The 121,896-nt window shown below is 35.5% G+C and overlaps 3 protein-coding genes across 4 annotated transcripts; all 3 read left to right on the forward strand.

Annotated features, from left to right (window-relative positions):
• The first annotated feature begins 9,045 nt into the window (after window positions 1–9,045).
• LOC136025630 (BAG domain-containing protein Samui-like) lies at window positions 9,046–10,192 on the forward strand. The gene has a single exon (XM_065701622.1). The coding sequence runs from the start codon at window positions 9,101–9,103 to the stop codon at window positions 10,109–10,111; it is 1,011 nt and encodes a 336-aa protein (XP_065557694.1). The 5' UTR covers window positions 9,046–9,100; the 3' UTR covers window positions 10,112–10,192.
• Window positions 10,193–39,782: 29,590 nt separating this feature from the next.
• LOC136025887 (zinc finger protein 543-like) lies at window positions 39,783–95,061 on the forward strand. 2 transcript variants are annotated; one of them, XM_065701935.1, is made up of 8 exons: window positions 39,836–39,910; window positions 51,724–51,858; window positions 60,710–60,961; window positions 65,075–65,219; window positions 73,586–74,087; window positions 82,759–83,010; window positions 89,494–89,785; window positions 94,266–95,061. In XM_065701935.1, the coding sequence occupies exons 3-8, from the start codon at window positions 60,720–60,722 to the stop codon at window positions 94,996–94,998; spliced, it is 2,166 nt and encodes a 721-aa protein (XP_065558007.1). In that variant the 5' UTR covers window positions 39,836–39,910; window positions 51,724–51,858; window positions 60,710–60,719; the 3' UTR covers window positions 94,999–95,061. The 2 variants fall into 2 exon arrangements, with proteins under 2 accessions (XP_065558006.1, XP_065558007.1); XM_065701934.1 differs by lacking the exon at window positions 51,724–51,858 and having other exon boundaries at window positions 39,783–39,910.
• A 12,083-nt stretch (window positions 95,062–107,144) lies between these two features.
• On the forward strand, window positions 107,145–118,192 carry LOC136025889 (uncharacterized). Its single transcript, XM_065701936.1, has 2 exons — window positions 107,145–108,519; window positions 118,053–118,192. Exons 1-2 carry the CDS (start codon window positions 107,185–107,187, stop codon window positions 118,095–118,097), a joined length of 1,380 nt encoding a protein of 459 aa, XP_065558008.1. The 5' UTR covers window positions 107,145–107,184; the 3' UTR covers window positions 118,098–118,192.
• The last annotated feature ends 3,704 nt before the right edge of the window (window positions 118,193–121,896 follow it).

Raw genomic sequence — 121,896 nt, forward strand, 5'->3', positions numbered from 1 at the left:
AGACATGACATTACGGCCCGTGTCTTCCGGCAAAAGTTGAAATCACTGATAAACTACATAGTAAAATTTGAAGTGTTTGGGTCAGTGCGATGCTGGATGTACTCAGTGGAATGGCAAAAACGAGGTTTGCCACACGCACATATATTAATCTGGCTACATAAAAAAATTACTTCGAACGAAATTAATGATGTGATTTCCGCTGAAATACCTGATGAAAATGTCGATAAGGGGTTACATGATATTATTGTAAAAAATATGATACATGGACCTTGCGGTGCACTGAACGAAAATTCACCATGCATGGCCAAAGAAAGGTGCACAAAGCAATATCCTCGACTTTTAGTATCCAACACAATTACTGGCAATGATGGTTACCCACAATATAGAAGAAGATCTACTGAAGATGGCGGTAAAAGAGCAATAATAAAGAAGCGTAACGGTACCACCATCGAAGTAGATAGCCAGTGGGTTGTTCCATATTCCCCATTATTATCAAAAACATTTAATGCACACATAAACGTTGAATACTGTAACTCCGTAAAGGCAATCAAATAGATATGTAAATACGTCAACAAAGGCAGTGGCATGGCAGTTTTTGGCTTGTAGCCCGAAATCAAAGATATCGACGAAATCGTACAATATCAGGCTGGAAGATACATAAGCTGTTATGAAGCTGTTTGGCGAATTCTTTCATTTCCGATACATGAACGTAGTCCAGCTGTTGTTCACTTAGCGGTACATTTACAGAATGGTCAACGTGTTTATTTCTCGGAAACCAACGTGCAACAAAGAGTCCTGAATCCACCGGATACAAAGTTAACCGGTTTCCTTTTGCTTTGCAAAAATGATTCTTTTGCAAAAAAACTGCTGTACACTGAAGTGCCTTCGTATTACACGTGGAATACTAAAAATAAAGTATTTGAACGTCGAAAACAGGGTAAGTCAGTCGACGGCCAACCTACCATCTTCAAAGATACCACGATAGGAAGACTCTACACCGTTCACCCCAATCAACATGAATGCTTCTTTCTACGCCTGCTTTTGGTGAATGTACCCGGTCCGACATCCTTTGAGTATTTGAGAACTGTAAACGGTACTATACATGACACTTACCGTAGTCCATGCCAAGCTCTGAATTTATTGGAGAATGACCAACACTGGGATAACTGCATCAATGACGCGTGCGAAACGTCAACTCCAAGTCAAATTCGTGCATTGTTTGGCATCATTTTAACAACTTGCTCTCCATCAGCTCCTACAGAGTTATGGGGAAAATATAAGTCAAAAATGTCCGAAGATATACTCCATCGAAAACAGTTAGAGACGTCAGATATGACTTTTGATTTTACATCAGAAATTTATAACTAAACTTTAGTTATTATAGAAGATTTGTGCGTACGTATGGCAAACAAACCTCTTCAGGATTTGGGAATGCCTTCACCTAATCGTATCGCTGCTGTTTCGACATGTGTAGAATTGGATCGTAAACAAAGTTACAGTACGAGTGATCTATTGTCATATGTACAAAATAACATTTCCAAGTTAACGTCGGAACAAAAAGACATTTATGATACGATAATGCATTGTGTCGATAACAACGTTGGAGAAATTTTCTTTTTGGATGCGCCAGGAGGTACTGGTAAAACATTTGTGATAAAACTGATTCTGGCATCAATTCGATCAAAAAATGATATAGCGTTCGCAATTGCGTAGTCCGGAATAGCAGCAACATTGCTGCCTGGTGGAAGAACTGCTCAATCCGCTTTGAAATTGCCTCTGAATTTGCATTCTACAGAAACTCCCACGTGCAATATTTCCAAATCATCTGGGATGGGTAAAGTATTGCAGCAATGCAAACTTATTATTTGGGATGAGTGCACAATGGCACACAAAAAATCGCTCGAGGCTCTGGATCAATGCTTGAAAGATTTGCGAGGGAAGTCGAAACCCTTTGGCAGCACATTAATATTGCTTGCGGGACATTTCAGGCAAACATTACCTATAATACCTAGAACAACTCCTGCAGACGAAATGAATGCTTGCCTGAAAAATTCTAATTTATGGGCACACGTAAAAACATTAAAATTAACTACAAATATGCGTGTCCGATTGCAAAACGATGACTCTGGTCAAACATTTTCAGATCAATTGCTGGCAATTGGAAACGGAAAGCTCCCAGTAGACTCAATTTCAGGACGTATACAACTACCTGCTGATTTCTGTAATTTAGTGACGTCCAAATATGAATTGATTGAAAAGTATTTCCGAATATTCTAAACAATTATAAAAATAATAAATGGCTAGGTGAAAGAGCGATTCTTGCACCCAAAAATCTAGACGTCCATGAAATCAACAATATTGTTTTGACCAAGATTCGAGACCAGGCAGTCCTTTACAAGTCAGTCGACACAGTTTTGGAACCAAATGAAGCGGTTAATTATCCATCTGAATTTTTAAATTCCGTGGATCTTTCAGGGTTTCCGCCACACGTGCTACAACTAAAAATAGGCGTACCAATAATACTTTTAAGAAATATCAACCCACCAAAGCTTTGCAATGGCACGCGACTTGCCGTAAAAAAAAAAACAATGGAAAACCTAATAGAGGCCACAATCTTGACAGGGCCTTTTGAGGGTGAGGCTGTTCTTATTCCTCACATTCCCATGATTCCAACGGATCTGCCTTTTCAATTTAAAAGATTGCAATTCCCAATTCGATTAGCATTTGCAATCACCATTAACAAAGCTCAAGGTCAATCATTAGAAAAATGTGGTATAGATCCTAATGCTGATTGTTTTTCCCATGGACAATTGTACGTTGCATGTTCGAGGGTCGTTAAGCCTGACAATCTATATATATGCAGCGACAATTTGACAGCGAAGAATGTTGTATATTCGCAAGTTTTACGCAGTTAATTTGTATTGTATCTATCTATCTATCTATCTATATAAAAACGAGTTGTGTGTATGCATGTTTGTTTGTTTGTAAAAAGAGCGTTTGCATATGACGTCATTATTAGTACATAAGGCTTTGTATATGCACAGACAATGGGAAAGCCAAGAATGTTGTATATTCGCAAGTTTTACGTAGTTTGAAACACATATATAAATCTATCTATATTCACAGGTTGGACATAGGGACACAACTACAATGGCGCGTAACTAATATGGCGCGTAACGACTTACGCGCCTGGGGGGGCTTGGGGGGCGCTAAGCGCCCCACCAACTAGGTGTTGGGGTGGCGCGAAGCCACCCCAACACTGTATTATCCATAGGTTCTGGATAATACAGGATATAATCCATGAGATATCAGACATTCTAAAAACTTCAAAGTGTTACTATCTAGTCTATTCTGATTAGCAGAAACAAGGCTCATTACGTCAATATCAAAATCTCCCATGACCAGATAAGAAGTATTAAGACTAGCTAATTTATCTAAGAATTTTTCAAAACAATTCCTAAATTCTATCTGACTAGCTGACGGACTACGGTAAATAACTGCGATTAGAATCTTCTCATTATTTGGAAAAAAAACATTCAACAACACAAGATTCAAATAACATTTCAATATTTATTGGCAAAAAATCTAGTCTTGCACGGGCTGGTATGCAACTTTTAGTTAAAACACCAAGACCACCTTTCTTTTGCATACTCCTCCCAACATGAAACAATTGACAACCATCAACTTGAATACTTTGAATTGAAAACTCATCTAAAAGAGTTTCGCATAAACCGAATATGTCCGTATCAGATGTCGAAAGGAAAGTGTCAATTGTATCCCTTGCAGTCCTCCAGTCCATTGAAAACTCATCTAAAAGAATTTCGCATAAACCGAATATGTCTGTATCAGATGTCGAAAGAAAAGTGTCAATTGTATCCTTTGCAGTCCTCCAGCCCTGGCAATTCCAAAACGATATCCTCCTTGTTCTATAATTTTTCTTTGCCAATCCATCCAAAAATAAATATTGACTTTTTGGTATGTCTAATATGCTGCTATTATCTTCACTATCACTAGCTACAATATTTTGGAAAACTAAATGAAACAAAAGAGAATTTCGCTCAAATTCTTTTTACCTTGATGATGGAATTTCATCACTGTCTCTATCCATTATCAAATATTACCACCATGTCAAGGATAACCAAACCACGACCCATGCGCCCAACTAACAAAAATAAAAGGTCACAGACACAGAAATAACTAAGAAAAGATAAAAGAAATGTCTTCACTCTAAGACAAATTCTTTCAAAATTCTACTGCTATTCATAAGGACCTCTATGTGTTTCAAAACAAGCAGTAAAAAAAACATAGATAACTAAACAGAAAGAATAGTAATAAATATATGGCGCACCAAAAACTAGTGAGGAGATAAATAAAAAACAAATAAATACGAGACAAAACATGATTAAACGCTTCCTACTTGTATATTTTAAAACATACTAACAGGATGCTTTACTATTAGACGTTATGATTTTATTTCACTGAAACATCAATTGGAAAACTATGATTTACATGTCCTTGGGCGTTCCAAAAGTCATCAGCCTCTGGTATGCTATCACTAAATAAATATTTTGTAATTGAGCCGTCAGGTCTTTTCACAAACAAGTTTGTCTGAATCCCTTTTGATATCCATGCCTCATATTTAGGGATTTTCCGCATTTTATCCCGCTTCGCTAAAATCAGCTAACGTATTTTACGAGTTTCGGCTGGCACATCATCACTAATGAACAAGTTGCTGTTATTTCCATGAAATGTCTTGTCTTTGAGCTTGCTGGCATTTTTTATAATAGAAAACTTGTCGTCTTTTTTATTTAGTGTCACCTTTAAAAATTTGCGATTTTGGTTTTATTGCGAGATTGTAAAATTTACTTCAGGCAATTATTATCCATGGCGAACAACTTCTGTGCAGCCTTAAGGCTTTAGCCTTAAGGCTTTAGCCTTATCAATATTCTCGCGAACTGCATTCCATATGATGATATTATTTTCTAACTTGGCGGCTTCCAACTTCACAATCCGACACATTGAATCTTCATTTTTTTTAACTTTGTTAATTCATCAGTACAAGTTTTTAAATGCAAATTGAGGTAGGACGTATCATTTTCAATTTTTCCAATTTTCAATTCACTATTAACCATCTTATTTTTAAGAAGCGAATGTTCTTTATCCAGACTATCGACCCTTGTAGTAAGAGTACCTAATTGATTGCATAAGCTGTCTAATTTATTGCCATTATCTTTTATGATTTCAAGAATCTGCAGCTAGTATTGATATTTCCGGTTTCGAGCTAGAGCTATCATCTGAGGTGTCTAATGAAATATTCATACCTTCTCGTTTCGGATTTTTCCTTTTCCGTCCCATTGTACATTAATATTGTAATAATATCCAAATATTAATACGTATTACTAAATATCCAACAGTTCTTGAAATAATGTTTTCAGCATTGAATGAGTATCCAAAAGTTCTTGAAATAATATTTTCACATAAATCCACATAGAGGTTTTAAATGCGTCTTACTCTGACGAGAGCATTGAATGACGAGAACATCAATTAACTCTCTTTGATTATAACCTATCCAATCTGTTCTGTATACGAAGTTTCATCAGAGTGCAATACATGGAACGAGTTTAATCTTTTATATTTTATATGGATGTCTTGAATAACTGAGGATTGGAAATATTTGTTAAGAAACTACCAATCGCACTACCATACTGTCTTGTACACAATAATTAATTCTTACTGATCATTGTTCATTATAGATAAAATTTATTAAACAGTTTCATTGAATTTTTTTTCAAATCCAAAACATTTTAGGTATTCTATCTATTCAAATCAATTAATCTACCCAATTGATCACACTTTAAGTCATTTTTATCGCGTTGATAAGTTCATTTCGTCTGATTGGAAGGTATTGCCTTTCTATATTAGTCTCACAGAGTAGCGTTACAAGGTTTTTTTTGGGACCAAAACTCCAGATCACATCAGAGACTGTATTCCCATCCACAGTTAAACTATCCTCTAATGAGACGTGAATATATTTTTATTAATATTTCTTGTGATACTGAGAACTTTAGTACCTTCATTATATCTATTGCTTCAACTTCATTTTTATTACCTAAATAACACATAAATCACTATTAAACCGAAATTTTCCATTCTCTTTCAAAATAATAATAAATCTCATTGTTGCTAGATTAAATAATATACCGACTGGGCATCGATCTAAGGGTGAATTGAAATAACGAGTTAAGAAATAATTTAAACCTTCTTCATCATTTAACCCATTGGTATAGCAACATTAAACCATTCATCCTTACGTAACTAATATGGTGCGTAACAACTTACGCGTGCGGGGGGGGGTCTTGGGTGGGCGCGAAGCGCCCCCACCAACTAGGTGTTGGGATGGCGCGAAGCGCCACTCCAACAGCTAGTATCTATATATATAAAAATAAGTTGTTTGTGTACTGACTTCATGTTTGTTTGTCGAGTGACGTCATTTTTGTTGACTGTATATGGCGTCATTAAGAAGAAACAGCCGAGGAAGCTGCTCAAAGAGCTAATACCAAAAGGCTTGCGGCTAATAGAGAAAGTATGAAAAGAAAATGTGCCGAGGAATCACAACAACAGCGTGAAAACAGGCTTGCGTCTCAAAGAGAAATCAACAAAAGAAACCATGCCGAGGAATCACAAGAGCAACCTGAAACAACCTGGACAGTGAAAGTCAAAACGTGTCAAAACTGAAAATGATAGCGATGATGATTGGGCTTGGGATTTTGACTTGGATAAGGTCATCAATGCCTACCACATTTTAGCTAAAAAAACAAAGATTCGGCGATATGTATTTCATAGTGACGAAAGACAAGTCAAGGTAAAACAAACCAAACAACTTGAAAGTGCTACCGATGATAAAAAAAACAACGTTGTAAGGTCTATCGTTTCCCAGTTGCAACATCTTTTCCAAATAAATAATAATTTAGTGCTTCTGTTCAAAACAACAATCGAATTGATGCCTACTAATACGCAGCTATCAACGAAGTGGCAATCGTTATGGTCGGTGATTTTTATATGACGTCAAAGGCTTTGTATATGACGTCATTATAAGTATATAAGAAGACGCTTCAAAGAGAAGTTTTTATTAAACTCATCGATGCTACGATGCCCTACAATATCCTATAATTTTTTGGAATGGAGCCGACGGCTATCACTTTAATATTAAATTGATAAATTCAGCCACTAACAAAGAAATGGATAAGAAATACAGCGCAATGAAATATTTTGCCTATAGATTAATGATTCGTCATTTTTTACTTTTATATATAATCCATCTTAGGACTAGATACAACAGCTTTTACATCCACCGGTACAATCGCCGGTTCATAGACATGACATTACGGTCCGTGTCTTCCTGCAAAAGTTGCTCTCCTTCATCTCCTACAGAGTTATGGGAGAAATATAAATCGCAAATAGCCGAGAATATACTCCACCGAATACGGCTAGAAAGGTCAGATATGACATGGACTTTACAACAGAAATTTATAACTGCACTTTAGTTATGATTGAAGATTTTTGCTTATCTATTGCAAACAAACTTCTTAAGCATTTGGGAATGCCTTCACCTAATCGTACTGTTCTATTTCTACATGTGTAGAATGGGATTGTGAACAAAGTTACAACACAATTGATCTATTGTCGTATGTTACAGACCGGGACACCGGGACAGAAGGAATATATATGGCGACCGGGACACTCAAAGGGAAATTACATGTCGGGACACCAGGACACAAATGATAAGCGGGACACAGGGAATATAAATGACGACCGGGACACTCAAAGAGAAATTACAGACTGGGACACCGGGACACAAATGAAGACCGGGACACAGGGAATATAAATGACGACCAGGACACAGGGACACAACTACAACGGGGACGCCGGGGGGCACAGGGGGATATATAAATGACGATGGGGACACAGGGGATGTTCGATTAGCAATCACCATCATCAAAGCTAAAGGACAATCATTAGAATAATGAGGTATAGATCTGAATACGGATTGTTTTTCCCATGGACAATTATATGTTGCATGTTCAAGAGTCAGTCAACCTGACAATCTATTTATATGCACAGACAATGGGACAGCGAAGAATGTTGTATATTCGCAAGTTTTACGTAGTTAAAAACATATATATATCTATTTATCTCTATTCACAGGTTGGACACAGGGACACAACTACAATGGCGCGTAACTAATATGGCGCGTAACGACTTACGTGCGCGAGGGGGCTTGGGGGGGTGAAGTGCCCCCACCAACTAGGTGGGGCACTTTTATTATAAGTGCCCAATTATAATAAAATACATTTATTATATTTATTATAAAACGTATTTTATTTATTATAAAATTTTTATTATAAGTGTCTATTTATAAGAACCTTTTACTAGATAAGAAGAAAGATTTCTTGATAACAGTTTTCAAATTATCAAACACTACATTAAGTGATAAATTAGTATACATTGTTGCAAAATCGAAAGACTCAATTCTTTTAGCTGAAACCATTGTTAAAGACTCTATCACCTGCAGTGAATTATTAACACTCCAATATGGATTAAAATTCGAAAACTTTTTAATACCAGAACAAAGACTCAATTCTTTTAGCTGAAACCATTGTTAAAGACTCTGCGCGTAACGACTTACGCGTGCGGGAGGGCTTGGGGGGCGCGAAGTACTCCCACCAGCTAGGTGGCTATTACAATATGACGTCAATATATATACCCAAAGAGAAAGTATCATTAAGTCTGTTATCTGTTTCAATATGACCCAGAATTAACGTATAACACCCCCCCTCCTTACATTGAACTGTCCCGGTTCAAATTAAAAAGAAGCAAAAAATTTTAGCAGCATCTGACAATTTAAAAGACATACAATGAACGTTTTAATCACTTCTGTCCATTTTGCGCAGCTTGCGCTTAAAATGTCAATTTTTCTCTATCTTAGAGAAATCTTGGAAGTTGTATTCCAAACGACTGGTTTATTTTCACACACATGCAGCAATCCAAAAACAGTATTGGGGAAAGAGTCAAGACAAAATCAATAGGGCAACCAGATGCCATGGAGGCATATTTAAATATGTATGAACCTGCGGCCGAAGGTGACAAGAGTTGCATCGACGACGAATCTGAGCTTTTTGTTGATTGTGCACAGCCCATTGTGGTTGATGATAGAATAATTCAAAGAAACATACCTCTAGAGTATGTCCGTAACGTGCCTATATTCGCTGAAGGATGCGATAATCCGCTCCCTCGTGTGGATGAGGAGATGAGAAGCAGATCTAATACTCCCATTCGAGGTTCCATTAGGCCACGTCAGCAATCTCCTAGAGCCCAATCCCCTGGGCAGATTTTCACTCTTCCACAGCGAGCTGAATTCAAGGGCCCGAGATTAAGTTACGAGGAACAACCTCAGGAATTTCAAATGCCTGTTCAGCATGAGCTGAAAGACGAAAACCGTATACGTCCAACTTTTAAAACTTCAGTTCAGCAGCCTGAGGCTGAAACTCCTAAGCAATTTCAGAGACCAGATCAGCATGAACCAAAAGCTGATCAACTTTCCCCAAGCCAAGAAGCAACTAAAGCTCCTGTACATCCTCCTGAACCGGAAAAGCAGGCTCCTATGACAGAGCATGAACGTAAGCTTACTAAAATAAAAGATGTGAATAAAGACCTGCAATCGCTTACTAGTTGCATAGAGGCTTTCAAAGGGAAGAGTTCTGATAAAGAGTTCCTTTATCTTGATGAGATGTTGACACGACTTATGATCCGTTTAGATGATGTTACTGGAGAAGAAGTACGAGCTGTGCGTAAAGAAACGATAAAAGAAATACAAAAGTATATCTCCCTTTTAGAATCTAAGATTGAAAAGGGATCGTCAACTAAGAATGAAATGGATGTTGAAGGTTGTGAAGGTGGTAAGTGTGTATCGTTAGCTTACGACAATGAATGTAGTGCAGAAACTGTCGTTACAGCCGAAAGAGATGACTCAAAGATGAAGGATGATAATATGACAGGTTCTGATGTATTAAAAATGTCAAACGATGAGTTGATAGTGCAAATACCTAATTGATTAATTGATTGACCAATTGATTTATTTTTTACCTTTATGAAAAAAAGTAGCTGCGTTTTGATTCTTGTTCGCCTTTGTAATTTCTGGTCACAAGGTTACTTTTTGGCTGTTTAATTTTTTTTGGTATGAATCAGTTGATTCTTGTCTATATGGTTTCAGTTCTTCTGGATTAGGCTTTGCGAGGTCAAACTCTTAAGAAAAAGAGATCATGGGGTATCAGGATATATTTATTCTTTTGGTACAAACAATGAGTCTGTTTCGCTACAGGTGATGGGATCTTAATGAAAGTTGATGTTTGGAAGGATATCGTGTCTCACAGCTCTTATTTTCAATTCCGACCAGATCCGGGGACATTTGGGGGAGTTGGAGGGGGGAACCTAAAATATTGGCAAACGCTTAGAGTGGAGGGATCGGGATGAAACTTGGTGAGAAAAATAATAACAAGTCCTAGATAAGTGATTGACATAACCGGGATGGATCTCCTCTGTTTGGGGGAGTTGAAGGGGGGAGGTTTAATTCTGAAAAATTAGAAAAAATGAGGTATTTTTAACTTATGAAGGAGTGTCGGATCTTAATGAAATTTGAAGTTTGGAAGGATATTGCGTCTCAGAGCTTTTATTTTTAATCCCACTGGATCCGGTGACATTGGGGGGAATTGAGGGAGGAACCTAAAATCTTAGAAAATGCTTAGAGTGAGGGGATCGGGAAGAAACTTGGTGGGAAAAGTAAGTATAAGTCCTAGATACGTGATTGACATAACTAGAACGGATCTTCTTGGATCTTGGGGGAGTTGGGGGGAGGGTTAATTCTGAAAAATTAGAAAAAATGAGGTATTTTTAACTTACGAAGGAGTGATCAGATCTTAATGAAATTTGATATTTGTAAGGGTATTGTGTCTCAGAACTCTTATTTTAAATCCCGACCAGATCCGGTGACATTGAGGGGGGGAGATGGGTGAGGGAACCTATAATCTTGAAAAACGCTTAGAGTGGAGGGATCGGGATGAAAATTGGTGGTAAAAATAATCATAAGTCCTAGATAAGATATTGACATAACTGGAACGGATCCGCTCTCTTCGGGGGAGTTTAGGGGAGGAGGGTTAATTCTGAAAAATTAAAAAAAAAGGTAATTGCGGCAGAAATGTACGGACAGCAAATTCTGTCAGTACAAAGTTGCAGAAATGCCGTCAGATCGTTCTTAAATCCACTACGAGGAGGGTAATAAATGATGCAAAAAATCTTGCAAGAAACTTCTTTTGAGAGGTATTTTGGTCTGGTCCAGAGCCATAGAACTTCGATTTTGGAGTTGTTCTCTATTTTAGAAAAATGAAAGAATCCGATTTGGGATTGTAGACCGACAAAAACAAAGCCACTCCTCCACCATGAGATAGTGGGATACCATCTTTTTCCAGCCTGGACTTAAAATGGGTGTCATAATTAGGAATCAAGCAAAAATATTCAGTGGCTGACCACGTTTCGGTAAGGCAAGCAATATCAATCTGGTTTTTGTCAAGAATGATTTATAGTTCATCCATTTTATTTACCAGTGACCTTATATTCGCAAGAAGGATTCTAGGAAACGATCAGGAGAGGGAGTGATGTATCATGCCAGGGTTTCTTGATTTGCTATTGGATATGTGTTGTAAATTATTGTGTTCATTTGATGCAAATAACGAGACTGGAGGGATGGGCCAATTGGATAATTGAAATGGGAGGAAGCTGAAACGTAACATGGAGGTCTTCTGAATTTGTTTGTTTGGTGCCGTTGTAAAATTGGATTGGTGTTGCTTCTTAGGCATAGTAGGAACAGTGGGCTGGTTTGGCGAACTTCGTTTTTTGGCTGATCAATGTTCATAGTGATTAATACCCGGGAGAGAGTTTGACAGTTGACGAGAATTCTTACGGGTATTATTAAAAAGTCTTGTGAATGCGCCATAACCATGATTCAAATGGATTCGGTCACAACCAAAGCAAAGACTACTTCCAAACTTTCTGGTGTAAACAAGACAGGAATTCTGTGGCCCCTTATAAACTGTCAGATATTTCCCAAGAATGGCGGCCGAGAGTTCAGTATCATCTCTCTGTTTCATTACTTTTGGCACATCAGTTACGTTCTATTCTATGTTTTCACTATCCCCAAATTTTCGGGAATTTCCTCAGAAATCTCGCGAAAATGAAGCGGAAAAAATGCTGAGGCCTAGAAGCATTAAAGCGTGAAATCCAGCTCTACCTGTTAACAAATACCGGGTGTAAAAAATGCACCGGATGTGAAATATATGTTCACTCTGCTTTAATTGAGCAAAGTCATATGGTCATTAGAATCAACTCTAAATGTAATTGAGCAGCCATTAGCTGAAGGGAGGGCAAAATGCAATTGTATGGAATTATTGAAGTTTGGGGTAGAAGTAAAGTGACTCTGGCTATGAGCCGCGAAGTTATTTATACCAAAAATTCTATGCATATTCATTTTAACAAGGTGTAACATATCCTCCATTACTAACTTCGATGTAAATCAGACGTCATTTACTGAATATATTCTTCATGTCTATTACGAAAGTAAAACAGTTCGAAATAGGGACGAAACCTTTTTATTGACAGTGAATAGATATAAAATTATTTAACTGGATATTTCGAGCACATATACAGTGTTCATTATCAGCAGTAAAACTCTTTCTTTTTTTAATTTAGGGCACAAAGAACTTCTTGATAAGAATTTGTAGAAAAGTTGAGGTGTAATCTTCCCTTCTTCCTTCAAACTCTTTAACTCATTCTTAAACTTCTTTGTGTATGAGTCCGTCGGGTCAAAAGAAAGTTTTTTGTACGTTTTTTCATCTTTCAGTAAAACTTTTAATTTTGAATCGTAGTCCTTGGTGTCCATTACCACTAAAGTGTTACTCTTGTCTGCTTTTGTAATAATAATAGATTCATCCCTTCTGAAATTATTAAGAATTTTTATGTCTTAGGGAGAAATCCCCCCACTTTTAACTTACGAAGGAGTGATCGGATCTTAATAAAATTTCATATTTAGAAGGACCTCGTAACTCACATCTCTTATCTTAAATCTCAACAGGATCCAGTGTCATTGGGTGGTGTTGGGGGGGGACTGGAAATCATAGAAAAAGCTTAGAGTGGAGGGACCAGGATGAAATTTGGTGGAAAGAATAAGCACAAGCCCTAGATACTTGACATAACCGGACTGAATCCTCTCTCTTTGGGGGAGTTGGAAGGAGTGTTAATTCGGAAAAATTGGAAAAATTGAGGAATTTTTAACTTAAGAACAGGTGACCATTCGTGAGGTATTTTTAAATTTTATATTTGGAAGGAACTCATGTCTCACAGCTCCTATTTTAAATCCTGGTCAGATCTGGTGAAATTGAGGGGGAGTTGGAGGGGGAAACCAGAAATCTTGGAAAACACTTAGAGCGGAGAGATCGGGATGAAACTTGGTGGGTAGAATAAGCAAATGTCGTAGGTACGTGATTGACATAACCGGACTGGATCCACTCTCTTTGGAGGAGTTAGGGGTGGTCCAGTGCTTTGGCGAGTTCGGTGTTTCTGGACGTGCTAGGACGATGAAAACTGGTAGGCGTGTCAGGGACCTGCACAAACGGACTTGATAAAGTCTTTTTCTCCGATTCGACCATCTGGGGGCTGAAGAGAGAGGAAAAATTAAAAAAAATGAGGTATTTTTAACTTACGAGTGGTTGGTCGGATCATAATGAATTTTATATTTAGAAGGACCTCGTGTCTCAGAGCTCTTATTTTAAATCTCAACCAGCATCAAGCCACTGATTTTCCTTTTAAATTAATCTATTGATTCTTAGAATTTTGTTAGAGATCATGCCATATGAGCTCTGGGCTCTTCCAACTTCGTCACAAGTGCCATATGAGCTCTTGTTTCTTTTTAAAAACGCTTTTAGATTTTAGGCTGCTATGGGCTAATATTTGTTCCAAACTTGGTTGCATATGCCGTTACAACCATGAAAACACCAAGTCACACATAGCATTACCCAGCAAAATAATAAAGCTGTTTGCGAAAGGCTAAGTAAAGTATTTTAATTCTTATTATTTTTCATCTATTTCTTAATTTCTCTTTTTATTGCATTAAAGAAAAAAAAAGAAAAATTTCGAAAGGTAACAGGACATATAATTTGGCTTTATTACAAAAGACCAGTTCGGCTTGACAGCTGTCAGATAAAGAGGAAGAGACATAGACAGAGAATGGAAGAGAGAGAGAGAAAGATAATGAATTTGATCCAGAGGTGCCATTTGGGGGGGGGGGTCAGGGGGGGCGAAAGCCTACCCTAGATTTCCAGGGGGCCCAAGCTTCAACCACAAAGGGCCCTTTGCTGGCCATAATAATCCATTATGTCCAACATAATCCATTCTGTCCAATTGATTTGAAATTACTGCACGCCTATTAACCAAAGAGCGTAATTACCTGACGACCCTTGGGGTAATTACACTATTTGCTATTAATCATTGTAAACTTTGAATGCAGGTTAGATACATAATACAATTCTCGAGTTCTGTCAAATGCCCATTTCCTAGATGATTGTATTAATATTATAAATTCTGAATTTTTACTGTAATTCCTCTAAGTGGACCGATTAAAATAGGTCAGTTCCTGTCAAATGTTTATTTCCTTGTCTTAGTGAATAAAAGCCACCTTTTTAGATTACTCGAGTCTGTTCTTATTCGGTTTCTTTCCTCGTTTTATGTATATTTACTGTGACATATGTGTAAATAAACATTTTTGTGCTCGACACATAAGCCTTATGAAAGTTAGAGACGCTTGACATGCTCTACTGGTCGAACCCCAGATTGTAGGCCAACGCTACAATAAGACTCTAAAGACGAAAGCACAGAGAGAAGTAGAAGACTTTACATCATTAAGACTATTAACTTTTTAGTAACTAAAATATAAAGGTATTAATAGTCATTAGCATTAGAACTCAAAAGATCACCAAGCATCTGAAACAATTTGTGACAACTTTGACGCTAGGAAAGAACTTCATCCAATCTGGAAATCGGACTATTACCTTGGTGGATGAAATGAAGCGAGAGCACTCTGAGACTTTCGACCATATACTAGCCAAATTTGACAGAAGGTTCACAGATAACTTGCCAGCGCTGAGCACACTCGACGCCTTGGAAATGTGTTTTTACACAAGAATATTCGATCCTTGTGCTGCCAAAAGCCGCATTTTTCCTTACACGACCCGAAATGAGTCGGGGAGGCCCAAGATGGGGTTCATGCCCACCTCAAGATTTGGTCCAAATGGCGCCTCTGATTTGATCTCCTAATTTCAAATCCTGAATCATGACCTTAGGCTTAAGTTGTATTCAAATCAAATTTACAAAAAAAATATTTTAGCAGTAAGTCAAAGTATACTCCTTCTCCACCCACCTATTCAAAGCCTCACTATTTACCCTCTTCCAAGAAAATTCCATTTCCTTTAAATCCTTTCTTTTGACCTTTCATAACCCATTCAGGGGCAATCTATTTTTTGTTTGGCCCTAGATAGATAGCCGATCTTTTCCAATCAATCGCCCTTAATCTGCAGAAATTGAATATTTGCTTTTAATTATTAGACTAAACAAAAAAACTACTTACTTCAACTAGAAATCAATTGGCAATATTTGACAGGAAAAAGAAAGACATTAGCAACTAGAGCACCTAATGCTGCTTCAGTACAGGCTTTCTTTTTAACTTTCCTTGTATTTTGCAGGGTAATATAGTGCTGTCTCTTGCGCCAGTAATGTTTAATTGCTATTCCACAAATGTTAAAGCCTATAAGATTCTCTTTTATTTAGCCTTTTATTATTTTTATCTCTTTTATTTTATCTATCTAGCCTTTTATTTATTTCTTTAGAAATAACCCAACAATTAAAAAACAATATTGATTCGTAGTGGGTGTGAGAAGATATTCAAATTCGTGTCTAAGAGTAGAAGAACCGTGACAGTTGACTTGACAGTTTTAAGCTTTTATGGCGCTTGGTAAATACCAAGTGCCATATAGCGATCACAAATTCTGTCGGTCTGTCGGTCCTGGTTTTACTAGTTTAGGCACTTCCAAATAAGCTAGGGTGACAAAATTTGGGAGATGTATCAGGGGCGAAAACAGATTAAATTAAAAATAGTCTTTTCCCTGATCGGCCATCTGGGGAGGGGAGTGGGGTGACAGTTAATTCAGAAAAATTAAAAAAAAATGAGGTATTTTAACTTACGAACGGGTGATCGCATCTAAATGAAATGTGATATTTAGAAGGATATTGTGTCTCAGCGCTCTTATTTTAAATTCCGACCAGATCCTGTGACAATGGGGGGAGTTAGAGGGGGAAATCTAAAATCTTGGAAAACGCTTAGAGTGGAGGGATTGGGATGAAACTTGGTGGGGAAAATAATCACAAGTCCTAGATATGCAATTGACATGACTGGAACGGATGCGCTCTCTTTTGGGGAGTTGGACAGGGTAAATCCTGAAAAATTAGAAAAAATGAGGTATTTTTTAACTTACGAAGGAGTGATCGGATCTTAATAAAAGTTCATATTAAGGAGGACCTCATAACTCACATCTCTTATCTTAAATCTCAATGGGATCCAGTGTCATTTGGTGGAGTTGGGGGGAGGGGGACTGGAAATCATGGTAAACGCTTAGAGTGGAGGGATCAGGTTGAAACTTGGTGGGAAAAATAAGCACAAGCCCTAGATACTTGATTGATATAATCGGACTGATTTTTCTTTTGAAGCCACTGATTTTCCTTTTAAATTAATTGGTCGATTCTTAGAATTTTGTTAGAGCTCATGCCATATGAGCTCTTGGCTTTTCCGACCTCGTCACAAGTGCCATATGAGCTCTTGTTTCTTTTTAAAAACGCTTTTAGATTTTAGGCTACTATGGGCTAGTGTTCGTTCATAACTTGGTTTCATATACAATCATGAAAACGCCAAGTTACACATAGCATTACCCAGCAAAATAATAAAGCTGTTTGCGAAAGGCTAAGTAAAGTATTTTAATTCTTATTATTTTTCATCCATTTCTTAATTTTTCTTCCAATTGCATTAAAGAAAAAAGGGACATTTTGAAAGGTAACCGGACATATAATTTGGCTTTATTACAAAAGGCCAGTTTGGCTTGACAGCTGTCAGCTCTGAAGCTCACAGCTTACAGCTTTGAATTTCATAGATTTGAAGCTTATAAGTTATAGCTTCAAAGCTTGTAGCTTTGAAGCTTATTGCATAACTTTAATTATGAAGCTTAATTTCAATACATGACTAGCTAAACTACAATACATTATTTAGCTTAGTAGTACTTCAGCTACCTTACAGCTTCAAGGGATTAAATCCCCAGGGTACCGTGTTTACTCTATTTTTCAAAACCTTTCTTTTAGACCCATTAGGGTCTAGAATTTTTAATTTTATTTTTCTAAGAATATTCTATATTGTTTGCTCTTTAAGCATATTGAGTTTCTGATAAACTTTTCACTTTTCCCAATAATACATCTTTATAAATCTATAATGTTATTTTATCTTTCACTATAGTCTTTTTGATACCTCTCAATTTTTCTTTGCTTTGGATTTGTCGTCACCCTCTTTTAAATAAACATATAATTTTAATCCTAGAGCTACAAACTTTGACATTATTGTTCCATGTAAACTATTAAATAATCTAGGTCATCCAAAATCAGAGGAAGTTGCTATGAATCAACAAAAAGTGAAAATTATTTTACACAATTTCAAGGGCAAAGTCGTTAACAAACAAATTCTTACAAATCACTGTTTAAGTGAAGATATTAATAGATTAACTAAAATTTATCAATCACCTGACAATATATTTAATAGAGTTATGACAAAGAATTATTAGTAAAAAAAAAAAACCTTCAAATTAACAAGAGAAGATGTTAATGCAAAATATAGAGGAATTAGAAATGTTTAAAATAAAAAAAAAGGTACAGATACCCTACAGTTAATTTTTCAACTTTATTCGCATGCTTGAAGGGCTTATACAGTTATTTGACTCTTAAGACAATTTTGGAAATACAATAATAAATATACTTGAAATAAATCCCGATGAAGCATTTATAAAGCAAATGAAAGGAAGGTTGAAGTAAAAATCAATCCTATGGAGTTTTTTGAAAACAGGATTAAAAAAATTATCTTGGAATTTTATCTATAAATATAATTCTCTAATAAGTGGTGAATATACGAATTATTTATCAGAATTTCAAAAACAAAAAATTCAAATTTGTTCGATGTAAAACAAAAATATAAAGTGCGAGTAGTGGATACAAAAGCGATTTAACGAGAACCTGTTAAACCATTACTTCATAAGAGACAGGTGACTAAGATTGAAAAATACTAAAATGAAAAAAGGACGTGATGTTAATTCATCCTACAAAAAACTACTTCAAAATCATCCAAAACTATCGTTCTTATATAATAAATATGAAATAAATAAAAACTGACTCTATTGAATACACGATTAATTTATCCCCTCTTCATAAAGTAAAAATAAACAAAGGTTTTAAGAAAAAATAAAATTTACGAGTTTGAATAGAAAATATTATCGTGGTAAAAAACATTTTTATGTATGGCTTAAAAAAAAAACAAAAATAACAAATTGATAAAGGAAAAATAAAGAATTAAGATATCTATATAACTATATCGCATGATCAACTAATTCAAAATTGTGGCTTATTTCCATTTTTAATACCATTAGCAGCTGAAATAGATATAGCTGCTCTAACAAATGGTGCAGGTGGATTCGGTACATGTGCTGGAAAGAAATTGATAATAAATTACTGATTTTTCAAGCGCTGAAGTTGAAAGTTGAATACTACCGGGGATATTACCGAAAGGTCGAGGCTAAAAATTACCAGGTACTCACAAAATTGCTGGATTTGGATCGGAAGTGGTTTCTGAGGCTCCCAAAAAAACATGATAGACCAAAAAAAATAAAATTAGAAGTAATTAAAGCACCTAAACAGCGTGGAAGACCCAGAAAAGCTGCTAAAGCTGATATTTCACAATTCAAAGAATGATCGCTTCTGAAAAACGGGGAATGTCAGAAAAAATCAAAAATCACATGACATCGTTAACAATATTGATATAAGGAATGAATTAGGTCTTATTCCTTATTTTCGAGGTGGATTTTCTCGAGATAACTTACAAAGTAAAATAAAGAAAAAAGAATGTGATGTAATAAATTACGATGAACGTGATCGCCTGGGACTTATTGCACTTGTTATTTCCATGATCCCAACTACTCATTTGTAGAATTTTATGATTTCTTTGGAATTGTCAACTACTTAAAGACTTCAAATAAGCAAATTGCCTATTATTCTACTTAAGTCCAAAATTTTAACGATGTGAATTGTGGTCAATTGTGTGCTGATTATATAAAAGAAGATTTAAGGGAATGGATCCATAGAGTTTATATAAAATTTATTTTCAAATATAAATGGAAGAAAAACTAGAAAAAAGATGTTATTTGTTTATCGCAGGAGTTTTCAATATTAAGGGAAAGTTAGTAATTCTTTCTTAGTATACAACTTTAAATTAAGTGCTTTAGGTATATCTGCTTTTGCTATCTTACCCCTAACTTCTTTAAGTCTGGGGACAGTTCTGATTGAAATACTTGAAAAATATCTATGAATAGTAGAAAGAAAGGCTGATTATAAAACTAATTTATGAGTGGGGTGAAAATATTCTTGTGCATCCTTCGTGATGACAAACTTTCCACGGGAGAAATCTTCCGTAGCAAATTTTCCGTGGGAGGAACTTTCCACTGAGAAGGATGAATTTCAAGAAAAATTTACACAGAGGGGATGTTTTCGGTATGAAATGAAAAACGATCAGAAAGTCAAGTCTTATTCAAATGAAAGTATGCTAAGGAGAATTTTCGAGGTGGAATTTTCTGCAAGAGATTTTCAGAGGTAATGTTAATTGAGGATGAAATATTCATGGGAAAATTTTCCAGGTGGGGAGGGTGGTGTATTTTATTTGACATAAATTTTCAACTGATGAAGTTTTCGGAGTAAAAAGAAATGTTTTATCATTTCCCGGTATTATTTACAAAACAATTAAAGATTAATTTATGTTTTTTGTCGATCAAGTTTTTTCGATAGAAGGTAAGGAGCCAAGTTAAAACTTAAAACAAAGAAATATCGTTCCGTATATGAGGGGGTGGCCAATTTGCAGGATATAATTTGTATACTCAATAAGATATAATCCGCGGAATTTTATTGTTAGACAACCAAACAACAACAAAAAATATTTAAAAGTAGATTTTATAATCAGCCTATTTACATTGTCATTCTATTTACAATTGCTTGCTATATGTAAATCAGGTGAATTTTTTAATGACGAAATAATTAAACGGGATAATGAATTACGCAAAGCATTACAGTTTTTTCTCGTGAAAAATATATGAAACAAGTGAAATTAAATGGTTATAAATATTGCGTAAAGTCTGTAAAGTTCAGGACATAAATAAAACCCTTCTTATTTTCCACCCACTAATATTGCTTGTTTCAATAATCGCTTTATTTGTGCTCAATTTCTTTTCGCCTCATCCTATCATTAAATAGTCATATTTTTCATATGTTTCTTTCATAGTCAAAAGAATGGCTAAATACTTTTGTTATGTGCTTATTGTTTCATATTAATTTATGAATTAGTTTTATTGATATAAACTTGAAACGTAGATAAAGGAAAGAGTATAAATAATTTTTCTATAATAGAATCAATAATTAAAAAAGCGATGAATCATTAAGTATGGTACAAAATGGATGATGATTCCCAGGCTGTTGTCAATTTTTGTTTTTTATTTCAATAAATTCCTTACGATTTTCAATAGATAAATTAATAAAATATACAGAAACTAAAAATTAAATAAAAATAAAATATAAAAAACTTTTGCCAACCTCCTCCCCCCGGCTGTTATTCATTTTGATTTTATTTTTTTATATTTTTGACATTGGTGATCTCATATCAGCCTTGTTTCTGAGCAAACTCTGAAGTGTTTTCGGTTTGAAGGGAAGCTCCTCTGCCTCCAACTCCTTTACCTGGTCCCCTTGGACCAATCGTATTGACACTATCAACTGCTACACAAGGTAACAGTGAGAGTCAAACTGTTGGATCACAACCAATGAACAGTCAATCGCTTTACCAACTCGGCCATGCTGGCCTGTAAGGAGATTCATATGATGTTTTTGTGTTTCATTTGACATGCTTCTAACGCTGTTGGATTTTTTCCCAGAATTCCGAATGAAGGATGCTTGGGAAGAAAGCCAGAGGTAATTGAGAGAAAAATTAATTTCGATTTGGAAATTTGTTTAATGAAATTAACAAGTAATAAATGAAGAAACTTTAAAGCGGAATGAAAATAGAAAATAAATATAATCGTACTATTAAGAAACAAGATTTAGACATTGGAAGAGAATTCACGATTACAGGAATGAAATGTGTTACAACTAAATATGGAAAGAAAATTATTATCATTATTGATTTTAAAGGTGAAATGGTTGAACTATTTGCACCAAAGCGTTTTTATTCTAAAGCTGCTGATATTGAAAAGAAATTAAAAAAATATGTTTAATTCTCAAATTAAAAAGATAATTGTTTAATTCTAGAGGTTATTAAAAGGAAAAAGCAAAGATAATATAAATTATTTAAATATTTATGTTAAAATATCCAGTAAATATTCAATTTTTACATTTTATTGGTAGTATAGGAAGAATAGAATATAAAAAAGTTATTTTTTTAAATATTAACTAAAATTCTTATTTCTCAAGACCTCATTCAATCTTAAAGATCAGGATGGGAAATTAAAAAATGTTGCAAATCTTCATTTCAAATGGTGTAAACTCAATTAAAAATTGGCTAAATTCATGGGGTGATATAGGTGGGGCCTAGAACCAGTATTCACACTGTGCAAAGTACAAAGATGAGACCAAATTTGATCTCCGAGGACCAGTTTTCATGTTGAATGTAGGGATGGAATATGTTAATGAAACTTATATATTTAAAACTAGTATAAAAATTCGATTCTCTTGATGTAACCTTTGGTACTCCTTTTTTTAGAGTTTCGTTTACTATTGAGCCAGGTCGCTCCTTACCACAGTCCGTTACCACGAAAAGTTTTAAAAGCCCAGATATTTCGATCACATATCCAGCGATCATCATCAGTAGAGTTACTCAAATAATATAACTGAAACTAGCATATTTATACACACACAAAAATAAATAAATGTTCGGGTCATTTACAAAATAATCAACCTCTGGGTTATTCACCAGATTATTTCCAGAGAGAGTTCACTGAAAAAGTTCATTCAAAGTCTTGATGTAAATTTCCTTCTTTAATCTTGCCCAAAAGTAAAACAAATTTCCGAACCTAAATGTTGAGTTTATAGTTGTTCACAACAATTTCATTTCCCCGTATATACAAAATAACACCTTAAGACGGTATCCTTTTCTTAGATCACACTGCCGTTCTATCCCGAACAAATAAATCTTCAAATGTTTCTTAAATTCTTAAATTTTCAAAAGTTGAAAAGTTCAGTTGAAAAGTTTTTTCAACTGAAAGCAAGGAGCAACATTAAAACAGAGCACGGAAGGAAATTATTGTGTATAAAAAGGGGGCTATCCCCTCATCAACGCCTCGCTTTTTATACTAATGTTTGAACCATTTCCCATTTTTTTAGTAATGGTTCCTGAAATACAGGGTTGTTTAATTAGAACAGAAAGGAGATCTTTTTATAAGGCCAAAACACTTGAGGGTTAAGACCGAGTTCTTAAGGAGGGGGCCACCCCCATCATATACCGATTGATATCAATTTATATCAATTTAAAAAAAATACTAATTCGAAAAAGTGAAGAACCATATGAAACATAAAACCAGCAAAAATAAAATGCTAAAATAATCCAAGCTTAAAATAATAAGAAATCCCAGTCAAAGAATAAATGAAACTTTAAAACGAACAAAAATTAAAAGGAATGGTTACATCAGAAATAAGAACAAAACATACTGACATTGATGAATGAATGAATCATAAAATAAATAAATAATTAACTGATTATGCAAGTCATACAAATAGTAATTATTACAAACAGAGGTTTGGCTACTACTTTGTTCCCTTTTAACTAACCGTAACAGTACAAATATTTTTTATCTTACTTTCGCTTCATCGAAGACAAAATATGTAATAACATATTTTTTATGTAAATAACTTTTAAAAGGATAAAATAAAATAAATTCAAAATCCTTTAGGTTTTTAGGGATTAAAATCATCATATATTGAGCATTGAGTTTTTATATGTTTTTTCTAGTCAAAATGATTAATATAAGGATACTTTTTTGCAGACTCTTAATTAAAGCACACTGTTCACAACACTTTGAGTTTTCAATAAAATGTAAATGACGCATTAGGGCTTAAAACTCTTACGGGCAGGGATCAGAAAATTGAATAGTAACTGAACTCTTTCTAAAGGGAACCTAACAAATTCTGTTGTATTTAACTAAGGCCTTTAGAATTCTATCAGGCAGTGAAGAGGCGTGTAGACGACAAAAAATTAAAGATTTTATTTGATTTAAATTAAAAATAGTAGCACAAAGCTCAATTGATTTTGCAAATGCTGCTGTTTATTTGCGACAGTAATAAATTTGTATTCTTGCGAAAACTAATGTTTGTTCACAATTCTAGAAAAAAAAAATCTGTTCTTGCGATTGTTCATCCACAGCTTTTTGAAAACAAAAGCCTATAGACCAGCTTTGTTTTTCAATGATCCTTAGTGACTCCCACTTTTTCACCACCAAATACGTCTTTTTCTATAAATCCTTTAATGAAATAGATTTGCATTCGATTAAACAAAACTTAGTCAACTAACAAGCCATATTTTTTAACTTTTAGCGATATATTTGCCATAAAGTGAACAAAGTGAGCTAAGACAGTTTACTAGTTTTTTTACAAATAAAACAGAAAGTTTGGCAGAATATTGCAAGTTTCTATAGCGTGAACTGTTCAAGAAATTAGTAACTAAGCATCAGGTTAAGGGAAGCAATGCAACAGTCAAAACAATGAACAAGGCCAGAATCAACCTTTTATGAAATTAAATAAATAAAACAAGTTTTTTTTTAACTGTAAGTAAGGAGCGACATTAAAACTTAAAACGAACAGAAATTACTTCGTATATGAAAGGGGCTGCTTCCTCATCAACGCCCCGCTCTGTATGCTAAAGTTTGACTCTTTTCTCTCAATTCTTCTTTTTAAAACAGTAAAAAACTTTAACGTAAAGAGCGGGGTGTTGATGAGGAAGCAGCCCCTTTCATATACGAAGTAGTTTCTGTTCGTTTTAATTTTTAATGTCGCTCCTTACTTTCAGTTAAAAAAACTTGTCTTTTTTATTTAATTTCTGAACGTATTTGAACCAATGCATGTTTTAATTTTGGCTCTCCGAGGAGGTATAATTAAAACGAAATTGGCATTTTTTTTTCTTTTTTTTGGCTAAATGGCTTTCTGTAATTTTGATCGAATGATTTTGAGAAAAAAAGAGCGGGGGAGGAAGCCTAGTTTCCCTCCGATTTTTTGGTTAATTAAAAAGGCAACTAGAACTTTTAATTTTTACGAATCTTTTTATTAGTAAAAGATTTACGTAACTTATAAATTATCTTACGTAAAGAACTTTATGATTCTCATGTTTTTATTACATACTAGCTGTTAGGGTGGCGCTTCGCGCCACCCCAACACCTAGTTGGTGGGGGCGCTTCGCGCCCCCCCCCAAGCCCCCCCGCGCGCGTAAGTCGTTACGCGCCATATTAGTTACGCGCCATTGTAGTTGTGTCCCTATGTCCCACCTGTGAATATAGATATATATATATATATATATATATATATATGTTTTTAACTACGTAAAACTTGCGAATATACAACATTCTTTGCTGTCCCATTGTCTGTGCATATAAATAGATTGTTTACCGACTCTTGAAAATGCAACATATAATGGTCCATGGGAAAACAATCCGTATTCAGATCTATACCTCGTGATTCTAATGATTGCCCTTGAGCTTTGTTGATGGTGATTGCTAATCTACCATTCCCTGTGTCGCCATCGTCATTTATATATCCCCTTGTGCCCCCCGGCATCCCCTTTGTAGTTTTGTCCCTGTGTCCCGGTCGTCATTTGTGTCCCGGTGTCCCAGTCTGTGATTTCTCTTTGAGTGTCCCGGGCGTCATTTATATTCCATGTGTCCCGGTGTCTCGGTCGTCATTTATATCCCCCTGTGCCCCCCGGCGTCCCCGTTGTAGTTGTGTCCCTGTGTCCCGGTCGTCATTTATATTCCCTGTGTCCCGGTCGTCATTTGTATCCCGGTGTCCCGGTCTGTATATACATTCGTTTTTTAGTTTTGTTTTTCTCCTTTATTTTTTTCCTTTTTTCTTTTTTTTTCTTTTTTAGTTTATTTAGATTTTTAGATTTTTTAGTTTTTTTATTAGTTTTTATTTTTTTTTCTTTTTAGTTTTTTTTATAGTTTTTACCTTTTTTTTAGTTTTTTTAGTTTTTTTTACTTATATCCTGGTCGTCATTTATACTCCCTGTGTCCCGGTCGTCATTTGTGTCCCGGTGCTTTGTTGATTGCTAATCGAACATTCCTTTTGTCCCGGTCGCTTTCTCTTTGAGTGTCGTCATTCATATTCCCTATGTGCCGGTGTCCCGGTCGTCATTTGTGTCCCGATGTCCCGGTCTGTAATTTCGTCAGTTGAAAACTTATGATGAAATAAATTTTTAATTTTTTCCCTTTTTTTGTTTTTAGTTTTTTTTTATTGGTTTTTACCTTTTTTTAGGTTTTTTAGTTTTTTTCTTTTTTCTTTTTAGTTTTTTTTGAAGTTTTTATCTTTTTAGTTTTTTTATTTTTATTTATATTTTTTTAGTTTTCTTTTTCTCCTTTATTTTTCAGTTTTTTCCTTTTTTTAGTTTTTTTTCTTTTTTAGTTCTTTTAGTTTTTACCTTTTTTAGTTTTTTTAGTTTTTTAGCATTTTTTATTTTTTTTTTATTAGTTTTTAGTTTATTTTATGGTTTTTTCCTTTTTTTAGTTTTTTATCTTTTTTTAGTTTTTTTTTAGTTTTTAAGCTTTTTTAGATTTTTTTATTTTGTTTTCTTTTTTTTTGTAGTTTTTACCTTCTTTAGATTTTTGCTTCTTTTATTTTTTTAGCTTTTTTAGTTTTTTTTCGTTTTTTCTTTTTAGTTTTTTTGTAGTTTTTATCTTTTTTATTTTTTTGTATTTTTATTCATATTTTTTTAGTTTTCTTTTTCTCTTTTATTTTTCAGTCTTTTCCTTTTTTTAGTTTTTTTCTTTTTTAGTTTTTAGTTTTTTTTTAGTTTTTTACCTTTTTTTAGGTTTTTTAGTTTTTTTAGTTTTTTAGATTTTTTAGTTTTTTTATTAGTTTTTAGTTTTTTTTGTAGTTTTTGCCTTTTTTTTAGTTTTTTCAGTTTTTTTTAGTTTTTAGTTTTTTACCTTTTTTTTAGTTTTTTTTAGTTTTTTAGCTTTTTTAGTTTTTTTTTTTCTTTTTAGTTTTTTTTGTAGTTTTTACCTTTTTTAGTTTTTTTTCTTATTTTGTATTAGTGTGAAATAATTCAGACGTCATATGCGGACAAACATGACGTCACCTGATCCATCCACAGATCCACACACAGACAACTTATTTTTATATATATAGATAGATATGAGGGGGTTCACCCCCTCGTCAGTACCTCGCTCTTCACAGTAAAGCTTAAATTTTGTCCCAATTCATTAAGAATGACCCCGTAGAATAAATAGTTGAAATTACTAAAAATACTTTAGCGTAGAAAGCGAGGTATTAGGAGGAGGTGAGCCCCTTGTATGGGTAATAATTTCTTTTTGTTTTAAGTTTTAATGCTGCTCCTTACTTCCAGCTGAAAAAAACTTTTTCATATTTATCTTTTCATTTTTTTTTTAGATAATACTAGTAAATCCTGCGCTCCCTTCATGGAAATTTTCTTTTCCCATGACAAATTCTCGATGGAAAGTTCCCCAGCATATCCCCCTCTTCTCTACCCCTCCCCACAATAAAAGAAATCCTCCTGAAAACACCTGTACACTTTCCAATAACCATAACTATATGTAAGCACTGGTCAAAGTTTGTAACTTGTTGCCCCTCCCACGGGGACTGTGGGGGAGCAGGCCGTCCCCAAAGACATAGTTACAAGGTTTTTCGATTACGCTGAATAAAATGGCTATCTCAGCATTTTGATCCGTTGACTTTGGGAAAATAATTGGCGTAGAAGGGGGTCTAGGTGCCCTCTAATTTTTTTGGTCACTTAAAAAGAGCACTAGAACTTTTCATTTCCTCTCGCAACATTCTAGGACAACTGGGTCGATACGATCACCCCTGGGGAAAAAAAAACAAAAAAAAAAACAAGTAAACACGCATCCGTGATCTGCCTGCATGCAAAAAATACAAAATTCCACGTTTTTGTAGATAGGAGCTTGAAACTTCTACAGTAGGGTTCTCTGATACACTAAATCTGATGGTATGATTTTCGTTAAGATTATATGAATCTTAACGGGGTGTTTCTCTTTTCCCTTTTAGGGGGTGTTTCCCCCTATTTTCTAAAAAAACGCAAATTTTCTCAGGCTCGTAACTTTTCATGGGTTAAACTAAACTTGATGAAACTTATACATTTAAAATCAGCATTAAAATTCGCTCCGGAATTACAGCGCCTGAGTAATAAACAGCTACATTAATAAACTTATTAATAAACAGCTACATTAATCAATCTGGGAAACCCTAGATGAATTAAATAAAAAAACAAGTTTTTTTAACTGAAAGTAAGGAGCGACATTTAAACTTAAAACGAACAGAAATTACTCCGTGTATGAAAGGGGCTGTTCCTTCCTCAACGCCCCGCTCTTTACGCTAAAGTTTGACTCTTTCTCTCAATTCTACTTTATAAAACAGTAAATAACTTTAGCGTAAAGAGAGGGATGTTGAGGGAGGAACAGCCCATTTCATACTCGGAGTAATTTCTATTCATTTTAAGTTTTAATGTCGCTCCTTACTTTCAGTTAAAAAAAAACTTGTTTTTTTGTTTAATTTCTGACCGTTTTTTAATTAATGCATGTTTGTATTTTTTTTTTTTTTTGCTAAATGGCTTTCTCTTTGTTTTGACCAGACGATGTTGAGAAAAAGGGTGGGAGAAGAGGCCTAGTTGCCCTCCAATATTTTGGTTACTTAAAAAGGCAAGTGAAATTTTAATTTTTAACGAACGTTTTATTAGTAAAAAAATACATAACTCACAAATTAACTTACGTAATGAACTTCTATGTTCGTATATTTTTATTATGTAAATGAGGGGGTTTTCCCCCTCGTTAATACCTCGCTCTTTGCACTAAAGTTTGAATTTTGTCCCAATTCTTTAAGATTGACCCCTGAACCACAAAGGCTGTAGAATAAATAGTTGAAATTACTAAGAAATGCTTTAGCGTAAAGAGCGAGGTATTTAGGAGGAGGTGAACCCCCGATATGCGTATTAATAATAATAATTATTATTATTTATTTTTAACCCGCTACAAAAAATCAAAGCGGAGCATCAATAAAAGAAACAAAACAAACACTACACAAAACAGAAAAAACAAGAAACTAAAGCAAACGAGTAAGGCCTCCATGGGCGGGCAGATACTTATAAGTAGACTGGGGTATTTTGCCAGCAAGCTCTGTGAGCCTCGACCCAATATCCGGGAAACTATAAATAGATATGAGGCTCCTATTCCTATACCATGGAGGCAGATACAATAGAAAACGGGAAAAACGGAAATAATAAGAACGAATTGAACTGATATCTTTTTTATGAAAAATAGGGTAAATACCAGAAAGAAACAAAACCGAATGATCTGTAAAAACCGAGTATAATTTAGCAAGAGACTTTCTATTGTATCTACCTCGGTTAGCAACAATTTTAGAGTAACTTAATTGGATTTTCTTCTTGCAATCAGCAACAGTGAGAGTCCGTAAGGATTTTAGAGTTTTATTAACGTTAATTCCCAGCCACCAAAATGAAGAAACCGACGGGATAGAAAAAAATCCACAGATTAGAGGAGTAGTGATATTGCTATTAAATGAAAGATATTCACACTTTGAAAGATTAATAGAAAGTCCAATCGCATGAAGTTTAGATGCTACTGTTGAAACAGACAAAGAGAGCCCTTTTTTAGTCCTACTGATCAAAAGAATATCATCCGCATAGGCAAGATAAGAAATATTTACAGAATTGAGGATGCAAGTACGTGGGATAGAGGAAAGGACATATGATATACAAAGTTTGAAAATAGAGGGTGAGAGGACAGCACCTTGCCGGACCCCACATCGTATAGGAATTTTACTATCTGAAACCCTCATATCCGTTTTAATCCGCAAAAAGGAATTTGAATACCAATATCTAAGAAGAAAAATTACCGATATGTTGATACCGTGACTAAAAAGGGAAAAGATAGCTTGGGAATGCGTAACAGTGTCAAAGGCTTTGGAGAGATCCAAAGCACATAAATGTAACTCGAATCCCTTTTTAGTAGCCTCAGTAAGAACATTAGCCAAAACTCGATGAGCCGGCTGGCAGCCTACCCCAGCTGAAAACCCAATCTGATTTTCACCAAAATATGCCGAAAAATTAACTGATGGCAGGAGAAGATACTCAAACATTTTTTGCTTATATTACAGGAAACCGTTATAGGCCTGTAAGATGCACACTCAGTCGGAATCTTTCATCTTTTCAGGATTGAAGTAACTGTTCCACACAAAAAACTTTCAGGCACAACCGAGGTGCATAAGCACATTTGAAACAGAAGTTGTAAATGTTGGACTAGAGCTGGACAATCAACATTTAGGTGTTTGACACTTATACCATCACAATCAATAGAGCTAGACTTAAGCTTCTTTATAGCTTGTGCCACCGAAACTAAATTAACTGGGAGGATCTGGTTCTGGCGGAGTGATATGGGAAGCGCAGAAATAAGAAACTTCATAAAAGTAGCATGAACAAAATGGTTTATAGTGTTGAAAATCTGGTCGTAATATTTGCACCAAGCAGCAGAACTAATTGGGCTCCTTGTTGACGAAGAGTCATCGATTTTATTTGAATTTACCACATTTTTCCAATCGAAATTACTTGACGGGAATTTGCAAATTTTAGATTTTGCAGACCGTAAATACTTTTTATACTCTAATTTAGTTTTCTGTTTAAGCTGAAATACTACACCGCTACGTGGTCGTTCGCAAGAAACCCAAATACGTAGCCAAAATTTGGCTTTATTTTCACTGATTTCAGACCAAGATCCCAAGCCCATTCAGGCTTCCCCGTATTAAATTTAACACGTTCTTCGGGAACAGCCACCCTCTCAGCTTCCTTCATGCATGATATAATATCAAAATAATATTTATTCAGAAAATTCTTATCATTTACAAATTTAGATCCAACCTGAAGCAGCTGAAAAGGAACTTTTATCCTAGACAAAAAAGCTGTAAGGGTAGAAATATAAAGAGCCCAATTAGCCTTATTCCAATTTCGCCTGGTAAACCATCTACGATTCCCACGTCTATTAGAACTATCTTGCGACAGAGAAATACCAAGCATGAAGGAAATTGGTAGGTGGTCTATATCGCTTTCTATTTCATGTACAGAAACAGTCGAAACAGATAAATTGGGAGAGCAAAGAACATGATCAATATTAGTAAGGCTCCCAGAATGATGGATGTAAGAAAACAGACGATTCTTATCCACTAGCTTAAACTCAGATAAAGAATCGAAAACCATATCAGACCGAATATTTGAATTCAGTAAATCAGCATTAAAATCCCCGGTGACAACAAATTGATAACCGAGAGATGATGCGGATTCTGTCACTTTTTTCAAAACAATACAGGTCTTGGCAAACTTATTCAGTGATTGAACCGACTTACGATCACAAGGAAAGTACACGTTAATAAGTATTAAATCGGCAATTCGCACGGCCAAGAGGTTTTCGTCACTATGGAACAGCACAGGTGTCGTGAATGAAAAGGAGCTGTGTCTCAGTATACAGGCGAGGCCTCCGGAAGGTTTACCAAACGTAGATCTTGCAGCACTCACAAAAGTAATATGGTTTGCACTCCGTTTCAGCAAGTTGGTATTATCTGAAGATAAAAGATGCTCTTGAAGACAAACGATGTCATACTTGCTCGAAAGTACGTCAATGATGTGCTCTTTTTGACGTGTTCCACTTATATTGTACGAAATAACCGAGAATTTTTGTGACATCATTTTTTCACAGCGGTCCCAATACAAGACTTGAGCACTGGACATAATAGACTATATGAAGTGTGAGAATCGCCGCAGTTTGCACATTTAGGTCTATTTGTACAGGGCGCATCTTTCGAAAAAAATGTGATTTTCGGCGCAGCGCGCACATTTTTCCACTTAACTGGTACAATTGTTGATAAAGTATCAGGAGACCTGCACTTAAAACAACATCGTGGTACACTTACGAAATCATAAATTCTGAAAATCTCGTAACCTATTTTTACTCCATTCTTCATAGCGTCACGTTTTGCGTCAGTATTAAATCGGCAATTCGCACGGCCAAGAGGTTTTCGTCACTATGGAACAGCACAGGTGTCGTGGATGAAAAGGAGCTACGTCTCAGTATACAGGCGAGGCCTCCGGAAGGTCTACCAAACGTAGATCTTTCAGCACTTACAAAAGTAATATGGTTTGCACTCCGTTTCAACAAGTTGGTATTATCTGAAGATAAAAGATGCTCTTGAAGACAAACGATGTCATATTTGCTCGACAGTTCGTCAATGATGTGCTCTTTTTGACGTGTTCCATTTATATTGTACGAAATAACCGAGAATTTTTGTGACATCATTTTTTCACCACGGTCGCAATACGAGACTTGAGCACTGGATATAATAGACTATATGAAGTGTGAGAATCGCCGTAGTTTGCACATTTAGGTCTATTTGTACAGGGCGCATCTTTCGAAAAAATGTGATTTTCGGCGCAGCACGCACATTTTTCCACCTAACTGGTACAATCGTTGAAAAAGTGATCAGGAGACCTGCACTTAAAGCAACATCGCGGTACACTTACGAAATCATAAATTCTGAAAATCTCGTAACCTATTTTTACTCCATTCCTCATAGCGTCACGTTTTGCAAACAAATCTGAAAAGTCTAGCTTGATAGTTTGGGACAAACCAATTCGGTTTGCGTCAACGACTCCTGAGTGCATTTTGAATTCGGAAGCATTAAATGACAGCGGGATTCCTTTTATAATTCCATGGTAACGTTTCTACAGAATCTTCGTGCCGATACCCGAGACTACAGACTTCATAGACTCACAGAAATCAGAAGCTACCGATTTTTCAATGTTTACGAACAGTTTATCTCCCACCGGCCGAATACTAGCAACCGAATCATGACCACTTAATTGATCGATAAAGTCTTTGCGGCTTGTCGGATCTCTAATAGATGGTGGCAATTTAGAGCCAACAATAGTAGAGTGGTTATCGGCAGGTTTCGAGGCTCTAGGCTGTGGTAATGGCGGGAAATGATTGGAAAACACATCAAACTGATTAAAAATAGTTTTTAGCTGGATACGTAGCTCGTTTACTCCAGAAAAGAGAGCAGAATAAGCTGTAGCTGGTATCAATGGGACTTCACTAGGGTTTAATATACAAAATACCGGGATGTCGAAATCATCTGTATTGCCCTTCTTGATAAAATCCAGTATATCTCCTAAATGACTTAGTAGCGCTTTCAATCCAGTTCGCTTCTGAAATAAAGCATCTGGATACAGCTTGGACCCAAGCCACTTCTTCGCATTCACAATATCATCGACGTCAAAAAATTCTTTACCAAACTTCTTAATCATCTCATCATTAATTCCTTTTTCAACAATTTGCTGAACAAAATTTAACACCGGAGAATAATGCAAATTGTCCTCATCACCTCCGTACATGTTAACTAATTATAGCGCGCTCACAGTGAAATGCGTGAAATGCACAGTGATATCACTTGAATGCGGCTCACAGTGATTGCAATCTTGAATGCAAATTAGATCATGAGCGATGGAAATTAAATAATAAGCGAGGGAAGCGTAGTTTCTTGCTACCTGATCCCCATAGTTTAAGGGAGAATCCACTCCCGGCAGGTACAACGGTCCTTGCGACAAAAGAACTCCCCTCTTCTGCTCGCTTATTATCGCGTAATACGGCGCTTCTACCGTTCCCAAAGTTAACAACTCTCTCTCTTTATTTACTCTTTTCTCTCTTTTTCCATCAGAAATATCGATCAATCAAAGTTCTAATTAATTCCTTTTTTATCTTTTTATCCAGCAATGGAATTGGAGTAAACCAGTCAGACAAGTTTTAATTAAAACCAATCTTTTGCCAAATTTTTCAAATTCTACAAGCTTCACTGGGATCAAAATTTAATATCCATAAGGTCACTGAGAAAGCTTACTCGTTTGATTTCGTTCATAAATATCCGATTTTGAGATAGATGCATTCACCTTGAACAGAGATGCATTCTCTGTTCGTTTTAATTTTTAATGCTGGTCCTTACTTTCAGTGGAAAAAACTTTTTCATATTTATTTTTTCATTGTTTTTTTACATAATGCTAGAAAATCCTGTGCCCCCTTCATGGAATTTTTCTTCTCCCATGACAAATGCCTCTAAGCAAAGATCCTCCCACGTAGCCCACTCCCTTCAACCCCCCTCCCAACCAAAAAATCCAACTGAAAAGCTCTCTACATTTCCAAATAACCATTACTGTGTGTAAACGCTGGTCAAAGTTTGTAGCTTCCAGCCTCTCCCCTGGGGACTGCTGGGGAGTACGTCAGCGCCAAAGATATAGTTATTATGTTTTTCGACTATGCTGAACAAAATGGCTATCAAAACTTTGATCTGTTGACTTTGCGGAAAAGAGTGAGCGTGGGAGGGGGCCTAGTTATCCTCCAATTTTTTGGGTCACTTAAAAGGGGCACTAGAATTCTTAATTTCCATTAAAATGAGCCCTCTTGTGACATTCTAGGGCCACTTGGTTGATACGATCACCCCTGGGGAAAAAACAAACAAATAAACACGCACCCGTGATCGGTCTTCTGGCAAAAAATACTAAGTTCCACATTTTTATAGATAAGAGCTTGAAACTTTTACAATAGTGTTCTTGGATACGCTAAATGCGATGGTGTGATTTTCATTGAGATCGTATGACTTTTAAGGGGTGTTTCCCCCCTATTTTTCTAAACAAGGCAAATATTCTCAGGCTCGTAACTTTTCATAAGTAAGACTAAATTTAATGGAACTTATATATTTGAAATCAATATAAAAATCCGATTCTTTTGAAGTATCTACTAGTCTCAAAATTCCGTTTTTTTTAGTTTCGTTTGCTATTGAGCCGGGTCCCTCCTAACTACAGTTCGTTACCACGAACTGTTTGATAATTATGTTTGGCAAGAGTCAAAACCTTTACCTTAGAGGCAAGCATGAGCTGTCGAGTTCGGATTTTGTACTAGAAATTCTTTGTAGATGCCTAAAAATAAAGAATTCTAATAGCAGTTTCGTAGTAAACTTTTTAGTTACCTAAGAATCCATTTGTAAAAAGAAACGTTCAAGGTTAACTAAGAATTTCAAAAAACGCCAAATCTACTTATTAGTTAACTAGGGTAAAACACCAGTATACAATTCATCAAAACTATGTAAAACTTAAACCCTCCCATCTTATCACCAATTATGAATCGAGGAGAATTGTATAAATCAATGAATAGCTAAAAACCAAGCTATACCTCGCTATAGTTATTATTAAAATTAATTTGGGTCAAACACTTGAAACTATTAGTTAGCTAAAAGGACCTCATTGGAGTAATACCAATTATCCTATTTTTATGTATATATCCTTTTAGTGGTTAAATTTATTCACATTTTAATAGAAAGCTGATTGTCTTCTGAGTCTAAAAATGTAACTTCTATTGCTTGTTATATATTCTACAGATTATAAATGTTGAATATAATTTATCTTTTCATTTGCATGTCGAAACAGATACCACATTTTAAATTTATGCTGAATTTTCTGAAATTTGTGCTAAAATTTCACCAAGAAGGCGGATGAAAGGTTAGCATCATTGTTCATGCAGTCACATTGTGCTGTGCTGCAGTAAAATAGGCTTGACTTACTTGACTTAATGCTCCTTCCGAAATGCTTCCGGCGTCGAGAGTGATGCTACATGGTACTTCCATTTAGACCGGTCTCTTGCAAGGATGTGGACGTCCTCCTGAATATTTGCCATAGCTAAGAAGAAACCTGTCGTGTCCTTCCATCTGGTTGGGGGACGACCTCTTGGGCGTTTCCAACCGTGTAGCACGGGATCAAAGTCAAAAATCGTCCGTGCGGGAGTGTTGGGGGGCATGCGAAGGAGATGACCGTACCAGTGTAGTGTTCGTTAAGCGAGTTGGACTGAGAAGGGCGTTTGAGCAGTTAAAACCATGAGATTCTCGTTGCTAACAAAATCGTGCCAGCGTAGTCCTTCAATGCGGCGAAGATGTTTTGTTTGGGCTATATTTACGGTGCTAAGCACAGACAGAGTGGCTGACCAGGTTTCGGCTTTGTAAAGAAGCACGGATCCCACCGAAGCATTGTATATGCGCATCTTGGTCCTACAGCTGATAGAAGGTTTTCTCCAAAGGGCACTTGGTTTCCCACTACTGCTGAGGCTTTAGCAATTCGGTGAATTGAGGATAGAGCCAAGGTATGTAAATTCCTCAACAAGGTCATCGGCATAGTTAGCGTCTGAAAGTACTCTATAGCCGTAATGCAACCCAAACTGGAGGTGGTTGATGGACCGAGTCATAATGTAGTCAATGACACAATTAAATAGCTCTGGAGCAGCAGCACAACCCTGACGGACTCCAGTATTGATTTCAAAAGATAAGCTACGTCTGCCATTGACTTGCACGCAGCTCTATGTCCCTTTGTGGAGCCGCTCGAAAAGGTTACAGTACTTCGCTGGTAGTATCGTTGTTTTCAGTAGGAGCCAGAATGATTGCCGGTTGACAGAATCGAAAGCAGGCTTGAAATCCTCAAAGGCAACCTATACTTTTTGTTGGAATTCTTGAGTCTTTTCTATTAGCTGCTTCATTGTGAATATTTGCTCAACGGTGGAACTTCCTGGCACGAAGCCATCCTGTTGGATTCTTCGTTGTTTTCTGAGGAAAATGGTACAGCGGTCTAGGAGGGTTATAACAAAGAGCTTCCTCAGCACAGAGAGGAGTGTGATGCAACGATAGTTGGAGCAGATTCTTCAACTGCCTTTCAGTTTCCAGAGAGGCAGAATGACGCCCGCTCACCTGTCTTTTGGAATCCATTGTGTACGAAATACTACGGAGAACAGTACTTGGAGCCAGAGAAGGGTCACTGCCCCACCATATTTCAGCAGTTCTGCAGGGATACCACAGATTCCTGGGGCTCGGTTGTTTTTCATCCGTTTCAGAGATTTCAGGATTTCTGTAAAGGTGAAAGGGTGTTGCACACTTTCACACGGGGCCTCAAGGGTGCTGGATGCAACTTGAATAGGGTCAGGGTCGGGCTAGCTAACACAGTTCAGGTTTAGAAGTGATCCTTCCAGGCAGACAGTTGAGCGCTCTCGTCATTGAGAATATTTCCATCATTAGATGTGATAGGGCATAGGGAGGATGGCTTTCCATCTGTTAGATCCTCAAAGTGTTTGTAGAGAGCACATGTGTCACCTTTTCGGGTGGCTTTCTCGAGATTGGTGGTCTTTTTTTCGGTGAACAGCTTTCTGTGTCTGTGGAGGAAATGATTTCTTACGCCGTTTAGACGTCTCTAGGTAACCATGTCCTTCGCTAGGCGTGCTTTACGACGCTGTTCAATAGCATCTAGAGTTTCATGCCATATCCAGGACTTTTTTCTGGGCGTCAGACGACCGATAGTACTTTCAGCCAAAAGCAATGCGCCGTCCTTGAATAGTTGCCACGCTTCTTCAGATTCTGAAATTTGACCAAGACAGTCGAAACGGCTTGAGATGGAGACAACATAGACCTGGCGTGTGTTAGAGTTTGCAAGATTGTTCAGGTCTAATTTGGGGGGACGGTGATCACTTTTCTGGGCTTTCAAGCGTAGTCTAAGGCCACAGACGACAAGCCTTTGGTCGGTGTTTCCCAATTATGCACTTCTGTAAGTTTGGCAATTAGTTATAGAGGAACGCTAGCGTTGGGACACGATTATGTAGTCTAGCATCTTTCTTGTTCGTCCGTCATTGCTATATCAGGTATATTTGTGAACTTCCTTCCTTTGGAAAAGGGTGTTGGTGATCAAGAGATCGTGAATGTTGCACAGCTGAAGGAGCCTTAGCCCAATGTCGTTCAAGCAGTCGGGTGTTACAGGTCCTAGAACATTGTTCCAAACGCCGTCTGTATCTCTGACACTGGCGTAGAAGTCGCCAAGAAGAGTTAAAACATCATGAGGGAATACTTTTACTAGGATGCTAGACAGCTGAGCGTAAAAACGATCTTTCATCTAATCTAAGGTTTGGTTTGTTGGGGCGTAGCAGACAATGATGGTCCTGTCTGATATTTGCTCGTAAGAAATGAGACACCTTCTGGTCTGAGAGTCTAGCACAAGTGCAGCTCCATTAGTTTTGGTTCTCTGATCACCCGACCAGATTAAGTGATAGCCTTCACCAGTGTCTTCAGGGTCGTTTCCTATAAAATGAGCTTCAGTTACACCTGCTGCAGCCACACCAAAACACTTGAGTTCTAGCGCAAGCATTGACTTCGCTCCAGGGAAGTTAAGGATCAGAACGTTCCAAGTGGCCAGGCAAAGACCACCTTGGTCAATAAAGTTCAAACGATGGTTAAGTTTTGGTCCGGGAACATGCTGATGTCTTGAAGGGTAAAAAGAAGATCGATAATCCGAGACGGTAACATCACTATTCGTTGCAATTAGGTTCTAGTGGAGGGTCGCAAGCCCAACCGACCCTAGGCCTGGGACATGATTAGCTAGAGGAGTCTAACTATTGAGTGTCCCTGGGGTGGGCTCCACCCACCTTGTCCACCCTTTGCGTGGAGTATCTAGTTAGCGGATTCCCCCATATCCATTGGCACGTGGTCAGCAGACCAAAGTCTGCTTCATTCCAGGAAAGCTCCACCCACCACCAGTAAAATAGGGAGAGACCAAAAACCCGTCTCTATTTTACCCTAATGAAATAAGACGAACGAGGCTCAGCTCGAAAGCTATCGTTAACATCCTTCTTCATTTTTTCTAAAAATAAGCCTTGACCAGCGTCGCCAGATGTAGCATAATTATGCGGAACATAGCATAATTAGAAACCAAAAGCATCCAAGCATAATTCTCCTTAAGATAGCATAATTGTAGCACAATCTAAGACGATGTAGAACAACTCATAACATCATATCAATAAAACGAACACCAAAGATGGTTTATCGAGTTTTTCAACCAAACTAAAGTAAAATTTTCGGCACAGCGACACACTATGAACCATCTGGTATTTTTTTTTTGTTGTGATTCTGCGGTCTCTGGTCTATGGCAAAGAAAAGCGCGCGCAAGATATTTGAATTTAAAGACATTTGGTGATTGGTTGGATTGGATTGATGAAGATGATTGATGAAATTTTGAGATTTAGAGGGGTTTCATGTTATTGGTGTTGAACGGTGAGAGAACTTTGCTGTGCGATTAGGCCTAGCCCTTTCAACCAAAGGCAATGTTTCATGGTTCAAGAACTGGTTGATAGCTATTATATAACAGCTGACACCAGCTAGACACCAAACTATCACCGAAACTCCAAAAGATTTTGTGAAAAGCTTATGCTGATCAATACGCGAAATGAGAAACTTTACAGACGAAAGAGTTTTTCCAGATCTGGCAGAACTTGCCGAGAGGATGCTCTCCCTATTGCATTCGAACGCAGACTCGGAAGGAATTTTTTCTTGGATCAGTAATGTCAAGACAAAAAAGCGGAATAGGTTGAAGAAAGAAAGTATTGTAGCCGTACTGGTCACAAAATCGCGACTAAGAACAAAAGATACAGTTTGCTACAAATATGTCCCTACAGACAATCAGATCAAGCTTCACAATTCCGAGAACCTCTACGTAGCCACCCCACCCCTTGGTTAAGAAGTCGATTCCGAAAGTGAAGATGAAGAAGATCATTTCATATGAACCGCATTTCTCCTCATTTTTTAATGGATCTGAAATAAAATTTTAATGATAATATAAGACACTATGTTTTTCAAATGCCACCAACCGCTTGGAGAAGAAAGACGACTTGCGAAAAAAGACGAAAAACATGAACCAAAGTGTGAACCAAGATCCTTCCCCTGGACATAAAAAAGCCTTTTTACTTATTTTCTATGCTATTTTACCTTTTTCTTTGCCTCCTTTGTTTATACCCCGGTTTTCTTCCCTTAGCGGGTTAAAAACAAATTATTAGGCTATTATTATCAGATTATATTCTATTCAGAACCTTTATTAAGATAAGATAGAATTCGACAGTCCTAACTGATCAACTTTTTCGTGAAACCTGGGAAAATATAGAAGTGTAGCATAAATCTGTCCAAAAAAGCATAATTTTGGGCTTAAGGAAGCATAATCCTCTCCGTCCGATTTTGCAACACTGGCCTTGGTCATACAAATCTTCAATAATCAACTTAATTTTATGCTATATTTTCAAGGAGTGTGAAAATAAAAATATAGCGTAGGCTAAGATCAGTAAGTTGCCCATTATTAAGGTTACAGCCTAGGCTATCAAAAATTGTGGGATAGATTAGCCTAGACCTGTGATGAAAATCCCTACATTATAAGATGCTAAGAGTTACAATGTATAGGCTATGACTTAGAACCAAGACAAGGGCAATAGAAAGAGATTTGCCTCATTCTAGAGCTATGGCTCTTCTGAAGGACAAATTATATATGGTCTATCCTACATATTTCTCCATTACAAGTGGTTGGTTATTGTAAAGCAATGAACTTTTAGACCCCTTTTTCATATTGATTAATTTAAAGAATTCTTTTCATAGGCCTAAAAGAGGTTGTGGTACTTGTATGATATAGCCTAGTGCTGAACACTCAAGAAGTTAAGTTAGGTCTTTCCTATTGAAATAGGCCCATATACCTAAGGATGATAAAAATATAAGGTACTTCATGTTTGCCCTGCCGGTAAAATTCTAGTCCATTGACTTCTTGCTATCTTGGAAAGTTGTTGGGCTAGAGAATTGAAACTTTCAGGGATGTGTCTACAGGCTAAAGCATATCCCAGGAAGTTATTTTGAGATCCCTAACTATACCCCTTCCCCCTCCTCTATATAATGCAGTTTTTGGTGCATTACAGCTTATATTTTGGTCAAATTTGATCCTATATTACTATTAAAAGTGTAAATCCTTGCTTACCTTAGAAAAAATCAACTTTTTACTGTTTTTTAAGCTACTATATTCTATAATTAGTTCACCTGCATTGAAAAACAATTATTACCTTTTATGGTATAGTTCAAAATGGAATGCAGGCATTTAAACGCATCCCCTGTTTGAAACTCTAATCTTTAAAGGGCTTTTGACAGGGGTAATACAGATAAGACTTTGAACTATTAAGGGGCTTCTCACTCAAAATTATGATTTGTTGCTACAATTGGGTAAGGTTTATGTTATATGTGTGTCAATAAAATTTATTTTGTAAATCATAACATCATTGAGAAAGTCAATTTCTTCAAGAAGGCCCAATAATGATTCTTAGAAACCTGAAGAGAGGTGAAACAGAAATTTAGTGGGAAAAATATGCACAAGTCCTAAATACGTGATTGACATAACTGTAATGGATATGCTCTCTTTGGGTGTTTTTTTTTTTTTTTGGGGGGGGGGTTAATTTGAAAAAAATTAGAAAGATGTATTTGTAACTTACAAATGGGTGATCAGATCTTAATGAAGTTTGATATTTAGAAGGATCTTGTGCTTCAGAGCTCTTTTTTTAAATCCCAACCAGATCCAGTGACATTGAGGGGAGTTGGATGGGGAAACCAGAAATCTTGGAAGACATGAAAGTTGAGGTATCTTTATCTTCAAAATGGGTGGTTGGATCTTAATGAAACTTGATATATTCAAAGATCATATGTCTGAGATGCTTAATATAGATGCTTATACAGAAATTACTCTGTATATGAAAGGGGTTTTTCCTCCTCAACGCCCCACTTTTTACGCTAAAGTTTGACACTTTCTGTTAACTTTACTTTTTAAAACAGTAAAAAACTTTAGCAGAAACAGCAGGGTGCTGAGGAGGAAAAGGCCCTTTCATATATGGAGTAATTTCTGTTCATTTTAAGTTTTAATGTTGCTCCCTACTTTCAGTTAAAAACACTTGTGTTTTTTTATTTAATTTATACCATAGTTTTATAAATATATATTTAAAATTATCAAAATAAACCAAAAATAAGCCCTAAATAAACATTAATTACAACACAACTATCCAGAAAAGAAGTTTTACAAAAGAAAGTAAAGGACCATATTAAACTTAAGACAAGCTTCAACACATTCCTATAATATTTAAAGCTCAATGTTTTGTGAGAAACCAGGAAAGGAAAATATATAATTAATGAAAAAAATCAAATAGTTGAGAAAATGAGAATTTTGTCAGCCAGTAGCAAAATATGAAGACGAAAATCAAGCAAATATTTCGACAAGGACCTCTGAATAATGGAAGTGTTTTCAAACAAAATGAAGTGGTGAGGGTTATTGTGCACGTGTTGGGCCAAGGCAGAATCAAAATTCTTGGGCCTTTGGTGCAAACTATGACTTTGTTGATTGAATATTTGTGTTTCAACAATCCCTTCTCCCAATTATTGGCGTTTTACCAATATAGAAGATTTAGAAATGTTACACACCCCTTAAATTTTGAAAACTGGTATTTTTCACATTTCTAAATCTCTTTCATATGGTGGTATCCAGGAAGTTTCCAAGGGGGAAGGGGTATTAATGATTTTTTTGAGGAATCTTTATAAAACAACAACTATGAAACGCATGAAAGACTTGTTTATATTCGTTTCGCTACGTTTTTACGAGTCGGAGAAAGGTTTTGGACGGGGGGGGGGTACATACCCTTTAGCTCTCCTGGATACGGCTTGTTTTTTCCTAGCCTATTTGAATTTAACAAGAAAAGATTGTATTAATTTTCTCACAACCGCCCACATATCTACATTCTCATTAAAACAAACAGTCTTCTCAATATTTGAACTCCACATTAATTACTCTTTTAAATACCGGATGACACATGGAAAGGTAATTACAAGTGACATAACAATTCCCCCGGAAGCCAGAACAGCTTTCCGGGATCTGAAAGGAGCTTTTGATGAAGTTATAAGGTAATTTAGCATTCTTATTTTTAATGTATTTGTGGAATATTTATAATGACGGAAATATTGTTAAAGACTGCTTACAAATCCAGAGCTGGAACAGCTTTCCGGGATCTGAAAGGAACTTTTGATGAAGTTATAAGTTAATTTAGCATTCTTATTTTTAATATATTTGTGGAAAATTTATAATGACGGAAATATTGTTAAAGACTGCTTACAAATCTGTAAATTGTTCATAAGTCTTCTTTGTGTTTGTTGAGTTGAGAGATCCCATCTAAGACAGTGTCAAATAACACAATTTAGGCTGTGATTGACACGCAAATGCTGAAAGCCATAAATTTTGTTGACCCTACAACAGGAGCCCATACCCAAAATATAGAACGGACATGGAGGGAAGTGAGAGATAACATCCCCACTTATGGTAGAAGAGAAGAACATATGGAAGGATATCTTGCAGAGTATTATTTCAAAAAAAAAAAATTCCGGCAGATTGAGAATGCATTATTTCATGAATTTCATATCGGAGCTTTATAACCCTTCATCAGGCTAAAATATAATTGGAGTCCAGACATTGAAATATAGCATAATTTTATAAATACTAGAGAGAGAAAACGGGTATAATTTCAACAAAAAGTGGAAACAATACATTTTTTTTTTTGAATAAATGAAACTTTGAATAATGATTTATTCTTCCCAGCAGTTTAAACTTGCCCCGCATATTTGGATGATAAATTTGAGGAAGTTTATGTGAGTAACAGAGGAGTGACATGTTTGAGGTTTTAAACAGTTAATTGATTTACCATTGAAAGAAGTTGATTCAAGTTGATAGCAGAAATAAAAGAGAAGGATATTTTGATGAAATGAAAAATCAAGACGGGAGGCTCGTCAAGGATTATATTTCGATAAATCAACTATTTATATTGCAAGTGTTGTTTGGATAAATGAAACTTTTGAATAAATGAAATTTTGAATAATGATTTATTCTTCCCAGCAGTTTAAACTTGCCCCGCATATTCTTGGAACCGCCCCATAATCCCCCTCTAGATTTTTCACTATATTTTCAAAACGCATTTTACACCTCCTAAATTGTGTTATGTGACACTGTCTTAGATGGGATCTCTCAACTCAACAAACACAAAGAAGACTTATGAACAACTTATGGATTTGTAAGCAGTCTTTAACGATATTTACGTCATTATAAATTTTCCAAAAATATATTAAAAATAAGAATGCTAAATTACCTTATAACTTCATCAAAAGCTCCTTTCAGATCCCGGAAAGCTGTTCCGGTTTCCGGGGGAATTGTTATGTCACTTGTAATTACCTTTCCATGTGTCATCCGGTATTTAAAAGAGTAATTATTGTGGAGTTCAAATATTGAGAAGACTGTTTGTTTTAATGAGAATGTAAATATGTGAGCGGTTGTGAGAAAATTAATACAATCTTTTCTCGTTAAATTCAAATAGGCTAGGAAAAAACAAGCCGTACCCAGAAGGGCTAAAGGGTATATACCCCCCGTCCGAAACCTTTCTCCGACTCGTAAAAACGTAGCGAAACGAATATAAACAAGTCTTTCATGCGTTTCATAGTTTTTTTTTATAAAGATTCCTCAAAAAAATCATTAATACCCCTTCCCCCTTGGAAATTTCCTGGATACCACCCTATGAAAGAGATTTAGAAATGTGAAAAATACCAGTTTTCAAAATTTAAGGGGTGTGTAACATTTCTAAATCTTCTATATTGGTAAAACGCCAACAATTGGGAGAAGGGATTGTTGAAACACAAATATTAAATCAACGAAGTCATAGTTTGCACCAAAGGCTCAAGAATTTTGATTCTGCCTTGGCCCAACACGTGCACAATAACCCTCACCACTTCATTTTGTTTGAAAACACTTCCATTATTCAGAGGTCCTTGTCGAAATATTTGCTTGATTTTCGTCTTCATATTTTGCTACTGGCTGACAAAATTCTCATTTTCTCAACTATTTGATTTTTTCATTAATTATATATTTTCCTTTCCTGGTTTCTCACAAAACTTTGAGCTTTAAATATTATAGGAATGTGTTGAAGCTTGTCTTAAGTTTAATATGGTCCTTTACTTTCTTTTGTAAAACTTCTTTTCTGGATAGTTGTGTTGTAATTAATGTTTATTTAGGGCTTATTTTTGGTTTATTTTGATAATTTTAAATATATATTTATAAGACTATGGTATAAATTAAATTAAAAAAAACAAGTGTTTTTAACTGAAAGTAAGGAGCAACATTAAAACTTAAAATGAACAGAACTTACTCCGTATATGAAAGGGCCTTTTCCTCCTCAACACCCCGCTCTTTACGCTAAAGTTTTTTACTGTTTTAAAAAGTAAAGTTAACAGAAAGTGTCAAACTTTAGCGTAAAAAGCGGGGTGTTGAGGAGGAAAAACCCCTTTCATACACAGAGTAATTTCTGTATAAGCATCTATATTAAGCATTTCAGACATATGATCTGTCTATATATCAAGTTTCATTAAGATCCGACCACCCATTTCGAAGATAAAGATACCTCAATTTTCACTTCTTCCAAGATTTCTGGTTTCCCCATCCAACTCCCCTCAATGTCACTGGGTCTGGTTGGGATTTAAAATAAGAGCTCTGAAGCACAATATCCTTCTAAACATCAAACTTCATTAAGATCTGATCACCCATTCGTAAGTTACAAATACATCCTTCTAATTTTTATGGCACTTGGTATTAACCAAGTGACATATAGCAATCGCCAATTCTGTCGGTCTGTCTGTCGGTCCCGGTTTTGCTACTTTAGGCACTTCCAGGTAAGCTAGGACGATGAAATTTGGCAAGTGTATCAGGTACCGGACCAGATTAAATTAGAAATAGTCGTTTTCCCGATTTGACCATCTGGGGGGGGGAGTAGGGGGCCGGTTAATTCGCAAAAAACAGAAAAAGTGAAGTATTTTTAACTTATGAGTGGGTGATTGGATCTTAATGAAATTTGATATTTGGAATGATATTGTGACTCAGAGCTCTTATTTTAAATCCTCACCGGATCTGATGACATTGGGAGGAATTGGAGGGGGGAAACCTAAAGTCCTGGTTTTGCTACTTTAGGTACTTCCAGGTAAGCTAGGACGATGACATTTGGCAAGCGTATCAGGGACCGGACCAGATTAAATTAGAAATAGTAGTTTTCCCGATTTCAACATCTGGGGGGAGTGGGGGGCTGGTTAATTCGGAAAAAATAGAAAAAATGAAGTATTTTTAACTTATGAGCGGGTGATTGGATCTTAATGAAATTTGATGTTTGGAATGATATTGTGTCTCAGAGCTCTTATTTTAAATCCCGACCGGATCGGATGACATTGGGGGGAGTTGGAGGGGGGAAACCTAAAATCTTGGAAAACACTTAGAGTGGATCGGGATGAAACTTGATGGGAAAAATAAGTGCAAGTCCCAGATACATGATTGACATAGTTGGAACTGATTCGCTCTCTTTGGGGTAGTTGGGGGGGGAGTCATTCTTAAAAATTAGAAAAAATGAGGTATTTTCAACTTACGAACGGGTGATCGGATCTCAATGAAATTTGATGTTTAGAAGGATATCGTGTCTTAGAGCTCTTATTTTATAACCAGAACGGATCCGCTCTCTCTGGGGTAGTTGGGGGGGGGGGGTTAATTCTGAAAAATTAGAAAAAATGAGGTATTTTTAACTCAAGAACGGGTGATTGGATCTCCATGAAATTTGATATTTAGAAGGATATCGTGTCTCAAAGCTCTTATTTTAAATCCTGACCGGATCTGGTGACATTGTGGGAAGTTTGGGGTGGGGAAACCTAAAATGATGGAAAACGCTTAGATTGGAGGGATTGGGATGAAATTTGGTTGGAAAAATAAGCAGAAGTCTTGCATACGTGATTTGCATAAATGGAACGGATCCGCTCAATTTGGGGGGGGGGGGTAATTCTGAAAAATAAGAAAAAATGACGTATTTTTAACTTACGAAGGAGTGATCGGATGTTTATGAAACTTCATATTTAGAAGGACCTCGTAACTCAGATATCTTATTTTAAATCTCAACCGGATCAAGCGTAATTGGGGGGGGGGCAGTTGAGGGGACCGGAAATCTTAGAAAATACTTAAAGCGGTGAGATCAGGATGAAACTGGATGGGAAGAATAGAAACCTGTCTAAGATACGTGACTGACATAACTGGACCGGATCTGCTCTCTTTGGTGGAATTGGGGGGGGGGGATTTTGAAAATTGAGGTATTTGTAACTTACGAAAGGGTGACCAGATCTTGATGAAATTTGATATTTAGAAGGATCTTGTGCTTTAAAGTTCTAATTTCAAATTCTGACCAGATCCTGTGACATTCGGGGGAGTTGGAGGGGGAAACCGGAATTCTTGGAAAACATGAAAATTGGGGTATTTTTATCTTACGAATACGTGATCGGATCGTAATGAAATTTGATTTTTAGAAGGAATTCATGTCTCAGAGCTCTTTTTTCAAATTCCGACCAGATCTTTTGACATTGGGGGGAGTTGGAGGGGGAAATCTTGGAAAAACACTTGGAGTGGAGGAATCGGGATGAAGCTTGGTGGATAGAATAAACAAATGTCCTTGATACGTGATTGACAGAATCGTACTGGATTCGCTCTCTTTGGGGGAGTTGGGGGGAGGGTTCAGTGATTTGGCGAGTTCGGCGCTTCTGGACGTGCTAGGGCGATGAAAATTGGTAGGCATGTCAGGGAGCTGCACAATTTGACTTGATAAAGTCGTTTTCCCAGATTCGACCATCTGGGGGGCAAAAGGGAGAGGAAAAATTAGAAAAAATAAGGTATTTATAACTTACGAGTGGGTGATCGGATCTTAATAAATTTTGATATTTAGAAGGACTTTGTGACTCAGAGCTCTTATTTTAAATCTTGACCGGCATTAAGCCTCTTATTATCCTTTTTAAATCAATCTATTGATTCATAGAATTTTGTTAGAGCTCATACCATATGATCTCTTGGGTCTTAGCTCTTCTCGCCTCGTCACAAGTGCCATATGAGCTCTTAGCTCTTGTTTTCAAATTAACCCCTCCCCCCCCAAAAAAAAAAACTCACCCAAAGAGAGCGTATCCGTTACAGTTATGTCAATCACGTATTTAGGACTTGTGCTTATTTTTCCCACTAAATTTCTGTTTCGCCTCTCTTCAGGTTTCTAAGAATCATTATTGGGCCTTCTTAAAGAAATTGACTTTCTCTATGCCGTTATTATTTACAAAATAAATTTTATTGCCACACATATAACATAAACCTTACCCAATTGTAGCAACGAATCATAATTTTGAGTGAGAAGCCCCTTAAAAGTTCAAAGTCTTATCTGTATTACCCCTGTCAAACGCCCTTTAAAGATAAGAGTTTCAAACAGGGGATGCGTTTAAATGCCTGCATTCCATTTTGAACTATACCATAAAAGGTAATAATTGTTTTTCAATGCAGGTGAACTAATTATGGAATATAGTAGCTTAAAAAACAGTGAAAAGTTGAATTTTTCTAAGGTAAGCAAGGATTTACACTTTTAATAGTAATATAGGATCAAATTTGACCAAAATATAAGCTGTAATGCACAAAAAACTGCGTTATATAGAGGACGGGGGAAGGGGTATAGTTAGGGATCTCAAAATAACTTCCTGGGATATACTTTAGCCTATAGACACATCCCTGAAAGTTTCAATTCTCTAGCCCAACAACTTTCCAAGATAGCAAGAAGTCAATGGACTAGAATTTTACCCTAAAAGCAAAGAAAAAGCAACTAGTAACTGAAAATTAAGGTAAAATTTTGTTTTGTCAAAAATTTCAACAAGTATAGACCTGTCATGTAGGCAAATTTCAGGGCCCTCTAGAGGGAGAAGGAGTGGAGGTGGGTACTTAAAAATACCTTCCCAGGACATACTTTAGCCTGTAGACCATTCCCTGAAAGTTTTATTTTCCTAACCTAAACCCTTTCCAAGATAGCAGGAAGTATATTAACTAGAATTTTACTGTTTTTAGTTCTGAAAATGCAATTCCTGTTATTTGAGTAGAATTTTGAGCCATATCAATGTTTTTTTCTAAATTTAGGAAATGTATTTGCATATGTTTTAAACCTTATAAAATGGAATTCAGCAAAGTTATGAAGCTGAAAACAGTTTTTTTGTACTTCAATAAAGTAGAAAATCTATTTTGTAAGGTTTTACTCTTATAACACATATTTTTAAAGGTCATCAAAGGTCAGGGCCCTCTAGAGAGAGAAGGAGTGGAGGTATTTGCTTCAAAATACCTTCCCAGAACATACTTTAGTCTGTAGATTCACCCCTAAAAGTTACATTTTCCTAACCTAAACCCTTTCTGAGACAGAAAGAAGTCAATTAACTAGAATTTTACTGCCTAGGTAAAATTCTACTTTAGATACTTTTGACTGTCTTGGAAAGGGGTTAGGTTAGGAAAATGAAACTTGTAGTAATGAATCCAGAGTCAAAAAACATACTCCTGGAAGGTATTACAAAGCTTCCATGTTAACCCTCTTCTGATTTTTAAGTCTTAAAAATCTGTCTACTTGACAGGTATATAGCCTGCCTATGAAAATTTTGACAAAACAACATTTTAAGTCAATTTTTTAGTTATCAGTTTCCTTTTCTTTGGTTTTAGTTTGAGAATGCATTTCCTGTTATTTGAGTAGATATTTAAGCCATATCAATGGGTTTTGTACAAAATTTAGGGAATTTAGGTCTATTTGTGAATCTTTGAAATCTCATAAATTGGGATTGAGTAATGTTGTGAAGTTGAAAACAGTTTTGTTGTAATTTATTTAAGCAAAAGATCTATTTTGCAAGGTTTCACCTTTATAACACAAAACATTTTTAAAGGTCTTCAAAGGTCAGGGCCCTCCAGAGAAAAAAAGATTAGAGATAGTTTCTTCAAAATACTTCTCTGTGACATACTTTAGTCTGTAGACCCTTCCCTGAAAGTTTCATTGTCATAACCCAACTCCTTTCCAAGATAGCCAAAAGTAGCTAAAACAGAGTTTTACTGTAAAGTATAATGCATGCAAAATGGGTAAATATTTTGTTGTTCATACTATTGACTTGCAAATAAAGAGAATATACAACTCAATACCTTTTTTAAGCTCTTTGCAAATATAATAATTGCTTTTATTGTAAATTCAATTTTAAGCCCTTTTTGAGCTCTTGAAAATGACAAAAATATTTCTAATTTTTTGGGTAAGAAAAGGCTTAAAATGGCATAACCTAACCATTCTACACCTTCTTCCATTGGATTTCATATTTTCAGTATTTTATTGAAAATGCTATCAATAATATGAACAACAAAAAATTTACTGCAAAATGTGCTTTCTATAATTATTCTGCATATTATGAAGTAAGAATTGTTTTGTCACTTCACACTGTCCAAATACTTTGCCAACTAACCCCCCTGCTATTGTGTTAATATATATTGCCCAAATAGGGATGATACCTTTTTATTGACAGTGAAATATAAAATTATTTAACTGGATATTTCGAACACATATACAGTGTTCATCATCAGCAGTAAAACTAAAAGACATGAATAAAAATAAACAGAATTTATACCTAATAAACTAATTACATATAGTTTATTGCTCTTATTTTTTTCAATGCAACAGCCGAGGCAAATCTCTTTGACCTTTTTGGTTCCGGTTCATTAGAATTATCTGATATATTACGTGGACAGAGGTCATAGCTCTTAGGTGAGGTGATATTTAGTTTATTTTTTCCTAGAAAGGAAATTTTTTCCTTTCTAGAATGTTCTGACAATATTCTGGAAACAACAGAAAAGAAAGATATCTTTTGTTCTCTACCATATGTTCCAGGTTTGAGTGAAAAACTTAAAAGAATTTTACAAAATAATGGTTTAAAGGTAGCTTTAAGAGGTAGTAATACTTTGGCAAGTTTTTTAAATTCTGGAAAGGATCGGACTTCCGTAGAGCAACAAAGTGGGGTTTATAAAATTCCATGTACTTGTGGAAGCTCTTATGTGGGACGTACTAACCAGAATTTAAGAACGAGATTGCTACAACATCATAATTCCATTTCATCGTCTTTAAAGCAAAATACCAAACCTGAAGATTTCACGTCGGCCCTCGCGGAGCATATCTTTAATTTTCCAATTCATTTTATTTTGTTTGAAAATGTTTCTTTGATTTCTAGGGACCAAGGTTTAAAGCAAACTTTCAGGGAAACAATCGAAATTAAAAAAATTCTATTCAAGAATAATTCCATAAACAGAGATACAGGTGAATTTGGATTGAACTCAATTTATGATAATTTACTGAGGTCAAATAAAGTAAATATCACTTCACCTAAGAGCTATGACCTCTGTCCACGTAATACGTCAGTTAAATCTAATGAACCGGAACCGAAAAGGTCAAGGAGATTTGCCTCGGCTGTTGCATTGAAAAAAATAAGAGCAATAAACTATATGTAATTAGTTTATTAGGTATAAATTCTGTTTATTTTTATTCATGTCTTTTAGTTTTACTGCTGATGATGAACACTGTATATGTGTTCGAAATATCCAGTTAAATAATTTTATATTTCACTGTCAATAAAAAGGTATCATCCCTATTTTGAACTGTTTTACTTTCGTCATGGAAAGGCAGTGTGGTCTTCGAAGTTATCATTGCCCAAATTATATATGCCCCTTCCATTTTGTCACTTTTTTTGTCTATTTGCTACTAAGCTGAAAGAAACTAGGAAAATAAACCACTTTACAGTGTGTCAATGGATGAGCAACTCAAGTGGTTGGTGCTATATCATACAAGTACCAAGGTTTCATATAAAAATAAAGTAAAATTCTAGACAAGTTACTTTTTGTTATTGTGGAAGGTGGTTATGTTAGGTAAATGAAACTTTCAGTTATGAATCCAGGGCCAAAAGCATACTCTTGGAAGGTATTGTCAAGCCACTGTGTTAACCCTCTCCTGATTTCTAAGTCTTAGAAATGATGTTGAAATACCTCCTTGATAGGTATTGACAGGCTCCTTGACCTATTGGAATTTTGACTATACAACATTATAGCTTAGTTTTCAGTTGTTGTTTTTTTTGGTTTTATATTTAAAAATGTAATTTCTGGTATTTGTGTTGAATTTTAAGCTGTAATTTTTTTTTTCAAAAATGTATTTGCAGATCTTTGAATTAGCATAAATTGGGATTGAGCAAAGTTGTGGAGCTGAAAACACTTTTATTGTACTTCATTTAAGTAGAAGATATATTTTGCAAGGTTTCACCTTAATAATGCAAAGATTTTTAAGGTCATCAAAGGTCAGTGCACTCTATAGGGAGAAGGAGGGTAGGTAGGTGCTTTGAAATAGGACATACTTAGTCCTGGGAAGTTATTTGTACTGAAAGTTTCATTTTTGAACCTAACCAGTTTCAAGATAACAAAAAGTAGCTTGTCTAAGATTTTACCAAAAGTAGAGAGCTTTTTTAAACCAAAGATGTGCAGAAACAAAATCAAATAATTTGTCTAATATAAAACTAACAAAAAACTATCAGTAAGTAAATTAAACCCAAAACAAAACAGAAATCACAATAAATATTCAAGTCAATCCAAAAAAAGAAAAAGAGAGGAACTACAACAAAGAAGAGTTGGGCTAACATCCCCTGTGTCTTCTAAAGACCAGAACATAATTTGCACTTTAATGAAAACTATTTTTGTTAAAGTTGTAAAAGAGAAGGCATAAAATGTGTTTTGTTTTCAGTAAAGTACAAATTATTTTCTAAAATCTTGAAGGCACAAGGGGTGTTAGACCTACTCCTATTTGTTGTTGTTTATGCATGTTTTGAATTTGACTTGGTTAAGAATTAAAGAAACCTAATTTCTGTTTAATGAAAACAATCTTTATTCCAAGCTATATTATTTTGTCTTGTGAAACCAATAAAAAAAAAAAAAAATCACAGTTGCAACCAACAATGCTAAAAAAAATACTAGATGAATTTAGATTGACAGTTTAATGTATATACTAATATCTGTTCCCAAAAATCTAAACAATTTTGGACTTTACAAAGTTAAGAAAAAACAGAAAATGTTTAAAATGTATTTTGTTTTTATTAAAGTGCAAGCTGTGTTCTGGTCTTTTGAAGGTATTAACCCCACTCCTCTTTTGTATTTATTTTGGTTGTTTTGAGTTTGACTTGATTATTTGTTGTAATTTTTTAGAATTAATGTAGGCTAATTTATAATTTAGTGTAATTTCAAAAAATATAATTTTGTAATTTATTGTGATGTTTTCAGAATTTTATAGTGTTTCCTAATGGGGACTTGAACAACTAAATATTTATCCACACCAGTCCCAAATATTTAGATTTAGTCCACCTTATTCTTCTGTCATTTAAGCATTATCTTTCAGTTCTTTGCATATTTGGAATGTTTGATAAATTTGCCATCTTTTTCAAATTCTAGAATTGTATATTATCAGTTACTGTCTATCAACAGCAAGTCCACAAATTTGCAGTGCCAAGCACAGTGAATATTCATTTTTCAGCTGATACATACAAACAAATAAAAAAAGACATTTTTTAAAGAAAAATACAGAGCGATATTTAAACCTAAGTAGAAATAACATCTTAATGGTCAAACTAGACGACCAGAAGTTACTACAAATGAAGAGATTAAACCTAAAAGATTCTGAAATTAATATAAATGATCACCACCCACAATGATATAGAAGTATATAATGATGAATTAATCATAAAAAAGTCAAAGCTAAAATAAATAATTGAGTCAAACTTAACATAAACAGAAATTACTACAATCAGCACTATGGCTATTGTATAACTCGAAATATTTTAAGGCCTGTTGGGTCAGTTGTGTTTTATTGAAAGCTGTATGTATTTTGAACACTAGTTTAATTTGTAAAAATATATACAAAAAAGAGAAGATGAAATAAAATCACCATAGCAATTAAAACGAGTGAAAAAAAAACTAATAAAAATAAACTAATTATTTGATGTAGATTTGTATTGGTTTGTCAAAACCTTGGCAATTCAAAATAGGCTATAAGATTTTATTTAACCAAAATTTTTGAATTTTCAGTCTTATAACTTTAAAAGAAAATGTTTAAATTTAGTTTGGTTTCCTGTGAAGCAGAATCAGGCAATGGCCTTCTGAAGGCTCAGGGGTGGTTCAGTAGCCCTTCTTCTGTCTGTTTAATAGTTTCCACTTGTTTTAGATATATTTTTTTCTTTTGTTTTCATTGGTATCAGTATCTGTTATCTTTGACTATTTGTTTCAATTTCTCCTTGGTTTTGTACGAAAAGAGGCTATTTTGATAGCCTCAATTTTTTTCAAAAATTGGAGGTATATATTCTCTTTTGATTTTCATGTAAACAAAATTAGAGGTATCAGCAACACCTTGGTGAGGAAAGTTCCTCATGACCTTTGCATCCAGGGTAAGGGTGTCAATTTATGGGAAAAGAAGATTTTGAGAGATATTGTTTTAGTTATTTTAATAAAATAGCAACAAGTCTACTTTGTTATTTCTTTCAAAAAACCTTTTTCTTGCTATTTCCACCAAAAAACTGGGAAAATAATGAAATGACCCTCCCAGACTTTGAAAAAATATTCCCTGTGCCACTTGAGTTTTCATGAATTGTTGCTTCTGTTGCAAATTTGAATTGCAAAGAGTTTGTTTTGACTGCTCAGATACAGGAAAAATTCAGTTTCATTCCCTTAGCCACTCTTATGATCTTTTACATTAGGCCCTTTTGACAAATTGGATGTACATGATGCCCTAGTTCAACATCCCTCTCAGCATTTCCTAAGTTTAAACCTCTCATCCTTAGCTAGTCCTCCAACAGTGCAGATGCAAATAACTGGATGCATATACTGATTTCATTTGGATATTGCAGATATCCAAATTTCCTGAAAATCTCAACTTAATATCCTTTGCTGTTCCTGAGACATTGCAACTCCAACTTTTTACAAGCTTGATGTATTTTTTGTTTTTTGATTTTCTTCAAAATCCGCATCAATATTCCCTGAAAGTTCTAACTTAATACCCTTTCCTGTTCCTCAGATATTGCAGATACAGTCACTTGAGAACCTGGATGCACCTAGTGACTTAGTTCAATATTCCAAGAAAATTTAAACTTAATGCTCATGGCTGTTTCTGAGAACTTAAACCTCTTAGCTGTTCCTGAGATATTGGAGATATGATAATTTTATAATCCAGATGTGTATAGTGTATTTTGGCTCCCTCAACATTTTTTGAAATTTCAACTCATTCCTTTAGCTGTTCCTCAAATATTGCACTTACGCCATATTGACAACAAGAATGTGCATAGTGTATTTTGATTTGGTTCGTTCTATCTCTTAACATTCCCCAAAAGTTTCAACTTGAAACCATTGAAGAACCTGAAAATTTTAACTTAATGTCCTTAGTTGTTCCTGAAATGCCACACAAGCTCCCAATTTCCATTTTAAGCCATATGTTCAGGCTAACGCTGATTTTTATTATTTATGGTTCCTTCCCCATGGACTGTGGGGCTCAAATTGTCTTTGCAGGCATATGTACTGAAACTTTTGCCTATTTTAAATAAAATGGCTATCTTAAAATTGTGATTGGATGTCTTTGAAGGTTATGTGGTATCAATTCGCGTAAAAGGGCTAGGGAGGGGGATTGGTTGTACTTCATTTTCTTTTAACTAGAAAAAGGATGCTAGAACGTTCAGCTTCCAATCAAATGAGGCCCCTATGAAATTTCTGCACTCACCTGTTTCTTTGACTCTGGGAATAAACTTTAAATAATACATTGAAGGTATAAGGATCTTTACCATGGCAATGCTAGAGCATTGCCTCTAATTTCAAATTAAGTTGATACAATTGCTGCATTTATGGACCAAGAGCAAGATTTTAGCAGGTTGATTTTTAGTGCATGTGATTTTTGCATTTTCATTTCCTCTCTCAGTAATTTAATTTTCTCTTTAATCTTCCAGTTCCAAAATTTTTTATACATTTTTTCTTATTATTGTCATTTTTTGGATTTAAATAAGCTGGTAAACTCACAGGACAGAGTTGCAAGGTTATCTATATTTTTAATTAATTCAGAAATTGAGCAGGTGAAATGGCTGTACTGAATGACAAACAAATTTTAAGCATTTTGAAATTTCTGTAGTTTTTATGTAGTTTATTTTCATTGTCTTTCAACTTATCTTTTTATTAATTGTATTCTTATCATTTATTTACCTGAAATAATGAGCTGTTAAAACTAAAGTACTTTGATTGTAATAATAGTGATACTTTATCTAATGTGTCTGAAGTTACTCCTTCCCCTGCATATCATTTCTATTCTTCAGGTTTTTTTTTAATAAAAAAAAGGAGTTTGTAAAGAAATTAGGTTGAATAGACCTTTTCTACTTGAAGAAAAAATTTAATATAGATGGTGTCCCACTCCAAGTGGTATCTTAACAAGTTATGAGAAGTGTCAATGAGCAAGGGGTATGGGACTTCCCCCTCTAAGATTTGGAAAACTCTTTTTTTTTGGGGGGGGGGAATTTTACTGAAATATTTGGTCTCCATGGTTTTCTAAAAAAAAAAAACACATAAAATTATCTCTTAGATTTTTATAGATACATTGTGTCCCATCCCCCTATTTTCTGTGAAGTTATTCTAATGTTCTAGAGGCATTGTGAGGGTCTAAACCCTTCATACTGCATAAATTAGAAAATGAATATGGAATTTATTATGTCATGTTGGCTGCTATTCTGCTAACCTGATGCTGCTATTCTTCTTCATCTTGTATTTACTCTAGTTCCCTGGTGATTTTGCAACACCTCGTCACAATTATTGACTATAGGTTCATTTGTAAGAATATATCAATTAGTTTGTCTTTTCTTTCCTTCTACTTTCCTTTCATTTAGGGGACCTTACATGTTCCCTCCACTCTAAGTTTTCCCAAATTTCTGAGCATATCTTAGTAAAATTAGAAATTACAACTTATTTTATTGTTGGTTCCCTTCCCCATCAAAAATCCTATATGCATCACCAGTTAAAAAACGCTGCTAAGGAATGCTTTGAAGCTTTGATTTTAAAGACTTCGCAGTTCAAAGCAAAAATCTTGGGATGACAGCAATTAAAAAATAAATGACTGATGCCCTCTCTTTACTAGGTCAACACTATAGCATTAACTATGATGGGTAATCAAAGCAACCTTTTTTTTCTAAATAGTATTAATTTACTGTATTTTGTCTCCATTCCAAAGCTAAATACCACTTTTAAAGATATCTGGTCAAAATCATTTTTGTGTAATATCTCTGAGTTTTTATTTCCCAAATTTCTGAGCATATCTTAGTAAAATTAGAAATTACAACTTATTTTATTGTTGGTCCCCTTACTACTACTACTACTACTACTAACTCACTGCAGCACCAAGCCGCCTGAGGCCAACACTGCTACGCACGCTCCTTCTCCAACCTAATCTATTTAAAGCCTCCCTCTTTACACCCTCCCAGGAAGTTCCCATTTCCTTTAAATCTTTATTTATGACATCCTCCCAACCCAGACAAGGACGACCTGCTTTCCGTGTAGCCCCAGACGGTTGGCCAAAAAGGACAACCTTCGGTAATCTGTCATCCTTCATCCATAGAACGTGGCCTAGCCATCTCAACCTTTCTTTCATTATAGCCCCAGAAAGCGGGATTGAACCACACTTTTCGTACAACCTACTGTTTGAAATACGATCAGTCAGCCGGGTACCCAGAACAATCCGTAGGCAATTTCTCTGGTAAACATCTAGTAAATTTTTATCTGCTTTTCGGAGTGCCCATGCTTCAGAGCCATATTTGACCACTGTCATCACTGTAGCTTCCAATATTCTAATCTTGGTTTGTAGACTTATCTTTCTATTCTTCCAAACTTTTTTTAATTTTGAAAAAACACCCTGAGCCTTAGCTATTCTACTTTTAACATCTTCACTGCTCCCACCATCTTTACTAATAATACTACCAAGGTAACTGAAGCTCCTAACCTGATCAATCTTTTCGTTACTTAATGTTACCTGTTCATCTTCACTTATTCCTAGCCTTAGTGACTTAGTCTTCTTAACATTGATTTTCAAGCCTATTTTAGCACCCTGAACTCGTAAAACCTCTAAAAATTCATTCATTTTGCTCACACTTTCATCTAATATGCTTAAATTATCAGCATAATCTAAGTCCAGGAGCGTTCTTCCTCCCCATTTGATTCCATGGTCTCCAATTGCCTTTCCTGTGCTCCTTAAGACGAAGTCCATCAAAATGATCCATATAAAGGGGGATAGAACATAACCCTGCTTAACTCCTGATTTAATACAAAACCAGTTGCTAACCTCATTTCCTACCTTAACCGCAGCAGTATTATTCTTGTACATAGCGCAAATCACTTTAATGTATTTTTCTGGTATACCATATAACGATAAGACCTTTGTTAACGCTCTTCTATCAACAGAATCGAAAGCTTTGTCATAATCGATAAAACTGAGGACCAAAGGTGTTTGACAACGAAGGGACTTCTCAATTATTAACCTAAGAGTGAAAACATGGTCAACACATCCTCTACCTTTTCTAAAACCGCATTGTTCTTCCCTTAAAACTTTGTCTACAGCATCTCTCAGTCTAAAAAGTATCATATTACTAAGTAAGTTGCTACCTACAGAGACCAGACTAATGCCTCGATAATTACGACACTCACTCTTGTCACCTTTCTCATACAGTGGTTTAATTAAGGTTTTCCTAAAATCATTGGGTACTTCCCCTTTTTCAAAAATCAGGTTCATAATCTTCAGTAGCTTATTCCTAACCTCAGAGCCACCATATTTAAGAAACTCATTAATCATACTATCAGCACCTGGGGCCTTATTATTTTTTAATCCTTTTAGTACTGTCGCTAATTCTTCCTCACTAAACAAATCTTCCTTCACATCCAAGGTATCACAAACTTTTTCATTTTCATTTATATCTTTTCCTGCAACTGTATCTCGGTTTAGCACATTCTCAAAATGTTCCAGCCATCTTTCTTTAACTTTTTCCTTATCACTAATTGTGGCCCCATTTCTATCTTTAACTGGGACTAGTCCGGATTGGCTTCTCCCTTTCAATTTATTAACATGCCAGTATAATTTTTTACTATTATGCCGTCTAGCCGCATCTTCCAGATCCTCAGCAATTTTATCCATCGCCTCCACTTCACATCTCCTTAGTTGATATTTTAATGCTTTCTCCACTTTCTTTACATTCCTTTTGTTTTCATACGACCTATCACTCAGATAATTCTTATACAAACCCTTTCTACTCTTTATTAAACCTAAAGCTTTTTCACTAATATTCCTAGTTGCAGTCTTAGCACTCTTCCCTAGGACACCATCAGCAACTTCACAAATTGTTTTTTGAAATTACTCCATCCATCTTCCACATTGTCAAATTTTAAACCCTCAAGTTTAGTACTCAACTGTTCCTGGAATTTTTTTCTCAAATTTTCATCCTGAAGTCTACCAACATCATAACTCTCCGGGAGGGAGTTACCCTTCCGAAATTTCAGCTTTAAATTAACCTTAGACACTACTAGATGGTGATCTTTACTTTTAACATCAATAACGGCACTCCTATACACCCTAGTATCTTGTATTGATCCTGCTAGTCTTCTGTTTACAATAATATAATCAATAAGGTTTGCTGTATTGCCATAACGTGAATACCATGTCAACTTATGGGCCATTTTGTGACCAAACACAGTATTGGTTATAACTAGGTTGTTATACCTACGAAATTGCAAAAGCCTATAGCCATTACTGTTTTCTTTTCCTACACCAAATTTACATAGGCTGGGATACCATCTATCCCTATTTCTACCAACCTGGGCATTAAAATTACCTAGCAAAAACACCATATTTCTACCTGGTACCCTGTCTATTTGCTCCTGTAACTGTAAGTAAAATTCATCTGAGTCACTAGTATCTCCATCAGTTGGTTCAATGGGGGCATATACTACTATAACTAGTACCCTAAACTTTTTAGTCATAAAATGAGCAATTAGTATTCTATTATTAATACTTTCCCAGGCTAAACAAGACTTAGCAGCTTCCTTTTTCATCATGAGCCCTACTCCCTGTCTATGTACCCCATCCTTCCTGCCTGAGTAAACAAATTCTATGTCACCTAATTTCATGCTTCCTACCCCTGGGATATGAGTTTCTGAAACTCCTAATAAATCCAGTTCAAACCGTCTGAATTCGTCAGTCAAAATGTCGATGCGATAGTCATTTTTTAACGTCGTAACATTCCAAGTTCCAATTTTCATCTTCTTCAAATCTTTGAAATTATTTTGGCCTCAGGAAAAGCAGTGATCCCGGATACCAGTGCAGGATGGGGACCAATATATCTTCTCAAGTCTACACCGAAGCGCTTAAGCTGGCTTAGAACCGGACAGCATGAAGTCCCTGGGACCTCCAGTAAGTTGGAGGCTTTGTGCGATCCTGGGCCCATCTTGGTCACAACATGGTTTTCAGCACTTGGCGATGCTCTTCTATCAATAAGAGTCGAAATCCTGCACAGACAGTCCCAAGCCTATTACCTCCGACTCATTATATATTCATGCCTACAAATATTATGCTACTACGGGGATTTATTTTAATGAATTACTGTGAAAGGAAACGAATATTGGATATATCTTCCTTACGGCGCGCGGGATTGAACCGAGAAACTCTCGATCAATAGAGTCGGCCTTATCCAATACGCCACCATAAGGTGGCGTGTTGGTTCCCTTCCCCATCAAAAATCCTTTATGCATCACCAGTTGAGAAACGCTGCTAAGGAATGCTTTGAAGCTTTGATTTTAGAGACTTTGCAGTTCAAAGCAAAAATCTTGGGATGACAGCAATTAAAAAACAAATGACAGATTGACTCTTTACTAGTTCAACACTATTGCATTAACTATAATGGGTATTTAAAGCAATCTTTTTTTCTTAATATTATCAATTTAGTGTGTTTTGACTCCAGTCCAAATTTAAATGCCACTTTTAAACATCTGGTCAAAATCATTTTTGTTTAATATCTCTTTGAGTTTTTATTAGACCTGTGGTTCTTTTTCATATTCATTTGTGTTTGAACTGCTCTTGACTTCGTTTCTTTTTAATTGCAGGTCATTTAATATGGCAAAAAAGAATAAAGAGCTGAAAAAGACTGTGAAACTGTCCAACGATAAGCATTCGCATATAATAGAAAATATGATGAAGGAATTAAGTGACATCTCTACTGACGTGACCGTAGTCTGCAGTGATGGACAAATTCAAGCTCACAGCTTTATTATAGCACAAATGAGTCCTGTATTTTGCTCTGCACTCAATGGGTTTCCTGAGGGATTTCAATACTATGTCACTCTGCCTGATCTGCAGTAATTTTTTATAGCTATTTTAAGTTTTGATCACTATGAGCCTGTAGGGAGCAACTTTTGATTGGACAGAATTTTATGTAGAGTAAATGACAGATAGAATTTTATCATACAAAATGTTATTGCCATTGATTACTTTAACTTCGTTAATACCGGCTTCCTCGTCTGTACTTTTAAGCCAAACTGAAATATAAACTATGACTTAACGGGTTAAATAAATATAAAACTAAGAGTAGAAACAGGCACTAGTGCCAGCAAAAACTGTCAACACCATCCAGCGTTTCGTGACACTTAACCTCCTTTTTTTAGCTTTGTAAATTAATTATTTAATTTTTAATTAATTAATTGTTTTTCTTGCCAGGAACTGAAATTAAACACTAAAGTAATTTCACCAACTGAAAAATTAAATTAATTATCTTTACTAACAATGAAAAAAAATGTCAAACTGTGAGCAAAATCATTCTAGTTCCTGAAACCTCATTCTGGGAAAAATGCTATTAAACATATCAAATTTTTGTAGTTAAGTCAAAATTGTATCAGCTTAATTTTTTACTCCGCTATGACTTGTTATCCTGAAGATGTTATCATGTCACTTCGGAAAAAATGTCAATAAGCAACAGGGGGTTGTACAGAGTTCCTCCATATACCATTAAAGAAACAGAAAAAAATATGTATTGTGGAAGAAGGAATTTCAAAAATTTTAGTTTGAACAGAAATGGATTGTGTTTGTTGTCAGGGTGCATAGTTACAAATTGGCTAGAGTCAAAAAGTTTATCACCATAATAGGTACAGGGTACTTTAGTGTAGTACTTGATAAGGTAAACAACCACTAGATATCTAAAAAGAATGATGACAGTAGAGAAGCTAGTAATATATGAGAGTGCTGTGTTACGTGTTACGCTAAAGTTTGACTCTTTCTCTTAACTCTACTTTTTAAAACAGTAAAAAAACTTTAGCGTAAAGAGCGGGGTGTTGATGAGGAAGCATCCCCTTTCATATACGAAGTAATTTCTGTTCGTTTTAACTTTTAATGTTGCTCCTTACTTTCCGTTAAAAAAACTTGTTTTTTTTATTTAATACTAGGAAGAGTGAAGAAGGCATAACTAGTTTGTAGGAAAAGGGGATTTTCCTGCTCATCGCCCCGCTCTTTACGCTATAGTTTTTTACTGTTTTAAGATGTGGAGTTAAGAGAAAGAGTCAAACTTTAGCGTAAAGAGCGGAGCGTTGAGGAGGAAAAGCCCCTTTCATATATGGAGTAATTTCTGTTCGTTTTAAGTTTTAATGTCGATCCTTACTTTCTATTAAAAAACTTTTTTTTTTTATTTAGTTTCTGAACGTTTTTGAATTAATGCATGTTTTGATTTTGACTCTCCGCATATAAATAATTAAAACGAAATTTGCATATTAATTGTTTTGGCTAAATGGCTTTCTCATAGTATTAATCGGAAGATTTTGAGAAAAAAAGGAGCGGGGGAGGAGGCCTAGTTGCCCTCCAATTTTTTAATTACTTAAAAAGGCAATTGCAACTTTTAATGTTTAACGAACATTTTCGTTAGTAAAAAATATACGTAACTTACGTAACGAACTTCTATATTCGTATGTTTTTATTACGTATAAGAGGGGGTTCACCCCCTCGTCAATACCTCGCTCTTTACACTAAAGCTTAAACTTTGTCCCAATTCCTGAAGAATGACCCCTGAATCACAAAGGCTGTAGAATAAATAGTTGAAATTACTAAAAATACTTCAGCGTAAAGAGCGAGGTATTACGAAGAGGTGAACCTCTCATATGCGTAATAATTTCCGTTCGTTTTAAGTTTTAATGCTGCTCTTTAATTGCAGGTGAAAAAACTCTTCATATTTATTTTTTCATTGTTTTTTTTTAAGTAATGCTAAAAAATCCTGCGCCCCCTTTATTGAAATTCTCTTTCCCCATGACAAATCCCTCTATGGAAAGATTCTCCCACGTAACCCCCTCGACTTCTTCTCCCCCACCAAAACAAAAAAAAACCTTAAAACGTCTGTAGACTTCCCAATAACCATTACTATATGTAAACACTGGTTAAAGTCTGTAACTTGCAGGCCCTCCCGCAGGGACTGTGGGAGAGTTAGTCGTCCCCAAAGACATAGTTATTCGGTTTTTCGACTATGGTGAATAAAATGGCTATCTCAGAATTTTGATCCGGTGACTTTAGGGGAAAACATGAGCGTGGAAGGGGGCCTAGGTGCCCTCCAATTTTTTGGTCACTTAAAAGGGCACTAGAACTTTTAATTTCAGTTAGAATATGCCCTCTTGCAACATTCTAGGACCACTGGGTCGATATGATCACCCCTGGGAAAAAGAAAAAAAAAATAAACACGCACCCATGATCGGTCTTCTGGCAAAAAATACGAATATCCACATTTTTGTAGATAGGAGCTTGAAACTTCTACAGTGGGGTTCTCTGATACGCTGAATGCCATGGTATGATTTTCTTTAAGATTTTATGAATTTTAGGGGGTGTTTCCCCCTATTTTCGCAGGCTCGTAACTTTTGATGGGTAAGACTAAACTCGATGAACTTATATATTTATAATCAGCATTAAAATCTTTTGATGTAACTATTGGTATCAAAATTCCATTTTTTAGAGTTTTGGTTACTATTGAACCGGGTCGTTCCTTACTACAGTTCGTTACCACGAACTGTTGAAAAACTAGCCACTGGAAGCTCTATTCTCCTCCAGTCCGCAAACAATGAGTATTATATAAAAGAATACACTGTTTTTGATTGTGGGAAGTGGGGGTACCTGTCCCCAGTAGTTCAAGGCCACTAGGCCAGCCGCTACCAATACGGCTCTTCCTACTCATTCCCACTCTCTTCTGCACAATCAAAAACTATAGATAAATCACATCCTTTTAAAATTGACTTCTTCAAGTGTTAATCGTTACTAAACAATATTTCTCTTCTTTAAGATATCAATTGCTGCCTTAAATATCTTACGATCAATTTCCTGTGGCAGGTTAGAATCCAGGATAGCTGTATAAGTATTTGGAATCTTAGACAAGGAGCAGAAACGCTTAGGAGCAACAGTCTCCTCACTCTGAGCCTGGTAATCAAATAATACATGCTGGATTGTTTCATCTGCTGAAAAGCAGATTCGGCATAAAGGGGAATAATGTAGCGTCCAATTAAATAACAAGCTATTTAGAAGTAGGGCACCTGATTTCAGCCGGTAATATAGCACTGTATTTAATCTTGTATGAAATGGAGATGTAATTAATATACTGTGATTAACATTGGATCTTCGCCTGATAATATCTCATGAATTCAGGTCAGAGGGAGGACTAAGGATTAACATGGAAACCTTTGCTGCTAGAGAATCAGCCATATCATTATATTTGATGCCTTTATGACTTGGAACATGTTGGAAATAAAAATCATTGCCTTTAGTCGTAAAATTAAGAAGCTGTTTTCTAATATTATATAAATCCTTGTCATTGGCAATTCTAACAATATTTTGGATCAATAATAATGCAAATTTTGAGTCAAAGAGACATAGTATATTTTCAGATTCTATGTTATAATTTATAAGTGCATCCAAGGCCAGGCGAATGGCACATAATTTGGCAGACAAGATAGAAGATCCCAATGGGAGAGGAGAATAGATGTTCAAATTAAGGGATGAGATACATGCTCCTAATCCAGCTCTCTCCCTCTGTACAGATCCATCTGCATATTTTTTTTTCTATGATTAGGGTACGCCAATCCTGTCAATTAAATTGTGTTTTACTTTTTCATTTCATAGAGCTGGGCTAAGGGTTGCCACCACAGTCAGTTCCTAAAGTACTAAAATTGCCCGAATTTGCGTGCTTCAGACCGATTTTTGATTCTACAGCCAAAAATTTGATTGTAATAGTTCTAAAGTAGCACTTTCGTGTTATTGGTGGCAACTCTTAGCACGTGCTACAGCGGTACACATAATAAAATAGGGCTAAAATAGCAATTTCGTGCTACACCTGAGAACCCTGCTTGAGGTGGTCAGATCTTTTGTTAGCCTGTTACGTGCTTCCATTTTCATTTTAGACAATCAATAGGACTGATCTACTAGTAAAGTTACTTTTGTCTTTTATTTTACAGACTTGAGTTGGTTAGATCCCTCATTAGCCTATTATACACTGGTACTACAGTTTTAGACAGCCAATATGTTGATCATTTCAAGTCATTGCTAGAAGACTTAGAAATTGAGCTGGACATAAACACTTCGGAAATTATACCACATAATGTAAGTTTTAAGTTAGTTTGAACTAATGCCTTCAATCAATACTTTGAGAAATGTTATGGTTTTGTTGCAACATAAGAATGTTTTCTGAGAGTATATGGCGTATTAAGTACTTTGCTGGTATATCCAAGATTCGTTGGATTGGGGTCGGGAGACAGGCTACTAAAGAAAGTATATGGCCAAATTAATAAGAAATTCAACTTATTGAACTTTTTTGTATTTTCAGTATTTACAAATTTCATAGAAAACATATGAAATTAAAATACCGTTTATAATTCATTTCGGCATCTACAATGGATCCTTATCCATAGTTGTCTGTCAACATCCTGGAGGAACGTGTGGATGATAATATTTTGAGCAAAATCCTGCTGTATGAGAAAGGCAAACTTAGATTATTGGCTGCGATTAATTCTCATAGTTTTGTTCAATATTTAACCTTAAACCTTTACATCTCTGATAAGAAAATAACTGAATTAACCTGGAGTAACAATATGCTGTGCTATTTCACAGGCAGTGGTATTGCGCTGCCAAAGTAAAGTGAGGTCTATGAATTTTTTAATCTGTTTTTGCCTACGCAATTCGTATGGAAGAACAAGAGCCAAGGCCAAGAGCTCATATAACCCTTGTGACGAGATCGGAACCTAAAATTAGACTCGATACTAGAGTTATTGATTTTGCTGTTCTTTGTGAGGTCCTTCTAAATATCAAATTTCGTTAAGATCCGATAACCCATTCGTATTAACGCATTTTTCTAATTTTTCGGAATCAACCGCCCTTCCACTCCCCCCCCCCCCCAGATGGTCGAATCGGGAAGTGAATGTTTCTTATTTAATCTGGCCATATTGTTCAGCCTAGTTGAAAGGTCCAATTACTATGCCTCTGGAAATGATACCCCCCCCCCTTCCACACAGCCCTTGGGGCGAGGGATGTAAGCTATGCAACTCGACAATTGTTTACATATAGCTTTTATTATCGTGAAAAGGGGCACTTTTGACCCTTGGTATCTAAAAAGGCCAAGGGCATTCAGATGAAGTTTTCAGGGAATCTTGAAGGGAGTGTTTGAATCAAACCATAGTAGGTGCATGCAAGTTGGGGAAAGGTATATCTCACGAATGACTTAGGGTGTTAACTTGGAACTTTCAAGCAACAATGATGGGGGTGATCAAATGACAAATGCAATGTGTGTCCGCTACTACTATTACTGCTACACCAATTACTATTTTACTACAACCAGCCTAATACATCTACTTCTACTACGCGTACTGCTAAGGCTGTGGGTATTAAGATGAAAATTTCAGGAATTTTTCGCAGGGAGTTGAATGAAATCAAAACACACTATGTTCATGTTGGTTGTCAAAACGGCGTATCAGAATTATCTTAGGAATTGCTTAAACTCTAACTTTAGAGTATAGAAGTACTAAGGACATCAAAACAAAAACATTGTTTGCCCCCTAGCTCCATCTTTGGTCTATTCGTACCTGAAAACTGGGATTTTATGCAATTTACTGATTGTTATTATACACCTACAACGACTGTTTTAGCTTTGTAAATCATCTTCGTTGTTGCCACAATTAGATCTTTAAAGAGGTGAGCTTAAGCCTATCTTATTTATAAACAAAGCCTCACCAACGTTTTAGACACCCAAGGTGTCTGCAGCTTGTCGTCATGTATTACAACACCATTAGAATGAAACACCCATTCTGTTTAGTCAGGCTGTTGAACAGATATAGGCTAGTGGGAACATGTAAAAATTAAGTAATAATGCATTTTCAAAACAGAAGAAAGTAATAATTTTATTTTATATATCATTAGTCAACTAAAGGGATAAATATAATAGAATAGCCTTAATGTTTTTTCCAAAGAAATATTTTGTTGATGAATCAATTAACTAATTATTTGAAGCTTTTGACCTTGAATAACATTGATAATACTCATACTAATGCGTAGCTTAGGTAAGTTATACTTCTAGAACTCCGTGATTATCTATTCTTTTACCTCATTTTCTGATGACTTCACACCTATTCTTTATTTTTGAAATCGGCGCCAGTTAGTGGAAAAAACTGAATTAGAAATTAAAGATTTTTCCCGTTTAAAAAACGAATTTCCGGTTTTTCCTAATTTTTAAGACGTTTACGGTTGATTTAATCAAACAAAATAGGTTAGTTGGAAAACTATAGGTTCTATTACTATCTTAGTTCTATGACTATCTACCTTAGTTCTTCTGCCCTAGGAATGACGCATGGACGGATAATAGACAGACTTCTCTATTAACAAATGAACTAGAATCATCTTTATAAAATCCTAATAAGGGGGTTTATGCTAGATTTGCCTCTCACTCAATCGGACTATCTGTCTTGGCTTTTTCTACAATTAGCCATGGCTTGATGCCCACAACTATTCGATAGTTGTCACTATCGAATAGTTGGGACTATCACTAGTCCCAATATAGTGGGACTATATCACTAGTCCCACAGCTATATGATAGTTGATTGTGGCTTGATAGTTGTGGCATAGTTGTGGGCTTGATGCCCACAACTATTCGATTTTAATTCAAAATCAACGGAATCCATTACACTTAATCCATTTAAAGAATGATGTTTCATTTTATTGTCCTTGGTACTTTAAGTTAAAACTTTCAGGGCATAATGGGGGGATATACGACTGAACAAAAGGCTATATGCGCCTACTGTTACTATTACTACTACTACTATTGAACTAAATTGATAGAGTTAAAGTTCACCCAGGTTTTAAATGTCACAGAAGAAACGTATCAAAACAAATTGGATATTAAGTTGAAATTTTAGGGGGATCTAGAACTGAGTCAAAATAAACTATATGTATTCATATCAAAAGGGTATGTAATATCCTAAGAAAACTGAGGGTATTCCGTTAGACCATCGGGAGGGTTTTTTGGCGGTATTAAACTAAATCAAAAAGTAAAATCTGCATTCAGTTTTGTCCAAAAAGAGCAAATCTCTTGTATCGCAGAAACTAAGATATTAGCAATAAGGACTGAAGGTTTTAGCTTAAAAGCGTCAGGTCATAATGAGTTACAAATTCAACTGAATTAAAATGTACTCTGTGCATCTAAGGATGTTAAAAGGGTGTATGTGCGATATCTTGGAAAGGTCTTAAGAATTTATTTAAAACTTTCAGGGCTTTTGGATAGGGGGTACATGATTAATATTTGTCTTTACTCAAAATAATAACGTGATGTCGGTTAGAATTCCGTCAGACTTATAGAACCCCAAAGACTATACAGATTTTAACCCATATATTTGGTTATTTTTCCGTTTATCAATCAATCCAACAATTATAGTACAACTATCATTACAAATTATTGTAAAATTTTGTCCAGCATAGAATAGTTAGTCAAAATCTGGAGTTATTGTGAGAAAAATTGAAAAGATTTAAAATACTCTTTTTTATCCGGTGAAAAAATGCCAATTGAAAATGAACACAAATCTTTAAAAAAAAATATTCCAATAAAAAATCTTTTAAAGGAAAGGTGAATGGCAACATTAAACCAAAGATGTGCAAAAATAATTCACTGTCAACACTTAAACAACCCTAAATGAACCTTAAACAAACAGAAATCACACAATAACCAAGTCAACGAGTAGAAATTACCATAAAGAGGAGTAAGGCTAACATCCCCTTTGCCTTCTAAAGACCTGAACTTAATTTGTAATTTAATGGAAACGAATACATTTTAAATATTTTCATTTTTCTAATTTTAATAAATTCAAATTATTAAGACTTTCAGGAGTGTCTTAATATATATTAAATATAATAAATATATATTAAACTGTCTTCCACTTCTCCCTCGAAGAGCGGTGACCAAGGCCTATTTCATGCTTTTTTTTTTGGGGGGGGGGGGGGGGGGCTACAAAAATACTTTAGAAAACGAAACAAAAGTCTGTCTATATGTAGTTTTGTTACTTGTTTATGGAGCAGAAATGAAATGTTGCTGGGGGGGGGGCTTCAATCAGAATAACAACCTTGCTGGATATGGCCCTGGTGGTGAACCTTGCGTTTTTTCCATGAGATACTTCTGTCTCGCTAATGTAGAGCTAACAAATTGTTTGCTGATTCTCTATTACCAATGGGCTTAAAGATCTAAAGGATCCACAGTTACGTGTGGTATCTGTGGTATTTTTATACCACAATTTATTGTATTATATATATATATATATATATATATATATATATATATATATATATATATATATATATATATATATATATATATATATATATTTATATATTATATATTATATATTTTTATTTATATATTATATATATATTTTTATATGTATTTATATAATATGTGGTGTTTTAAGTTGTAAATGTAACTTTGATGCTGATACCATAATTATATTAGCAACTTAGAAATGAAAACTTCAACTTTCAGATGACTTTTCACTCATTATCCACCGGTGCTCTACTAAAAAACATTTCTGATTGTTGGTTTGGCGAGTCAGTGTCGCTGAACAACCACCTTAACTTGGCGGCTCACTTACTATCCACTCACTTTCACTCGAAATTCTCCGAAATTTTTCTAAAAAAAACCCCTGAATAATCGATCTAACAAATATTCTCCGAAAGACGGTTAGGACATCAAACTGTCGTTGAATAGTCCCCTTAAAATGGGGGCTCACTCTGTATCATTTTGGGGCTTACCTGACGCAAGAAATTGGAAAATTCAAAGAATTTGAGAATTGAATCGAGTGCAAGAAATTTGAAAATTGAAAGAACCGCTGAAAGTGCTTAAGTTTTGTGGTCTTGCTTTTTATACGCCCATGTTGTTCCTATTGTACCATAATTTGTAGTTAAAAATGATCATTAACGTTAAAAATCTTACAGCTCCATAATAACTTTTAAGGAAGCTTGTTTTAGGTATATTTTAATTTCAATTGACATATACATACAACAAGAATTTTCTATCCATAAGAGAACTTATTGCATCATATTGAGTTCTTACGCACAATAAGTAAATATTAATTTAATAATTTTCAGGAAACGCTTTTGATTACAGTTCGGTTATTGAAATTGACTATTGAATGAAAAAAAGAAAAAAAAAATCCAATTTACTGGACCCGTAGTAAAGATATTAGACTATTTAAATGGTAGGCGGGTGTAAGAGAAATATGTTAGCTGCAGGCAAAGAGGTTTTGTAAAAGGCAGACACAAACAGGAATTTCTTTGGGGGTGGAGGGGGATGAGGGATGAAATAAACACTTAGGTGTCTTGGAACTGTCTAATTGTAACAAAACTCGTAAAAAATGTCAGGATATGCGTGAAAGGGGGCTTGGGGCTAGAAGGCTCTCCAGGACCCCTCTCCTTGCGCATACGGACCCGGTCAATGTTTTCTCCACGTTTTTGTGTCTTAAAAGTGATTATAGATGTACTTTGCCATTCTGTAAAGTAAGCTGTTCAACATAAGCATGTAAAATGGTTTGTGATGGACCATAAAAAAATTCAAAAAAATGTCCCATAAAAAATGTCAAAGTGGCAGTTATAAAAAAAAGTAAAAAACGCCAAAAAAAGAGTAAACCAGTAGGATTAAAAGGGAACAAACCAAATAAAAGCACAAGCACAAATTTGTTTCTTGACTAAACAACAAAAAGACAAAATTTATTAAAAAAGAAAATGGTGAGACTAAAAAAAAACGAAAGAGACATTAAACAATCGAAAGTTAAATAGAAAGTTCTGGGGAAGGGGATCCACTTACCTAACATATCAGCTATGTAAGGGATGAAACTTTTTCTGTATTTTTCAAAGTAAATTTTATTGGTGTAAGGAGGGAAATTTCTATTGAAGCAGAATGAGGGGGCAAGGTAAAGGGGGATGGGGGAATCGACTAGGGAAAAGGGAAATCTCCCTTACTCGATGGCTAGCCCAAACACGCTGTAACGCATGTAAAGTAAGTCTCGAGGCACAAAATTATGCGCACCTACTGTGTTGATAATGCATCTCATTGGTACGTTATCTGTGGGGACATTCGAGAGTTAAACTATGTTCAAATTTCAAGCGTAATTTATTTTACATAAATATGGTAATAAATATGGTCTCGAGGCACAAAATTATGCGCAACTACTCTACTGATAATACATTTAATTGGTACGTGATCTATGGGGACATTGGAGAGTTAAACTATGTTCAAATTTCAAGTCTAATTTATTTTATATAAACATGATAATTTGGAAAAGATAAAAGCCTGGAACTGCAGTTTTTCTATTTTTATAATGAATGTGGAAAAAAAATACAAATGTATACAATTAGTAAACAATGCTATTAGGGTTGATGTAGACTTTTTAATAGAAGTGACCTATGGATTCGGCCATGACTGCCGCCAGGAAATTCCCCAGGTGTTTATTCTTTACCTGGATTTGGGAGCATTCCTCATTTGCCTCTATTGATGGACTTTTTTAAATGTCTTCTTATGTCCCAGAAAGTCCTTCCCCCTGACGCCTCACTTGTAGCGCTCGTGCCTAGAGCATAACAAAGAAGATGTATTGTAAATTTGGTAATTGTACAAAATGTCGTTTATTGAAATGTATTACAGGCTTTTTAATTTTTTATTTTCGAATGAATATGCCTTAAAAAGTTTTCTTTTCTAGATACAAAATCTAGAGAGACCCCCCTCCAAATTGGTACCCCTCTGGTGGATATTGGTGGCAATTCATGGAGGGGACAAAGATTTATGTTTCAAAAACTAGGGGGGGGGGGGGAATTTTGTTCTATTTTCAATTTTTCAATGAAAATACAAGAAAAAAATTCCAATGAAAATACCGAAAAACTAAATTTTTCAGAAACCAAGAGAAGGGGGCAAAGAATCTTGGGAGACTAATGAAAATGTCATTTTGTTTATAAATCTTATTTTGAATCGATTATTTCAAAAAAAGAAACATACCCCTTGAACCTCAAGTGGAAATTTTCAAAATTTTTGGACTGGTTGTAGTATAGCTTGCTCTGCAATCCCGTCGATAAATTCGTCGAAGGTATTGATAACGATATCGTTTACGAACTTCGAACGCCGCACACTTAATGTGAACTTAACTGCTTAGAACTTGTTAGACAACATGTAGCAAACGGACTAAGTATTAAGGAATATGCGGGCTTATTTTGTAAAAATGTTTTTTTAACCGTCCATAATTTTGCGTAAGATAGACAGGAAACACTTGCACTTGACTAGTCTTTGTTTGATTTTCTTGAACTGTTTAAAGAATTTTTTGTTCCTCTTGTAAATTATCTAGGGGTTTATGTTTTCTTCTTAGTCCTAACGGCACTAAGCAGCAAAGAAAAAACAACAATTGCGAAAAACACAATAGAAAGTAGTCAAAATTTGAAGTTTTTACTGCAATAGAAATTTCAGTCACAATTGGAAGTTTCAAAACTTCCAAAAAAAAACTTCCAAAAAAACTTCCAAAAAAGTTTCAAAAACTACTTTCAAGAAACACTTTCCATTACTTGGCTGGAGTCGTTTTCCATGCTTTCCAATTTGTGTCTTCTTGCGAAAAACGGTAAGGCAGCTTTCGGCTTGCCGTGAATAATGGAAATAAACTATGGAAGGCTAAGCCAGCTTCGCTTTCCAGTTCGCGATAAAAGGCATCTAGTAGTCTCTTGACAATACAGTGATGATGACCCAGAACTGCAACATTTTATAGCCCCCACTAGGCAGACGAAACTCCGCTAAAATTAATCTGCACATGTTTTTATGATGACCTAGAACTGCAGCATTTTATAGCACCCACAAGGGAGACGAAACTCCACTAAAATTAATCTGCACACGTTTTGTTGATGATCCAGAAATGTAGCATTTTTATAGTACCCCCACTAGACAGATGAAACTACATTGAAATTAATCTGCACATGTTTTGAGGATGACCAGAACTGCATCATTTTATAGCACCTTGCCAGGCAGACGAAACTCTACTAAAATTAATATGCACACGTTTTGATGATGACCCAATCTGCAGCGTTTTATAGCACCCCACCAGGCAGACGAAACTCCATTAAAATTAATCTGTGCGTGTTTTGATGATGATCCAGAACTGCAGCATTTTAAAGCACCCCACCAGGCAGACGAAACTCCACTAAGATTAATCTGCACATGTTTTGATGATGACCCAGAATTGCAGCATTGTATAGCACCTCACCAGACAGACAAAACTCCACTAAAAATAATATCGAACCTCATTAAAATTAATCTACACATGCTTTTATCCAATTATTAACAAAACGTTCAAATTGTTTGCGCCAAATTTTTAGGTTTTTAAGATGTTTACTAGATTTTAATTTTAGTACAAACTTTATATGCTCATCAGTTATTAGCCCTAGCCTAAGCAAGTATATAATTTTTCTAGAAAGCTTCAGGGCATCTAAACCTTTCGCTTGATGAAGACAATGATGATTCAGAGCTTCAGTCTTTTATAGCACCCCCACCGAAAAGACGGAATCCCATCAAAATTGGTTCAAAACCAGGTCGCCCCAGGAAAATTGGTACTGAACCTCCTAGAACAGACTGCATTCAACACGAAAGAGCTCCCTCTGCAGTTGCTACTGAAGAAGTAGCATATCACTGCAATGATTCCAAGGACCTGATGAACGATGATGCGTCAGTTGAGATGCGGAATGATGCAGCAATAGAGAGCACAATTGATTCTAGAATTATCTATATTGCTGATGATAACTACCCCAAAAATAAATTGAGCCAAAAGAGCGAATTAACTGACGACGAAGAGAGCCCTTTGGATGATTTTTTAGTTGATGAGGATGATTATGGCGATGGTGAGAGTGGGGCTGATCAAAAGAAGCTCAGAAAGCGGTTAAAAAAGGATGGCTTAAAAACAGATAAAAAAGACGAAGGTAAGATCTGTTAATACAGAATATATTTATTTTACAAAGAATAAATGCTAAACAATGTAAATAAATCGATGTCTCCCGCGAGACTTAAGGGGAATTAACACAATAAGGAATCAGCTTATCTAATTCATGAAAAAATGATTTAGCAGATTCATGGTGGTTAGAATTGCGGCCACAGTCAAGACTCTTTTGTCTTAAGAGTGGCCGTTAATGGTAAATTGTTTGTTTAATTCTTATGTTTTGGATGAAAATAAAAAAAAAAAATGTCTAATGTCGTTCATTATAAATGTTTTTAGTTTGTGCGGTCAAACTATTTATCAAACTATTTAGAATAGATTGGACAGTCTTTCCATGAGTAGATAGTTTTGTAAAATTAGCGTAAAATAAAAGCTCGGTAAGTAAAATAGGTAGAATTGGTGATATGAATTGGTAGAATTGGTGGATTCGATACCATAAGGAATCAGCCTATCTCGTTCATCATAAATGTTTTTATTTTGTCAAACTATTTAGAATTGATTGGGCGGTCTTGCCATTACTTGTAGAGCTTGGATAAACGGCAGAAAACTAAAAGCCGACATATACTTTTCCTGAAATCCTAGAAAAACCTTGTAATTTCTATTATTTTGTGCCAGTGACGGAGATATTTGGTTTAAAGGAAACTTGTATCATTAGGAAGTAGAAATTTTGTTGTTTTTTTTTTCGATCAAACGGAGCAGAATTTTTTTTTAAAAATTCAGGAAAGGGTTATCCCTAAAAATGTTCTAGTATACCTGCTATGAAGTTTCCAAAAATCACCTCAAAAAAATTTGGAATTTGATCAATTTCACAGCTCTTTGAATTTTCTGTGGTTCAACCCGCTTTGATTGAATGCTGCTGACACAAGTCGATTGTTTTTTCAATCAAATTTTTTATTCAAATCGCCAATTTTCAGTAGGTTTCAATGATAAAATCTACCAATAGACCCTATGTCTTTGAGACAGTCAGTTGACGTCGAGTGGTGTTTAATGTATTGAATCCTCTAAATTGCTTGATAATACAGCTTAGGATCCAAATGTAACCACTAATACTTTTAGGATACTCAATCATGATAAACTACAAAAAGGGGTGAGAAAGAAAGAAAGAAAAATTTGTCAAAGCCCAGAAAATCTCTCTCTAATTCTTTTTTTTAGTACTTTTTTCGGTATTTTGGTATTTTTTTCAGTCAAACGGAGCAGAATTTTCTTTTTAAAAATCAGAAAAGATTTATCCCTAAAAATGTTCTAGTATACCTGCTACGAAAATTCCAAAAGTCACCTCAAAAGAATTTAGAATTTGATCAATTCGACAGCTCTTTGAATTTTCTGTGGTTCAACCCGCTTTGATTGAAAACTTTGCTGACACAATTCTATTGTCTTTTCAATCAAATTTTATAATCAAATCACCAATTTTCAATACATCTCAACGATAATTAGTCCCTTGGAAGAATTTGGTTATAAACCCTTGCCTTTGAGAGAGTCAGCCGACGTTGAGGCTCAAAAAATGATGTTTAATGTAGCGAATCCTCTTAATCGCTTGATAATACTGCTAAGGATCCAAATGTAACCACTAATACTTTTAGGATACTCAATAATGATAAACTAGAAAAAGGGGTGAGAGAGAAAGAATGAAAATTTCTCTCTAACTCTTCAAGTCATAAAAGAGTGACATACAAGAGCTGACGCAGGAAATGTGTCCCAGATAATGCGGTATACAATTAAGGGACAAAAATTAAATCTACTAAAGGGGTAAACATGGACAATTTTTCATTACTGGGCGCCGTATTAGGTAAACATACCACTCAATGCCTTTTGATAATAGATAATTTTGAACAATATGAAATATTCAATTATTATATATTAATTTCTATTGCACCTTGTCTTCTTCCTGTGTTTTCAATCGCACTATATAGTCCATTTTTGGTACTTTTGCAATTTGGATAATTGGTAATTATGCTAATCAAATACCAATACCCAGTCGGTAATTGATAAAAATTTTTAACATATAATTTTTTTGTGTGTTCTTTCTGAACATAATAATTGATTTATGCGGAAGGTCAATTTTAAGCCCTTTATTGAGTCTTAAAGATCCAGTTTTGTCCTATTAAAGGTTGTATTCTGTCATGTGTCACTCTTCTTTCAAATAGTGCACCAGTAAATTGAATCAACTGTGACCAAATCAAGAAGCAGAAAATACATGGAAAATAAGAATAGAACATTCTTAATTATCGGAACCATAAATCCTGCTATCCGACGCTTTCAGTAGACCCAATATCTGATAAAAACCCTACAGCATAGGTCAACACAAAAAAAATGAGAAGAACAAAAGGGAAAACATAAATTACAAAAGAAAAAGGGATCATAAAAAAAAATCTGGGATAGTCACATTCCATATCTTTCTTTTTGGTAAAAATTTGTTGATTCCATGTAACGTAAATCATGGAATCATCACGCGCTAAAACCACCGTGAAAAACACATAGCTTAATAACATAGAAGACAAAATAACTGGGAGCAAGTCCGCTGCTGCAGGCCACACATTTTTTTTATTGGACATTCTCCACCAGTTGAGGTTCAAGGCACAAAGGTCCGCGGCCTCAAACGAGCCATAAATGTAAAACTATTTACATCTAATATTCTTTGGTTTAAAGTAAAAGTTTTATTTATACAAGCAATCATAGTTAAGAATAATAATTCTAACTAAATGGCACTAGTACTTACAACGAAAAGAAGAAAACGCGAGATTATAACTTATTAGACACTGACATGTAAAAAGGAACGAACGAATTGGCGAAACGGTTTGTTCTTGGAGTTGGCAATTCCAGTCTCACTTTGTTAGCTGAACTTGTGTTTATCTTATTCCTTAAAACTCGGTGGTAGAATCTCTCGATGTTTTTTACTGCTAAGAAGAAATTGGCCAAATTTGTAGATCAAACCAAACGATGTTCGTAAAGGGACGGTAGTTGTAGGACAGAAAATGCGATTCATAATTTACATATACGTCTGAAAGAATAACTTTGAAGGCTCTTTTTTGTAGTGACGCAAGTTGATAGCTTAGGTAATTTGTGTTGTTGACTTGAGGGCCACATACAGGAGAAGCATACACGAGAATTGGTTGGAAGTATCTAAGATAAGCCGTCTTAAGTTGGGATACAGAAAACCCGAAACGACGTATTAAGATAAGGGTACGCATCGCACCATTTGCCTTTTTAGGGATTGTATTAACATGAGTAGTCAACGAGCAGTCAACGCTAAATGTGACACTGAGAATTACAGCCGAAGTCACACTAGAATACGGTGGAGAAGGACTGACAACATTAAAATTAAAGAAAGATTTTAGTTTTTCTTTCGTTGATTTGAAGGCTGTTAATAGTAAATTAGTCTTTAAAGTTTCTCATTATTGTCTTGCTGAATTCAGGGACTGCCTCGAAATTTCAATGAAATATTTAAGAAAAATTGACAAGTCGTCTACGTACCTAAACCTGTACTTAAACTCAGAAAGGACGAAGTTTATAACTGTTTAAAACAACAGCGCTGCAAGTCTCGTGCCTTGTGGAACACCACATGTGAACTCAGCCAGTTCGGAGTTGCTGTCACCAGTGAAAAGGCTGTAGACACATCGGAAATGGTCTTGCGAAAAATCGATCACTAAAAGGAGAATATGCTTGCGGGCACCTATTGTGCATAAAATATATCACAGCTATGATATGGCGAATAAGGTCAAAGGCTTTTCGGTGATTCACTAGGATAAGATCGACAATCACTCTTCCTTGGTCAAGTCTCTTGACAATAAGGTGATACGTTCTCACTAAGTAAACTCAGTCTTCATTCAGACTTTGGCCAGTTAACATCTTAAATAAAAAGTACATTTCACGGACTACTTGTTTACTTGTGATAAATTATATTTCATGGATGACATGTTTTCTTGTTATAAACCTGGGCACGGAGCTAATTGATTTTTGCTTGGAAAAAAATTTATTATGCTAACGTCTGATTACACAAGAGACGAGTGACTTTGAAAAACTGTACCTGTATTTTGAGGATTGTTGTTATGCAATCATTCCGTTAACATCGTTAATGCAGTGGGACGGTAGCGGCCAATGAAATGAACGAATAAATAATGGCAAGGCCATGATGATGTTACAGTAAATATGGAAAATATGAAAAACTTTTGAACTGCGTGGCATATGATGGTTTGAAATTGAGAAATGACAAGAAAGTAAAAACTGATGGTGGTTATGAGAGTGGTGATAAATCGAATGCAGGTCTAACGTCAACCCCAAAAATTCTAACAGGGGTTAAAAGGCTTACACCGGATGATTCTATTCTGGATTCGATTGGCCAATGTTTACGACAAGAATGTGTAAAAACAAATTTTGGAAAATATTGTAAGAATTTTGCAGCTATTGGAAACGTTACAATCAGACGTAAAACAAATTAGAGAGTCCCTTCATAGTGTAAAGACTGACGTACAAAATATACAGAAAACTGTTCATGAATTAGGCGAAAGATTTTCAGCTATTGGAAACTTTACAATCAGACGTAAAACAAATTAGAGAGTCCCTTCATAGTGTAAAGACTGACGTACAAAATATACAGAAAACTGTTCATGAATTAGGCGAAAGATTTTCAGCTATTGGAAACTTTACAATCAGACGTAAAACAAATTAGAGATTCCCTTCATAGTGTAAAGACTGACGTACAAAATATACAGAAAACTGTTCATGAATTAGGAGAAAGATGCACGCGTGTGGGAGCTGAAACAAGTGAAACAAATAATCGGGTAGATAATCTGAAGTCTAAGATGGAAAATTCAGGATGAACTCGTGAATGATTTCTTTGCCCAAGCTATATCATTACAAAATCATTCTTTCATGTTGCAGCATACAGAAAGAAAAAATAACTTATTTTTCTGGAATGTGAAGATTGATTCATTGTTAGAATCGCGAAAAATACCATAAAAAGACTGCTAAATGAGGGATTGGAATTGGAAGTGGAAGATATTCCACCATTTTTGGTAATACAAGATGTGAGTAATTTAATCAAAATCAAACTTACAGATTATAAGGACCGATACAGCATAATGAAAAATGCAAAGAGATTAAGAGGAAAGTAGCTGGAGATTGGGAAATCAATTTTTATTATGGTGTTGATAGAGAGGTTCGATGTTAATAGAGAGGTGCTATAAAGGAGTTTTAGATGATGTTATTAGAGAGGTGCAAGAAAGGAGTTTTAGATGATGTTAATGAAGAGGGGCGACAAATTAGAAAGGAATTGGTGTTAAAAGAAAATATTTGATGAAGAGGTGGTGAATGCTGGATACCACCCGTGGTACCGCCGGTTCTTTCAGTTAAATCTGGAGGTAACGTTGAAAAGGTTGAATGGTTCAAACTTCTGAAAATGTAAATAGTGGTTTTGAGCTAGTTATTTATAGTGTTTGGATTTTATAGAGGTTAAATGAAAAGTCATTAAAGTTTGCTTTGCCTATTAATGAAGTCATGAGCCATAATCGACCCACTGAATATTTTTGTTTTGGGAGTTGATATGCATATACATATCGACCGGTTTGTTTATTTGTTGTTTTTTTTATTTTTGTTTTTTATGTTGTTTTTTTTACTGTGATAGTTGATACTTCCTTGGATATTGTAAGATGCAGAAGTTACTTTTGGAAATTAGGGTTTTCTACTCCTCCTTTGTCCTTCTGTTGCCCATATTTGATTTTGGATAATGATTAATTTAATTATTAGGTTAAGGGAACTTGAAAGGAGCCCCCTGGGTCCGTGTGGATTGATAGATGGTGTTCTGCATTGGGATTATGACGTAAGTGAGAATAGTGAATGTGTAGATTCCCGGTATTCTTTATTTTGTGAGATGAGTGATTGGAAGAATATGGGAGAAATGAAATTATACAACATGAACTGTCAAGGAATAAACACATCATATGAGTACCTTGATGAGTTATGTGTTAAAACTGAACTGCCTATTCTGGCGTTAACGGAAACTTGGCTTAGGGATCATAATCCTACTTTATTAGAAATAGAAGGTTATAATCTGTATATGTAAAATATTGTACTGCACCAACGTGGTGGTTTAGCTGTATATGTAAAAAGTGGATTTGGTGTACAGACTAGTTAGATTTAGTAATTTATAGGCCACCTTCAGGTAATGTTGAGCAGTTTATTGAACTGATTGATGAATTTTTGGGAAAGTTGCCAAGTTCAAGAATGCCTTGTTTTATTTGTGGTTATTTTAATATTGATTTAAATATGGTTAATAGGAATAGTAAGATAGGACATTTTGTTAACAAAACGTTAAGTTTTTTCCCCCCAATTAACATATTCACACGAGTGACAGAAACTTTGGAGTCTGAAATCTATAATATTTTTGTAAATATTAATTATTTGTGCCCTACTTGCTATTAATAGTGTATCCGACCATTTTGGGGTAGCAAAATCTGTACCCAGGTTAATCAGAGGTGTGTCAGAGGTGCCTGTTATTCCTAGTAATCCGCCGTGAGCGTCGGATAGTTGTGTGGCTAATAACCTATGTACTCATTTTTTAGAAATAGGGCTAAAAATATCGACATCTGTGGAGTGCATAAGCGGTGATGGTATATACCAGAATTTTCTTCTTGAAGCAAGTGATACAACAATTTATCTTCAAGCGGTGAGATCGCGTGAACCTGAGGATACTTTGTAAAGTCGAAAAAATTGGCAGCTGGAATGGACTTTATAACCTCTCAAATAGTCAACAAATTTACCCATTTATATCCAGTCATCTGTTGTACCTTTTTAATCAATGTTTTGAATTGGGAGTGTACCCTAATTGCTTGAAAAGTCCGTTGGTTACTCTTCTGTATAGTGGAGGTACCAAGGAAGACATGAACGGGAACCAAGGAAGACATACCGTCCGATATCTCGACTTCCAGCGATTTCTCGTATTTCTGAGAAATTGACTCATAGATGACTGATGGATTATTTAAAAAAGATATTATTTTTTTCAATCTTGTCGATTTGGTTTTAGGAAAAATATGTCTACAGAGCATGCTTTATTATTTTTGACTACATTTGTTAACGATTGCCTGGATTCGGGTTTAAGGGTAGATTAAATTTTTCTAGATATTGTGAAGGCTTTTGACTGTGTCGATCATGACAGTTTATTAGCTTGAAAATGCTGGAATTTGTCTTAAAAGTCTCAAGTTGATAGCTTAATTTCATATTCATTTTATTTATTTTTTATCCAGTCTTTTCAGTTTTCTCATTGAAGCAACTCTATTTACCTTCTATTGTGTTCTATCACAGTAGCAACAATTAAATATATAGCTCCTTTTTTGTCTTGGTTTTAGATTTTATTGAAATTTAGGCTATTTTAAATCTTTATTTCTTAGCGTTTTAGTTTGTCTTTTCCTTATTTTGGCCGTGGTCCTGTTTGTTTTCTTCATTTTCAGATTTCTCTTTGTTTTTGTCATGTCTAGCCAGCTCGGCTTTAGATCTTATATGGGAAATATATACTTAGGGTAATATATTTGCACATTTTTTTTTTTTTGGGGGGGGGGGGGTAAAGCATGTTGGTGGTACAGTTGAAATATATTAACTATGATTATTCTGCATATTATGGAATAAGAGTTGTTGCTTTCATCCCTTTCTATCCAAAGGTAGATAAAAGGGGATACAGTTTAAGCATTAATTTAGGGTTTAAGATTGAATTTCCGAGCAAAGCGATTATTACATTCAAAACAGCATAAAAAAGGTATCGAGTGGCATGTTCACCTTATTCGTAAGTCAGTAATGGAAAGGTCTCTATAATCTACCGCCCGAGGGAGTAAAAGAAATCTGAGTTCTAGACAAATTTTAGGGATAATACGTAGAATTATCGGAAATGAAAAGAGTAGTTTGAATAAATTTTTGCCGTAAATTTCGCCCTTTTTTGGATTTATTCACATATTAGCTTCATTATCCAAAGCTCAACAGAATATCCTAGGTTTTAAATTTTTTTATTCAGTTGCTTGTATTCTGTTCAGTGTAAAAATAATAGATAATAGGGCTGCAGATTCTGACAAAAACATTTTATTTTTTGACTTGAATATTTAGAATTTTTCTATATAAACTATCAACCTTGCACAGTATAAGGGAGAATCTTTCCTTCCTCCTCATCTCCTAATTAGTCTAAACGACCTTTATCAAAAATTGAAGAATAGTGACCATAGAAAAGTAAGATTGGTCATGTTTCACCCTCCCTTGCATTTCTAAAGCTCTATGCACAGATATTAACAGTATTTTCTTGATTTTTGGCTGTATTTTAGCTTTATTTTTTATATCGTTATTTTTTTTTATCGTACTCCTGTAGCATCTGTAAAACATCCTATCCGAGTGGTAAAGCGATCAAGGAGCATTACGCATCCCATAAGAAAGGTGGCTTCTATCAGTGCACTGTGTGTTTTCAGCAATTCCGAGCCTTTGCGGTACTGTATCTTCCCTTCCTCCTCATCTCCTAATTAGTCTGAACGACCATTATGGGAAATTGAATAATAGTCACCATAGAAAATATAAGATTGGTCATGTTTCATCCTCCCTTTTATTTCTAGAGCTCTATGCACAGGTATTAACAGTGTTTTCTTTATTTTTGGCTATATCTTAGCTTAACTTTTTATATTGTTTGGCAGGTGGTCGTACCTACTCCTGTAGCATCTGTAAAACATCCTATCCGAGTGGTAAAGCGATCAAGGAGCATTACGCAACCCATAAGAAAGGTGGCTTCTATCAGTGCACTGTGTGTTCTCAGCAATTCCGAGCCTTTGCGGTACTGGCAGTTCATAACAGGAAACATACAGGAGAAAAACCATTTAAATGTAAATTCTGTCAAAGGGAGTTCGCCCACAAGGCATCGTTTGACACCCATTTAAATAGACATACTGGTAATTTATTTTTAATTTTCTTTTGCAAAAGTAATGATTATTTATTTAAACCCTTTATACCAACAAAATACAATAATTGGGGCATGAAGGTGCAAAAATCAGTAGTTAAATCAAGATAAAACCGAAAAAAAGCTGTTGAAAAAAACCTTGGGAAAAAAGGGGAAATTCAGAGACCTAGTACGAAGAACTCTTGCAGCACCAAACCGCCCGGGGCCACTGCAACAAGCACACTCCTCCTCCATCCCAATCTATTCACAGCCTCAAATCTCGACATTCAAGATGCTCTGAACCATGAATAATTTTATTTATACGAAATTTTAAGTCTAGTCTACGTCATTGATAGCCAACATGTGGCCTAGGATGTAGTTTTTTGTGACCATTCACTTAAAAAACAGATGAAAAGTCAAGTGTAAAGAAAATTCGTTAACGGAAAAATCAACTGCGATTTAGGGGATAATAAGAAAACCGCCCGGGGCCAGTACAGCACACACACTCCTCCATCCCAATTGATTCAAAGCCCCAATCTATTCACAGCTGTTACGTGTGTCTTGGGTACACTCACGTGTGTCTACAGAAATAAAAAGACATTACACTTAAGAGTATCTTACATCAGTGAAAGAATATTCAATGAAGAATGCACTACTGGCTGGTGTCAAATTCTAATGCTAGTTAACCAGACATCCATTCGCTCGCAAATTTCCTACAATAATGTCTGCGTATACGTTGACCTATACTACCTTAATGTCAAAAACCATAACGTATGAATGTTCATATATTTCGGATACAAATTGAAATTCTCAAAAAAATTCTAAACTTTTTGATGCTGACATTCTGCTTTGCACAGAAACCGATCTTGTCATTCGATGCCTTCGACCGAGAGTTGAATGCGTGGTTAGGGGTAAATCATCCGACGCTTCTTGTGGTTTTCCCTCATATTCCTCCAGGTATTCATTTAGATCTGGGTTGACTCTGGTTGAGCTTACAAGGTCACACCGTTGAGCGCGTTCCAAACCAAATAACCGTTGACGCCAAGAGAAATACGAAGAGTGGAATACGAAGAAGATATTTAAGAAGTCTTAGAAAAAAAGTGGACGAGATTATTTTCATTCAGAAACGAAAAAAGACTTATACGTAGGAACGGGAAGAAAAAATTTGGAGCCAAAAACGTGTTTTACAGGCGACCAAGGCTATGTATTTACACTGTACATGTGTGCACAATATATTTAAATGTGTGTTTATAAACATCTTGTGTATCCACCCTACTACCAAAATATATTCATGATGCGCTTTTTAAATCGCCTGTTTGCATGATTTGTAAATGGGTTCTAAGACCACATAGACTTTACTTAGATATCCTTCCGGACGTTGCTTGGCGTAGAGAGCGACGTCTGCCTCCTCCATCCGCTTCGGTCCAGTGTGAGCGTTTGTGCTTCGTTCGGTCTGATGTTTGCCATCGTCAGGAACTCAGACAGGCTGTCGGACCATGGTTTCTTCAGTCGATCGCGGGGTCACTTCCAACCGGCTTTTGTAGGGTCAAAGTTAAAGATCGCCTTTGCGGGTAAGCACAAGGTTATTCGAAGTAGGTGTCGAAACCATGGTAAGGTGCAGTCGGCTGCTTGGGTAGAAAACAATGGCCATTCATGACATACATGACATACGAAAATTAAAAGGGAAAGGATGTAGAATCAAAAAGACGAAACAACAAACTTTATTTTATGCTTGTGAATAACGAAGACAAAGCAAGTATTTCGGCCAAGACCTGTGCCAAGTTGTCTTCAGTGCTCAAGAAATTTATATAGCCTAACATGAAATGAAATACTAACCTTTTGAAGTACTTAAAAATAATACTAAAATTTTAAGAAAAATGAGAAAAAAAGAGTTGTTAATGTAAGCAGAAGGAAAAAGGTGAACAATAATAAAAACACAAATGAAAATACTATTCAAAGACTGGATTGGGGAGATTCTATCCATGGCTACAGATGGAACCTTGCTATGGTTTTATTTGTATTAACATAATTAATTCATCCTTTTTATAATAAGAAGGGACAAGAATTAAGTCTCTTTCTATTAGATAATCATAAATAAATGCTACTCCTACCACTAACAATTTACTGCAGCACCAAGCCGCCTAAGGTCAACACAGCTACGCAAGCTTCTCCGACCCAGTTTATTCAAAGTTTCCCTCTTTACACCCTCCCAGGAAGTTCCCATTTCCCTTAAATCTTTCCTCGAGACTTCCTCCCACCCCCACCGAGGACGACCTACTTTCCGATTCTCCCAATACGGTTGGCTGAGAGGACACTCTTTGGCAATTTGTCATCCTTCATCCGCAGAACGTATACTAGCCATCTCAACCTTTCTCTCATCATAACCCCAGAAAGTGGGGTTGAACCACACTCTATAAATAAATGAAATTAAAATAAAAATCGCACACAGACCAATGGTTTAATACTGATCTTCTGTACTGGTCAAATACTCAATACTTGTGATCTTCGATACTTAATGCTGGTCAAATACTGATCTTCTAATTCTCTGTCTTCAGTCGGGAGTACTGCCATCCATTGAGAGCAACTCATCTGACACTTCCTGTGTTTTCTCCTCAGATTCTTCCTGCTACCCATTTGGATTGGGCCGACTCTAGCTGAGATTACAGTCACACTGCTTACCCTGGTCTCAAACCAAATTAACTGTGACACCAGAACTCGAACACCTGATTCGAAGGACATAGGACTCCATGTCCAGTGTACCAAACACCCGGCCCTATATAAAAGAAATATCCCCTGTATCTCTGCTCAAGCCAAGGTCTTATTTATGTATTTTGTTTTCTTTTCAATTTCTTCCCTAAAATTTATGTTAAGCCACCTGTTGTGGACATTAAGTTAGCCACTTCAAAAAGAATTAAATAATACGGGGTTTCAAGCGCCTGAAGAGCCAAAGCAGGAACAAAATCCTCATACATATAGACTGAGGGATTTGTCTATTGAACTTTTATGTCTTCCTCTCAACTGTTAACGTGTTCTGTCAATTTTAAGTAAACGAAAAAAACTAAACTTAATGCTTGAATTTAGGAAATTTTGAATTTAGAAATTTGAACTACCTTGGGAAAAGTTATGACGTTGGTAGACTGCAGGATGTGAATTTGAGAGGAACTTTCCATGATCAATGAAACTGGAGAATCTCAAGATTTGACAATGTAGAAGATTTATGGAATGATTTTAAGTAAATAGTTCGTAAAGTACTAGATGGTATTTTAAGGAGGAAAGTTAGAAACGCTTTAGACTTGGTGGTAAATAGGAGGGGCTTTGACAAGAAGTATTTGAGTGATAGATCATATGAAAATAAGAGAAAAGTATTGATGTTTTAGTAAAAGAGGTGTGGATTGAAGGCCAGACGGCATAATAGTATTTTCTAAGCCCACTTTTGGTTATTCCCTAGCCCGTGGGGCACCCATATTTACCAGTTGTAGATAGATATTCCCACCAACCCTCAATATGTGGCTTTACACACCTTGACGGTATTATTAGTAAAGAGGTGGATGCAGTTAAAATGGAAAAAGTAAAATAGCCAAAGCCCAAGGTTGTTTCATAGTTGAAAAAAGTTTGGAAGAATTGGAAGATAAGTGTGCGAACCAAGAACAGTAAATTGGAAGCTACAGTTACAAAATGGATCGACTATGTTTCTTAAGTTTCACAAGACAGAAGACGATTTCTTGGATGTTTTCAGAGAAACTGTAGCTGACGGATAGTTTTGGGTACCTCCTTTACTGACCGTATGTCAAGCAACAATAAAACTGTGATCCTATCCTGTTTTCTGAGGCTTTAGCGAGAGAACGTTTTAGATGGCTAGGGTACGTTAGTGAATAACCCAAATGTCCGCTTGTTTTGGATTGACATATACCCAAAGATCCTGTTTTTTGGTCCACCCATCTTGGGTCAAACGAAAAGCAGGTCGTCCGGGAATGAAGTGGGAAGAGGTACTAAGGAGGGCTTTGAAGGAAATCGGAATGAACATGAACATGTTGGTTTCATTTGGCTTAGTACTGCAAAAAGTGGTTAGTAATAGTAGTAGTTGTAGTAGTATACCTTTGTGAGTAGGCTTCCTGTAGTTACAAAATTCAAGCTAGGTATCAAAAGTATTCAAATGAACCAAAAACTTATTCAGAGAAGCAACCCAATGGTCCCTATGAAGCAAAACTTTCCTAGAAAGAATGTTTCTCTGGAAAACTAAGTTGGAATTGCCAACGAAATTCATATAGAAAATTGCCAAATAAGGTAAAACTGTTTACCGTGGTAACCCCATAATTGTAAGAAAAATTTGTCTCGGTATCTAAAATAGCTGGGAAATTTACTGCAGAGACGAACAGGAGCCATGGTGTCTATTTCTAGAGTTTTACAATTGGACATCGAAAATTATACAACAATATATAAATTAAGCCCATTTCAAGTTCAACTTTATAATTTTTTTAACTAATTTAAAATTTGAAGCTGATGTTAAGACTGTATCACAAGTCATTTTTCACGAAGCCTTTCGCGAGTCTCGTTTTAGTGGTTTGATAACTTTCTCTCTGGATTTACCAGGTACTAACAGAGCTTTCAGTGAATATTTCTATCTGTCAACAGAGAGGTACAAATTTTTTCAGTATATTTGATAGGATTTTTAAGAATATTTAATTTAGTTCAATACAGAGCTTTTATTCAGTATATTTAGTACCGATCTTAAATAAGAAGATAATATTTAGTAGTACTCATTATAAGTTGTAATCAGTAAAACTAACAGTATATTTTAAGAAAAAGAGTATATTTAGTATTATTTAGTATAACGCTTTTATTCAGTTTATTTTGTACCGATTTTAAAGAAGAAGATAATACTTACTAGTACTCAGTATAAGTTGTAATCAGTAAAAATAGCAGTATATTTTAAGAAAAAGAGTGTACTTAGCATTATTCAGAATAAGGCTTTTATTAAGTATATTCGATACTGATTTTTAAGAAAATTTAGTATTTTTCAGTAGCCTACAGAGCTTTTATTCAATATATTAATATTAAGCAAAGTTCTACTAGGTCGTTCATAAGATGTGTTAGAAATGTGAAAAAGAGAGGAAATCTTTTTGCTGTTTATTAGTCAGTTGCAAACCTTAAAGTACCAACTAGGGCCATACCTAGGAGGAGGGGGGTGCCGGTTTGACCCCCTCCCAAAAAAAAAGTAATTTGACTCGATCAAACTTAATCAAAATATATATGAACAAATTTTTTGACGTTTAAAATTTTTTGTAAGCTCTAACCTCCCCCCCCCCCTGAACAATAATCCTAGGTATATCCTTGCTACCAAGGATAGTGAAACTAATATCCAACTTTTTGAAGTTGTTTGGTGAAACGAACAAGTTGGAAAAAGTTTACCGGCGCACAACGGGGTATCAGCATTCTTTTGTTCCCCTTTTCAATGATCTTTTTAACAGCATAAAATAATTCAGTATTTTTTTGTATCATTTTCATGTACCTTGTAAATAGCTTAGTTTTAGTGCCATGTCGAATATGTCAATTAATATGTTTTGTCTAACCAGGCATATCAACTTTTAAGAAAACATATGAAACCTAACAGCTTGCCATTAGGTAGCTTTCCTTTGACGGTGTGGCTGTTGTAACTGGGAACCATCAGATTGTTAATAATCGAATTTTTGCATACTAAAAGCGTTATTAGTTTTAACTAATTAGTGTTGCTTAAATAATTTCTTGGGGTAAACCTGAGCTTAATTCAAGTGGGCCAAAATTTTTTTAATTTGGATGCCCTCAGTAGGTTAAAATTAAGCTCCTTCCCTATAATCGTGCTGTTGTGTGTGATTATTTGCGCTTATTAAAATGTTATACGTGGAAAGAATTACTTCTGGTCTGTGTCACTTTTCTTTTGGAAACAATTTTGTTTCCAATTTTAATGCTCATAATATCGCCTTTTCACATTCATTCGTAATTAGATAGCATGCGGATATATAACTCCTTCTTCTACTTCCTACTTTCTTTAAGGAGGGGAGAGGGGTCATCGTTTTTCTTCGAAGGTCTCATTATCCACAAATTAATTTTATTTTAAAACTGAATGTGTTTTTCACTTATTCATATTAGGATATCTTGTGGGGATATCAACCGTCTTCTTCCCTACTGTGTTGACTAATTGATCTGTACTCCTGGTACCAGTACAAATTAGTGGTTTTATTTATGGTATATATATATTTGTATAGATGTATATATATATATATATATATATATATATATATATATATATATATATATATATATATATATATATATATATATATATATATATATATATATATATATATATATGTATATATATATATATATATATATATATATATATATATATATATATATATATATATATTTATATCACGTTGCTCAGTACTTTATTCGCTTCACAGCTTATTTTTATTTTGTCGCCTTTTTTCCTCGCAAAATGTATGTATGTACACAGGTGAGAAACCCTATGCTTGCAAGGAATGTGGAAAGGGCTTTCATAATCGTGCCGCCCTCTACAGCCATGTATGCCCAAAGCCTCCATTAGAGGGTGATCCACAAGGCTTTCGCTATGAGTGCCCCGAGTGTCACAGAAGATTTAAATCCAGGGTTGCGCTTGGTCGTCACAAAACCATTCATAAAGATGTGATTTTACCACCAGAGAAGACAGTGCTGTGTGAACTTTGTGGAAAAGCATTTACCTCCAATTATGTCCTGAAGAAGCATCTGAAATATCATTCAGGTGAAAGGTAACTGCCTGCTCTAATTACTATTATTATTATAATTATGATTATTTAATTATAGCCTAGTAAACGATATAGCATTTGCACTGGACTCCGATTGATGGATAACTTTTCAAGGTTTTATTTGATTTGGTGTGCTTTTTTCGGGCTGAAAAACTTCTTCCTAGCTAAGTCATCTACTATGGGCTTCCTTCCCATAGCAGTATAATGTTTTCAGGTATGAATATATAATGAGTCGGATGTAATAGGCTTGAGATTGCTTGTGCAGGATTTCGACTCTTGCTGATAGAAGAGTATTACCAAGTGTAGAAAGTCATGTTGTTACTAAGATGGGCCAAGAATTCCACAAAGCCTCCATTCATACTGTAGTCTCCAGGGACCTATTCTGTCTGGTTCTTAGCCAGCTTAAACGCTTCGTATAGACTTAATAAGATATGTTGCCTGTACTCACTGGTATCCGGGATCCATTAGTTTTTCTGGGCCCAAATAATTTCAATAACTGAAATAATGTGAAAACCAACTTGGAATGTTACAACGTGAAAAGCAGAACTTTCGTATTGACATCTTGAGTGACGAATCCAGGCGTTTGAAACAAGACTTGTTAGGAGTTACATAAATCCATATCCCGGGGTAGGAATCATGTTATTAGGTGATATTGAATTTATTTACTCAGGCAGGAAGGATGATGTGTATAGGCATGGAGTAGGGCGCATGGTGAATAAGGAAGCCGCTAAGTCTTACTTAGCTTGGGAAGTTATTAATAATAGAATGTTATTTGCTTATTTTACGACTAAAAAAATGCTAGTTATTTGACCTTGCAGCATATGCCCCTTTCGATCTGACTAATGGAGACAGTACTGACTCAGATGAATTTAACTTACAGCTATAGGAACAAATAGACAGGATCCCAGGTACTAATACGTTTTTTTTTGTTTTTTTAGAGAGAGATGAGATTCCTTTATTGATCAATTCACAAAACAACAAATCAAATTAAACAAATATAGCCACTACTAGAAGGTCAAATAACCTGTGCGGGGTGACTCAATTGGTTAATTAATTTGCATAAGCAATAACATATAACTGAATACACTGGAAAAAAAATTGAAGAAAAATAATAAGAAAACAAAAAAAGAAAGAAAGAAAAAAAGAAGACTAAACCCTCACAAAGGACCTGCTCTCACCCTGCATCTCGACCAATTAGGAACTTCTTAACATGTGATTGAAATGAAGAAACTGATTCAGAGCCCGTAGTGCTGTCCGGGAGGTTATTCCAAAGGGTTGCACTTAGTGACGAAACACATGAGTTGATCTCACTGTATTTCACTTCTCATATACTAGCTTATCCGCATTCCTAGTATAATAAGAATGATAATCAGAATTAACAGAAAAAATATCCACAAAACTAGCTGGCTAAACACTAGTTAAACGTTGGTTAAACCAGTGTTAATAACTGGTGATGCTGTTACTGACCAACATGCAAAATTTTAAAATGGGAATAACAAATAAATGTATCGCTAAAATTAGCATAATCCCCCAAAAGACGAACTGCTTTATTCTGAATCGTCTGGATTCTTCTATAATTAGCATAAAAACTACTTGCCCAAAGAGCATACCCATGCACAACATAAGGTTCGATAATCGTACCATAAATAATCTTTAAAATTGAAACCGGGAAAAAATTACGAAGACGACGAAGTAAACCTAGTCCTTGTGCTGCCTTGGACAATATAATTTTACTCTGTTTCTTCCAATTCAAATTACAGTCAACAAAAAATCCCAAATACCTCGTTTCAAAAACTTGATTAATGATAGTACCACCAAAGCCAATACTATTCAAAGAATGCATCATAACACCGCTACGGCTAAAAATCATATAATTAATTTTTACTAATATTAGCATTTAAAAAAATGAGACTAGTAAATGTATTCAGGTTCTGCAGGACATCATTTGCGCGAACTGCGAAATCTAGAAGGTTCGCCTCTGCAATTGTTATCAGCAACATATATTAACTATATATCTGTACAACATATTTTAGAAATAAAAGTGGTCCGAAGACAGATCCTTGCGGAACTCCACAATTTACTTGTGATGCACCACTTGTAGTATCATTGATCGTAACCCGTGTTGGATTCCCATGCAAATAGGATCTAAACCACTGAAGACAATTATCCCTGCTACCCAAATTACTAAGTCTACGCTGCAATAATTCAAAATCAACCGTATCGAAAGACTTATACGGTGTCTAATCAACTGAGCATTGCATAGAAATCCCAAAGACTCAAGATATCTATATAGTTGCCCATGCATAATTTTCTCAAACACTTTTGAAAATAAAGGTAGGATTGATATTGGTCTCCAATTAGTCATATCTTGCTTATTTCCACCCTTGTGCAGTGGTATAACTCTCCTCTGCTTTAGAGTATCTGGAAATCGGCTTTTCTTCATTGAGAGATTGTTCGAAAATAAAACAGATGGTAATAAATAACATGCAACAGCTTTAAGGCTTAGGCCATCTATCCCGTCAAAATTTGACTTAATTGCCTTAATAATCTTTTCGAGTTCCATCATAGTACAGGGCTCGATAACCTTTGTGTGTTTCCAGATCCTCTTTCATTAATGAAGCCTTTACTAACACCACGTCCCTAGACTGGGCAATATCACTTTTAATTAAAGTCTAAATCTTAGAAAAATATTTACAAAACCGAAAAATATTTAGAACAAAATATTAAAAAAACAAAATGTTTTGGTTCAACTACTCGCCTTCATTCACTAAAATTTCACCAATTTTACAATTTTTACGTTCACCCTTCAATGTGTCATTTATAATTTGCTTGGTACATTTCGTATCACCAGCATTTTCACTAAACTTTTCAGAATAATGATCTCTGACAGCGGATCTCCTCCGAGAATTCTCCAAGTTCCTTGCTCGCTTGAATCTTTCCAAAACTTCAGTATTTTCTATTTATTTCAGCAAATTCTTCAAAATTTTTATCGGGCAACAAGAATCATAAACCGGTAAAAGCACATTTAAAAACTTGTCGAAAGCGACTCAAACATCTTCCTTTTGTTCTAAAACTTCATCCCATGATATACAACTATACGAGTCTCTTGACATCTTCTCAAATTTGCCGGCTTGTTGCCTTTTTTTTTTTTTTTTTTTTTTTTTTTTTTTTTTTTTTTTTTTTTTTTTTTTTTTTTTTTTTTTTTTTTTTTTACTCCCGGACTTCTCTTTACTTAAACACTTGAACGAGCGAATTATAGGGAGATGATCAGATCCTTACAAAATCACAACATCACAAACGTATTTAGAAATAAACTTCCAGGCAGAAAAAAATTATCAATTGAAGTTGTTCGATAAATTACTAGGTAGAAGTCGGATACTTGGTGGGAGCGTCGAGACTTCACTCGTGTATCTTCGAGTGCCACTTTATTTTCCGTGGATATACTATAAGCCAAGAGTTGAGTGAGCCAAATTAGGTCACTAAGTATGCTAACATCACCTTACTTATTAAAATCAATGGAAATAAAAATGGCTTGGCTCCAAATCAGCCCTTAAAAGCGCTTTTTTTTTCGTTCTGATAATGAAACATAGGTTGTCCATACGAGAAAAAATATCTGAGGATGTGAACGGTCAAGTTTGCTGAAACGAACTTTTTTTTTACTTTAGGTCACAGAGGGGTCGTATCCTTGCCCGATGTGCAGAGAAAATGAGGACTTAGAGCACTTTATTTGCAATTGTAAGGATTAAAGGATTTGAGGGTAGAAAATTTTGGGATTGGAGTAAATGGGAAAGATTGGATGGTCGGAATTTAATTGTAAAGTGGATATTAAGAATGTGGGGAGGTACGTGCGTGTAGCCATGCTGCACAGAGAGAGATTTTTAGAGGGTGGACGATAGGTGGGACAAGAAAAGACTGTTGAAAGTTATTTTATATGGTAACTTGAAGCATTTATTTTTATATTTTTTGTAACCATGATCTATGTATTTTTAAAACATTTAAAATATATTGATCATGTGTGACATTTTGTGTAGTTATGTAAGTTTTATGGTATTATGTGCCTTTTTTTGCAATTGTTGTACTTTTTCGTAGTTATTATTATATACTCTGTTATATCAGTTAGTATCATGTGGTATTATTTTGTACTGTTTGTTTTTTTTCGCCATGGCCCCCAAGGGGATTTGTTGCAATAAATATCTATCTATATATCTATCTATTACTCCAGCCTGTGTATATTCTTATTTTGATTATTTCTTGAAGTTTTCAGAAAACCAATAGTTTTTAGTGTTTTAGCAAATAATATCGGCCTGCAGCATTTATGTTTTTTCCTTTGCTGTCTCTCTTTCTCACTCTCTGTCCTTCTTGTTCTTTCTCTATTGCTATCTTTGTATTCATCCTGTCAATTGCTCAGTTGTTTGATGTTCTTTTTATACTCCTCAAGCCTTTTTTTTTATTTTTCCTTTAATATTGAGCTCTTATCTTTTAGAGAGTTCACCTGCAGCACATGTGGAAAAGGCTTTATTGCAGAATCGGCCCTTCGCGCTCATGAAACTTGTCACGATCCCCTAAGCCTAACTCACATGTGTAACTTATGCCCAAAGGGTTTCCGCTCCTTAGAGATCTTGGATAAGCATATTGCTAAGGTCCATTCTGCCCATAGAGAACATGTGTGTCAAATATGCACCGAGTCATATCGTTTAAGATCAGAACTCGAAAATCATATGTTAATTCATAGTAACCAAGTCAAATATTGGTGTGAATGTGGTAAGCTTTTTCTTAGTGCTAAGTACCTGCAGAAGCATAAGTTAACTCATATTAAACGTGATAGATGTCAGTTTTGTCGTAAAGCATTCAGCACCAGCGAAGAGCGGGATGCGCATGAAGAGCAACATAAAAATGGAGCATTGCCAATAACTAAAAATAATTATATGGCAAAAAGTTATAAAAATATTCATTTTACTTGTAAAGACTGTGGCAACACCTTTAACAGTACAGATTCTTTGACTAACCATATTTTGAAACAACATAGTGCTGAAGGAGCTCAAACAGAGTCAGTAATGTATACAGAACAACAAGTGATTGATCAAAAATATTATGCTGAAGAAGTAATACCTGTGACAAGTGAAGTTAGTATTAACCAGAATCAGTGGCCTATTCAATATCTAGTGATACAGGATAAGGTTGCCTATCCAACCCAAGTAGTACTTGGTCCTATGTGAAATAGGACCGTTTCGTTTGTTTTTGTTTCTTTTTCCATGAATAAAGCTACCTAGCGACTTGCACTACCCATTTATTAAAAATCTCCTGATTTTTTTTAAATGGTTGATATGGACAATGTTGAGCCCTTGCCCATCGGGCTGCGTGGGTCACTTCATCGCTGGAGGCATATTTATTGTTTCCTAAAAATAAGCATATTTATTGTTCATATGCCTAAGCTTCAACCCCATCAGAAAGATTTTCTGGCCTCTAAAGCACTCTCTCTTACCTCCCCTTGTAATGTTTTCTCCTCGATGTATAGTTTTCTGTTTAAACTTCGAATTTGTGTAGTATATTCGCCAACTGTTGACGCATTATGGATACAATAATTTCAAAAACTAAGTTTTTCTTATGGAAGTAAAGAGGCAGAAAAATTTAGAGTAATATAGAACATTGAAAAAATATAATTACATTAATTAATTTATCATATATTTAAGTTAAATTAAGGATTAATTAATTGTATTAAAGTTCAGATTATTTTTATTACTTTAGCTTTTTTAATTTCTCTCTCGTAGTGTTTGCATATTTGTCCTAAAATATGAGGGTTATCAAAGCTTTTTACAACGTAAAGCCATTGTGCCATAACCACCCAGGTATGACGAATGTGCCGTAAGTTATGGCTTGGCATGACGAATGTGCAACTCCTTCAAAAGCCAAATCAGTAAAGTCATAGATTGGGATGGAGGAGGAGCTTGCGTAGATGCGTTGACCTCAGGCGGCTTGGTGCTGCGGTGAATTGTTTTGTTTTTGTTCGTTGTAGAATTTAACATCATTTTGTGTTTGAGTAGCGTCAATTATCATAGGATTCAAGTATAAGAATGATTTTGATATTATCTTTTCTTTGCGTTTTCCTTCCTTGGTTATTTATTGGACAAGCATTGTTTGTCTTTAATCACACAAAAAATGCCGAAAGTGATACTAATTGTTGACGGTGGTGTCAACCACCCCCTCCCATTTCCCCACTACCTGGGTGCACTTGTGAAAAAAAATATGGCTTGTATATATTATATTTTGTTGTCACTTCATAAATCATACTTATAGTTTGTTTCGCTATCAAAGCTTACTGGAAAATTATAAATACTTCTACTTTTTTCTATAATCAAATTCATGTTTTCCTCGACACATAGAAACAATATAACTGAGCTATTAATTGTTCTATTCGTGGCAAAACAGCTAATAATCGAAATGTCTTCATACGACTTTAAAAGTATATTTAAACAAAGATTAATTAATATCTATATACATTGAGCCTCAAGGTATATATATATACACAAAAAACCTCAAAGCTTGAAGTTTTTTGTGTCAAAATATATTTATGAGAATTGAAAATTTAATATTATGTATTGGTGTTATCATCTATGCTTGAATTTGTTGCAGTTGAACGAGAGCATTATATCCCTTTCTCGGCTTTTCTTTGGTAACTACTGGACCACTACTTAAAAAAAATTTCTTTTAGCTCGCTTGCAACATAACACCCATTCAAATCAAGATTCTTTTAACTGAACCCCGTGCACCTGAACTCTTTTTCAACTACTCCCCCCCCCCCTCTAAAAAGTAATAATTTGTCTTTATGTCTTATATATTTGAAAATTACCAAAACTTATGTCTAGAGTCTGAGCTCCTGAAAACCTGAGACCCCTGAAAACTTCTGGGGGGAAACCCTGGCCCATAGAAGCTAAGAGCTTAAATAACATGTTAAAAAATTCTGGCTCGTGAGAAAAGTCTGCCGTTAATGCTGATTCAGGACTGATATTAAGTTTGTTATGAAGTTGTTATTAAGATTTATTATGAATTTGTTATTAAGATTCATCTTGTTAGTGAAAGTCTAGTGAGGAAACAAGTTTATTAGAATTAAAATAAAAGTCGGGATACGTTTTGTTTTTATTTTTTATTTGTCCAGTAGTAAAAGGCACTAAAATATCGTAGACAAGTCATTATCTTATTTAAGTCATTTGTAAGTTAGTACTCACGCTTCGTTTCAGGACTAACGTCATTTCAGGAGTGTAAAGAATTGAAACCATACATGGTTTACCGCTGAAATCTCCATGGTCAAAAACCCTTAAACTAGTGGTTTTACTGTCCCTCTATCATCTATTATCCCTCTCTCGAATACCTCGCTTCCCAGTCCCCTTTGGAAGTGAAGAAAAATTCATTCAATTACATAAAAAGTTTTCAACACTAAATTTTGAGAAATTTCTAACATTAAATTTAATTACGAAACAAATTTTTAGAGACTTTAGAGTTTTATACCTGGTCATGTCTTCTTTATCTTTCTTTTTCTCTCCAGAACTAAACGGTCACTGGAACATCGTAGTGGCATTGAAAGGGCTAATCATAAGTTGATCATAATTATTATGATATAAGTTGATCATAAGTTAATCATAATTGAAAGGGCTAATAATAATAAGGGCTAAGGTTCTTCGTATTATTGCTTTATTTTCGCTACTCCATGACGATGAGCATTAACTGGTCACTTGCCTTGATGTTACGTAGCATAATTCACCCGAAAGTTCCAATTAAAAAAGACGGTTGATTCACTATTCAAAGCTTAATCTAAGTATAATATTTGGTACCGTCATTTGAAGGGGATTCAGTTAAACGGGGGCAGATTTGCACGGTGGTGAAGTTAAATGGGGGTTTAGTTGAACAACGGTTCAGTTACCCGCATACCCTATTTCTTAACTTTCTCTTCTGTCACTATAGCTTATTTCAATTGATTTTCATCAATGATAATATAATAAAATTTTTATGGAGGATAAATTTTTTGTTTTATTTCTTATTTTTGACTCGAAAAAACCACTAGCTATTCCAATTCCCTGTTAAATCTTTGCTTCCAAGTACTTTTGAAGTTCAGATATTCTTAGAAATTAAATAGACATTTACATTAGTTTCAATTCCGTCCTTATCATGTGGACATTTATTGTTCATACGGTATTGTGTGTAAAATAAATACCTTATGAATAGCTAAAAATAGTTAAACTAAGTTAACTATTCTGTTGCGTTTAGCTAACGAGAGGATTGTTTCGCAACAGAATAGTTAACTTAGTTTCAATTTTCATAATTATTCCTCAGCTGCTTTGATGTTCTCATTGAAGTAACTCTAATAGCTTCTTTTCCCTATGTGGATCAGTAGCGGCAGTTGTATCTATTATTATTGGGGGTGGCTGTATTTATTTTTAGTTTAGTGCTTTTTTCTTTTTATCCTATGCTAAGTACGCCTAGTTGAGATACAGGCGAAATATCCGCGTTATGCTAGTCTTTTCTCTCTACTGGCCACAGTCTTGTTTGAGATTTTTTTTTTGTGGAGTTTTATCTCTCTTTGTTGTTTGTTGTCATGTTTAACCAGTTCGGCTTAAGAACTTTCATTAATGAATTTAAACAAATGAACAAAAAAAGAACAGAGACTTCACAGAGTGGTATAATGTTTTTTGCCAGAGAGGACTAAAGTTCTGACCACCCTTTAGATTTCAATCTGCGGTTTCTACAAGTCAGTCTGGCTTCTTTTTTTCTTGTAAGTTTTCTGTCTTCAGTCTGACCTTTTTCGAGAAGCAGCTTTAATCCTTATTCTGCCTCTTTGGCTGCAAATTTTGGTAAAATCCTCTCTTGTCAACTGAAATTGTTGTAATTTTGATAAAATCCTCCTTTGTCAGCTGCAATTCTGGCAATTGTTGTAATCAGCTAAACCCAATTTGCATAGTACAAATGGTGCTATTGATTTACGTTGAGAAAGTTTTCATTAGTTGGTTTCAGAAGTCAGTGATTGTTGCTATTTTCATCTTGAATCCTTTCTTTTCAACTGAAAATCCTTTCTTTTCAACTGAAATTGTGGTAATTTTGATAAAATCCTCCTTTGTCAGCTGCAATTCTGGCAATTGTTGTAATCAGCTAAACCCAATTTGGATAGTACAAATGGTGCTATTGATTTACGTTGAGAAAGTTTTCATTAGTTGGTTTCAGAAGTCAGTGATTGTTTCTATTTTCATCTTGAATCCTTTCTTTTCAACTGAAAATCCTTTCTTTTCAACTGAAATTGTGGTAATTTTGATAAAATCCTCCTTTGTCAGCTGCAATTCTGGCAATTGTTGTAATCAGCTAAACCCAATTTGGATAGTACAAATGGTGCTATTGATTTACGTTGAGAAAGTTTTCATTAGTTGGTTTCAGAAGTCAGTGATTGTTTCTATTTTCATCTTCGAGGACTCTAGTTCGAAGATAAAAGTTTCAGACAAGGTGAACAATGTCAAATGACAATTTACGCAATTAAGTCAAGCCTTTTCAGTTCGCACGCGAGTGTGAATTCTGATAGAAATACTTACCAACAATTTTGCCTTATTTTTACAGCTTTGATTTTATTAATTTGTTTTTCTCAAAATTTGAGGTCTCCTTTGATATTTTTGATCTTCAAGTGGGAATTACAGTTGTAAAATTTTGACTACTGTGGCTAATTTGATAGCTGCAGACACTATAAAAGGAGTGTAAACATGGGAGGTATTTCTGAGGATAGAACAACAGATGCGCCTGTTAAGACTAAGAGCACTGATGATAATGTGTAATTCAATCAGTAATGAATCCCTGTGGAAATATTCCAGCTCTTGAAAATGGCAAATTTATCAAACCTTTTTCCAGCGAATTGAGGAGGGTCCAACTTGACTACTCAGACTCCTAGGTAATAAAAGTAGTGCCTCTTAGAGTAAACAAGCCACTGCTTTTTTTGTATAGATATTCCTCAAATACTAGAAATTTACAGGGACTTGAAGAGGAAATGTCTGCTTATCCAGGGAAATCAACTGGAAAGAAATTTACAGAGTAGGCTAAATCGTCGTAATCAGCCCATGAAACAAATCAACATAAAATCGAATCGGTTGGAGTTTAGCAGGTTTTAGTGTTTATTGAAGGATCGAGGCCAATTTTTAACTGAAAGTAAACTATTTTTTTAACTGAAAGTAAGGAGCGACATTAAAACTTAAAACGAACAGAAATTACTCTGTGTATGAAATTGGTTGTCCCCTTCTCAACGCCCCGCTCTTTACGCTAAAGTTTAACTCTTTCTCTCAATTCTACTTTGTTAAACAGTAAAAAACTTTAGCGTAAAGAGCGGGGTGTTGAAAAGGGAACAGCCCCTTTCATACACTGAGTAATTTCTGTTCGTTTTAAGTTTTAATGTCGCTCCTTACTTTCAGTTAAAAACACTGGTTTTTTTCGAATTAATTTCTGAACGTTTTTGAATTAATGCATGTTTGATTTTGGCTCTTGGCATATAAATTATTAAAATGAAATTTGCATATTAATTCTTTTCTTTTTTGGCTAAATGGCTTTCTCTTAGTTTTGATCAGACGATTTTGAGAAAAAAGGGGTGGGGGAGGAGGCATAGTTGCCCTCCAATTTGTTGGTTACTTGAAAAGGCAACTACAACTTTATATTTTTAACGAACGTTTTTATTAGTAAAAAATATACGTAACTTAAGATTTAGCTTACGTAACGAACTTTTATATTCATATATTTTTATTATGTATATGAAGGGGTTCGTCCCCTCGTTAATACCTTACTCTTTACATTAAAGCTTAAATTTTTTCCCAACTCTATAAGAATGACCCCTGAATCAGAAAGGCCATAAAATAGATAGTTGAAATTACTAAAAATACTTTAGCGTAAAGAGCGAGGTATTTAGGAGGATATGAACCCCTCATCTCCTCCTGCGCCCCCTTCATTGAATTTCTCTTCCCCCATGACATATTCCCCCAAGGAAAGATCCTCCCACATAACCCCCTCCCCTCAAGCCCCCCCAAACCAAAATAATCCCCCTGAAAAATGTCTGTACACTTCCCAATAACCATTACTGTATGTAAACATTGGTCAAAGTGTGTAACTTGCAACCCCTCCCCCGGGGACTGTGGGGGAGTAAGTCATCCCAAAGACATAGTTATTATGGTTTTGACTATGCTGAACAAAATGGCTATCTCAAAATTTTGATCCGTTGACTTTGGGAAAAAGTGAGCGTGGGAGGGGGCCTAGGTGCCCTCCAATTTTTTTGTTCACTTACGAAGGGCACTAGAACTTTTCATTTCCGTTAGAATGAGCTCTCTTGCAACATTCTAGGACCACTCGGTCGATACGATCACCCCTGGGGGAAAAATAAATAAAATGAACACGCACCCTTGATAGGTCTTCTGGCAAAAAATACGAAGTTCCACATTTTTGTAGATAGGAGCTTGAAACTTTTAAAGCAGGGCTCTCTAATACGCCGAATGCGATGGTGTGATTTTCGTTGAGATTCTATGACTTTTAGGGGGTGTTTCCCCCTATTTTCCAAAATAAGACAAATTTTCTCAGGCTATTAACTTGATGAGAAAGACTAAATTTGATGAAACTTATATATTTAAAATCGGCATAAAAATCCGATTCTTTTGATGTATCTTTTAGTATCAAAATTCCGTTTTTTAGAGTTTCGTTTACTATTGAGCCGGGTCGCTCCTTACTACAGTTCGTTACCAAGAACTGTTTGATATATATTAGATCATCAGGACTATTATGATTCTCTCTCTGAAATTTTAAAGCAGTAGTGTTTTGAAAATATTGAGATTGCAATTGGTGAAGAAAAGCTTGATTTTTTTTTCTTTGTCAGCAGCTGTAGATTCCGACTTTGGTTGATCAGGATAGCATGGGATACTCTGCCAGAACAGGCCTGATGTAAAATTTTGCCAGGGGGAGAAGTAGATCTTTCAGCTCAGGTAGTAGGGGTTAGATTAGGGATACAGACAGAGATTTTGGTGTAAAGAGCTATCGTAGGGAAACAGACTTTAGTAAAATCTATAGTCATATGTCCTACAATCGAGTTCTTAGTTCTTCTGCCCTAGGAATGACACATGGACGGATAATAAAGACTTCCGTTAACAAATGAACTAACATTATTTTTATATAATCCTAATAAGAGGGTTAATGCCAGATTTGCCTCTCACTCAATCAGACTATCTGTCTTGGTTTTTTCTACAATTAGCCATGGCTTGATGCCCACAACCATTCAATTTTAATTGAATAACAGGGAGATTGAAGAACAGTTCCCACTCTAGGAAGTTTTTTATCTGTCAGGGATTTGATCATTTAAAGGCTAAATACCCGAGTAGAGTATCATGAAAAGAGAAATCACTAAATGTTTTGTAAAACAGGACAATTTGCCAAGTTTTGTTATGAACGGAATAGTTCAGTAGGAATACGGTTATGATCCGGCATTTCAGCAGCAAATATGTTTGTGGTACCGCAATGTTCAAAAAGTTCACTTAATAACATATTAAGAATTGACCGTTCAAAATACCCCTTTCTTCAGGAAAAAGTGGGGAGGTGATCTCGAATTTAAATTTCTGCAATATTTTCTGGATTTAAAGATCATTTCCTGTTAATGCGAGTCTGGAGAGACGAAAAATTACATCAGAATGGGAAAATGTCATCGCTTAATACTCTATTTCTACTCAAGCAAGGTCAGGGGGGATGACAAATCAGAATCTTCATGTTTGCAGCATTTGATGATTGACAGGTCGTTTCCTAACAATTCAAGTCTTAGGATGCCGAAAATGACATAGGCATTTAAATGTTTTGTCACTTAGTACCCATTTTTCACTCTGGACGAGGTCAGAAGGGGTAAAATAACTATTAAGGCATTATATTAATAAAATACATAATTATAGAAAATATATAATTGAAAGGTCGTTTCCTATTAATCAAGTTCGGGGCGACCAAAAATGACCTGACAATCGGAAATTTTCATCGCATAGTATTCCATTTCCACCCAAGAAAGGTCAGGGGGTATGAAAAATCAGAATCTTAATTTGTACAGTATTCGGTAGATTCAAAGGTCATTTCCTATCAATTCAAGTTTTGAGAGACCGAAAATGATATCAGAATTGTTAAATTTTATCGTTTGGTACCCCATTTCCACCTTTGACGAGGTCATAAGGGGTAAAAATATCATTTGTGGTATCAATAATAATAATTTGTTTAAACCCTCTTTACACACATAAAACTCACTTAGAGGTGTACAAAAATACAGCAAAATAAAATAAAAAGGAAACAATAATCAAGAAAAAACTCACAAAAGAAAAAACAAAAGACATCTCAGATACTTTCGTATTATAATACACCGTATTATGATAATGTAATATATAATTGAAAAAATGAGGTGACTGGGTACTAAGTGATGGAATTTTCATATAATTTTTGGTCTTTCGGACTTGAATTAATAGAAAAAAGACCTTTCAATAAAGAAAAGGTTGCAGAAAAGTGAGGTTTTCCTCCTCTTTTCCATGCAAAAAGGGGTATGGGACCTCATGGTCCCATAATTTTCCACGAAAAAAGGGGTGTTTCTGCACGGCTGATATGTAGAATAATATTATGTAGAATATGGTCCCATATTCTATATAACATGGTCCCCATAATTTTCCATGAAAAAAGGGGTATATCTGCACGGCTGATTTTGGCTGAGTTTATATATGCTGTTAAGCAAAATTTTTTGACCATTTTTGTGCCAAAAACATTCCTGTTGCTCAAATGCCCAGATTTGGCTCTTTTTTCTAGTTTTTCTGGACTAGAAAAATAAGCTTGTGCCTGTACCATCTTGAGACTTATCTGTGAAGCCAGGTAAAGCACAGGAAAACTAGAGGGCCGGATTGAACAAAAGTGGGTGATATTTGTCAAATTTTAAAATTATCTTCATTGTGAGTATTTTTGTCATATGTGATTGGATAGCAATGAACACCCTATTACCAGGGGTGTAGTCCAGTATTTTTATTGGGGGTGCAAGAGGGTTCAAATCCAGATAGTGAATGGACATGGGCTTTATAATTATTTTTCTCTCCGAATTATTGGAGGTCAATTGTCCCCCTTACCCCCTCCACCCCTGACGCCCCTGCCTATTACAAAGAAAGTTAATCTGGGGTATTGAGTGGCAAGCTTTTGTAGACCCGAGTTGGCATAAATCATTGTTGGATGAGTAAATTTTTTATCTGCTTGTCAGGTAATAAAATTAAACTAAGCCATATTTGCAAGAATAAAACTGATTTGTCGACATTGAAAGGCATTTTCTATTTCATTACTGAGTAGATTCAGATGTGGCCACTTTTTAAAGAAAATATCCCGAATTACAGAAGGTCATTTAGGCTCTAGAGTCAATAATCGAGAGATAGTTAAGAAGGCTCTAGCATTAACAGGCGCAGTGTCGAGGGGGATGAAACTGGTGAAGGGGCTGACTAATCGAAGGACCGGATAGCTGATAATTTATTAGAAAGCACTAACGCTGAGGTGTAGTGTCGAAAGGGATGAAACTGATGAAGCGCTTGACTGCAGGCAATCGAAGGACCAAATAGCTGACAATTTATTAGAAAGCACTAACCCAGAGGTGCAGTGTCGAGAGGGATGAAACTGGTGAAAGGGCTGTCTGCAGTCAATCGAAGGACCAGATGGCTGACAATTTATTAGAAAGCACCAACGCAGAGGTGTAGTGTCGAGACGGATGAAACTGGTAAAGAGACTGACTGCAGCTAATCGAAGGACCATATAGCTGACAATTTATTAGAAAGCACTAACCCAGAGGTGCAGTGTCGAGAGGGATGAAACTGGTGAAAGGGCTGTCTGCAGTCAATCGAAGGATCAAATGGCTGACAATTTATTAGAAAGCACTAACCCAGAGGTGCAGTGTCGAGAGGGATGAAACTGGTGAAAGGGCTGTCTGCAGTCAATCGAAGGACCAAATAGCTGACAATTTATTAGAAAGCACTAACCCAGAGGTGCAGTGTCGAGAGGAATGAAACTGGTGAAAGGGCTGTCTGCAGTCAATCGAAGGACCAAATAGCTGACAATTTATTAGAAAGCACTAACCCAGAGGTGCAGTGTCGAGAGGGATGAAACTGGTGAAAGGGCTGTCTGCAGTCAATCGAAGGACCAGATGGCTGACAATTTATTATAAAGCACCAACGCAGAGGTGTAGTGTCGAGACGGATGAAACTGGTAAAGAGACTGACTGCAGCTAATCGAAGGACCATATAGCTGACAATTTATTAGAAAGCACTAACCCAGAGGTGCAGTGTCGAGAGGGATGAAACTGGTGAAAGGGCTGTCTGCAGTCAATCGAAGGACCAGATGGCTGACAATTTATTAGAAAGCACCAACGCAGAGGTGTAGTGTCGAGACGGATGAAACTGGTAAAGAGACTGACTGCAGCTAATCGAAGGAACATATAGCTGACAATTTATTAGTAAGCACTAACGCAGAAGTGCAGTGTCGAAAGGGTGAAAGGGTGGACTGGAGTCAACCGAAGGACCTGAAAACCAAGAATTTATTAGAAGCTTTTGGCACAGAGAGACACACCGTCGAGAGGGATGACAAAAAGAAGAGGGACCCTACGCTCCACCTTCAATCTATTCAAACCTTCACTTTATGGTAGGAATATTTTTTTTTCTATTTATTAAGAAAAATGCCAAAGAGATAGTGTAGGTTCTGGCCTCTCTTGCGCCGGAGCAACCTCTTGATTAGTGCCACCACCCCTGTCTCCCAAAAATTGTTAGGCAAGTTTTAACGACGTTTCCATTTATTAACAAAGCTTTACCAGCTGTTTCGTCTACTTTCTTTAAAAAAAATAAAAAACTAAAAAATAGTTATAACCGTTAGATTATTTATTTGAAATTTTGCGCCCCTAAAATTTCTGCACCCAGGGCAAGTTACCCCTTTGTCCCTTCATAGAACTGGCACTAAAAGGCGCTGATCCAAATATAAATTTTTGCATACCCCCCACCCTTTACTGACAGCCCTTTTAAAATGCAAGTTTAAAATAATTCAGATACCGGTTGTATTAAACTTTATAGCCTACTACAAGTCTTTTCTGAGAACTCTGGAAAACAGAGCCGGTTAATTCTTGCCCTACAAAAAAAAAATGGGTAGCAAATTCTACTAGCAATTTCGCTCCCCTGAGCTATGAGCTAACAAAACTTATTACCTAACAGCATTTATAATTTTTTCTTACAAGTCGAATTGTTGTCCAAATTTTTTAAATATTATGTTCAAAGCTTATGATGCAGCAAAGTTAGTAGAATAATTGTTTCTACAAAAAAATTATAGCGAATTCATGACTTAGTGAATTTGGTACTTCCGTATTATACGGTATGTATTCTTTTATGTTCTTTGTTGACTTTTTTAGTTTTATAGTGTATTCTTTCGTTGCCTTTTCAAACAATGACTACCTTAGTAAACTACACATAATGGTGCTTGTCTGTTAGACAGAGCATCCTGGAGAAGTGAAATTAGGGTAATCCTTATGAAATATACCAAAGCATGGTAATTATATAATACTTTAGAAACAAAATTATGGAAACTATGATAAATAATTATGGAAAGCAGGCCGCACAGAACGTATTATATTAAATACCTAACCCTAACTGTCCTAACCCTCAATTACCTCTAAATATTAAATATTTAATCAAAATGTACATCGTAGTATTATCACTAAAAATAAGCAAATTATAACCGAGTCAAACCGGTTTTGTCATACCTCAGGCAGCATAATTCTTGATGATGTTTTGCATAACAGACAAGTACCCACGAATTATTTTTTCAAGGGGTTGGGGCCAATTTTCCGCCACCGGGTGCGCAATTAGAATGTCACATGCGCTGCACAGCCCTACCACGCTTGGCACATTTTGTGCCACATATGACACAGTTTCCGCCACGTTTGGCACACTTCCCCACGCTTGGCACACGCTGACTGGCGTATTTGATTTCCGAAAGTGGGCGCTTCTCGTTTCTTTCAAGCTTGCAGTTCTTGAATTTCCAACATTCCAACTCGGTCAACATGTTTCCGAGAATTGCTAATTAAGAATTTACATAGAAAAGTCTTAAATCTTAAGCTTTTATTATTTTATGGCATGTGTTTAATTCATTTTGGTTAGTTTTGTGCTAAAAATATTCATATAATTTTTTGTAAAGCAGTGTTCTTGAGACTATGGCTTCAAAGACGAAAATTATATATGTTAATAAACCGGTTGATACATCTTTGTCACTAGTCCAAACGAGAAAAGCCAAGGTTCATAGTCCCTTGTGTGGGTGTCTATAAATGGTCAACATTAGCATGCAATAGTTCAGTTACTTCTCAGTCTTAATCAAGCCTTAAGATGAGTCTTGAAATTAAAATGTTGCTTTTGTGTTACTGTGTTAGTGCAATTCCTGTAGATTTAAGGGAACCAATAAAAAGGCCTGAAATATTGAGAATCGATAATGCCAAGGTAAAGAACGACCAAGATTTTCCCCCATTACCACAACCAGAGAAACCAATTTTGGAAAGGCAATCATCTGTCAAAGACTTAGTAAACTTTTGGGAGCAGAGAGGTAACGATGATTCTCGTCCTTCAAGTCCTGTCTCACCCCAGGGACAAGGTGTGAATAATAGGCCAGTGATCTCCAAAGGACCGACAGATCTAAAGAACGGACAGTCTAGTATCTTTAAAGATACCACTATTGATCTTGGTAAAAAAGGCTCTTCGCAGCCAGTTATATCAAAAGCAGAACTCCCAAAGGAGCCAACATTTGGACAAGAGATATCAAAACTTACTGTTACGCTAAAGCCAGCAAGTAGATCAACGGCTTCCATCGCGTTGAATTCTCCAAAGCCTCTATCTTCAAGTTCAAATGCAGGAAGTAGTTTTTCGAATAATTTTGAAGATTCAATTTTAACGAATTCTAAATTGGATAGCAACAGTCCAAAGGCTACAGAATCCGTAAAACCTCAGTTTGACCTCCAGAGTCAGAAATTGCCTTTCAACTCAAATTCTGGAGGCTCCGCTTTCGGTTCTCTTTCTCAAAGACCTTTCGCAGATAAACCTGTTCCAGAGTCGTCAAACAAAGGAGCTGATAGAGTAATAACGAGTCCAGGCTTAAATAAACCAACCGGGAATGAACAAAAAACCGGGGAAGATCCATTCCTTTCCATTCAGAGAAGACCCTCACTTCCTAAAGAAGTGCAGGACGAGTTGATTGCAACAGTGGCAAGAAAAGAAGCTGAAAAGAAAGAAAAAGGGGATAATTCAAGGTTACCCTTTGCTGCTCAAGGAGATTCTGGTTTTTCCACATCAACTTCTGGTCAAAGGAGACCTTCCCTTCCTAAAGAAATACAAGACGAATTGATTGCAACAGTGGCAAAAAAAGAAGCAGAAAAGAAAGAAAAGGCTGGTGATTCAAGATCGCCTGTCAATTTTCAGGGTAATGTAAACTCTCCAGTACCAGGAAAAGATTTTGACAATAATAAGAAGGTCATCCACAGTGGGATTACCCAGAAGGATGTGTCTCACAGTCTTCCCGTGAATACTATGCAAGGAGGAAAGTTAGAAAATGATAAAAATGTATCAAGTGTAAGGACTAACAACACAACCACAGTAAGAACTGACATTAAAGTGGCCACAACTCAAAAGAATGGAACAGATGAGACAAAAATCTCCAAGGACAAGAAAGATGTAAGTAAATTTTAATCTGACACGCTTTAAGCTTGAAACAAAATTGAGGGAACTCAGCCTTGGCTTTCTACACAGGCGTAGCTGGGGTTTTCAGCTCCTGGGGACAATGTTGGTTTTTGCCCCCACCACCCCACCATCACTACCATAAAATAACCAAAAAAACTCGGTTTGGTACCACCTCATGGGATGCGCCCAGGGACAGCTAGCCTCCTTTACCCCCCTCCCCAAGCAAAACCAATGATTGTCTATGTTGAAGTTGACGAGGTGGTCTTTAACCACCCACTCAGGGGCTGATTTGCTCATTAAACGTTGAGAAAATGCAATTGTAGTTCTTTTGCTACCTATATGAGGCACCGAGCATAACATCTTCTTCCAATGACTAATCATCCAATTTCTTTCTCTGTTAATATGATGCAAACAGGTTGTTATGCAGGAGACCTGAACCCTCCCCCCCCCCACCCTTTCGAAAATTTAGATTTTTTTCACTATTTCCAAGAAATTGTCTTTGTTTTAAAGAATAAATCTGTTTTGACTTAGTTCCTGTATTGATCAGTGACGTCAACTAACAATTTTTTTAAGGGGAGGGATAAATGAATTTTTGAAATTTAGAATGGTACGTTTGCTGTTTTATTTTCAATGAAAATAACAAAAAAGGCATTTTTATTTGAAATACCTCAAACAGAGGTATTATTCGAAATCCAGGGGGAAAATATGGGGGACAAATGCCCTGCTCGCAATTGATATTATTGGTTTTGATACAATTGATATATATATATATATATATATATATATATATATATATATATATATATATATATATATATAAATATATATATATATATATGCATGTCGTCTAATACAAAAATTAAGAATTCGAGATGGTCTTGAAGACGCGATTATTTTATCAGATCATGGTGGTCGCAATATCGATGACTTAGTGAAGAGCAATGCGCTTTCCGTGTGTTATTTACTATTTGTACTATTAGTTTTTTCTCATAAATCGTATAGAAGAATTTTTGCATAGAAAAGGGTTATTTTTCAGCGAATTCGAAGTTCTAGGACTCTTCGAAAAGGCCTAAAGAAATTTTGGGCTCCCTAACACCTCTTCATCGCCAAACAAAACCCCCGGTCTCAAGTACAATCAATTAAAACTTTCTAAACAGCAATTTTGTTCAAAACTGACGTATGGTCCGGAAAATATGCCTCTGAGGATGATATTAAGTCCCACTTCAAGGGCAAGACTTGACCCTCTCCCCCCTCCTCAATTTTGCAAAAAAATATGTTTTGCTCATTTATTACTGAATTTTACTTTTGCTAAAGTCAGAGTGACAAAAAGATATTCAATCTATGTGACCGATGAAGCTCAGTTTCTCTTTCAGTCTCTTTTGGATATGAGCCAAAAGAGGCCCATAAAGCTCACTTTCCCTCAAATTTGCCATGAGAGGCACGATATAGCTCATTTGACTCCCGATCGTTCGGGAATTGCCTGTGCAGTCGTCATAAATGATTAAATGTTAATCATTAAAAAATCATTAAGAACGCAATGCAGCTGTCATAAGTCAAAATATAGACAGTACACACCTTATCTAAATTACATATTAAAAAAAAAAGTTTTTTCAACAGAAAGTAAGAAGCAACAATAAAACTTAGAACGAAAAAAATTTAATACTTATACGAGGGGTCGCCTTCTCCTCAATACCTCGCTCTTTTTCGCTAATGTTTGATTTTTTGTGACACTTGGTATTAACCAAGTGACATATAGTAATCGCAAATTCTGTCGGTCTGTCGGTCCCGGTTTTGCTACTTTAGGCACTTCCGGGTAAGCTAGGACGATGATATTTGGCAGGCTTATCAGGGACCGGACCAGACTAACTTAGAAATAGTCTTTTTCCCGAGTTGACTATCTGGGGAGGAGTGGGGGGCCCTTAATTCGGAAAAAATAGAAATATTGAAGTATTTTTAACTTACAAACGGTTGATCAGATCTTAATGAAATTTGATGCTTGGAAGGATATCGTTTCTCAGAGCTGTTATTTTAAATCCCGACCGGATCTGGTAACATTGGGGGGAGTTTGGGAGGGGGAAACCTAAAATCTTGGAAAACACTTAGAGTGGAGGGATCGGGATGAAACTTGGTAGGAAAAATAAGCACTAGTCCTAGACACATGATTGACATCACCGGAACGGGCCCGCTCTATTTGGGGTAGTTGGGGGGGGTTAACTCTGAAAAATTAGAAAAAATGAGGTATTTTTAACTTACGAACGGGTGATCGGATCTCAATGAAAATTGATATTTAGAAGAATATCCCGTCTCAAAGCTCTTATTTTAAATCCCGACCGGATCTGGTGACATTGGGGGGAGTTTGGGATGGGGGAACCTAAAATCATGGAAAACACTTAGATTGGAGGGATCGGGATAAAACTTGGTGGGGAAAAGCAGAAGTCTTAGATACGTGATTCACATAATTGGAACGGATCCGCTTTATTGGGAGGGGGGGTTATTCTCAAAAATTAAAAAAAATGACGTATTTTTAACTTACGACGGAGCGATCGGATCTTCATGAAACTTCATATTTAGAAGGACCTCGTAACTCAGATCTCTTATTTTAAATCTCAACCGGATCCAGCGCCATTGGGGGGGGGGGCAATTGGGGGGGGGGCGGAAATCTTAGAAAATAATTAAAGCGGAGAGATCAGGATGAAACTAGATGGGAAGAATAAAAACCTGTCTAAGATACGTGACTGACATAACCGGACCGGATATGCTCTCTTTGGTGGAGTTGGGGGGGGGCTAATTTCGAAAATTGAGGTATTTGTAACTCACGAATGGGTGTCCAGATCTTAATGAAATTTGATATTTAGAAGGATCTTGTGCTTTAAGGCTCTAATTTTAAATTCCGACCAGATCCTGTGACATTGGGGGGAGTTGGAGGGGGAAACCGGAATTCTTGGAAAACGTGAAAATTGGGGTATTTTTATCTTACGAATAGGTGATCGGATCTTAATGAAATTTGATATTTAGAAGGAATTCATGTCTCAGAGCTCTTATTTCAAATCCCGACCAGATCTTTTGAAATAGGGGGGAGTTGGAGGGGGAAATCTTGGAAAACACTTGGAGTGGAGGAATCGGAATGAAGCTTGGTGGATAGAATAAGCAAATGTCCTTGATACGTGATTGACGTAACCGTACTGGATTCGTTCTCTTTGGGGGAGTTTGGGGGAGGGTTTCAGTGATTTGGCGAGTTTGGTGGTTCTGGACGGCTAGGATGATGAAAATTGGTAGGCATGTCAGGGAGCTGCACAAATTGACTTGATAAAGTCGTTTTCCCAGATTCGACCATTTGGGGAGCTAAAGGGAGAGGAAAAATTAGAAAAAATTAGGTATTTATAACTTACGAGTGGGTGATCGGATCTTGATGAATTTTGATATTTAGAAGGACATCGTGACTCAGAGCTCTTATTTTAAATCCTGACCGGCATTAAGCCTATGATTTTCCTTTTAAATCAATCTATTGATTCTTAGAATTTTGTTAGAGCTCACAACATATGAGCTCTTAGCTCTTAGCTCTTCTGGCCTCGTCACAAGTGCCATATGAGCTCTTAGCTCTTGTTTGTTCTAGTTACTTAAGAATGGCTCCTGAATCACAAAGGCCGCTAATTAGAATAATAGGTTCTTTTAAAAGTTCTGAACAAAACTTTAGCACAAAGAGCGAGGTATTTAGGAGAGGGCGGCTCACCTCACATGCGTAATAATTTCTTATTATACATACATATATTATACAGGGCCTCTATATGCGCCATCGATCACATAGATTGAATATCCTTGAGTCACTCTGACTTCAACAAAAGCAAAACATGTCTAATTCTTTAAAATTTAGTAATAAATTAGCAACACGTATTCTTTTGCGAATTTCAGGGTATGGGATCGAGCCTTGCCTTTGAAGTGGGACTTGTAATATCATCCTCAGAGACATATTTTCTAGACCTGCATCGGTTTTGAACCAAATTGCTGCCTAGAAAATTGTAATCAATAGCATCTTAGGCTGGGGGTTTTCGTTTGGCGATGAAGCGGTGTCAGGATGTTCCCAATTTCTTTTGGTCATTACAAAGAGTCCAAAACTGCTTAAAAATAAGCATATATCCGTCATTTTAGGGGGGGGGAATACAAATTACCAGATTTTGTTGATAGGAGCTTGAAACCTCCATGCAAGGCGTAGCTACAGCATTTTTATTGGGGGGAAAAGGGGATGCTATTGAAGTAGATGCTATTCATGTGGTAATGAAGAAAAATAACTATTTAACAAACATGCTACTTGATGAATTTAAAAACAATACATTATAAACAGTAAGCACACATTAAACAATCATAAATGTAAGGACTGGTGCTTGACTTTTACTGAAATTGTCAGCAATGAGTTGCTGCAGATGACAGTAGATGACAGCAGATGGCAGATGACAGTAGTGTATAGCGTAAAGAAGCTTTCGGGTGGGCGAAGGTGAATGGCGTACACACTGGGCTTTTTCAGCCAGATTCACCACCAATGCTGCAGTATATATTCCCCTCCACTTCCCCCGACCCAAGCCCAGCACATGATGCTCAACCTAATAATTGAACCCAAGCTGTATTTCGAAGGAAGCCAGAGACGGTCGATCATTTTGATCGAAAGCTTCCGTCAATCGATTGACGAGTGCTTCAATCAACCTTCAATCGACCCTTCAATCTTCACCAAAGTTAATTTCAAGCTCAATTTTAACTCACGGCCCAATTTCTAGTTTCAGCTCAGAGTCGGGTAGTGAAGTGTCTACCGTGTGTGAAATGTATTCTAAAACTGCAATTTCAGCAATTTCAAGCTTTTAGTAAATAGCAATTTCAATCTCATCCCTGATGAAGGCAAGGCCATTGCAGAACCCCAGGGAAGGCCGTGGGATGTTATCTGCTGACACTCTAGACTTCCTTTTCTATTAGATCAGCTTGTACTCGTGATTGAAATTTGTTCTTAAGAAATTAATTGTTCATAAAAACGGTTCTTAAAAGAATAATTTATAAAGAATGGTTGAAGTTGCCTTTATTTGTGAGATGATGAGAGGTGGTAGGGAGGTCTTGTTTTGGTGGGGGTGGTAGGGAGGAGTGGGTGGATGGGTGGTAGGGAGGAGTGGTTGGATGGATGGCAGTGAGGGAATAGGATTGTTGGATGTATTTATTTACTTTGAAGGAAATTAATCGTTTTTTTTGTAGTACCAGGAATACCAGGATAAAAAAAACCAGGAATATACATAATTATTAGGGAAAATTTGTTAGATTTATTTGTAAAACAATTACCGATTAAATTGTTTCCTATATGACGGGGCTGCCTCTCCCCAGCAAAAATTATGTTCGCAGTGTTGCTTCTACATTGAATTTAAATAAAAAACGGGCACGGATTAATTTAAAAAATCAAACTTTTTTCGAGGTAAGTAAAGAGTGAGGTTGACACTTAAAACGAACAAAAATTATTACTTCACAGCCTATCAAAAATATATCGACAAATCTAGCGCAAATAAATCAACTGTTGATATTTCTCTATGTTTGTAGGATTACAGAGAACTAGTGATTTACTGAAAACACAAAAACCAAGCATAAAAACAACAATATTGATTTAGGAGTCAAAAGTTAGTACATAACCTTACAGCAGCAAATTAATCTATAAAGTTTGTCATAGTCTTATACGAGTTGTGATATCAGTGAAATTATGTATACAATTAAAATAATCTTAAAGACTAGGGCATAAGTATAAATATTACCTTAATACGTGCAAAGTAATAAAACACCATGGAAAATAATTGATTGATTTATCAGGGAACATTTTGGTCTCACCCATTATTACTCGAAATGAAGAGCAAATAAATCATTGCATCATAAATCAGCAATCATAAATCAAGTGAGTCTATAGTCCTAATACCACCAGGATTAGTTCACTTCGAACTTGTCTAAAAAACAATAATAAATTGTCCCTTTCCAGATCCAATTTCAGATCCAATTAGCCAAGTCCAATGAATGGCAGTCAATCATTGTACTGAGCTCATTGTGCAGAAGTTAAACCAAAAAATTAAGCAACAGTTCTAAAATGCTTTATTTTTGCACAATTAAAAGTGTCCTTAAATGGTTTACTTTTACTATACCAAAACTCCTATATTGTTTTGCGTTTTCAGTAAAGCGCTAGTTTTCTGTAATCCTACAAGCCTAAGGAAATATCAAAAGTGGATTTATTTGCACTAGTTTTGTCGATATAAGTTAGATAGGCTTTGAAATAATATTTTTTTTTGGTTTTAAGTTTCAAATTCATTCTTTATTTCCCTCAGAAAAACTTTGTTTTTAGGTGATTGACAACTAAGGTGCTGGAATCATCAGAAATCTTTAAAGCTTTTGTGAAGGCTCTGTCATTGAATGGTACACCAAATAAGTGCATTAAAGCGATTAGTTGTATGTACAAGAATAACGTTTCTCAAATAAAGTACAAAAATTAATTCTTTAAGTGAGATTACCAATTGACTGGAATGAAATGAAAATTCATTCCATTGTGCGGAATGAAAAGTTTGGCAGAGTTGTCCCCTATCCCACTTTGTAGGAATTATTTTGATGGACTTTGTCATAATGAATATGGCCGAAGGTATGGAAGAAAATACAAGCAAATGCGAAGGTAAAATTCTCTTATAGAGCTGGGTCTAGGGGAAGGGTTCTAGAGGAGCCAAAAACCCTGGGCAGCACATTCGGGGGTGGCAAAAGAGGCGTAAATTATAATATTTTTGGGGCAAAAAAGTTATATTAAGTATTAATGGGTAGTAAGGGGGTAGCACAGTCTTAAGTAAGGGGGTAGCACAGTCTACATTTGCCTCTCCTGAGGAAAAACCTAACTCCGACTTCGACTATTAGACCTAGATTATGCAAATGACATGAGTACCCAACATAAAAATGCTACCAAAATGAATTTATGGCAATTTTAAGATTTAAGATGAAAAGATGGGTTGTAAATTGCTAGTAAGAAAACTAAATAACTTGCACTAAGTAAAAATAAGGTTGAAGGCGTGTCTTAGGTATCAAATAGCCAATCAAGTAAATAGCTTCATTTCCTCATATTATTAATATTAGCAGTAAATTTGCTAAAAGTAAAATAGCCAGGATGCAGAGTATTTTTTTTTTCAAACAGTTCGTGATAACGAACTGTAGTAAGGAGCGACCCGGCTCAATAGTAAACGAAACTCTAAAAAACATAATTTTGATACCAATAGACAAATCAAAAGAATAGGATTTTCATGCTGATTTTAAATATATAAGTTTCATCACATTTAGTCTTACTCAACAAAAGTTACGAACCTGGGAAAATTTGCCTTGTTTTGGAAAATAGGGGAAAACACCCCCTAAAAGTCATACGATCTTAACGAAAATCACATCATCGCATTCAGCGTATCAGAGAACTCTACTGTAGAAGTTTCAAGCTCTTATCTATAAAAATATGGAATTTCGTATTTTTTGCCAGAAGACCAATCACGGGTGCGTGTTTATTTGTTTGTTTGTTTTTTTTCCAGGGGTGATCGTATCGACCAAATGGTCCTAGAATGTTGTAAGAGGGCTCATTCTAACGGAAATTAAAAGTTCTAGTGCCATTTTTAAGTGACCCAAAAAATTGGAGGGCACCTAGGCCCTCTCCTACGCTGATTTTTTCCCAAAGTCACAGATCAAAATTTTAAGATAGCCATTTTGTTCAGCATAGTTGAAGAACATAATAACTATGTCTTTGGGGCTCACTTACTCCCCCACAGTCCCCAGGGGAGGGGCTGAAAGTTACAAGCTTTGACCAGCGTTTACATACAGTAATGATTATTTGGAAGTGTACAGACCTTTTCAGGATGATTTTTTGGTAGGAGGGGGGTTGAGGGGAGGGGGCTAAGTGGGAGGATCTTCCCTTGGAGGAATTCGTCATGGGAGAAGAGAAATTCCATGAAGGGGGCGCGGGATTTTCTAGCATTATTTATTTTTAAAAAGGAAAAAATAAATATGAAAAAGTTTTTTCAACTGAAAGTAAGAACCGGCATTAAAACTTAAAACGAACAGAGCTTATTACGCATATGGGGCGTCCATCTCTTCCTAAATAGCTCGCTCTTTACGCTAAAGTATTTTTAGTAATTTTAACTATTTATTCTACAGCCTTTGTCAATCTTAGCCTTTGTCTTTGATTCAGGGGTCAATCTTAAAGAATTGGGACAAAATTAAAGTTTTAGTATAAAAAGTGAGGTACTAACGAGGGGGCAAACCCCCTCATATACATAATAAAAATATACGAATATAGAAGTTCGTTAAGTAAGTTAATTTGCAAGTTATGTATAGTTTTTACTAATAAAAACGTTCGTTAAAAATTAAAAATTCTAGTTGCCTTTTTAAGTAACCGAAAAATTGGAGGGCAACTGATCAAAATCAAAACTAATCAAACTAATAAAATCTCATCAAAACTAAGAGAAAGCCATTTAGCAAAAAAAAAATAAGATGCAAATTTCGTTTTAATTATTCATTTGCGGAGAGCCAAAATAAAAACATGCATTAATTCAAAAATGTTCAGAAATTAAATATAAAAAAACAAGGTTTTTTAACTGAAAGTAAGGAGCAACATTGAAACTTAAAACGAACAGAAATTACTCCGTGCATGAAAGGGGATGTTCCTCCCTCAACGTCTCGCTCTTTACGCTAAAGTTATTTACTGTTTAATAAAGTAGAATTGAGAGAAATAGTAAAACTTTAGAGTAAAGAGCGGGACGTTGAGGGAGGAACAGCCCCTTTCATGCACGGAGTAATTTCTGTTCGTTTTAAGTTTCAATGTCGCTCCTTACTTTCAGTTAATAAAAAACTTGTTTTTTTATTTAATCTCAGTTGAGAAAGGTCTGAAAAAATAGGAAGATAAGCCTGCGAACTAAAGTTAGAATAATCGGAAGCAGGGTTACTGTCCGGAAAAAAACTAGATTTTATTGAATTTTTGGTTGATTTAGTGATTTTCTTCAATAATCAAGTGATTTTATGTGTTGATTTAGTAATTTGTTTTCTTAGGCAATATAAAAAATCAGTAGAAATAGTGATAAAACACTTGGGATGGCAACCCTGATCAGAAGCCACGACTATGCCAGCATTCAAGAATGGCTCTGAAACGTCCTTTGAGAGGCTGAGATTTTACGGATGAAGGATGAGAGGTTGTCAAACATTGGGCCTTTCGACCATCCATCTAGGGCTAAACGAAAAGCAAGTCGTGAAAAGCAAGTTGAAAGAGGAAGAGATAAAAAAGAAAGATTTAAAGGAAGATGGAGCTTCAATAGAGGAGCTAAAGAGTGAAGCTTTGCACAGACTGGAGTGGAGTGATATGTTTTGGCTGTGTAACTGTGTTGGCCTCAGGCGGCTTGGTGCTGCACTGAGTTGTTGTTAGTAGTAGTAGTTGTGGTAGTATGATATAGAATAGGGTTTATGAGTAAGACGGAAGCCAAATTATAAATATTAACTTTTTTCTTTACTTCTAGGACACAAAAAGTTCAGGAGGTTTCCTTAGCAAGATTTTCGGATGAAGAAAAAAATCCAATGACTCTTTTCTGAAGTCTCTCAAATCATTATTCTTTTCTTTTGCTTAATCCATGCTTTTTTGAATATATTGTTTGATATACATTGATGCTTACGTGATTCCTAGGATTTTAAAAAAGAATTTGACTCATCTTCTTCTTCTTACTTTTGAAGCCTTCAGGAGGTCTAATGGGCTAGTTTCCCAACTCAAACTTCTGTGAATTTCCGTTCGTTTAAATTTTAACTTGATTATTCATTTCATTTCTGTGTGTTGTATGTTTTATTCTTCTTCTTGGACTACTAAATTTAAGAAAAACTTCTAGAGGAAAGTAGAGAGCAAAGTTGAAACTTAAAATGAACAAAATTTATTGTTTCACAGTCTATTTAACCTATGTGGATAAAACTAGTGCAGATAGAGCAACTGATAACATTTTCCTATGTTTGTAGGATTATAGAAAATTATTGCTTTACTGACAACACCAAATAATATAGGAGTTTTGAAGCAGTAAAAGCAAACCGATTGAAATTTTAATTTTATGATTGTTGCTTTTTCTTCCTGGTATAATTTCTGGACAATGAGCTCAGTCTTTGATCGGATCTCTTTTCGGTTCTGAAAAGGACAATTTCATGATTAATTTGTCGGCAAGTCCGGGGTAAAGTCACCTTGATAATATTAGGACTACAGACTAGTTTCAGAATGTGTAGCATAACCTGAAATATTCTGTTGTATAGAGAGAAATAACCAGATTTTTGGAGTTCATATTATGGTTTACTTATTCTTCTTCTTAATTTCGTTTATTTGTTCTTAATTTTATTTGGTCTTAATTTTGAGTAATACAAAAGCGTGTTTTCTACAATCTACAGTTGTATATTACTCACTATTGGTGCTATAGATAATGCGACAAATATGTTGCCCGATAAATCATTCCATTGTTTTTATGTTGTGTTCAATGACTTTGCGGCTATTAAAATAATATTTATCTTTATCCCAAAGTTTTAAAATAATTTATAATAGTTATCAGTTATTGAGTACTCTTTACTAGGTATCAGCTACTACTGCAACCATGATAGAAGGTACAACACCATAATTAGAAAAAAACACTCAATACCGATACCCGCAATACCAATATGTCCGATACCGATACACACGATATCAATAGTTCGATCCATACGCGTGATACAAATATGTCCGATACTGATACTTCCGTTAACACATACAGCCCTTTCCCCAGGGACTATGAAAAGTCGGTTCTAGGCGTTTACTCCCCCCGGAGGATATACCCCACCTCCGGAAAATACTTCTCACGTAAAATACGCCCGAGGAAAACACACACCCCACGTTAAATACCCCCAACATCCCATCTCCCAGAAAATGCCCCAAAAATTACCGCCCGTGGAAAATGCCCCCATGGAAAATAAGGTTTCCAAATTGGAGAATTTTATTTGAGTTATTTCTTCATTGAACGGTGCTAAGGAACGGAAAAAAGAAGATTTCACACACCAAAGGTATATTTAAAACTTAGAAAAAAATCCAGATCCATTTTTATTACAAAAACGTCCATATACAATTCTGCAAGTTTTGGCAGTAGCGGGCTCCAAATTAAAAAAAAAAAAAAGAAGAAATAAAAGGTAGACAAACAATCATCAAAATTCAGCTAAAAACACATGGCACCAAAAAGCTTAAGAAGGTTCAGCTTTCCGTTGAAAAGATAGTTGGCTTTCGGAACACACAAATTCTTAGTGTTTAAGTTTTTACGGATGAAAGCATTGTCAAATTCTACAAGTGTGTTTCTCTCATCTTCCAAGGTAAAACTGCCACAAATCACCATTAAAAATAAATGAAACCCAAAAACTAACAGAAATTAAAATAGATAACCTAGTCAAACTCAAAACGAGCAAAAATTAAAAGGAGAAGGGCTGACAACCCCCATGCTTCTCAAGACCAGAACATGATTTGCGCTTTATTAAAAACAACAAATAACCGTCTAATGTCAGTTTAATACACATATTTTTATTCCTTATAGTCTTAATACTTCTTTATTTATTAAAATTAGTAAAGTGAATACATTTAAAACGTATTTTGTTTTCAGTAAAATGCAAATTATATTTTGATCTTGAGGAGGTGTAAAATCCCTACTCAGCCCTACTCATGTTGATTTTTGCCCGTTTTTGATTTTGAATTGGTTATTTATTGTAATTTCTTTTCGTTCTCGGTTTAATTCATTTATTGATGGTGATATGTGGTAGTTTTACGCTTGGAAAATTATTTTGAATGTATTTCTACTGGATTTATTATTCTAATTAAACGATCAATGTGTTTCAGGAATAGTTCTTAAAGAATCAGGACAAAAAGTCAAAAACTGTAGCGTTAAGAGCAAGATCTTGTTATAACGAAGCTTATTATTCTGATTTAACGGGCATTATGTTTCAAGAATCGTTCTTAAGAATTAGGCCAAAAAGTCAAAACTTTAAGCTTTATGAAAGGCCTACTAGTGTACAAAACAATTATGGACTTTTCAAAATATTATCTAGAGTTTTCAGTACTGTTTCATCTTAGCTAAAAACAAAAGGCGAAGTTTCAAATTGACAAGGTGAACAAACAATTAGTGTTAAACAAAGAACAGAAGACCAAGATACTTTTCATACACAACCATCAACTACAATGCTCCCTGGTGACCAAGGAGAAGAGAGCAAAACAGATGACTCTTTAAATGCATCACTTCAGTCCACAGACCAATCCAAGTGTAATTCTTCTTCGAAAACAATAGAAAAAGAAGATTAGATCAGAGTGAATCTTCTGAAAGCAGTGCAAACGTGAGCAGAAGCCCCAGTGTTTTCACAGAGGATTCGGATCTTCTTACTGCGATCTCGGGGCCAAAAGAGCTCATCTCGAAGCGATAAGTTTATGGCCTTCTTCATCTCATAGAAAGGTTCTTGAAGAGCCTTCTACACATTTGCCATTGCCAAGAAATGAAATGTTCGGCTAGGTTATGTGTGGATAGGTTGGACTAGATTAAGTTAGGATGCTTTTGGGCTGGTGGTTAGGTTATGATGGGGTTTGGGGGAAGCCAGTTGTATTGTTTTGCAACCCAATATGTTTTCTTTGTTGTTCACGCCAAGAGACTGTAAGTTCCCTATATAGGAATTTCGGGCAAGGTGGTTCTAATAGTGTGTTTTCTGTTTCTTTCTGACACTATTTTTAGGAGCTATGGTTTATTTTAATTTTTAGTATGGGACGTGATCGTCTCTTACTGGGTTGCAAGCTACCGCTGCAACCTGGACAACGGACTCAATAACACTGAGATAAGTTCTATATTTTACTAAGCTGCTTGAAGCGGAATTTTAGGAGGTCAACCATCGGTTACAGTTTGAAAAGCTTGTCCTTTTCACCGGCTGTGATTGTCATGTTGTTACTGATATGTTAGCTTCTTAGAATTACATCGAATCTGTTTTTTGACACCTTCGACGATACAAAAGGGAAACCCAGGACTTCCCACATCTTCTAAGACGTTCGGTATGGCACTTTGCTTTAAGATATTCGCTCCTGCATGATTTGAAAAAGAACCAACTATAAAATAAATCGTAAAGGAGAGAGAGATAAAGAGAAAGAGAGAATGAAATTAAATAATCCAGAAAAAAATTCTAAGGTTACAGCTGCTTTAAATATTGCATAGCGTAGAGCAAATTTTATCAACTTTGGCCAGTAGGACTTCACTATCACCGCGATGCAAGGTCCCAAAAATAGAATCCATCACAGTGGACGTCTAAGTGGCTTTATCAGATCTGTTTTATGCCAAAATGTTTTAT

This window comes from Artemia franciscana, chromosome 4 (genome assembly GCF_032884065.1).
Source record: "Artemia franciscana chromosome 4, ASM3288406v1, whole genome shotgun sequence".
In the NCBI taxonomy this organism is placed as follows: Eukaryota; Metazoa; Arthropoda; class Branchiopoda; order Anostraca; family Artemiidae; genus Artemia; species Artemia franciscana.

Bases quoted from the DNA above. Each gene is read 5' to 3' on its own strand.
- LOC136025630 (XM_065701622.1), top strand. From the start codon at position 9,101: ATGGAGGCATATTTAAATATGTATGAACCTGCGGCCGAAGGTGACAAG.
- LOC136025887 (XM_065701934.1), top strand. From the start codon at position 60,720: ATGGCAAAAAAGAATAAAGAGCTGAAAAAGACTGTGAAACTGTCCAAC. The intron at 65,220-73,585 runs GTAAGTTTTAAG...TAATTTTTCTAG, and splicing joins CGGAAATTATACCACATAAT to AAAGCTTCAGGGCATCTAAA. The intron at 74,088-82,758 runs GTAAGATCTGTT...ATTGTTTGGCAG, and splicing joins AACAGATAAAAAAGACGAAG to GTGGTCGTACCTACTCCTGT.
- LOC136025889 (XM_065701936.1), top strand. From the start codon at position 107,185: ATGAGTCTTGAAATTAAAATGTTGCTTTTGTGTTACTGTGTTAGTGCA. The intron at 108,520-118,052 runs GTAAGTAAATTT...CTTTACTTCTAG, and splicing joins TCTCCAAGGACAAGAAAGAT to GACACAAAAAGTTCAGGAGG.